Source organism: Oncorhynchus kisutch, linkage group LG17, assembly GCF_002021735.2.
Source record: "Oncorhynchus kisutch isolate 150728-3 linkage group LG17, Okis_V2, whole genome shotgun sequence".
NCBI lineage: Eukaryota > Metazoa > Chordata > Actinopteri > Salmoniformes > Salmonidae > Oncorhynchus > Oncorhynchus kisutch.
Window position 1 is genome coordinate 34,995,254 of NC_034190.2, and position 134,525 is coordinate 35,129,778.

At 45.0% G+C, this 134,525-nt stretch overlaps 2 protein-coding genes across 3 annotated transcripts in view; both read right to left on the bottom strand.

Moving 5' to 3' along the window:
• The window catches only part of LOC109906901 (voltage-dependent calcium channel gamma-7 subunit-like), a 30,807-nt gene extending 27,141 nt beyond the window's left edge, over positions 1–3,666 (bottom strand). The window contains exons 1-2 of one of the 2 annotated variants that reach the window (XM_020504722.2): positions 3,176–3,666; positions 1,424–1,598 (exon numbers count right to left, since the gene is read on the bottom strand). The gene's annotated coding sequence lies outside the window, so the exon portion shown is untranslated. The remainder of the gene's footprint in view (positions 1–1,423; positions 1,599–3,175) is intronic. The other variant, XM_020504723.2, reaches the window with a different exon arrangement.
• A 25,875-nt stretch (positions 3,667–29,541) lies between these two features.
• LOC109906927 (glutamate receptor ionotropic, NMDA 2D-like) lies at positions 29,542–94,593 on the bottom strand. The gene is made up of 14 exons (XM_020504747.2): positions 94,243–94,593; positions 80,773–81,389; positions 75,607–75,873; positions 70,264–70,595; positions 57,493–57,607; positions 55,626–55,834; positions 51,688–51,856; positions 51,023–51,176; positions 46,354–46,479; positions 45,877–46,106; positions 39,495–39,655; positions 38,761–38,948; positions 36,121–36,353; positions 29,542–35,163 (listed from the first exon to the last, which is right to left on the bottom strand). The coding sequence occupies exons 2-14, from the start codon at positions 81,310–81,312 to the stop codon at positions 32,122–32,124; spliced, it is 5,766 nt and encodes a 1,921-aa protein (XP_020360336.1). The 5' UTR covers positions 81,313–81,389; positions 94,243–94,593; the 3' UTR covers positions 29,542–32,121.
• Between the last annotated feature and the right edge of the window lie 39,932 nt (positions 94,594–134,525).

Here is a 134,525-nt window from a genome sequence, read left to right on the forward strand (position 1 = left end):
TAACATGAATTTGCACCACAGTTTTTTTTAAATGATCCTTTAAACTACTACTACTAGTTTGACGGTTGGTCAAATTAATTGTCCCATTAGAAATGACCAATATTAGCAAACGTATTTCTTGTTAAAACTTCACATTTCTCTAGTATAGGCTACTTATCATATTGATCAGCAAAAAGCCTGCGTAAAGTGATGGGTACGGTCAGTGTCGATTATTTTTAGTCTATCGTCCCAGCTCTAGGCTCCACCACTTTGTGTTGGGACTGGGAGAGCTTAGGTCTCTGGGAGCAAATGTACGGAATGCCACTTGAATGTGGGGGGTGAATAGTGAATTGTGGCTTATGTTATAGCATGGATGGGGGAGGGAATCCATGAAGAGATAAATCAAAGGAGGGATCAGTAGAGGGAGAGTTTGGAGAGAGAGAGAGAGAAATAGAGAGAAGCTTCAAAGGAAAAATGTTTGAGGTCAGTGAGAGTGTGGATCTGTCCACTAGTATGGTGCTGAAATAACAGAATAATAGAACGCTTAAAACTAAGAGAGAGAGAGAGAGCAAGAGAGAGAGAGAGAGAGAGAGAGACTGGCTAAGGGGGAATATGTTTGAGGTCATGGTTAGAGTGTGGAGCTGTCCACGAGTGAGGTGCTGAAATACCAGAAAACTAGATAGCGTAAAACCAAGGACACTATTAGCCTATAGTCTCATGTATGGGTCCAAGCACACTACTGTACTGGGTCAGCTTCTTTTTTTTTTAGCTTAAATAACAAACGTCACACTTAATTAATTAGATAGGTTTATTCATTAAGGTAGTAATATTGGGTCATTAGCATACAGGTGTTAATAAGTATGTTATAATATGAATATTTTTGAATAATTGAGACCTTCCACCAGTGAGAAATGGAGTCTGGGAATAGGCACTTTACTTGAGGTATTGTGCCCTGCAGCATGCAGCATATAGGGCTGATTCATTATCTTAACATGTCATGATGGGACATTAGTGGCGAATCCAATGTCAGCCTGCATGAAAACATTGGTGTTGAAAACGTCCCCACGTGTCATGACAAAATGATATAGCTTGACATGAACCGTCATAGCGTGTTATGACAGGTCTCGTAATTCTATTGAGTGTGTGATGACATGCGTGTAGGTACAGTCCAATGGGACTAGGCTTCTCTCAATGAAATGTGGCCGATACAGCGACTTTCAAGGACACACGGCAGTTTATAGAATACAATAGGGAGAAATACTTGGAATACTACGGAGAGTCAGAGTGCTTCATTGTGCCGTTGTCTCCCTAGAGCAGCATTGGATTAAACGTCGTAGGACAGTATAATGGAAAGAAGAAGGGATGGATGGGTAAGGCAATTTGGAGCGATCGTGGGTCAAGTGGACAAAGACAGAAACTACAACTCCCAACACCCACTACTCACTCTTTCTGACCAGCCCCACAGTTGATATTCCCAGCTAAGCGGCCAATGAAGGCTCAGGAAGGGTGTCGTTTTCTGTTGAGGCGGCAATATGTTCCACTGTCAGCAGGCTCGGCCAACTGGCATGAAGAATGCGGTATTTAAAGCAGGGACAGGAAAGTAGGTCTGACATCAGCTTCTTGAGTGAGAAAAACCATGCACAGGAGAAAGCACATGAAAAACACAGTAATGTACAGAGTGCAGTACATTGTATAAATGTACAGAGTGTAGTACATTGTATGAATGTAAAGAGTGCAGTACATTGTATGAATGTACAGAGTGCAGTACATTGTATGAATGTACAGAGTGTAGTACATTGTATGAATGTACAGAGTGTAGTACATTGTATGAATGTACAGAGTGCAGTACATTGTATGAATGTACAGAGTGCAGTACATTGTATGAATGTACAGAGTGCAGTACATTGTATGAATGTACAGAGTGTAGTACATTGTATGAATGTACAGAGTGCAGTACATTGTATAAATGTACAGAGTGCAGTACATTGTATGAATGTACAGAGTGCAGTACATTGTATAAATGTACAGAGTGCAGTACATTGTATAAATGTACAGAGTGCAGTACATTGTATGAATGTACAGAGTGCAGTACATTGTATAAATGTACAGAGTGCAGTACATTGTATGAATGTACAGAGTGCAGTACATTGTATAAATGTACAGAGTGCATGTCTAGGGAAAGACCTTGGCCCCCCAAAAATGTAGGAGCATCCAAGAGCTCTGACTGAACCTACACATGCCTGTACAAAGCCACCCATTCTTACAGACAGTTACGGGCAACAACCACCATTCACAAATACATCCAGGATCTATAAACAGCCATGTCTGTTTTCTTTAGCATTATATGCAGAGGCATTGAAAGCTATTAAAACTGACTGATGGAGACAGGGATAACCCATGAGCATTTAAATTGGACACCCAGAGCCACACTCCCCCCCCCCCTCTCTCTCTAGCTCTCCTCCTCCTCTCTCCCTCTCTTTCCTCCTGCGCCCCCCCCCCCCCCCCCCCCCCAATCAAAAACTCGACACACACACACAATTTTAAACATGCACATGGACCCAGATACAGAACATCTAGGCTACTGCAGCACACATCATATACCATCACCTTCCCCTCGGGTTTCACCAAGTAACAGGCATTACTTTTAGTCTCCCATACCAACTACATAACAACATTGTCGTGATTCCCATTCCCTTCACACTTCCACACAGAGCTTCACCACACACTACAGTGCGCTGTTGCACTGCAATGAACAAAGCTCACCAGTGGCAAAAGCGACACGAAAATGATTCTAATCATCAAGAAATGTCATGGGAAGGAAATATTCACGAAGGTAACATTCTCAGAGCCTGCCACACGCACATCTTGCGGGGAGCGAGAGAGAGAGCGAGAGACCAAAGGCAGTATATTATAGAATGATTTACTTCTTTTTCAGATTTTTCAAAACCAAATGTCAGTCGCATGCATTTCTTGTGTGTATTCAGCTAGACTAAATATATGCAGCAAATGTTACAGACAGACTGACTGTAGCCCACAACACACTGACAGACGGACATCATCATGAAACGTGTGAACTGCTATAACCCAAAATGAAAACTATGATGATGTATGATGAGACATTTTTCAAGACGGTTTATGAAACGAATGGTCATTTGTATAGCGTAATGATGACATATAAGCAACAGGCACTACTCACTCTTTCCGACCGTCCAAATTAATGGTGCAGCCGTCGAAAGATCCGCGCGCTAGGGAGCTTTGACGGATTGTGCAATTTTCCTTTTGCACCCCCCCCCCCTCTCTCTCCCTCCCGCTCTCTCTCTCTCTCCCTCTCTTTCTCTCTCTCTCTCTCTCTCTCTCTCTCTCTCGGACTCTCTCTCGTGTGTTTCCCCGTATCGCCCACTTGCTCCTCTCTCTCCCGCTCTCTCTCTCTCTCGCTCTCTCTCACTATCTCTCTTGTGTTTCCCCGTATCGCCCCTTTGCTCCTCTCTGTCTCTCTCTCTTTTGCCACCCTCCTTTCACTCACTCTCTATTTCAGCACTGCGGAGAATAGGTTGAATGGGCTACACCGAGGAACGCGCAGAAGATGCATTGAAGCGCGGGGGAAAGCGCCACACAGATCGAGGGACAGAAAGACCGCGGAGAGTTGCGAGCGGAAGACGTGCTACTTTTGCAAGGAGACAGCCAAAATCCTACGACACAGAAGCAGGCAGGGACACGCAGTTTGGTTGGCTATCGCACTCACGCAAGCACGAGCCCGCACGCAACTAGCAACACGTACACACACATTGCATTCAACGTGGTATGGAGAGGGTAATGAGGACAGTGATTATTCTACCAGTCTCGCGCAACAACACAGTGCTAATTGGAAACATTGCATTGGTTCATCCAATTAATGTATCATTTGAATTGAAACAGAGAATGAACAGGGAAGCATATAGAAACTGCTCCTGAGTTAGGATTTTCAATACAAAATGTTTTTTTTACAGAGAGGAGTGATCAGGGACAATATATGTATGGTTTTGAATCATATATAAATACTATTTCATTCTCACAGATATACTGAAAACAATACAGAAACGCAGCATGTAACAATTTCAATGATTTTACTGAGTTTACAGTTCATATAAGGAAATCAGTCAATTGAAATAAATGTGTTAGGCCCTGGAGGCGGCTTATGGTGGTAGAGAAATTAACATTGCACTCTCAGGCAACAGCTCTGGTGGACATTCCTGCAGTCAGCATGCCAATTGCACACTCCCTCAAAACTTGAGTCATCTGTGGCATTGTGTGACAAAACTGCACATTTTAGAGTGGCCTTTTATTGTCCCCAGCACAAGGTGCACCTGTGTAATGATCATGCCATGCAGGTACTTCTACACCTGCATTGCTTGCTGTTTGGGGTTTTAGGCTGGGTTTCTGTACAGCACTTTGAGATAACAGCTGATCTAAGAATGTCTATATAAATAAATAAATACCTATAAAATCATATTCTTGGTATGCCACACCTGTCAGGTGGATGGATGATCTTGGCGAAGGAGAAATGCAAAGATAACAGGGATTCAAACAAATTTGTGCATTAAATCTGAGAGAGATAAGCTTGTTGTGTGCATGGAACATTTCTGGCCTCTTTTATTTCAGCTCATGAAACATGGAACCAACACTTTACATGTTGCCTTTATATTTTTCTTCAGTGTATATTTGATGCATGCTTAAAAAGGCAAGCGAGTGAGCTGCGCTAGCTTGCAGAGGGAGCTGAAGTTGTATAAGGGAAGGGGAGGAGGGATTGGCAGTAGTAGCTCAGTTCAGCCTGCTGCTCCACCACATGACGTACACCGCTCTGCTTCTATGCCTACAGCCAACTGCACAGCCGCACACACGCACGCCTGCACACACACACTGGGCATACCTGACTTCGTGGTCATCCAGATGTATAAATCACCATGGTGTGTGTGTGTGTGTGTATGTGTGTGTTCATGCTTGCATGCGCCCATTCATGCCCGAGTAGCCACAATAACCTTAACAGACTGATAGGAATGGCTGTGAGTCACAGAGGTGTGTGCTCAGCATTGGACTCTATCCCTTTCCAAACCACACACAACCACACACAGGACCGACTGTACCGCCTGTCCTGCATAATAGACTGAAAGGTCACAAAGTAGAACAGAGATTATTTTATTGATGGGGGAAATTAGACCTTTCAACCCTATGGATGCTATCACCATAGCTGTCAATCATTGGTCCGATCTGATGCTCTTTGACATTTAGTCAAGTTTTCATTGAGTTGCATGAGTAGTTAGCCGTTAGCTATTTCCAGGTTCTCCGTGGCTTATATTTACGCAATGAGGCCAGGGGAGGTGTGGTATATGGCCAATGTACCACGGTTAAGGGCTGTTCTTATTGGCCATACACCACAAACCCATGAGGTGCCTTATTGTTATTATAAACTGGTTACAAACGTAATTATAACAGTAAGAATACATGTTTTGTCATACCTGTGGTATATGGTCTGATATACAGCTTTCAGCTTTCACAGCTTTCAGCCAATCAGCATTCAGGGCTCAAACCACCCAGTTTATAATAATGGGTAACTCCCTGTTTGCTGTACTTGAGTATAACTGTTTACTGCTATGGCACCAATGCATTAGAACAAGGGGATTGGGAACTGCAGAACATGCTTGGTCACAGAACGGATTTGTGCTCTCATCCCAAGTCCTAAGGTGTCAATGACCAAAGGAGTTGGCGAAAACAGAACAAACAGATCTTGGACCAGGCTAGTAGAATCATCAAGCACTTGGAGGGGAAAAAACAGAAAATCTGAGATGACAAAATAGGATTCAAAAAACAGAAAGAAACTCTATATGTTTCTGAAATATGTTAAAAAGAAGCCTTCATTTGAATACAGCCCCCTTGAGAGAGGGGCAAGTGGGCCTCATTGACCCAAACACCCCAAACCAGCTCATGGAACACCAACAACACGAAGAGGACATATTCTTTTAATCGTTCATCATCCCTCCCTCTTCCTTCCCCTTTTGTATTTATTTTTGGTCCCCCCTCCCTCCTCCTTTCTCTATTTTTTTCAGTCTATTTTTAGATGCATGCTGGGGAAATCCAATGCATGAACAGTGATATAAATAGCATGCTGTACATTGACCGCCACACATGAAATAAAAGGTGACACAGTCATAACCATGTTATCATATGTCATAGCAACTGATATAACTTGTCATAACCTGTCATAATATGGTCATAACACTGTCATGACCCATATGCTTGCACGTATATTGTGTTATTTTATGGCTGGTGATGACACCTACATACGACTGTCAAAACCCACATTCATTAAATGTGTTTGTTTTTGTTCAATGCCAAGAAGTTTCCATTAGTTTGAACGTTTCTTAAGCCCTTTGCTGTTGTTGCAATGAATTCTTTACAGTCATGTTTTTTTAAAATCCGAAATAACTTGTAGAAAATACACTTTATGACACTGTCATTAAACATTATGACCATCCTGTGTCACTTTACTTGGAATAAGAAAATGCACTTTTTATGACACTGTCAAGAAGCATTATGACCCTCACAATCATTTAAGCCAGATAGGCCTATCACATACATGCCCTTATGTCAATCCTCAGTCACAAAGAGGGTGTCTTGTCCTGCTCCTAAAATATGCTCCTGCATTCATCCCAGTCATTGGGGGTAGGTGCACGTCTGACATAAATGTTTGTGCAATTACAATGATCATTTAATATGGTAATTTTCAGAAAATGTTACAATAGCAAAAACATACTGGTGACAAGTAGGCCATGGTGTAATGGAACGTTTTGCCTTGTGTGGTAGGTTTTGCCACTCTTATGTAGGTAAAACCTACCATGGTAGTTATCCTAACTACCATGGTGGGTTTTGACACTTTTATGTAGGTGTCATAACCAGCCATAGGATAACTACCATGGTAGGTTTTATGGGTTTTGACACTCTTATGTAGGTGTCATAACCAGCCTTAGGATAACTACCATGGTAGGTTTTGACACTCTTATGTAGGTGTCATAATCAGCCATAGGATAACTACCATGGTAGGTTTTATGGGTTTTGACACTCTTACGTAGATGTCATAACCAGCCATAGGATAACTACCATGGTAGGTTTTATGGGTTTTGACACTCTTACGTAGATGTCATAACCAGCCATAGGATAACTACCATGGTAGGTTTTATGGGTTTTGACACTCTTACGTAGGTGTCATAACCAGCCATAGGATAACTACCATGGTAGGTTTTATGGGTTTTGACACTCTTATGTAGATGTCATAACCAGCCATAGGATAACTACCATGGTAGGTTTTATGGGTTTTGACACTCTTACGTAGGTGTCATAACCAGCCATAGGATAACTACCATGGTAGGTTTTATGGGTTTTGACACTCTTACGTAGGTGTCAAAACCAGCCATAGGATAACTACCATGGTAGGTTTTATGGGTTTTGACACTCTTACGTAGGTGTCAAAACCAGCCATAGGATAACTACCATGGTAGGTTTTATGGGTTTTGACACTCTTATGTAGGTGTCAAAACCAGCCATAGGATAACTACCATGGTAGGTTTTATGGTTTTGACACTCTTATGTAGGTGTCATAACCAGCCATAGGATAACTACCATGGTAGGTTTTATGGGTTTTGACACTCTTATGTAGGTGTCAAAACCAGCCATAGGATAACTACCATGGTAGGTTTTATGGGTTTTGACACTCTTATGTAGGTGTCAAAACCAGCCATAGGATAACTACCATGGTAGGTTTTATGGTTTTGACACTCTTATGTAGGTGTCATAACCAGCCATAGGATAACTACCATGGTAGGTTTTATGGGTTTTGACACTCTTATGTAGGTGTCAAAACCAGCCATAGAGTAACACAAGATATGTCACAACAGGTCTAAAAATGTGTGTCATGACAGTGTTATGACCATGACAAGTTATGTCAAGTTATGTCAGCTGTTATGACATATTATGACATGGTTTCCAAATGAACATGTAAGGAACAGAGACACCTGCTTAGAATTTCAGGTCAATGTTGATGCTTGAACCTATGCCAATGAATATGTCCAGTGTGGCATGGTAAATAAAACAAAGCTATAACAGGAATGTTACAATATAATTCTGCCTACGTTGATGTATATGAAGACGTGTGTTCCGTGTGTTTGTTTTGGGGGGCTGTGTCCTGTTGGAAATTCCCACTCTCCTTATAAAGATGGTCTTGAATACTTCCATTATCTTGTTGCTGTGACAACCATGACTTCAAAGAAATTCTGTCAGAAGAAAAAGGTGGGGTGGGAGAGGGAGCGAGGGAGAGAGGGAGAGAGGGAGAGAGGGAGAGAGGGAGAGAAAAAAAAAATGTGTTCAGCAAAAAAAAAAATAGCAGAGGGGGTTTGACAGTGAGCTGTGAGTTTGTGATGGGGAGGGAGGTGAAGAGGAGAGGGAAGCAGTTGAGGTGCAGTCTATGGAGAGAAAGGGGGGGGGGTTAAGAGGAGAGGGTAGAAGTTGAGGTGCAGTCTACGGAGAGAAAGGGGGAGGGGGTTAAGAGGAGAGGGTAGAAGTTGAGGTGCAGTCTACGGAGAGAAAGGGGGAGGGGGGTGAAGAGGAGAGGGAAGCAGTTGAGGTGCAGTCTACGGAGAGAAAGGGGGGGGGGGTTAAGAGGAGAGGGTAGCAGTTGAGGTGCGGTCTACGGAGAGAAAGGGGGAGGGGGGGTGAAGAGGAGAGGGAAGCAGTTGAGGTGCGGTCTACGGAGAGAAAGGGGGAGGGGGGGGTGAAGAGGAGAGGGAAGCAGTTGAGGTGCGGTCTACAGAGAGAAAGGGGGAGGGGGGGTGAAGAGGAGAGGGAAGCAGTTGAGGTGCGGTCTACGGAGAGAAAGGGGGAGGGGGGGTGAAGAGGAGAGGGAAGCAGTTGAGGTGCGGTCTACGGAGAGAAAGGGGGAGGGGGGGTGAAGAGGAGAGGGAAGCAGTTGAGGTGCGGTCTACGGAGAGAAAGGGGGAGGGGGTGAAGAGGAGAGGGAAGCAGTTGAGGTGCGGTCTACGGAGAGAAAGGGGAGGGGGGTGAAGAGGAGAGGGAAGCAGTTGAGGTGCGGTCTACGGAGAGAAAGGGGGAGGGGGGGTGAAGAGGAGAGGGAAGCAGTTGAGGTGCGGTCTACGGAGAGAAAGGGGGAAGGGGGTGAAGAGGAGAGGGAAGCAGTTGAGGTGCGGTCTACGGAGAGAAAGGGGGGGGTGAAGGGGAGAGGGAAGCAGTTGAGGTGCGGTCTACGGAGAGAAAGGGGGAGGGGGGGGTGAAGAGGAGAGGGAAGCAGTTGAGGTGCGGTCTACGGAGAGAAAGGGGGAAGGGGGGTGAAGAGGAGAGGGAAGCAGTTGAGGTGCGGTCTACGGAGAGAAAGGGGGGGGGGGGTGAAGGGGAGAGGGAAGCAGTTGAGGTGCGGTCTACGGAGAGAAAGGGGAGGGGGTGAAGAGGAGAGGGAAGCAGTTGAGGTGCGGTCTACGGAGAGAAAGGGGGAAGGGGGTTGAAGAGGAGAGGGAAGTAGTTGAGGTGCGGTCTACGGAGAGAAAGGGGGAGGGAGGGTGACGTGTCCAAACAAAGTGGTGGGAAATGTGGGTGGGATACAAACACTGAAATTAACAAGCAGAGAGAGATATACATCAACAGTAATGTATACAGCACAGCTACCTGTATGTACACACAGAGAGGGAGGGAGAGAGAGGGGGGGGGGGGGGGACGAGAGAGGTGAGGGAGAGAGAGAGAGAATGTTGGGGGCGAGAGAGGTGAGGGAGAGAGAGGGGGGGGCGAGAGAGGTGAGGGAGAGAGAGAGAGACAGAGAGACAGAGAGAGAAAGAGAGAGAGAGAGGGGGGAGCGAGAGAGGTGAGGGAGAGAGAGGGGGGGGGTGAGAGAGGTGAGGGAGAGAGAGAGGGGGGGGGAGTGAGAGAAGTGAGGGAGAGAGAGAGAGGGGGGGGGCGAGAGAGGTGAGGGAGAGAGAGAGACAGAGAGAGACAGAGAGAGAGAGCGAGAGAGAGGGGGGTGGGAGCGAGAGAGGTGAAGGAGAGAGAGAGGGGGGGGCGAGAGAGGTGAGGGCGAGAGAGAGATAGAGGGGGGGTGTCTCTCTCTCTCCCTCACCTCTCTCGCCCCCCCCCTCTCTCTCTCTCTCCCTCACTTCTCTCGCCCCCCCCCTCTCTCTCTCTCCCTCACCTCTCTCACCCCCCCTCTCTCTCCCTCACCTCTCTCGTTCCCCCCTCTCTCTCTCTCTTTCTCTCTCTGTCTCTCTGTCTCTCTCTCTCTCTCTCTCCCTCACCTCTCTCACCCCCCCCTCTCTCTCTCTCCCTCACTTCTCTCGCTCCCCCCCCCTCTCTCTCTCCCTCACCTCTCTCACCCCCCCTCTCTCTCCCTCACCTCTCTCGCTCCCCCCTCTCTCTCTCTCTTTCTCTCTCTGTCTCTCTGTCTCTCTGTCTCTCTCTCTCTCTCCCTCACCTTTCGTTCAGACTTTTAGATCGAAATTTAGAAGGACAAGGAGAAGGAAGAAAGTGGTGGGGAGGGAGGGAGGGAGGGACGAGGAGGAAGGCTTGGGTTACTGAAAAAAAGAGAGGTTTTGCTGTTTCAACCATTACTAAACGGAGTGGTCAGCATCTTATGACTGCAGACTGAGGAAGAGGGGAGGACAGAGGAGGTGCGATAGAGAGAGAGTGGGAGCGGAAGAGAGGAAATAGGGAGGAGACCGGGTCAAATTGGAGGAGTGAGAGATGGAGGAATGCAGTAAAGGAATGAAGCTTGGAATAAGAGATGGGAAGAGGTAAGGGAGGATGAGGAGGGGTTGAATGAGAGGAAGACCAGAATGACGAGGAGAAGGAAAAGGTTACAGTGGGTGGTAAAGGAAGAGAGAAGAAACGAAAGATTGGGAAAATGGAGGAGGGAATTATGGAATCATTGGGGGGGGGGGGGGGGGGGGTTGAGAAATTTGTCAAGGATTCAAAAGACGCATTAAGATTTGGCGCCATCTCTGTTGAAGTGCGCCTGAATCATTTCTTTAGGCTTTTAAAGCAATAACAAATCAAATCAAATCAAATGTATTTATATAGCCCTTCTGATGAGCTGATATATAAAAGTGCTGTACAGAAACCCAGCCCAAAACCCCAAACAGCAAGCAATGCAGGTGTAGAAGCACGGTGGCAAGGAAAAACTCCCTAGAAAGGCCAAAACCTAGGAAGAAACCTAGAGAGGAACCAGGCTATGAGGGGTGGCCAGTCCTCTTCTGGCTGTGCCGAGTGGAGATTATAACAGAACATGGCCAAGATGTTCAAATGTTCATAAATGACCAGCATGGTCGAATAATAATAATCACAGTGGTTGTCGAGGGTGCAACAAGTCAGCACCTCAGGAGTAAATGTCAGTTGGCTTTTCATAGCCAATCATTGAGAGTATCTCTACCGCTCCTTTTGTCTCTAGAGAGTTGAAAACAGCAGGTCTGGGACAGGTAGCACGTCCAGTGAACAGGTCAGGATTCCATAGCCGCAGGCAGAACAGTTGAAACTGGAGCAGCAGCACGGCCAGGTGGACTAGGGACAGCAAGGAGTCATCATGCCAGGTAGTCCTGAGGCATGGTCCTAGGGCTCAGGTCCTCAGAGAGAGAAAGAAAGAATGAAAGAGAGAATTAGAGAGAGCACACTTAAATTCACACAGGACACCAGATAAGACAGAACTACTCCAGTTATAACAGACTGAGCCTAGCCCCCCGACACAAACTATTACAGCATAAATACTGGAGGATGACACTGTATAATAACACACTGTATAATATGAGGCAAATTCCACCAAATATCGCAGCATGAAAGCAACAACAGTGTTCATCCTCTTTAATTTGGTCCCACTGTAAAAGATACTGAGCAAGTGTTGGTCTCATGTTTCACGAGCTGAAATAAAAGATCCCAGAAATGTTCCATATGAACAAAAAGCTTCTTTTTCTCAAATTTGGTGAAGTTCTGAGGGAGCGTGCAATTGGCATGCTGTTGCCAGAGAATTTAATGTTAATTTCCCTACCATAAGCCACCTTCAACGTCGTTTTAGAGAGTTTGGCAATATGTCCAACCGGCCTCATGACCTCAGACCACGAGTATGGTGTTGTGTGGGCGAGAGGTTTGCTGATGTCAACGTTGTAAACAGAGTGCCCCATGGTGGCGGTGGGGTTATGGTATGGCTTTTCATAAGTTACCGACAATGAACACAATTGCATTTTATCGATGGCAATTTGAGTGCACAGAGATACCGTGACGAGATCCTGAGGCCCGTTGTCGTGCCATTCATCTGCCCGCCATCACCTCATGTTTCAGCATGATGATCCGTGTCGCAAGGATCCGTACACAAATCCTGAAAGTTGAAAATGGCCCAGTTCTTCCATTGACCCATTGAGCATGTTTGGGGTGCTCTGGATTGACTTGTACGACAGTGTGTTCCAGTTCCCGCCAATATCCAGAAACTTCTCACAGCCATTGAAGAGGAGTGGGACAACATTCCACAGGCGACGATCAACAGCCTGATCAACTCTATGGGAAGGAGATGTGTTACGCTGCATGAGGCAAATGGTGATAACACCAGATACTGACTGGTTTTCTCATCCACCCCCCTACTTTAAAAAAAAAGATATCTGTGACCAACAAATGCGTATCTGTATTCCCAGTCATGTGAAATCCATAGATTAGGGCCAAATAAATGTATTTCAACGAACTCATTTCCTTATATGAACTGGAACTCAGTCAAATCTTTGAAATTGTTGCATGTTGCGTTTCTATTTTTGTTCAGTATATAATCGCTACTTTGTCGCACAGGCAAACTTTGCCAAGCCTTTGGATGACATAAGTAAATAAATGATAATATGCCCTTCACTGGAGAGGAAAAAATACAAGGGGCACATGAGTTAGCTGTCATACATCTCATAATACTTACAGTACTGGAGATGCTGCACTAATGAATATGTGTATTAAAAAAAGAGAGAAAAAGGAGGTGCACAGTGAACATACACAATCTGTCATACGAGACATAGTCATGCACGTACACTACCGGTCCAAAGTTTTAGAACGCCTAGTCATTCAAGGGTTTTTCTTTATTTAAAAAAAACTATTTTCTACATTGTAGAATAATAGTGAAGACATCAATGCAGCACTCCATCACTCTCCTTCTTGGTCAAATAGCCCTTACACAACCTGGAGGTGTGTTTTGGATCATTGTCCTGTTGAAAAACAAATGATTGTCCCAATAAGCCCAACCCAGATGGGATGGTGTATTTCTGCAGAATGCTGTGGTAGCCATGCTGGTTAAGTGTGCCTTGAATTCTAAATAAATCACTGACAGTGTCACCAACAAAGCACCCCCACACCATAACACCTCCTCCTCCATGCTTTACGGTGGGAACCACACATGCGGAGATAATCCGTTCACCCACACCAAGTCTCACAAAGACACTGCGGTTGGAACCAAAAATCGCCGATTTGGACTCATCAGACCAAAGGACAGATTTCCACCAGTCTAATGTCCATTGCTCGTGTTTCTTGGACCAAGCAAGTCTCTTCTTCTTATTGGTGTCCTTTAGTAGGGGTTTCTTTGCAGCAATTCGACCATGAAGGCCTGATCCACACAGTCTCCTCTGAACAGTTGATGTTGAGATGCGTCTGTTATTGAACTCTGTGAAGCATTTATCTGGGATGCAATTTCTGATGCTGGTCATTCTAATGAACGTATCCTCTGCAGCAGAGGTAACTCTGGGACTTCCTTTCCTGTGGCGGTCCTCATGAGAGCCAGTTTCATCATAGCGCTTGATGGTTTTTGCGACTGCACTTGAAGAAACTTTCAAAGTTCAAATTTTCCGGACTGACTGACCTTCATGTCTTAAAGTAATGATGGACTGTCGTTTCTCTTTGCTTATTTGAGGTGTTCTTGCCATAATATGGACTTGGTCTTTTACCAAATAGGGCATCTTCTGTATACCCCCCTACCTTATCACAACACAACTGATTGGCTCAAACGTATTAAGAAGGAAAGAAATTCAACAAATCAGTTAACAAGGCACACCAGTTAATTGAAATGTATTCCAGGTGACTACCTCATGAAGCTGGTTGTGTCACACCCTGATCTGTTTCACCTGTCCTTGTGCTTATCTCCGCCCCCTTCCAGGTGTCACCCATCTTCCCCATTTATCACCTGGGTATTTATACCTGTGTTTTCTGTCTGCCTGTGGCCAGTTCGTCTTGTACGTTCCAAGTCAACCAACATGTTTTCCCCCGTGCTCCTACCTTTTCTATTCTCTTTTGCTAGTCCTCCCGGTTTTGACCCTTGCCTGTTTTCTGGACTCTGTACCCGTCTGCCTGACCATTCTGCCTGCCCTGACCTCGAGCCTGCCTGACCATTCTGCCTGCCCTGACCTCGAGCCTGCCTGACCATTCTGCCTGCCCTGACCTCGAGCCTGCCTGACCATTCTGCCTGCCCTGACCTCGAGCCTGCCTGACCATTCTGCCTGCCCTGACCTCGAGCCTTCCTCCAACTCTGTACCTCCTGCACTTTGAACTGGTTTTGACCTTTTGCCTGTCCACGGCCATTCTCTTGCCTACCCCTTTTGGATGATTAATAAATATCAAAGACTCAAACCACCTGCCTCTCCTGTCTGCGTCTGGGTCTCTCCTTGTGCCCGTATAGGTTGAGAGAATGCCAAGTGTGCAAAGCTGCCATCAAGGCAAAGGGTGGCTACTTGAAGAATCTCAAATATAAAATACATTTTGATTTGTTCAACACTTTTTTGCTTACTACATGATACCATACGTGTTATTTCATAGTTGTGATGTCTTCACTAACACAGTATTCCACAATGTAGAAAATAGTACAAATCTAGAAAAACCCTTGAATGAGTAGGCGTGTCCAAACGTTTGACCGGTAGTGTACATACTGTCTAGCAGAAATGAACAGACGACGCACACATATTTATAAGCATATAAGTCTCCACACGGGGACACACATGACCGAACACACTGATCACACGCCCCACATTTCCATTAAAAACAGCAACTTCCTTGCTCCCGCGTTGGGCAGAAGTCACAGAAGCCATGTTCTATTGGCAGAAGGTGCAGGAGCCTACAGGGCATTGGCAGTGAACGCGACTGACTCCTCTCCATCTCTCTCTATCTAGAATATCCAGACACATCCACGTGTATCGGATTCTGATGTATTGCCTTAACGCACTTCCATGCACCTGGATTCATATGGATTCAATGACGACACACATTAGGGCTATTGAGGAATATTAAGTGGCTGTTAAGAGTGTTTTTTTGGCCTATTGACCCAGTTAGGGACTGTCTGCGCAAGTGAGAGGTACTCTGGGAAGCTGTGTTTTTAGCCGCCAGCTACTCAGCTCAGGCACATCTGTGACAGAAGCCTTTTGGACCTCCAACATGTGTTTATGAGGACTTAGAGGCTTGAGTCCTCACTTTGCCATGTGTGGGATTGTGAGGACATAGGGATCCCATGTCCTCATTTCTTGGCATCCTTACAGTGTGTCTTTGAGGACTCAATGACCCGTGTCCTCACTTTGCCATCTGTGGCTGTTTAGGTGTTTACGTTTACTGAAAGCCTTCGGTTACAGTGTGCTTGTGAGGACTCAATGACCCGTGTCTTCACTTTGATAGCCAGTGTGTTTGTGAGGACTTACTGACCCGTGTCCTCACTTTGCCTCCTGTGGCTGTTTAGATCTTACAGTTCTATGAAGGTCTTCATGTAGATCTTTCAGAAGGTCTTTCATTTAGCTACTGCTCCAATGGTGTATGTGGCATTGAAAATGACCTAATAATTATTCCAACTTTGCAGTTCATTCAAATATTTGGTACGAGACAGTTTCCAATAGTTTCCAATTCTTTAAAGGTTACGCCAAAAAACAGTGCTTGCTACCACACCAGTCAAATACCAACTGAAAAGGAACTCTAATGAGCTGCAACAGGGACTCGAACCATTGCTCCTAAGGTGCAGAGGCATCTTGTGAACTGTGCCTCCGGGCCGAGGCAGTAAAATGTTACAAAGATATTTACCATTTAGATTTCAGGTTTCCGATTAATAGATTGATGTGTCAATGTCATCACATCAGTGAGCATGAAGATATATTATGAATATGTAATGACAGAGGTGGCTCTAAGAAATGTGAAATGTAATCAATCGTTAGATAACTATCTCGCCGTCACACACACATATGCACGCGCACACACGCACACGCTCGCTGTTACACTCACATATCCGACACACACATTATGTAACTCGCTTTAGGTCAAAATGCAAGAGCAATCTGTTCTTGTTAAACACCCCAGTGCATGACTGTTAATAATGGCCTTGTTAGGAGACGCAGGCTCCTTTTTAAAATGAACTTGGTTAATTAAAGCACTGAAGTGTGCCAGCGTTGAACATTAAAGGGGGTGAAACACCTATGAGACCAACGGTTAAAAGGTACCCCTCATTATCTGCCTGTTCACATATATTACCCATACTACTGTCCCCATATTACCGGACAACAAGGGGTGATCAGTGTTCCCTTCTCTGCTTTCGTATATACATTGTCTCTCATTTCGTGTAGTGTAGTTGTCAAGCCTTTCGTAATGAGCCGTGTGTGTCCACACCCTCGCTATGACACTGACGATGATTTGGCAATTGCACCTCTTCCACTTTTTAGGGCATCATGTCCTCAATAAATAAGATGGATTTTTGCGTCTGAGCCTCCATTTTGGTTTTCTCCTTGTTTTTCGACACTGTGTCTCTATCCTTCCTACACTCTCAATTTCTCTGTCGTAGACAGGACAGGACATACAGTGTGTGTGTAATGCTTGAGTTCCTTCCCAGGACTGCTGACCTGGGACATTAACTTTAAAGGTCAAATGCAGCCGTTTTGATCTCAATATCAAATCATTTTTGGGTAACAATTAAATACTTTCCTGTGATTGTTTTAAATTATTATTATTTATTTATTTTTAAACACAAAAATAACAGGCCTCCCGGGTGGTGCAGTGGTTAAGGGCGCTGTACTGCAGCGCCAGCTGTGCCACCAGAGACTCTGGGTTTGTGCTCAGGCTCTGTCATAACCGGCCGCGACCCGGAGGTCAATTGGCCTAGCGTCGTCTGGGTTAGGGAGGGTTTGGCCGGTAGGGATATCCTTGTCTCATCACGCACCAGCGACTCCTGTGGCGGGCTGGGCACAGTGCACGCTAACCAACGTTGCACGGTGTTTCCTCTGACACATTGGTGCGGCTGGCTTCCGGGTTGGATGTGCGCTGTGTTAAGAAGCAGTGCGACTTGGTTGGATTGTGTATTGGAGGACGCATGACTTTCAACCTTCGTCTCTCCCGAGCCCGTATGGGAGTTGTAGCGATGAGACAAGATAGTAGCTACTAACAATTGGGGGGGAAAAAAATACAAAAATAAACATAGCTTCTAAGAAAAGAGCAATTTCTCAAGCAATAATTTTGCTAGGACTGTCTGGGTGTGGTCTTAGTGGGGAAGGGGAAATCTGAAAATTACCTGTTATTGGCAGAGGGGTTTGGAACCCTCGTTCTTATTGGTCTAATAACTAATTTACCACCCCTGGTTATGTCACCAGGCAGGTCAAAATTCCATCTCACCGAAACAGGCTGAAATTTCAGGGAACCTTTTCAAACAGCTCTTACGCTAAAACGCCATTATCCTAATTTTCACAATTTCAGAGTATTATTCCAACCCCATAGTGTGGAAATGTATATAAAACACCAGAAACTCATGTTTTTGACTGCAAAGGGCCTTTTTATTCTGCTAGGAGACATCTGCTACATAAGTATGTATGCTGAGTATTTTGCATACAGAACATATACACTTGGTTTCGGTTTCCGTTGTCTGTTATGTAAATATATCCTCACACACACACACGCACACACACACACACACACTTTTTCTTTACACACACTGCAGAGTACACACTATCACTGCCTGTTTAAACACACACATATTTACTTCTCATCATCAATCAACCTCACTCTCCAGCAGCCTCATGCTCATGGCCAGACACACTCTGCACACACTCTCTCTAGCTTGTACACAAGCCCACAATGACTCTCTTCGCCTCTCTGTCACATTCACACTCTCCTCTGCATAAACACACTCTGTTCCCCCTTGCCATGTGCACACACGCACGCATGCACGCACACACACACACACACCAGTGGAGGCTGCTGAGGGGAGGACGGCTCATAATAATGGCCGGAATGGAGCAAATGGAATGGTATCAAACACGTGGAAACCACTTGTTCAATAGATACAATTCCACTACTCCGCTCCAGCCATTACCACAAGCCACCAACCTCCTGTGACACACACAAACTGTATGCACGCGCATGCACACAATATCCCCCTGTATCCCTCTGCCACGTGCACACACACAAACTGTATGCACGCGCATGCACACAATATCCCCCTGTATCCCTCTGCCACGTGCACACACACACACGTTCTGCGTTAACACACTCTTCCTTGCCAGAATGTGCACTCATTCACGCACTCTCCATATCTCTCATTGTCACATTTTCACACCCCACCATCGTCCTCATTGGTCCTCCGCATCTCATATTCTCAGTGTGGTGCATTGAGACCCTATCCGGGGGCACAGCACTGGATCGTTCTGTGACTGTTACCATCTGACGCTGTAGTCTACTCTACCTCCTCTTTCCCCCATCCCTCCTGCATAGGAGAAAATGTACCTAACTCCAAATGTGTGATCACTTCTGTATCTAAATCGATATAGACCTGGGCCTGAGTCGGCAGCATTTCAGTGGTGGCGTTGGCCAGATCCTTCGAAGGCGTCCAGGCGGCATGGGAACGGGGCTGAAATTAGCCTCATCGCCGTCGTGCGCCGGCAGTTCTCCAGGAATATGCGTATGGTGAGTGATTCATTCCACTGGCAACCGCCACGCTCTGCTGCAGAAGAGGACCCCATCTGCTCCATGGTGGCGGAAACAGAGTACTGCACCCTCCGCAGCGTTTTTCATACATACAAACTCCCAACACCAAATTAAATGTAATGTGTTCGGACAGCACAAGAGCTTTGACGTATCCGAGGTCGCTGGTGCTTGTGGGTCGTGAAGGCAGCCGAAGCCGCTCTTAGAGTAAAATCAGAGTTCAAAAGGAGACAGGGCTAAGATAGTAATTACTAATTAGTGATCGAAACACTAATTTGATTTATTTGCATTAGGTCAGTAGAGTAAGTGGGGATTCCCTGGTCCCATTCTGGTGGTTCTGCTGCCCTCTGGTGGAGTGAGGAGGACTGTGCTGCAGAACAGCAGACCACTATTATGACTCATACATAGTCAATGACCACCGGCTCGTCTGACCATCACATGTTAATTTCATGTAGTTTCTTTAATTACACTATAAATGATTTACAGTTCAGAGGCCTTGATGGACTGGATGTTATTCAATTGGTCCCAATTTTATCTCCTCGTATATATTAAAAGAAAGAGATTAAATGAGTATATTCAACAGAATATAACATTTTCGTGTGTGAAGTCTAGGTAGAGGAGTAAAAATCTCCAACAGTGCAGTAATGCCTAGCAAGACAAAACAATACACACACAATCCAAAAAGTTAAATTAAGAAATATCAGAATAAACAATGTCAGCCTGGAAGATGCACTGCATATATTTTTTAAACCTTTATTTAACTAGGCAAGTCAGTTAAGAACAATTTATTCTTTTCAATGACGGCCTAGGAACAGTGGGTTAACTGCCTGTTCAGGGGCAGAACGACAGATTTGTACCTTGTCAGCTCAGCTCGGGGGGGGGGGGTAAGCTTGGGGATTTTAACTTGCAACCTTTCGGTTACTCGTCCAATGCTCTAACCACTAGGCTACCCTGTTGTGTATCGACAGCATGGACAATATATGAACAGCAAAAGGTGTGTACATTAGCACTTATATAGGATGAACCATGACTAGAATACAGTATATACATATAAAGTCGGTTAAACAGTACGCAAACATTATTCAAGTGACCAGTGTTCAATGACTCTCTGTACATAGGGCAGCAGTCTCAAAAATGCAGAGTAGAGTAGAGTATCGGGTGATAGCCGGCTAGTAACAGTGGCTAAGATTCAGGTCAGGGTACTGGGTGGAGGCCAGTGGTGACTAACAGTCTGATGACCTGGAGATATAAGCTGTCTCTATATCCCAGCTTTGATGCACCTGTATGCTCTCTGCATTCTAGATGGTAGCGGGGTGAACAGGCCTTGGCTCGGGTAGCTGAGGTCCTTGATGATCGTCTTGGCCTTCCTATGAAACCGGGTGCTGTAGGTGTCCTGGTGTGCCCCCCGTGATGAGTCGGGCTAATCGCACCACCCTCTGGAGAGCCCTGCGGTTGCGGACGTTGCAATTGCTGTAGCAGGTGATACAGCAGTGATGCAGCCCGACAGGATGCTCTTTACACCTCTCCACCTCTGTGTTCACCTCTCCACCCCCCCCTTCTCTCCCCCATGTCTTTCTTGGGTTCTAGCCTTTTCCTCCCCCCACCCTCTTCGTGTGTGTGACTCTCTCTTTTCCCCCTCTCCTCTTTGTGTGTGTGACTCTCTCTCTGTTCCCCCTCTTCTCTTTGTGTGTGTGACTCTCTCTCTCTCTGTTCCCCCTCTCCTCTTTGTGTGTGTGACTCTCTCTCTCTGTTCCCCCTCTCCTCTTTGTGTGTGTGACTCTCTCTCTCTGTTCCCCCTCTTCTCTTTGTGTGTGTGACTCTCTCTCTCTGTTCCCCCTCTTCTCTTTGTGTGTGTGACTCTCTCTCTCTGTTCCCCCTCTCCTCTTTGTGTGTGTGACTCTCTCTCTCTGTTCCCACTCTTCTCTTTGTGTGTGTGACTCTCTCTTTTCCCCCTCTTCTCTTCGTGTGTGTGACTCTCTCTCTCTTTTCCCCCTCTTCTCTTTGTGTGTGACTCTCTCTCTCTTTTCCCCCTCTCCTCTTCGTGTGTGTGACTCTCTCTCTCTGTTCCCCCTCTTCTCTTTGTGTGTGTGACTCTCTCTCTCTTTTCCCCCTCTTCTCTTCGTGTGTGTGACTCTCTCTCTTTTCCCCCTCTCCTCTTTGTGTGTGTGACTCTCTCTCTTTTCCCCCTCTCCTCTTTGTGTGTGTGACTCTCTCTCTCTCTGTTCCCCCTCTTCTCTTTGTGTGTGACTCTCTCTCTCTTTTCCACCTCTTCTCTTCGTGTGTGTGACTCTCTCTCTCTTTTCCCCTCTCCTCTTCGTGTGTGTGACTCTCTCTCTCTTTTCCCCTCTTCGTCTCTCTCTCCTCTCCTCTCCTCTTCTCTCCCCTAATGTGCGTCTCTCTCTCTGTTTTCCTGTCTCTCAACTCCTGTGCACTGTCAGGGTTTACTTTGGCCTGGTTTCTGTTCTAGTTTGTCTAGCAGGAACAGGAGAGTGAACACGCTGTTCAGACAATATGTTCTGTCATCTATACATAGAATAGAATACATTAACATTCATTACATACATATGTTACACAATAAACACGCCGTGAATTAATTAATTGTAGACTCCCTCAATAATATCGGAATTAGTGATATCATTTTAAGTGGTGATATAATTTAAGTATTGCAATAAAGGACAATTGTATTGTATCGTGTAATTGCGGTGTGACAACAATTCTGAGAATTTTAAGGGGCGATTATGGAGAAAGGCAGAACACAAGCACTTGCTGAGACAGGCAACAATGGCAACTCAGGGCGAGAGCCTATCTTCTTGGCAGATCATCACGTCTGCCTCGCCTTGGATCGTGGCTCTCACACCAAGAGTGTCTGCCTGAATACCAAGTCTGTCAGATGGTTGCATCAGAAAGTGAGGACCTTAGTAATGGAATAGAAATAGGCTACGTGCACATCCATCTCACGGGAGAAGACATTACTTCACGTACAGTGCATTCGGAAAGTATTCAGACCCCTTGACATTTCCCACGTTTTGTTACGCTACAGCCTTGTTCTAAAATGGATCAAATTAAAACATGTTCCTCATCAATCTACACACAATACCACATAATGACAACGCAAAAACAGGTTTGAGGACATTTTTGCAAATTTCAAAAGATTGTAAATAAAAAAAAAGTACCTTATTTACATAAGTATTCAGACCGTTTGTTATGAGACTTGAAATTGAGCTCAGGTGCATCCTGTTTCCACTGATCATCCTTAATTGGAGTCCACCTGTGGTAAATTCTATTGATTGGACATGATTTGGAAAGGCACACATCTGTCTATTTAAGGTCCCACAGTTGTATATCAGAGTTGTATATTTCAGAGCAACGAGACAGGGTTGTGTCGAGGCACAGATCTGGGGAAGGGTACCAAAAAATGTCTGTAGCATTGAAGGTCCCCAAGAACACAGTGGCCTCCATCATTCCTAAATGGAAGAAGTTGGAACCATCAAGAGCTGGCCGCCTGGCCAAACTGAGCATTCGGGAGAGAAGGGCCTTGGTCAGGGAGGTGACCAAGAACCCAATGGTTACTCTGACAGAGCTCCAGAGTTCCTCTGTGGAGATGGGAGAACCTTCCAGAAGGACAACCATCACTGCAGCACTCCACCAATCAGGCGGAAGCCACTCCTCAGTAAAAGGCACATGACAGCCAACTTGGAGTTTGCCAAAAGGCACCTAAAGGACTCTCAGACAACGAGAAACAAGATTCTCTGGTCGGATGAAACCAAGATTGAACTCTTTGGCCTGAATGCCAAGCGCCATGTCTGGAGGAAACCTGGCACCATCCCTACTATGGCAAAGCATGGTGGTAGCAGCATCATGCTGTGGGGATGTTTTTCAGAGGCAGGGACTGGGAGACTAGTCAGGATCGAGGGAAAGATGAATGAAGCAAAGTACAGAGAGATCCTTGATGAAAACCTGCTCCAGAGCGCTCAGGACCTCAGACTGGGGCGAAGGTCACCTTCCAACAGGACAACGACCCAAAGAACACAGACAAGACAACACAGGAGTGGCGTCGGGACAAGTCTCTGAATGTCCTTGAGTGGCCCAGCCAGAGCCCAGAGTTGAACCCGATTGGACATCTCTGGAGAGACCTGAAAATAGCTGTGCAGCGACGCTCCCCATCCAACTTGACAGAGCTTGAGAGGATCTGCAGAGGAGAATGGGAGAAACTCCCCAAATACAGGTGTGCCAAGCTTGTAGCATCATACCCAAGAAGACTCGAGGCTGTAGTCGCTGCTAAAGGTGCTTCAACAAAGTACTGAGTAAAGGGTCTGAATACTTATGTAGTGATGAAGGTATTTATTCTGAACACATTGGCAAAAATGTCTAAAAACCTGTTTTTGATTTGTCATTAAAGGGGTGTTGTGTGTTGATAGATTAGGAAAAAATATGATTTAATCAATTTTATAATAAGGCTGTAACGTAACAAAATGTGGAAAAAGTAAAGGGGTCTGAATACTTTGCCAGCAGCATACCACCCTGCATACCACTGCTGGCTTGCTTCTGAAGCTAAGCAGGGTTGGTCCTGGTCGGTCCCTGGATGGGAGACCAGATGCTGCTGGAAGTGGTGTTGGAGGGCCAGTAGGAGGCACTCTTTCCTCTGGTCTAAAAATATCTCAATGCCCCAGGGCAGTGATTGGGGACACTGCCCTGTGTAGGGGGACGTTAAACGGCTGTCCTGACACTCTGAGGTCATTAAAGATCCCATGGCACTTATCGTAAGAGTAGGGGTGTTAACCCCAGTGTCCTGGCTAAATTCCCAATCTGGCCCTCAAACCATCACAGTCACCTAATAATCTCCAGTTTACAATTGGCTCATTCATCCCCCTCCTCTCCCCTGTAACTATTCCCCAGGTCGTTGCTGTAAATGAGACCGTGTTCTCAGTCAACTTACCTGGTAAGATAACGGATAAACAAATCATGTTTAAAAACTTTCCGAATGCACTGTCAAAGGCAAAATGTGAAGATATTAGATATGGACTGGAGTGCCAAAACAACAAACTATAAATCAACATAAATATTTGATATTCAGAGGAAATAATGTTTATAAAATATATTTTATATCAGTACCCCTTATAAAACAAAATCCCATTCCTTCTCTTACACTATCTTATACAGATCCATCTAATCCTTTTTCACTTTAACTGTGTGGGTGATAACTGACCTTCTCGCAGTGAGGGGTGATGGGAGAAACACTCCAAGGTGGCATAGCAGTTCAGACGTCTTTTGTCCTCGTCTTGTCGTGTCCTGTATATATATATATTTACAACTTTTTCACATACATTTTATTTTTATTTTCCATCAACTCATCTTCAAAACACTCTCCTGCAACCCGCCTCACCAATGTATATTTATAAAAAAGTATTATTTACCTCAGATCTGTAATCCTCCAAGAAGCTAGCCAGAAACTCCAAGAAGCTAGCCTGAAACTAGCCAGAAGCTAATCCAGAAGCTAGTTCAGAAGCTAGTTAGCTCCTTTACTGGCAAATCGTTAATATTCAGCTAACCACGGTTTGTGGTCATCAGCTATCCTTTAGCTCGAAAATCTATCGCCAGTTCTGTACGGCGCAGCGCGGCTCGGAACGGAACATACCGGACCAATTTTTCTCTCCATGTCCCTGGACATTCATACCCGGATCTCACAGCTAGCTAGCTGCTATCCGTGTGACCATCGGAGCTAGCAAGCTCCGTCAATCACTCCTGAGTTCCATCAATCACACCTGGGCTGCAGTCACCTATCCGGACCCGTTTTACTGCCTTCGCGGAGCCCCACCGGGCCTTCACAACTGGACTGCCGACGTTATCTACCCGAAGGAGTTATTCGTCCGGCTCCTCCGTCGCGACGTTACCTGAACGCCCATCTGCGGCCTGCTAACCGTTAGCTGTCTTACCGGCTGCTATCTGAATAGACAATCGGACAATTTTTTAATTATTATTTTTTTTTTTTAAATTATTTTTTAAATTATTATTATTATATTTTCTTCTTGGGCCTCTATAACTATATCTATTGTTTTTATTTTTGTTGTTGTTGTGTGATTTGGATTAATCCCCTCTACCACACGGAACCCCACTAATCTACTGACGGAACGTAAGGGGTGGCTAACAGACCTCCATCCTATGCTAGCTTGCTACCGATGCCCTGGCTAGCTGTCTAAATCACCAACCAACCTCTCCACTCACCGGACCCTTTTGATCACTCGACTAAGCATGCCTATCCTTAATGTCAATATGTCTTGTCCATTTCTGTTCTGGTTAGTGTTTATTGGCTTATTTCACTGTAGAGCCTCTAGTCCTGCTCACTATACCTTATCCAACCTATTAGTTCCACCACCCACACATGCAATGACATCTCCTGGTTTCAACGATGTTTCTAGAGACAATATCTCTCTCTTCATCACTCAATACCTAGGTTTACCTCCACTGTATTCACATCCTGCCATACATTTGTCTGTACATTATACCTTGATGCTATTTTATCGCCCCCAGAAACCTCCTTTTACTCTATGTTCCAGACGTTCTAGACGACCAATTCTCATAGCTTTTAGCCGTACCCTTATTCTACTCCTCCTATGTTCCTCTGGCGATGTAGAGGTGAATCCAGGCCCTGCAGTGCCTAGCTCCACTCCTATTCCCCAGGCGCTCTCTTTTGACGACTTCTGTAACCGTAATAGCCTTGGTTTCATGCATGTTAACATTAGAAGCCTCCTCCCTAAGTTTGTTCTATTCACTGCTTTAGCACACTCTTCCAACCCGGATGTTCTAGCTGTGTCTGAATCCTGGCTTAGGAAGACCACCAAAAATTCTGAAGTTTTAATTCCAAACTACAACATTTTCAGACAAGATAGAACTGCCAAAGGGGGCGGTGTTGCAATCTACTGCAAAGATAGCCTGCAGAGTTCTGTCCTACTATCCAGGTCTGTACCCAAACAATTTGAACTTCTACTTTTAAAAATCCACCTCTCTAAAAACAAGTCTCTCACCGTTGCCGCCTGCTATAGACCACCCTCTGCCCCCAGCTGTGCTCTGGACACCATATGTGAACTGATTGCCCCCCATCTATCTTCAGAGTTCGTGCTGCTAGGCGACCTAAACTGGAACATGCTTAACACCCCAGCCATCCTACAATCTAAACTTGATGCCCTCAATCTCACACAAATAATCAATGAACCTACCAGGTACCTCCCCAAAACCTTAAACACGGGCACCCTCATAGATATCATCCTAACCAACTTCCCCTCTAAATACACCTCTGCTGTCTTCAACCAAGATCTCAGCGATCACTGCCTCATTGCCTGCATCCGTAATGGGTCAGCGGTCAAACGACCTCCACTCATCACTGTAAAACGCTCCCTGAAACACTTCTGCGAGCAGGCCTTTCTAATCGACCTGGCCGGGGTATCCTGGAAGGATATTGATCTCATCCCGTCAGTAGAGGATGCCTGGATATTTTTTAAAAATGCCTTCCTAACCATCTTAAATAAACATGCCCCATTCAAGAAATTTAGAACCAGGAACAGATATAGCCCTTGGTTCTCCCCAGACCTGACTGCCCTTAACCAACACAAAAACATCCTATGGCGTTCTGCATTAGCATCGAACAGCCCCCGTGATATGCAGCTGTTCAGGGAAGCTAGAAATCATTATACACAGGCAGTTAGAAAAGCCAAGGCTAGCTTTTTCAAGCAGAAATTTGCTTCCTGCAACACTAACTCAAAAAAGTTCTGGGACACTGTAAAGTCCATGGAGAATAAGAACACCTCCTCCCAGCTGCCCACTGCACTGAAGATAGGAAACACTGTCACCACTGATAAATCCACCATAATTGAGAATTTCAATAAGCATTTTTCTACGGCTGGCCATGCTTTCCACCTGGCTACTCCTACCCCGGACAACAGCACTGCACCCCCAACAGCAACTCGCCCAAGCCTTCCCCATTTCTCCTTCTCCCAAATCCATTCAGCTGATGTTCTGAAAGAGCTGCAAAATCTGGACCCCTACAAATCAGCCGGGCTAGACAATCTGGACCCTTTCTTTCTAAAATTATCTGCCGAAATTGTTGCCACCCCTATTACTAGCCTGTTCAACCTCTCTTTCGTGTCGTCTGAGATTCCCAAAGATTGGAAAGCAGCTGCGGTCATCCCCCTCTTCAAAGGGGGGGACACTCTTGACCCAAACTGCTACAGACCTATATCTATCCTACCGTGCCTTTCTAAGGTCTTCGAAAGCCAAGTCAACAAACAGATTACCGACCATTTCGAATCTCACCATACCTTCTCTGCTATGCAATCTGGTTTCAGAGCTGGTCATGGGTGCACCTCAGCCACGCTCAAGGTCCTAAACGATATCTTAACCGCCATCGATAAGAAACATTACTGTGCAGCCGTATTCATTGATCTGGCCAAGGCTTTCGACTCTGTCAATCACCATATCCTCATCGGCAGACTCGACAGCCTTGGTTTCTCAAATGATTGCCTCGCCTGGTTCACCAACTACTTCTCTGATAGAGTTCAGTGTGTCAAGTCGGAGGGTCTGCTGTCCGGACCTCTGGCAGTCTCTATGGGGGTGCCACAGGGTTCAATTCTTGGACCGACTCTCTTCTCTGTATACATCAATGAGGTCGCTCTTGCTGCTGGTGAGTCCCTGATCCACCTCTACGCAGACGACACCATTCTGTATACTTCCGGCCCTTCTTTGGACACTGTGTTAACAACCCTCCAGGCAAGCTTCAATGCCATACAACTCTCCTTCCGTGGCCTCCAATTGCTCTTAAATACAAGTAAAACTAAATGCATGCTCTTCAACCGATCGCTACCTGCACCTACCCGCCTGTCCAACATCACTACTCTGGACGGCTCTGACTTAGAATACGTGGACAACTACAAATACTTAGGTGTCTGGTTAGACTGTAAACTCTCCTTCCAGACCCATATCAAACATCTCCAATCCAAAGTTAAATCTAGAATTGGCTTCCTATTTCGCAACAAAGCATCCTTCACTCATGCTGCCAAACATACCCTTGTAAAACTGACCATCCTACCAATCCTCGACTTTGGCGATGTCATTTACAAAATAGCCTCCAATACCCTACTCAACAAATTGGATGCAGTCTATCACAGTGCAATCCGTTTTATCACCAAAGCCCCATATACTACCCACCATTGCGACCTGTACGCTCTCGTTGGCTGGCCCTCGCTTCATACTCGTCGCCAAACCCACTGGCTCCATGTCATCTACAAGACCCTGCTAGGTAAAGTCCCCCCTTATCTCAGCTCGCTGGTCACCATAGCATCTCCCACCTGTAGCACACGCTCCAGCAGGTATATCTCTCTAGTCACCCCCAAGACCAATTCTTTCTTTGGCCGCCTCTCCTTCCAGTTCTCTGCTGCCAATGACTGGAACGAACTACAAAAATCTCTGAAACTGGAAACACTTATCTCCCTCACTAGCTTTAAGCACCAACTGTCAGAGCAGCTCACAGATTACTGCACCTGTACATAGCCCACCTAAAATTTAGCCCAAACAACTACCTCTTTCCCAACTGTATTTAATTTTTATTTATTTATTTATTTTGCTCCTTTGCACCCCATTATTTTTTTATTTCTACTTTGCACATTCTTCCATTGCAAAACTACCATTCCAGTATTTTACTTGCTATATTGTATTTACTTTGCCATCATGGCCTTTTTTTGCCTTTACCTCCCTTCTCACCTCATTTGCTCACATTGTATATAGACTTGTTTATACTGCATTATTGACTGTATGTTTGTTTTTACTCCATGTGTAACTCTGTGTCGTTTTATCTGTCGAACTGCTTTGCTTTATCTTGGCCAGGTCGCAATTGTAAATGAGAACTTGTTCTCAACTTGCCTACCTGGTTAAATAAAGGTCAAATAAAAAAAAAAAAAAAAAAAAGGCACTCTGGCACATAATGGCAGTCAACCAACATCCATGAAGGTGTTTATTAATGGCCCTAGCTAACTCGTAACAATGCACTGCTCTGTAAATGCGCCAATATCTGTTGAGGGGCTCCATCTCAATGAAATGTGTTATTGGCATTAATGAGCTTCCGTATTAATTGGTATGTGTGTGAGTGTTCCTAGTCCAGAGTTGGTACGTGGTAAAAACACATTTGAGTCAACACTTTGGACGTGAGCCTCGACGAACTCGCCTTTCTCTCCTTATTGCCATTGCATTGTTGAGAGGTGAACCTGCAAGTAAGAATTGAATTGTAATTGTGTACACAATGTGTTCCTGTGCAATATGACAAATTAACTTGACCTGTAAAATAATTTAACTGGACGTGGACCCTAACCATGGGCTGCAGCTGTGTGTGTGAATGAGAACACCTCATTCTATTAGTCTCTCCACCACAGTGTCACTCGCTGTGATAAAACCGTTGCACTTTTCTCAGGACGGACTGTCTCCTGCACAACACGTCCTCATTGAGATATGTGAACAGATTTATCCCTCGCTCCACGTTTTCCCAATCATCCCTCTCACACCCGCTTCTCTGAGGCCGACACAAAGAAAAAATGGAAATGGACGTAAGAGATTTTAATACGAAAATTAGTTTTTATTCTGTTCTGCTTGCAGTACAGCACAGTATTGTCTTTCCAGTGGCGCGGCAGCCCAACGTAGCCACTGCGTCCTGCCCTAGTATGGCACATTGATTCTCACACAGTGACGCAGTGCAAGTCCGCCTGGACACAGTGTGGAGTAAAGACCGCGCAGGGTTAGCGGACGGAGACAGCGCTGGACGGGGCGCTACAGTGGGGATTGTTATGGAGGAACACAGTGTGTTTTTTGTTTGTTTAGTTCAGCACGACAGACACAGGTTTGCAGAGAGGGAACACACGACACCGTCCTGGTATGGCCCCCCTTGATAGTAAACTGCTGCATGACGCAACAAAAAGCCTGTTGCTGCCCGCTAGACCACATTGCGTTTTGGTGTTTAAAGAAGTTGAAATCCATGCTCAGTTCTCATTGGTGTTACTGAGCAGACTATGCCCTGGTAAAAAATACCTAATATATTAGAATGGTTATTAATAATGTGTTACAGCCAAGGCCCAAACTTACACTACTACAGTGACTCGGTCGTCAGACACACACCTCCATCACATGGCGAATATCATTGTTAACTAATCGTGGTGGATGATCGGTAAGAACACAGTCAGGTACTGGTCTCTGATTTCACTGGGTTTTGAGACAAGGTAAGACAGACAAAAAGCCAGCTTCCTAGATAATACTGTAAATTTAGTAGACAAACTTAACAGATAAGATCTTATCTTTGAGATATATTATTATATATAGATATGCTATTATTGAGATGAAAGAAATATTCACAGATACATAATAAAAAATAGAACGGTTTACAGTTGCAGACACTCATCAACACAACAAATAGACGAGGAGAAGGGACAGGGATTTCGGGTCAATTGTGGCACAAATACCTTAGCAGAGTAACATTTCGCCCACGGTTAGGCTCGTCATTGGATTCTTGCAAGCTGTTGATTGTAACAAGCGAAGCACTGCTTCCATTGTGTTCCTGTCGCTCTCGGGTCAACTAGGTTTTAAGAATAAAAACCTAGACTTTTAGCAACAAAGAGCGCTCCCAATTGCAGATGAGAAAAAAGGAGCTATTTCCTTCACATGGAATATTCATATCTTATCTAATGGCACTGGAATGATAAACAATATCCCCATATCAAGATGCTAAACAACAATTACTCTAATGCTACCCAACTACACAAATATATATATATATGCGATATATATCTAGATATTCAAAGAAATGCAGACAAACTTTACACAACAATTTTGTGTTAAATAAGGTTACTCTTTTTTCTTCTTCAGCTGAAGTATGGCTCAGATGCAGTCAGAGGCAGATGAATGAGCTAAACAGACTATATGGAGAAGATGGAACTAGCCTTGTGGGTTACTGACAACACACACACAAAACACTGGCTGATTTGAAAGTATATCTGACTGTGCAGTTATCAGCTTTACCGTCAAATTGCTACGAGCAAGCTAGCTCGTGATTATGGATTTTCAAACGCATCTCTGGTAGCATCATTTAGGCACCTATCATGTTGACATCATTACTGGGACACAGAATGAATCATGGCCACCTGTGAGGCCACATGTCCAACAATTCCATCTAGTCCCCCCCCCCCCCAAAAAAATGCTACAATCTTATAGTGTCTTCATAGTTGCAGCAGACTAGGTCAAGGCTACATTCTGTCTTATGGGGGGGGGCGGGGCTGCCAAATGACGTACATTTTTCTTGTACCCAGTATAGTACAGCACAGTGCTCACATTTTGTCCAAATTAAAACATTTGTCTCAGTTTATAATAACACTATAGTAAAATAACCTTTTAAAATATTAAATGCATGAACTGTTGGTCTGCAGGTAATGTATTGCTCAAGAGGGTCATGAATGGGGGAGTACCTGTGGTATCAATGAAACAGCATTGTATGTAAGCTCCACTGAAGTTTGGCACAGTATAAGATCAGTCACAGTCGACTTACCCTGTTGTCAAGAATACAAACACGGTAAAACACAGACACAGAACATCAAATGTGAGTTTGAGAGGGTGAATGGAGAAAACCGAGAGAGCTAGCTACTATTCTATTCTCCCTAAACGTGAAACATAGAACGTACACAACTATGACCCTCAGATCTCACAGGCCTGTGAGGTGTAAACCGCTTGGTAAAGGAACGTTGGAGGTTCATGTTTCAGGGACGTGAGTCAAATGTTCCTGCATTGGAGGCCTCAGTAGGGAGGCCTATGAACGAGTACCTGAACCCTCGTGAACAAATATAACTGAACAATGACAACCACTTCACTTCAAGACCCAAAGACGCGGCCGTGTCAGGAGGACGGCCCCATTTCGGAGATCCCACTTCTGACACCAATTTCAGTTCACCAACAATACATGTAGTCTCACAGATACTCTGACCAGAATGAAGAGAGCCCCAGTAACGTGCTGTGCACTCCCTTTGACTGGACAATGGGGGTTGTGCAAGAGTTACAGGGGGCTGAGATACAAAACTGCGGTGGCCAAACAGTCATGACCCAAGGTTGTCTGAATAGGTCGGTGTTTCCAACCCAGGTAGGTGTCTATGATTCGCCTCACACCTCGCTCTCCACACTGGAGAAGTGTGCGGACCCCCTCCGTGAGCAGAGGCTCTTGGCCTTGAGGGGCAGGTGAGGTGACTGTAACCTTTGGGGCGGAGGCACTGAGCGCAGTCTCTGGTACAGGAGTTTGGCACTAGCAGAAGCCATAGAAGACGGCTGGGGGGCGCCTGGGGTGGAGGATACTACAGAGGGAGACGAGACCGAAGAGGAGGAGTTCGGAGGAGGGATGTGGATGGGATGGGATGAGGAGGGAGGGGCAGGAAGGGCTGGGAGTGATGGTGGAGGGAGGGAAGGGATGAGGACCTGCGATGTAGAAGGCTGCCGAATGCGGTCTGTCCGCTGGATGCTGAGGTTGGACTGGCTTCCCGATTTGGGTTGATTCTGGGTCCGGTCGGGTTTGAAGGAATGCCGTTTGGAATTGGCGCTGGTCACAAAGCTTTGACAGTGTAGAAATAGTTCCTCCTGGCTAGGAGAGCTCACTTTGGCCAATTTAGAGTGAGCGTGTTGATGTTCGAGGGCAGATTGGCAGTTGCAAGCCACATCACCTCGCCCTTTGTCCTTGTCCTTCCGTCTCTCTTTCTTCTCCTCCTTCACGGGAAGCTTGTCCACGGACCAGTATCTTCGAGGAGCTGGTGGTGTCAATGGAGGTGGAGGCCACTGTGTACCACCTATCCTCCCTGATCCCCAGCCACCTTCCCCTACTCCCCCTGCTCCGCCCCATCCCTCCCCACGGCCGAATAACGAGCCATCCCTACTGTTTATGCTGCCGGCTTTTTCTCTGGCGGGATAAGTGCCGAAAAACCAACCCCCCCCTCCTATTCCCCCAACCGCTCTACCCTCATGACCCTCCCAGTACCTTTCGAACTTTCCAAATTCTCCCGAGGAGCCGTCGTCGTCTGAGTAGATGCCCACCATCTTATCACTTTCCCTTTCGGACTCTGATGCGGTCCTTCGTCTTCTTTCTTGTCTCTTCTCTTGCTCCACTTTTCTCCTTTCCTCCTCGGAATCTTCATCCTCATCTTCGGAGTCCCACTCATGAAACGACAGACCTTCTTTGGAGTGAACCTCCACTCTCTCGTTCCTGCCCAACAGGGGGCGCGTCTCCCCTTCTTTCCCTAGGGCCGCTCTACCTGAACCCTTACTCCTGCGCCTGGATGAGAGAGGGATCAGTGGCAGAAATGCAGACGAAGGAATCTCTGACGATGGGTTTCCCGCTCCCCAGAACTTGACAGCGGTTGAGGGTTTTCTGGGGCTCTGGCACTGCTTGCTGGAACTGGAAGGCCTACCTGCATGCCTGTGGCGAGAGTAAGGACTTCTGTGCCTTTCCTTGCCTCTAGTGTCCTCTCCATCTCTTGCCTTGTCCTCGCTGTCCCTCCTCTCTTCCTCCCTTGGAATATCCCATCCGTAACTTCTGATAGAACCTTCACTCTTTTTCCTCATAGAGTCACGCCTCGGAGCCGGGTAGGAGGAGTAGGCCTCTTGCATTATCGCTTTGAGCTGCCCTCTCTGCTCACCACCTCCCTCCTCGTGCTCTGACCGCTTGCCCCGGTCTCTTCTCTTCGCCTTGTCCTCTCTCTTCTTCTTCTTCTCCTTCACTTTACGCCGCTTGCGCTCCCGCTCCCTCTCCTTCTCCTCTCTCTTTTTTTTCTTCCGGCCTTTCTTCCTCCTCTTTCTCTCCCTTTCGCGCTCTTTGTGATGCCGTTTCTCCTCCTTCCCCTCGGCCCTGGTTCCTGTTCCTCTGCATCTTTCTCTCTCGCCCCAGGAGGCCCACCACTCCTGCAGCTGGGCTAGCTGGCTCCCAGCCCTCTCTCTCTCATACTGCAGACGAGGCTTGCGGGGTGGTACAGGCGGAGGGGGCGGACTGCAAGGCAGTGAGCGAGAGGACATGCGTCGGGATTTGCCCTTTCTCCGTCCTAGCAGGAGGCTAGACTCCTCTGTCAGCTCATCAGAGTCATAGACGTCCTCAACATCCCTACTGCCAGCCCTGTACTTAAAACTCTGGGACGATGTGTATGTGATGGTGGAGGATGAGGGGGAGTTGGAGCGTGAGGGGGAGACGGAGGATGAGGACGAGGATGAACTGGATGAGGTGGAGGAGCAGGAGCTGGAGGTGTAGAGGGCGGAGTGAGAGGGAGTGGTAGGGGTAGTGAGAGCAGGGGACGCGACAGGGACAGGCAATGGGAGTGGGGGAGGGCGACGGCCTCGCCTGCCACTTCCATCCCTTACTCCGTACCGCCCTCCCCCTCTTCTCCCCAAGGGGAGGATGTTCTCATACAGAGGCCCCCCGGAGCCCTTTCTTTTCGGGAGGCTGCCTCTTCTCCAAAATGGCGGTGGATGTGGGGATGAGGGGAGCGGTAGAGGGGGCTTGGACATTAAGTGACCAGGGGGCGGTCCTTTAGAAGGTAGCCGTGGCATTCCTGAGGACTTTGTCCCCCTCTGGTTCATTTTGGGAGTTTGAGAGCCACCTGTTTGTGGGTCAGCATTTGCCCCTAAGCCCTCTGGATCGATCGGGCCATAGTATCGCTTGTATTCATCCAGACTACCGTCCCCTCCACTGGCTCCCCCAGCCCAATGAGGGGGCAAGCCCTGTTGAAACTGTGCCATGTCTGGGATCCCACCGCTGCCACCAATAGGCTTGTCCGTGCCGGGCTTGGGACGGTTCCAGCGGTCTACCACAGCCAATCTGCGGTCATGGCGAGGCAGAAAAGTGGAGCACGGCATAGGACCCTCCAAAAGGGGACTGTTTGATGGCCCAAGGGCCATTGCAGAGTGCCCAGTAGTTGGAGGAGATCCAGCAGGAAGCATGGTGTAAGCTTGCTGCTGCTGCTGCTGCTGCTGCTGCTGCTGCTCATGCTGCTGGTGATGATGCCTCTGCTGCTGCTGCACCATGGCAAGAGTGGTGTTACAGGTTACAGCCGCTGAGATGTGGGACTGGGGTGGAGGCGGCATTGTGGGAACACTCTGATATAGGGGAAGTGTGTTTCGGAGGCCTCCAGAGACGGTTTCATCTTCAAACTTGCAGCAACTGTACATACCCTGTGTAGACATAGAAGGGGAAGCTAGTGAGGATACAGATAGCAAACTCCACATCCCAGTATCCCTAAACGAGAACATGGACACGGAAAGTCATGCAAGTCTCGTAAAACTAGGTTACATATGTACATAAGTTGTGGCAGAAATGTAGCAGAAATGTGTCCCCGTAGAGGTCTGCATACACTTACCTCAGTGTCTGCCATTACGGTGCACTCAAGCTTCAGTTCGACTGATCTTTCTAAATGACCACTCGGGAGCTCCTAGCGCAGTGGTCAAACAGTAAGTCCGAACTGACTCTTTCAAAGAGAATCATTTGTCCTCTCTTTCCTCTCTAGCGCGTGACGTGCAATGAATGATGGCGGATGCCACTCTAATGCAATCTCTCTCTATTTTATACTCTCGGAGAGGAGGCAACTGACCACAAAATACTAATGAGGGCGGAGGAGGAACTCGTGTTCTAAATGCAGGTCATTTACAGCCTTAAAAGACTGATAGGCTACCATTATTGGTTAAGTGTGTTGAATGGGCGGGGCCGTGTAAATCATAACAGCTTTATCACCTTTACTTGAAGAGGATTCATTCAATACCAATATGTCCTATTGAAAATCAAGAGTCATCCCACTGAATCGCAATTAACAGCGGGACAGAAAACCGATGGCCGTGAATCAACATTCGGTGAAATTGAAAGCGGGAGTAACAGTCGGAGATATCCCGGAACGTCGACTTAGAACGCAGCAGGAGGAGGAAGACACAATGTCATCTGAAATCTTGGAGAAAACTAGGTCACTTTTAAAGGTACGAGTTATGAGGACCTACCTTTTGAACAGTACTGCCTAAACATAGCCTGTGATGTGTTGATGCACCAAGCCCTTTCCCTTTCACCACCACCAGGGGGCATCACTACCACCACCACCACCAGGGGACATCACTTCAATCACTATAACTCAGTCAGTAACTCACCCTGCTGAGAGCCAATAGGAAGTCCATGCCACTGGAACGGCCCAGGCAGTGCCTGATCTTCCAGTACACCAGGTGCTCCCAGGCGAAAACCAGCAGACTGAGCCCCATGGCCACCAGCAGCATGTAGAAGACCCCCGCCATGTTGTCGATGTCCAGCTTGGAGCTCATCACCTCAATCTTGTCGTTGTGACAGATCCCCGAGAGCCACAGGCGCTCGAGCATGTCGATCTCGTCTGACGGTGGGAGAAGAGGAGATGGGAGAGACATTTTTAAAAACGACAAGGAGGGATTATCTGCCGTTGTTATGGGACAGGCATTGTTTTATACCTTAAGGGGGAAGCTGGGAAGGTAGTAGTTGAGAGGTCAGGAGGAAGAGGGGTGAAAGTGTGTCTGGCTCAGAGCTGTTGCATGATGGCAAAAAGAAAGCTGAAAATTGAGAAAATAGTGTGTGTGGGGGAAGGGGGGGTGAGAATGTGAGAGAGTAAGCCTGTGTGTGTGTATGTGTGTGAGAGAGAGAGGGGGGGGGGGCGGAGGAAAGGGGGAGAGAGAGAGGCCGCATAGCTTTGATGGATGTCAGAAATGGCCTGGATACAGAGTCTCCCGTGTTAAGAGTGACCTCGACAGATGAAAGGCAGCGGACACTAATAGGAGTCCCAACACAAACCATTAGTTCCATACAGCAAAAACAACTGTTACACTGTGAAGGGAAAAAATGGAGGAAAACCCAGAGTTTGTGCTCAGCGGAGAGCAGACAACATGTATTGAAATGACAGCCACGTCTTGCGGGTAAAGCACCCTGCATTGTAAAAGTAGCTACTTAAAGTGCGTTTCAAAATCCCTGGTCATCAGAGTTAAAACAGTGAGACATTCAACTATATTAAACTTAGGTCAACTGCCCTGTGTTGGAAAGTGTAAAGCTCAAACTACATGGATTAGAAAAACATGAATTAACCATGATGACTGGAATGACATTAATTAACCATGATGACTGGAATGTCATAATCCACTCCAATAAAACAACAATAAAAAGGAATCTACCAAACAGAAATATTCTTCCCAGAATGTGTAGCTAAGAGTTCACGGTCAGGAGCTAAAGTGATCTCTATGATTACATTTGAGTCATTTCGCAGATACTCTTATCCAGAGTGATTTACAGTTATTGCATTCATATTAAAATAGCGAGGTGGGACACCCACAGTCATAGCAAGCCCCCCCCCCCCCCCCCCCCAATAAAGTATCGATCCGCAAAGTCAGTGGAAAAATTCAAGAGCTAGACGACGAAAATCACCCTACTTCACCGCCAATTATGTTGCTGTTGTTTTTTTTAACGATAGATGCTAATTTGCGTGATCATAAACTGTGACAGACTCCTAATCCCATTCATCACATTTCAATAAGCCCCCCGCTCCCTTTCACATTCGACCCTTACTCGTGACCAAACTCAGGGCCTCGTAGAGCTGCAACATCCTCAGCACAAGCCGAAGGAACAACGCCACCTTCTAATCACAGAACCGGAACAAATGAGAGACAGTCACAAAAAGATGTGTAACAAAGTAAGTCCCGGATTGTGAAATTATTAGGATGTAAGGATTTGTGAAACATTCTGGGGGAGGGGGGGGGGGGGGTGATTGCACAGAAGACATACAGGTAACTGCCAAAATAATGGAAACACTTGAGTAAACGAGGGACACAAAGAGTCTATTGAAAGCAAATGCTTCCACACAGGTGTGGTTCCTGAGTTAAGCAATTCACATCATGCTTAGGGCCATGCATCATCCCATCATGCTTAGGGCCATGTATCATCCCATCATGCTTAGGGCCATGCATCATCCCATCATGCTTAGGGCCATGCATCATCCCATCATGCTTAGGGCCATGCATCATCCCATCATGCTTAGGGCCATGCATCATCCCATCATGCTTAGGGCCATGCATCATCCCATCATGCTTAGGGCCATGCATCATGCTTAGGGCCATGCATACAAATGCCGGGCAGACCATTATTGTTTGCCAATATTTTGGCCACCATGACTATGGGATGAAAATGCCCCCATCCACAGGGCACAAGTGGTCAATGAATGGTTTGTTCAGCATGAAAATGATGTAAACCATATGCCATACCCATCTCAGGCCAGATTTCAACCCAATTGAACCCTTATGGGAGATTCTGGAGTGTCGCCTGATACAGTGTTTTCCACCATCATCAACAAAACACCAAATTATGGAATTTCTCGTGGAAGAATGGTGTCACATCCCTCCAATAGAGTTCCAGACACTTGTAGCATCTATGCCAAGGTGCATTGAAGCTGTTCTGACTCGTGGTGCCCCAACGCCCTATTAAGACACTTTTAGTTTGTGTTTCCTTTCATTTGGCAGTTACCTGTAGTATGTAGGTCTACTGTACAATGTACAGTATGCAGGACAAACTGTAAAACCGTGAATGTGAACAGCATTCAACTGAATTAAGCAGAAGGTACTGCAGGAAAGTGGTCCCCCCCCCCCCCCTCACTTCAATCTACCACTAAAAGCAGAGACAGATTGATGCTGCCAGCCCGCCACTAACAAGCCAGCACATTTATCAACTTCTCCTGCCTGTCCCCAACCCCTCTCTCCCCCCCACACTCCTTTCTCTCTCCTCACCGTCTCCCACCAGCTGCAGGAGGGCCAAGTCCACGGGGCGTTTCCAGCGGGTGTTCTTATGCAGGGCGATGCCGTAGCCCGTGGTGGCAAACACCTTGCCCGAGCCAATGGTCATCACCTTACAGCCCTCGTCTTTCCTCGCCATGTAGTTTAGCACAGCCGCATCATAGATGAAGGCATCTAGTTTACTGACGGGGAGTGAGGGAGGGAGGGAGGGGAGGGGAGAAAGAGAAGAGGGGATGAGGGTGAAATGATAAGTGAGAATGTGAGGTTTAATAACACGGTACGTCAAGTCCGGGTGAGGACTAAGCTTCTGGTGGTCAAGTCGTCTTGGGGAAGTGTCTCCCCTCGGCATGAGGCGCACAATTTGTGACAACTACACTAATAAGTGTGTGTGAGTTTTATCTAATGTAAGCATAATTCATACAGTAGTTTGCACTATAAACCCCAGCAGAGACATAAACACACAAACAGTAGGACAGGACTGCATGGGGAGATAACTGTTACTAAGAGGCTGCTATGCTGGGTCATGTTCATTAGGGCACACAACAGAAAACGTATATAAAAATACATTTTTGCAACGGAAACGAAAATGAGCGTTTCTTATTGGACAAGTCTAGGTAGTCCCTCCATGTTTCAGGCTGTTTTCCTCCGTTTGGTGCCTAATGAACATGGTCCTGGTTGAATGCAATGAAATGAACGGGGATGTCATCTTCGGAAACACACAAACTGACCCAGTCTTCAGGTTGTCGATGGCCTCCTCCACGCCCTTCTGGTTGTTGCGGATCATGAAGTTGTGCATGTTGGCGTAGTTGCTGCGGATGTTCTCCTCGGTGCTCCCGTTGGGGACGGTGCCAAATCGGAGCGGGGGGTACTGCTCAGTGGGCTGCTGGAACTGGGGGGATAGAGGGGGAACTAGAGGTTGATGTGGGGATTCAGGGTAAGTGTTGAGTGACAACAGTACATTACAACGTAAATAATGCATGCATCGTGATCTAAGGAAGTCGGACAGTTGGACAAAACATCAAGCAACATGTCAAAAATCATAGAACTGCCAAAATGCAAGAACATTCAAAAAGATTGGTGCTCAAATCTCCAAATCCAACTCAACAAGTTGAGCATCTATCTTTTGAGATGTTCTTGTGATTTTGGGCTGCATCTCGTGGTGCTGTCCGGTGTCCACCCAACTTCCTTAGATCTCATTTAAAAGTTTCTTCTTCTCCCCCCAAAGAGAGAGAACAGAATTCTGCTCTCCTTGCATTTTTATTACAAAGATCTTTAGAAAGAGAGAGAAGTGAGAGGGATGAACATTAGGGATGGATCAATGCATAAATTGTCATGACAGAAGACATGAGATGGATATTTCATAATACCACACAAATGACCAAAATAAGTGGCTACTCTGACTGACAAACTGAGGACAATCTGGTCTTGAATTCAAACAATCAATGGCCCAGGCCAATGAAGCGACACACAGATTGTACAATGTTAGGAGGAAATATATATACAGTTGAAGTCGGAAGTTTACCTACACTAAGGTTGGAGTCATTAAAACTCATTTTTCAACCACTCCACAAACGTATGGTTAACAAACTATAGTTTTGGCAAGTCGGTTAGGACATCTACTTTGTGCATGACACAAGTCATTTTTCCAACAATTGTTTAAAGACAGATTATTTCACTTATAATTTACTGTATCACAATTCCAGTGGAAGTTTACATGCACTAAGTTGACTGTGTCTCTAAACAGCTTGGAAAAATATAGAAAATTATGTCATGGCTTTAGAAGCTTATGATAGGCTAATTGACATCATTTGAGTCAATTGGAGGTGTACCTGTGGATGTATTTCAAGGCCAACCTTCAAACTCAGTGCCTCTTTGCTTGACATCATGGGAAAATCAAAAGAAATCAGCCAAGACTTCAGAAAAAAATGTGTAGACCTCCACAAGTCTGGTTCATCCATGGGAGCAATTTCCAAATGCCTGAAGGTACCACGTTCATCTGTACAAACAATAGTACGCAAGTATAAACACCATGGGACCACGCAGCCGTCATACCGCTCAGGAAGGAGACGCGTTCTGTCTCCTAGAGATGAACGTACTTTGGTGCCAAAAGTGCAAATCATTCCCAGAACAACAGCAAAGGACCTTGTGAAGATGCTGGAGGAAACAGGTACAAATGTTTCTATATCCACAGTAAAACGAGTCCTATATTGACATAACCTGAAAGGCCACTCAGCAAGGAAGAAGCCACTGCTCCAAAACAGCCATAAAAAAGCCAGACTACCGTTTGCACCTGCACATGGGGACAAAGATCATACTTTTTGGAGAAATGTCTTCTGCTCTGATGAAACAAAAATAGAACTGCTCACAAGCCGAAAAAACACTATCCCTATCGTGAAGCACGGGGGTGGCAGCATCATGTTGTGTGGGTGCATTGCTGCAGGAGGGACAAGAGCACTTCACAAAATAGATGGCATCATGGGGCGGGAAATTATGTGGATATATTGAAGCAACATCTCAAGATATCAGGAAGTTATCAGGAAGTTAAAGCTTGGTTGCAAATGAGTCTTCCAAATGGACAATGACCCCAAGCATACTTCCAAAGTTGTGGCAAAATGGCTTAAGGACAACAAAGTCAAGGTATTGGAGTGGCCATCACAAAGCCCTGACCTCAACCTATAGAACATTTGTGGGCTGAACTGAAAAAGCGTGTGTGAGCAAGGAGGCCTAGAAACCTGACTAAGTTACCCCATCTCTGTCAGGAGGAATGGGCCAAAATTCACTCAACTTATTGTGGGAAGCTTGTGGAAGGCTATCCGAAACATTTGACCCAAGTTAAACTATTTAAAGGCAATGCTACCAAATACTAATTGACTGTATGTAGACTTCCGACCCACTGGGAATGTGATGAAAGAAATAAAAGCTGAAATAAATCATTCTCTACTAATTCTGAAATTTCACATTTTTTAAATAAAATGGTGATCCTAACTGACCTGAGACAGGGAATTTTTACTAGAATTAAATGTCAGGAATTGTGAAAAACTTAATTTAAATGTATGTAAACTTCTGACTTCAACTGTACAGTGTATACACTACATGTCCAAAAGTACGTGGATGCTCATCAAACATCTCATTCCAAAATCATGGGCATTAATATGGAACTAAGGGGCCTAGCCTGAACCATGAAAAACAGCCCCAGACCATTATTCCTCATCCACCAAACTTTACAGTTGGTACTATGCATTCGAGCAGATAGCATTCTCCAGGCATCTGGCAAATCCAGATTCGTCCTGTCAGACTGCCATATGGTGAAGCGTGATTCACCACTCTTGAGAATGTGATTCCACTGCTCCAGAGTACAGTGGCGGCGAGCTTTACTCCAATCCAGCCGACGCATGGCATTGCTCATGGTGATCTTAGGCTTGACCTGCGGCTGCTCGGTCATAGACACCCATTTCATGAAGCTCCCGACGAACACTTATTGTGCTGAGTTGCTTCCAGAGGCAGGTTGGAACTCGATGGTGAGTGTTGCAACCGAGGAAAGACGATTTTTACATGGTACACACCTCAGCACTCGGCAGTCCTGTTCTGTGAGCTTGTGTGGCCTACCTCTTTCAGGCTGAGCCGTTGTTGCTCCTAGTAATTTCCACTTCACAATAACAGCATTTACAGTTGACCAGGACAGCTTTAGCAGGGCAGAAATTTGACGAACTTGTTGGAAATTTGACGACTTGTTGGAAAGGTGGCATCCTGCGACGGTGCCACCTCAGTGAAAGTCACTGAGCTCTTCGGTAAGGCCATTCTACTGCCAATGTTTGTCTATGGAGATTGCATGGTTGTGTGCTTGATTTTATACACCTGTCAGCAACAGGTATGGCTGATATAGCGGAATCCACTCATTTGAAGGGGTGTCCACATACTTTTGTATATATAGTGTATATACCATTGCCTACAGTAGGCTACATAATAACATTTCCAGTGGGACAATGTCTCACCTAATGATAAAGATTAAGCCATAGGCTACTCACAGTGATGGCCGATGCGCTCATCGTGGCAATAGCCTATCTCATGATGAGCTACTTTGATAAACAGCGCTGCTGTTCGCAAAACAAAATGGGAGTTGTTGAGAAAAATGTGTTTCTATCGGTTTTACAGACAGATCAGACTTTTCAGAAGTAGGGATTTGCTTTCCAAACTGTACATTTTTCCCACAATTGTATTTTGAAATCTTCAAAAAGGCAAAACGACAACCACAAACAACCATAGACATATAATCCATAGATGGCAGTTCAAGTCTGGACTGGCATCCATTGCTAGAGTACCCATGAGTTTAACAGTCAAATTGCCAGGGTAAGAAGTTATAAAACCTTTCTATGGATTATATGTCTATGGCCACAATGCAACAAGCTGTATATTTGGCACGCATGCTGGCCAAAGAGCAGCATTCCTGACTGGAGGCATACCGGTAACTGCCAAAATAAAGGAAACGCTTGCGTAAACGAGGGATACAAAGTATGTTAATTTTCCTGGCATGGTTTAGGTCCACTTGTAGAATTTATGCCAAGGCGCATTGAAGCTGTTCTGACAGCTCTTGGTGGCCCAACACCATTTTCATTAAGACACTTTATGTTGGTGTTTCCTTTATTTTGGCAGATACCTGCATGTGAGTGTGGTAAAAAATAAATCCACAATAATTTTTTTGTAACTATTGATCCTCTGTGGCAAAATGATGCTCTCTGGTGTGGTGTGATAAAACTATTCAATATTACAAAAAATTACGCAATTTTAATTTTTTTAATTTTTTTTTGCATCTTGGGCTTAGGCCCAAAATATATATACTAATACTGAACAAAAATATAAAGGCAAAATACAACAATTTCAACGACTTTACTGAGTTATAGTTCATATAAGGAAATCAGTCAATTGAAATCAATTCATTAGGCCCAAATCTATAGTATTTCACATGACTGGGCAGGGGCACAGCCATGGGTGAGCCTGGAAGGGCATAGACCCACCCACTGGAGAGCCAGACCCAGCCAATCCAAACAGAAATACTCCTCAGTTTCATCAGCTGTCCGGGTGGCTGGTCTCAGATGATCCCACAGGTGAAGAAATTGGATGTGGAGGTCCTGGGCTGGCGTGGCAAAAAAAAACCTGTTGGAGGTGGCTTATGATATTGAAATGAATATTCAATTCTCTGGCAACACCTCTGGTGAAGATTCCTGCAGTCAGCATGCCAATTGCAAAGTTGAAATGCTCAATAACAGGGATGTAAACAAATTTGTCCACAAAATTTGAGAGAAATAAGCTTTTTGTACGTATGGAAAATTTCCAGGATCTCTTATTTCAGTTGATGAAACATGGGACAAACACTTTACATGTTGCGTTTATATTTCTGTTCTGTATACATATATACAGTTGAAGTCGGAAGTTTACATACACCTTAGCCCAATACATTTAAACTCAGTTTTTCACAATTCCTGACATTTAATCCTAGTCAAAATTCCCTGTTTTAGGAATTAAGAATGTGAAATGTCAGAATAATAGTAAAGATAATTATTTATTTCAGCTTTTATTGACATTCCCAGTGGGTCAGCAGTTTACATACACTCAATTAGTATTTGGTAGCATTGCCTTTAAATTGTTTAACTTGGGTCAAACGTTTCGGGTAGCCTTCCACAAGCTTCCCACACAATAAGTTGGGTGAATTTTGTCCAATTCCTCCTGACAGAGCTGGTGTAACTGAGTCAGGTTTGTAGGCCTCCTTGCTCACACACGCTTTTTCAGTTCTGCCCACACATTTTCTATAGGATTCAGGTCAGGGCTTTGTGATGGCCACTCCAATACCTTGACTTTGTTGTCCTTAATCCATTTTGCCACAACTTTGGAAGTATGCTTGGGGTCATTGTCCATTTGGAAGACCCATTTGTGACCAAGCTTTAACTTCCTGACTGATATCTTGAGATGTTGCTTGAATATATCCACATAAGTTTCCCTCCCCATGATGCCAACTATTTTGTGAAGTTCACTAGTCCCTCATGCAGCAAAGCACCCCCACAACATGATGCTGCCACCCCCGTGCTTCATGGTTGGGATGGTGTTCTCCCCCCCTTTCTTCCAAACATAACAATGGTCATTATGGCCAAACAGTTCTATTTTTGTTTCATCAGACCAGAGGACATTTCTCCAAGAAGTACAATCTTTGTCCCCCTGTGCAGTTGCAAACCGTAGTCTGGCTTTTTGATGGCAGTTTTGGAGCAGTGGCTTCTTCCTTGCTGAGCAGCCTTTCAGGTTATGTCAAAATAGGACTAATTTTACTGTGGATACAGATACTTTTGTACCTGTTTCCTCCAGCATCTTCACAAGGTCCTTTGCTGTTGTTCTGGGATTGATTTGCACTTTTGGCACCAAAGTACGTTCATCTCTAGGAGACAGAACGCGTCTCCTTCCTCAGCGGTATGACGGCTGTTTGGTCATATGGTGTTTATACTTGCGTACTATTGTTTGTACAGATGAACGTGGTACCTTCAGGCATTTGGAAATTGCTCCCAAGGATGAACCAGACTTGTGGAGGTCTACACATTTTTTGTTCTGAAGTCTTGGCTGATTTCTTTTGATTTTCTCATGGTGTTTCTCATGGTTCTCTTAGTATATGTAAACTTCTGACCCACTGGAATTGTGATACAGTGAATTATAAGTGAAATAATCTGTCTAAACAATTGTTGGAAAGATTTCTTGTGTCATGCACAAAGTAGATGTCTTAACCTACTTGCCAAAACTATAGTTTGTTCACAAGAAATGTGTGGAGTGGTTGAAAAATGAGTTTTAATGATTTCCAACTAAGTGTATGTAAACTTAAACTGTAAAACATATATAATTGTTTGCTTCCTCTTGGGCCCCCCAAGGGGCTGGGCCAAGGGGCTTCAGCCCTGGTAAGCCCACGCATGAATCCGGCCCTGCCTTCCCCAACGCAATGCTTTTAAATCCATAGACCGGTAATGTGCAAGTGCACACATTGGGAGAAGTGTGAAGAATTGAGGCATCACTGTGCTATGGAAAAAGACATTATAGCCATCTTGGCCTTGGATCAGAATGGCCTCCTCGCTCACACACCTTCTTGTCGCTGAGGCCAGACACAGTGTCGATGTACTCCTCCTGGATCATGAAGGCTGCCAGGTTGGCCGTGTAGGAGGCCAGGAAGATGACCGCAAAGAAGGCCCACACCAGCACCATGATCTTACTGGTGGTTCCTCTGGGGTTCTCCACAGGCACTGAGTTATTGAAGACCAACGCCCACAGCAGCCAGATAGACTTCCCTATGGTGAATTTAGAGCCCCCTGTCTCTGGATAGAGAGAGGTCAGGGGGAAGAGAGAGGGGGGAGTGGGAGAGACAATGAGAGAGAGCGAGAGAGAGAGTGAAAGAGCGAGAGAGAGAGAGAGACAGGGAGAGAGAGAAATGGACATTGAATGGAATAGATACATCCCCAGGGTACTACTCACACTGGTATGTAAACTCAATCACGACTACTTCAATTGCTTCAATGGTGATAACCTGAAATAATAATGACCACACTGTAATAAATGACTTACTCTTTGCACTTTGCAGGCTACGGTTGTAGCCGACGGGACTGAAGAACTCGAAAATAAAGACTGTGACAGCGACCACGGAGAGGCACATGACGAACATCATCACCCACACAGCTGGGCTGTATGGCTCTGAAACATCGCATCAGAAAGACAAGGGTTCTGTTCCAAGGATGTCGCTAGCTTGCTACTTAGAATGAAGCTATTGACGCTTCCCAAATGGTTCCCTAAAATTTCCTATATAAGGTTGGGTCCGAAATGATCGACACCCTTGATAAAGATGAGCAATAATGATTGCATAAAATAAATAATTTGAACCGTGAGCTATATTGTATGCTCCCAAAAATTGGGTAATTCTATTATTTTATACTAATAAAACTGCTTAGAGAAAAATATATATTTTTTCTCAAAAAGATAGGGGGAAAAATGATTGACACCCCTAAATATTCTTGTACATAAAGTAGTCAAAGGTTTGCTAAAGATACTAATAAATAAAGTAGTCAAGGGTTACTAAACCTTTGACTACTTTATTTGAAATAATATTTAGGGGTGTCAATCATTTTGCCCCCTACCTTTTTGAGGGAAAAAAAAGATTACTTGTTAAACAAAATCTCTTTCTCTGAGCAGTATTAGTATAAAATAAAATACTTTCAACACTTTTCTACATTTGATCCCATATTCTACATTTGATCCCATATTCTACATTTGATCCCATATTCTACATTTGATCCCATATTCTACATTTGATCCCATATTCTACATTTGATCCCATATTCTACATTTGATCCCATATTCTACATTGGGTCCAAATATTCCTAGCACACAACGTCTACACAAAGCTTGTGACTCTACGAACTTGTTGGAGACATTTTGCATTTTGGTTTTTGTTTCAGATTGTTTTGTGCCCAATAGAAATCCATTGTAAATATTGTAATGTCTCATTTTGGATTCACTTTTATTGTAAATAAGAATAGAATATGTTCCTAAACCCTTCTACGTTAATGTGGATAATCCTAAATGAATGGTGAATAATGATGAGTGAGAAAGGTACAGCGGATCAAAGACCGTACCCTCCAAGACATGCTAACTTCTCACCATTACCAACAACAGGGGAGGTTAGCGTTTCTTGGGTGTATGGATCGTTGACCCGCTGTAACTTTCTCACTCATCATTATTCACCATTCATTCAGGATTGTCCCTAACCATGGTAGCATCCACATGAATGTAGAAGTGTTTAGAAACACTATCTTACAATAAAAGTGACTCCAAAATGACACAATATTCAACTGAAATGCAACCAAAACGAACTGCAAATGCATCCAACAAGTTGGTAAAGATTGATGCAGTCCTTGCATGCTAGGATTATGGGACCAAATACTCAACTTTTGACTCATTTTTATTTATCAGAACCTTTAGGGGTGTCAATATATATATATTTTTAAATACAATATAGCTCAGTATTTAAGTTATTTATTTTATACAATCATTAATCGCTCATATTTATCAAGGGTGTCAATCATTTGGGACCCCACTGTAGGGCACTACTTTTTTGGTAGAGCCCATTGAGCCCTCCGTCAAAAGTAGTACACTACATAGGTAACAGGGTGCCATTGGGACACAGACAATGTATTGGACACGCATTAGACGGTTGCTCGACCTCATCCCTTTAATAAGGCTTGTAAATGGACAAAGTTTCGATCCAAGAGTGGATGCACATTGTGCATTTACTAGCCTTATTAAATATATAAGTGTGTGTGGTGGAGCATTTGTGTATGTTAGAGGGTTGCTGGGCCATGTAAAAACTAACAAGTGATGTGTGTTTAACAATACAGACAGATTACAGGCATGCATTCTAAGTGGTATGCTAGCATTGACATTGGAACATAGCCAAGGAGGGAATTCAACAACAAAAAGCCATTCTCAAACCACTACACTCGTGCCATCGAATCCCCAAGCAGTCAAGGTAAAAATCTGTCGTTCTGCCCCTGAACAAGGCAGTTAACCCACTGTTCCTAGGCTGTTATTGAAAATAAGAATTTGTTCTTAACTGACTTGCCTAGTTAAATAAAGTTAAAATATACATTTTTTTTAAAATAGGTAAAGATAGGAGGCATTCAAAGGGATTGTTTTGTGGTAACACGATGTTGATTGGATACCTGTGACGTAACTAATTATTAATGTTTATTACAAAGTAATGAAGCAATTGCTCTGTAATTGCACGGTAATGAAATGAAGCCGTTTTTGTTATTTACACAAGAGGAATCGGGAATGGTCTTTAAATCATTGTTGGAGGTTCAGATTCTGTCTGACCTTTAGTCATAGAGGAGTAACCTACAATATCAAAAATATTAAGGTCAAAACAAGATGGTTGAGAAAATGGTTGAAGGTCTCAAGAAAACAGCCTTACAAAAAAGAGTCAGGCTTGAAGAGCCAAGATTTTCTTGGCAAGAGATTACTCTGGGCTCTGGCCAGCTAATACACACTAAGAGCAAACCAATGACCCTTAGGTTACCATCAAATCAGTGACCCTTGATTCAGACTAAATGGCCTTGGGGTAAAAAAATAAATAATTTAACTTCTGGGTGGCCATTGGATACAGAACATGTCCAGACTGTCTACTAAATCTTCATTGACAGACAGATATAAGTCTGACATGGATCATTCAGGGGGGAAACGACATCCAGCCTGTGTTGTTTGAGTGTCTGAAACTATAAGACTACATCCAGCCTGTGTTGTTTGAGTGTCTGAAACTATAAGACTACATCCAGCCTCTGTTGTTTGAGTGTCTGAAACTACGACTACATCCAGCCTGTGTTGTTTGAGTGTCTGAAACTAAGACTACATCCAGTCTGTGTTGTTTGAGTGTCTGAAACTAAGACTACATCCAGCCTGTGTTGTTTGAGTGTCTGAAACTAAGACTATATCCAGTCTGTGTTGTTTGAGTGTCTGAAACTAAGACTATATCCAGTCTGTGTTGTTTGAGTGTCTGAAACTAAGACTATATCCAGTCTGTGTTGTTTGAGTGTCTGAAACTAAGACGACATCCAGTCTGTGTTGTTTGAGTGTCTGAAACTAAGACTACATCCAGTCTGTGTTGTTTGAGTGTCTGAAACTAAGACTACATCCAGTCTGTGTTGTTTGAGTGTCTGAAACTAAGACTACATCCAGTCTGTGTTGTTTGAGTGTCTGAAACTAAGACTACATCCAGCCTCTGTTGTTTGAGTGTCTGAAACTAAGACTACATCCAGTCTGTGTTGTTTGAGTGTCTGAAACTAAGACTATATCCAGTCTGTGTTGTTTGAGTGTCTGAAACTAAGACTACATCCAGTCTGTGTTGTTTTGAGTGTCTGAAACTAAGACTACATCCAGTCTGTGTTGTTTGAGTTTCTGAAACTAAGACTACATCCAGCCTGTGTTGTTTGACTTCATACCTGAACTAGCTCGTTTTACGTCCAGCACAGCCGTCTCCAATGGCCAGATTGCTGTGTACTACTGAGTCATATCTAATGAGCTGCCATTACCTCGGTGCATTTCACACTGTATAATCTAAGATCCGGCTGCAGATTTAAACGTACCATCCCGTCTCAATCGACAGCTGTAGGATTAAAATGTTTGCCTTGTTTGCAGACTTTATTTAACCAGGAAGGGATCATTGAGATTAAAATCTCTTTTTCAAGAGCGCCCTGGCCAAGATAGGCAGCACCAAGTCATTACAAAAAACTACAGACAGACAACATGAAAAACTACCAGTAATCTAGTAAAAACCATTGAATTCACAAGAGTATAAAACAGCAAATTAAAAGCATTGACAGGTCTGGGAATCAGCCTCAAAATCCTTCATCAGTGATTTAAAAACACCAATCGGGACAAGTTCTTCCAGTTTAAAAGTATTCTGTAAGGCGTTCCAAGACGATGGCGCAGAGTACATAAAAGCCCTTTTACCAAATTCAGTTGGGACATTTGGAACAGTTAGCAGGATAAAGTCCAGCGAACGAAGAGGCGACCCACCACATTTCTGAACAATAAAAATGCCCAAATAAAAAGGTAGTAAACCCAAGAGTATACCAGTGACTGAGCCTACGAGTGACTAGAGAAGGCCAGCCAACCCTGGTATACAAAGTGCAGTGGTGCGTAAGGGTTTTGCAGTTTAAAATAAATCTCTAAGTGCCATGGTAAAGAGTGTCAATTGATGTCAAACACTGAGCGGAAGCATTCATATATAAAATATCCCCATAGTCTAGTAAAGGCATAAATGTAGCTGATACTAGTCTCCTTTTGGCTTCAAAAGAAAAACAGACGGAGTCTCTCTACATGGTTGAACAAAGACTAGAATTGCGCTAAGGCGATTTGAAATGTCGAGGCGTTACCTCAGAGACATATTTTACTCTGAAATATTTTCACCATTCATTACCGAGGAGCGACATAGCCCATTGGAATACTGAATGGGTTTATGGATTTTATTTGAGAAGCCTGTGAAACATTGCTTGACAACTTTGATACTAAACCAAGAGAGAGAAATCAAGGTTTTCCTTGTTGGTTGAATTGTCAGGTGTTGTGTGTTACCATAGACCCTTCATAGCCCATCAGAAGCCCTTCACAGCCCATCATAGGCCCTTCATAGCCCCTTCATAGCACATCATATGCCCTTCATAAGCTCTTAGTCAGCCCTGCTCACCAAGGAAGGCCGACGGCGAGACGGTGCCGTTGCTACGGGAGACCATGACGCTGATGCCTGTCTCCACGAAGGGCACGGAGAACTCCACAACCTCCGACCTCTCCTTGTTGACGGTCAGGGAGCCAATGGCCATGTCGGCCCGTTTATAAACCACCTGGTGGGCGGGAGGGGAACTGCAGTTAGGAACAGAAAAAAAACGGGCCCATTCACGTTCACAGGCACTCACTTCCAGCTGTCTCAGTAGTGAAATGGTTACTGTAACGAGATCCGAGAGCGAGTTGAGCGACTGTGGAGCCTCGCGGCGAGAGAAAAGGGACACCGGCACCTCGTAGAAGGAGCCTAGCACCCGGTGGCTGTGTAAGTACAACAACACACCCTTAGCCGTGCTGGTATATAACATCCCCTTCTCTGTTAACCACCCGTATTAATCCCGGCCCTCAGAGGGGGATTGGCTTCCCTGGAAATAACGAGGCATCTGCCCAAGACTCCAAGCCAAACACTCCAGTTAATCTTCCATGGGAATACTAATCTATTTGACAGTTCTTAGTCTTATTCTGTCTCCACATTTACTTTTAGGGGATTTCTGGGAGGAATTGCATGGTACCCCTTGAATAGGTTTTTGAATACGAAAAGAAAAGGAGAAGAAGAAATGCATGACCCCTGACCTCCCCGACCATGCCATTCCACTGCCCATCACTCCCCCTCTTCCCGTGTCTGCCATTGGTCACCAGGTAGAGGTCATAGGAGAAGCCCACTATTTTGGCCAATCGCTTGAGGACGTCAATGCAGAAGCCTTTGCAGCAGTGCTTCGACGATTTCTCATCCACCGGCACACTGTGGTTACAGAGAAAGAGAGGGGGAGGGAAGGAGAGAAAGACAAGGAGGGAGAGGGTAGAGACAAGAGGCAGAGGAGAGAGAGAGAGAAACAGAAGGGAGACACAGTAGGGCAAGGAGGAATGTATGAATTATTAGCAAGAGCTGTAGTAGCTGGATCAATACTGCCTGTAGTTGGACTGCTCAGTTTTAGAGAGGGGAGGCACATCAGGACAGACAGAAGGACTGCATTAAAACAGGATTAAATGCTATTTTTCTGTGTGGTTTACCCTCAGCAGGGGACGAGGAGATTTAACAGGACATACGTGGACTCTTTCCAAGCATGTAGCTTTACAATAGGTAAGTTGACAGAAAAGGCCTGATGGTAGATCAAAAGCTACATTTATCTGGGCAAATATCAATGTGTGATCCCACCCTGTATGCCCACTGTGATAACCCACCAGTGTAGGTTTTAAGATTCTAATGGAATGTTCAAAGTAGGCTGATTAAAATGGGCCAATCTCCCCGAGCAAATCAAATTGATGGACCTTTCAGTGGGCCTTGTTACCAGGCATCAGAGACAGACTGGCGGAACACACAACACACTCATCAGACCGTTAGAGACCAGGGCAGACTGTGAAACACTGAGTGAGAGTTTATAAAAGAGGACCAGAGAGAATACACAGGATGTCAATAAGTAAAACGGGCAAAGCACGTGTTTACCGGTTAGACTAAGCTGCATCCAAAAAAGTTACTCTAAGGGGAAACTTCAATCAAAACGTTACTCTAAGGGGAAACTTCAATCAAAACGTTACTCTAAGGGGAAACTTCAATCAAAACGTTACTCTAAGGGGAAACTTCAATCAAAACGTTACTCTAAGGGGAAACTTCAATCAAAACGTTACTCTAAGGGGAAACTTCAATCAAAACGTTACTCTAAGGGGAAACTTCAATCAAAACGTTACTCTAAGGGGAAACTTCAATCAAAACGTTACTCTAAGGGGAAACTTCAATCAAAAAGTTACTCTAAGGGGAAACTTCAATCAAAAAGTTACTCTAAGGGGAAACTTCAATCAAAAAGTTACTCTAAGGGGAAACTTCAATCAAAACGTTACTCTAAGGGGAAACTTCAATCAAAAAGTTACTCTAAGGGGAAACTTCAATCAAAACGTTACTCTAAGGGGAAACTTCAATCAAAACGTTACTCTAAGGGGAAACTTCAATCAAAACGTTACTCTAAGGGGAAACTTCAATCAAAACGTTACTCTAAGGGGAAACTTCAATCAAAAAGTTACTCTAAGGGGAAACTTCAATCAAAAAGTTACTCTAAGGGGAAACTTCAATCAAAACGTTACTCTAAGGGGAAACTTCAATCAAAACGTTACTCTAAGGGGAAACTTCAATCAAAACGTTACTCTAAGGGGAAACTTCAATCAAAAAGTTACTCTAAGGGGAAACTTCAATCAAAAAGTTACTCTAAGGGGAAACTTCAATCAAAAAGTTACTCTAAGGGGAAACTTCAATCAAAAAGTTACTCTAAGGGGAAACTTCAATCAAAACGTTACTCTAAGGGGAAACTTCAATCAAAACGTTACTCTAAGGGGAAACTTCAATCAAAAAGTTACTCTAAGGGGAAACTTCAATCAAAACGTTACTCTAAGGGGAAACTTCAATCAAAAAGTTCACATTTGAGGTTTTGTTTGGAACCTTTTAATATTTCAAATGATCATGTTATGAGTGTACAAAACATTAGGAACACCTTCTTATTATTGAGTTGCACCCCCTTTTGCCCTCAGAACAGCCTCGATTCGTCGGGGCATGGACTCCACAAGATGTCGAAAGCGTTCCACAGGGATGCTAGCCCATGTCGACTCCAATGCTTCCCACAGTTGTGTCATGTTGGCTGGATGTCCTTTGGGTGGGGGGCCATTCTTGATACACATGGGAAACTGTTGAGCATGAAAGACCCAGCAGCGTTGCAGTTCTTGACCCACTTAACCCAGTGTGCCTGGCACCTACTACCATTCCCCCTGTTCAAAGGCACTTCAGTCTTTTGTCTTGCCCACTCACCCTCTGAATGGCAGATATGCACAATCCATGTCTCAGTTGTCTCAAGGCTTAAAAATCCTTCTTTAACCTGTCTCCTCCCCTTCATCTACACTGATTGATGTGGATTTAACAAGTGACATCAATAATAGCTTTCATCTGGTCAGTCTATGTCATGGAAAGAGCAGTTGTTCCTAAGGTTTTGTACACTTCAGTGTATAAAGACATTTTTAAGTTCAAAGGCTTTATTATTTATTTACCACAATTCAGATGCTAAATCTTTACAAATTCTTTCCAATTATTTTCCCTGAATGGCTCGAGGAGAGGGTATGTAACCCTGTGACATCATACTTTTGGGAGTTATGTCCTTTTTAGTTAGTGTGGAGGAAAGCATTGTATATGAAACACACTCTCAATAAACTATATGAATAATGAGGATCAACAAGGCCGACCACGATTTTTGAATGAAATTCCCCTTTACAACATTTAAACTACGTTGGTTACATGTTGGTCATGGTTAAAACATCTGAATGGTTAGACCACGGTCGGTCATGGTAAAACATCTGCATGGTTAGACCACGGCCGGTCATGGTTAAAACATCTGCATGGTTAGACCACGGCCGGTCATGGTTAAAACATCTGAATGGTTAGACCACGGCCAGTCATGGTAAAACATCTGCATGGTTAGACCACGGTCGGTCATGGTAAAACATCTGCATGGTTAGACCACGGTCGGTCATGGTAAAACATCTGCATGGTTAGACCACGGTCGGTCATGGTATAACATCTGCATGGTTAGACCACGGCCGGTCATGGTTAAAACATCTGCATGGTTAGACCACGGCCGGTCATGGTTAAAACATCTGAATGGTTAGACCACGGCCAGTCATGGTAAAACATCTGCATGGTTAGACCACGGTCGGTCATGGTAAAACATCTGCATGGTTAGACCACGGCCGGTCATGGTTAAAACATCTGAATGGTTAGAACACGGCCAGTCATGGTAAAACATCTGCATGGTTAGACCACGGTCGGTCATGGTAAAACATCTGCATGGTTAGACCACGGTCGGTCATGGTAAAACATCTGCATGGTTAGACCACGGTCGGTCATGGTATAACATCTGCATGGTTAGACCACGGCCGGTCATGGTTAAAACATCTGCATGGTTAGACCACGGCCGGTCATGGTTAAAACATCTGAATGGTTAGACCACGGCCAGTCATGGTAAAACATCTGCATGGTTAGACCACGGTCGGTCATGGTAAAACATCTGCATGGTTAGACCACGGCCGGTCATGGTTAAAACATCTGCATGGTTAGACCACGGCCGGTCATGGTTAAAACATCTGAATGGTTAGACCACGGCCTGTCATGGTAAAACATCTGCATGGTTAGACCACGGTCGGTCATGGTAAAACATCTGCATGGTTAGACCACGGCCGGTCATGGTTAAAACATCTGAATGGTTAGACCACGGCCAGTCATGGTAAAACATCTGCATGGTTAGACCACGGCCGGTCATGGTTAAAACATCTGCATGGTTAGACCACAGCCGGTCATGGTTAAAACATCTGAATGGTTAGACCACAGCCAGTCATGGTAAAACATCTGCATGGTTAGACCACGGTCGGTCATGGTAAAACATCTGCATGGTTAGACCACGGTCGGTCATGGTAAAACATCTGCATGGTTAGACCACGGTCGGTCATGGTAAAACATCCGCCCCAGTAGCAGGCCTTACTTGGTGGTGTTGAGCGGTAGTCTGCAGGGCACCGAGTCCCGGATGCAGGAGTTGGTGCCTGGGTCGGCTGGCTCCACAATGACAAAGGGCCTCTCCTCCAGGGTGACCACCTTGAGGTGCTGGGTGTCATCCAGAGGCTTGAGGAAGGAGCCGTAGCGTGAAAAGGGCTGGATAATGAGATCCAGAACACCGTTCTGCCACGTGCCAACCTGCGGGAGATCATTCAGAGACACTTAGGAAGTATCTGGAGCGCGAGGTGAAAAAAGGAAACCTTTCTGCGACGCAGTCTCTCTTTTGTTCATCACTCCGCTTTGTGGTAAGTGGGGCATGTACTAAACCCTTTGAGGGTGTTCCAGTGTCTCAGCGGTCAGGCTAACATAGGAGACTGCATACTGGGGGGAATTAAAACCAGAAGCGACCGCGACCCGTGTTGAAGTGATTCACAAATTAATTGAAGTAAGTCACTGTTTTCTGAAGCACCAATTCATCAGTTCTCCTTCTGGGGTCACTTGAAGTCGTCTGGTTCGAATATGACCAGCTACAATGTATTAGTACGTGTAAATGTCGACCATGGAATGGCCTACATTTGTATATTATTATCTTCATATTTTGAACAGTGGTTATGATATACTATAGTACTATATACTACAGTAAGTTACAGTACTATGGAGACTATGAACGCACTGTAAATCATAAGTGGTCTGACTTTCCCATCATATAATGGTCGGGGGTCAGAAACTGGTCCCAGAGCTCAATCATCCACTGCTTGATCACTCCCCTCACCTGATCTGAGCCCAGAGCGCTCAGTAAATATACTCGGAGGAGATGGGAAATGAACTGAAGGAGCCCCACCGCAGGGACCATGTTATCGTTCAGCTGCAACTGGGTCAGATTAGCCGACCTTGACACTGACAGTATGGAGGCAGTGGTGTAAAGTATATATTTAAAAAAATATACTTTAAAGTACTACTTAGGATGTTTTTTGGGGGGTGTCTATACTTTACTTGACTATTTATATTTTGGACAACTTTTACTTTACTACACGCCTAAAGAAAATAATGTACTTTTTACTCCATACGTTTTCCCTGACACCCAAAAGTACTAGTTCAATTTTTAATGCTTAGCAGGACAGGAAAAATGACACACACTTGAACATCCCTGGTCATCCCTACGGACGATCTGGTGGAATCACTAAACACACATGCTTGGTTTGTAAATTATGTCTGAGTGTTGGAGTGTGCCCCTGGCTATCCGTAAAAAACAAGAGCATCTTGCCATCTGGTTTGCTTAATATAAGGAATTTGAAATGATTAATAGTTTAACTTTTGACACTTAAGTATATTTTAGCAATTACATTTACTTTTGACACGTATGTATAATTAAAACCTAATAATTTTTGACTTTTACCGAGTAGTATTTTAATGGATGACATTCACCTTTACTTGAGTCATTTTCTACGAAGACATCTTTGATTCTACTCAAGTATGACGTTTGGGGACTTTTTCTACCACCGTATGAAGGTTGTGTTGAGTATATCACGATAGGCCTTGAGGCAACGACGTGGGTAAACATACAGAGTACTGAAAGGTTAGTTGAAAACAGCAGGAATGGAGTGAACGGAGAGCTGAGGCAAGAGCATTAGACGTCAAGTTAGCCTGTTAACGAAAGCTAACAAGGTTTCCAAAACATGAAGGAGGGGTACGTAGGCACATCCGATGGACTGTTATAGTGCGGTTAGTGTGGTTAGCAAGGTGAGGGGAGAGTGTGTGTGTGTGTGTGAGGATGTGTTAGCAAGACTTGATGGGGAGTGGGATGGTGGTTAGCGAGCGTGTCAGCTAATTAGAGGCTAGCGGGCTAACTCACTGACCTCCTCCCAGCCTTTCCCCTCGGTGTAGGAAATCACATCCAGCACTGGATTGGACAGGTAGCCGTCACTGTTGAACGAGTAGTCCCGGCCACTCAGCGTAATGTTACTGAAGAACCTGGAAGACAGGGAATGGAGTGAGAGAATGGCAGACAGAAAGAAAGAAATAGAAACAGGGAAACAGAGAGAAATAGAGGAGCACGACAGACAGACAGACAGACAGACAGACAGACAGACAGACAGACAGACAGACAGACAGACAGACAGACAGACAGACAGACAAAGAAACTGAGAAATGGACAAACGGAAAAACAAAGAAATGGAGAAGCAAGCTTCATTTTTTAGCTGGAAGTGACAATGAAGGCAATGAGAGTGGCAGAGAGAAAGAGAGAGCGAGCACACAGCCATGCAATCTCCATAGACAAAAATTGGCATTAAAATGGCCTTACTGAAGACCTCAGTGACTTTCAATGTGGCACCATCAAAGGATGCCACCTTTCCAACAAGTCAGTTCATCACATTTCTGCCCTGCTAGAACTGCCCAGGTCAACTGTAAGTGCTCTTATTGTGAAATGGAAACTTCTAGGAGCAACAACAGGTCAGCTGCAAAGTGGTAGGCCACATAAGCTCACAGAACGGGAACGCCGAGTGCTGAATCGTGTAGCGTGTAAAAATCATCTGTCCTCGGTTGCAACACTCACTACCGAGTTCCAAACTGCCTCTGGAAGCAAAGTCAGCACAAGAACTGTTCGTCGGGAGCTTCATGAAATGGGTTTCCATGGCCGAGAAGCCACACAAGCATAAGATCACCATGCGCAATGCCAAGTGTCGGCGAGAGTGGTGTAAAGCTCGCCGCCATTGGACTCTGGAGCAGTGGAAACGCGTTCTCTGGGCCAGGCCTAATTGCCCAACATCAGTGCCCGACCTCACCGATGCTCTTGTTGCCGAACGGCAGCAAGTCCCCGCAGCAATGCTCCAACATCTCACCGAAAGCCTTCCCAGAAGAGTGGAGGCTGTCATAGCAGCAAAGGGGGGGACCAACTCCACGTTAATGCCCATGATTTTGGAATGATATGTTCGATGAGCCGGCGTCCACATAATTTTGTCATGTATCTTCCATGCGTCTTCAGCTGCAAGCTTTGTACTTGAAAGATACAACAAATGGAAGGGGGAGAGTGGCAGAGTGGCAGGGTGGCAGAGTGGCAGGGTGGCAGAGTGGCAGAGTGGCAGAGTGGCAGGGTGGCAGAGTGGGAGAGTGGCAGGGTGGCAGGGTGGCAGAGTGGCAGAGTGGCAGGGTGGCAGGGAGGCAGAGTGGCAGGGTGGCAGGGTGGCAGAGTGGCAGGGTGGCAGAGTGGCAGAGTGGTAGGGTGGCAGAGTGGCAGGGTGGCAGGGTGGCAGAGTGGCAGGGTGGCAGAGTGGCAGGGTGGCAGAGTGGCAGAGTGGCAGGGTGGCAGGGTGTGAGACAGCAGGCTGCAGGTGGGCTGTTAGAGATCTCTAGTGTAGTACCTATGTCCCAAGCTGCTTGTTATTATGTTCCAGCCATGTACAGTTACAGGCAAGCGACGTGACATGAAATAAATCAAGGACTTGATGAACCAAACATGTGAACTTGCCTCTCAAGAGAGGGCTTTAGAGTAACCAGAGTTCTACAAAAAGGCAGGTCGTTTCTGAATATCACATGGATACTGTGCAGTGTGTGTGAGTGTTTGGGACTTGCAACGACTGCGGTATGCAGAGAGGTATGGTAGGCAGGCAATTTTCCCCTAATCTTCTACGCATCTGTAACTCTTTGATATCGAGAGTGCTAATGGCTTCTTAGCCCCACTCTGATAATCAGGGGTACAAGCTATGAAGCAAACCACACTAGTTGTTGGCTTTCATGTGGAATATTTTGCTGTTAGGGGTAGTCTGTCTGTTGCAGAGTCTGAGATGCTTCTGTGTCACCATGACAACACTGCACCTAAAAGCCCCATTCACAGAGGACGCCGCCAGTCAGATAGAATGTTTTAAAAAAAACAACAACGGTTTTGTTTTTCTCTCCTGTCCTTTCGAAAGGCATTTGGAATTTGTCGGCAGCGCTTTCTTGTTTTCATGATGCAGCAATTGTTGATTGAAGATGCCCTCATTTCATTTCCCACTTTCCTATTTATTTTGGCCATTATTTATACGAGGCTGTCACATAAAAAGCCTACTACACAATATGAGATTTTTTTATTTACGCCTTAAACACTGCCCTCTCGTTGACTTCCCAAGAGAAATGAGCTGAACTATGATTTATAATTGATGGGTTTTTCAATATCATACAGTCGGAGGAATTATACGCATCCCGGCACATGGTCAGACTGGCTGGAGCCCTATGGTGTGGCTTTGGGCTATGTTGGTTTTCATATCCATCCTGTTGCTACTGTACATAAAACGGGCAATGATGGCATGCAAAGTAATGCAATGCAATACAAATGAGCTAGAGGGCCTTATACAGGAAGGGCTGTGTGAAGAAGACATAAAGGGTTTCATTACTTTTTTTATGACACCCACACCCATACCCTATTACACACAATCACGGTCACACGCGATTCGTCAAAGCAAGTCCACGAAGAGAACACTGACCCAAGCATAGAGAAATGAACGTAGGAAATGCCCTTGGTCTCTATTCTACATTCAAATGATCCTTTTATGGCTTGGGGGGGGGAAAAAAAGAGATGCCTTAAAAAAAATCTGCTGACCAATATGGAACTATTCATCCCACCATATGGATGTTGCTTTTCTTATTTGAGGAAAAAAGACAATGTTAGCATTCACTTCAACTCTGCAATGCCACTGATTGCTCTTGGTGAGTGCCATGTTGTCATGGCGACACACAGTCATTGACATTACATGTGTTTCCTCTGATGCCGAACATTGTGAGGTGAACAAACAACCAGACGCTGCGGACTATTTGAATGTAGATTTGTCTCCCGTGACGGAACAAAGACAACTCATAATGGCTAATGCATTCAGACAGAGAGAGAAGGAGTCAGGGATAGAGAGAGCGACAGAGAGAGAGAAGCCAGGAAAGAGAGCGAGAGGATAGGCAGAGAGGGAAAGAGAGGAGAGAGAGAAAGAGAGAGAGAGAGAGAGAGAGAAGGGATGGAGGGTTTGGGGGGGATGACTAGCTGTTTAAACATCAGACAACATTCAGTCGGATTTTAATGTACTCTCTTTTGAGCTACATTAGTATGTGCCCTCTTTATTAGATTCTCCCATGCCTTACTGATGCCAGCTTCTTCATTAGAAGGAAACTGGACGGGCCTAGTGGTGGTGGTGGTGGGGGGGGGGGGGGCTGTTTGCGGCTGTGTGTAACCGCCTCCGATATTTCTACCCTGCATTACACCACCATAACCAATTATCCAATTTACATGTAAAACGATGCCGCATCAGATCCCTTTTAGAGTCGGGCCAAGGGAAGAGGAAGGGGGGGGGGGGGAAGAGAAGGGGGAGTGATGAGAAAAAGAGAGCGAGCCAGGGAGAAAGAGAGGAGAGAGAGGGCTGCGAACTGACAATAAGATGGGAGAGCGTGGGAGGGAAGGAGCAGGGATGGGACGGAGGGGAGAGAGAATGAGATTAGATTGAGGATGAAATAGAATGGCGGAATAAAAACAAAGCATAAAGAGCAGAGCAGTGGGAGAGACAGAGGGAGGAGGGAGGGGTGAAGGGATAAGAGAGGAGCAGAGAGGTTCAGAAGGGGATGCAGGAAGAATTATTGTGAGATAAAGAGGGGAGAGTGGTGGGAGGTAGATAATTGTAGTATTACCCTGACTGGTCAAAGAAATGCATTAAAAGAGACCCATTATAGCTGATACGTTAACAATGAATGAACAGTAAGTGGATATTCATTTTTTGGGGGGTTACACTTTATTTGGATAGTCCATCTGTAGATGCTCTATAGACTATAGTGCCTTCAGAAAGTATTCACACCCCTTGACTTTTCCCACATTTTGTTGTGTTACAGACTGGATTTAAAATGGATTCAATTGAGATTTTTTTGATGGTGTAATAACGTCAGATTTTCGGTAATAACGTCAAAGTGGAAGAATTGTGTTTTTAGACATTTTTACAAATGAATTCAAAATGAAAAGCTTAAATGTCTTGTCGATAAGTATCCAACCGCTTTGTTTTTGTTCAGGAGTAAAAAGAAAAATGCTTAAAAAGTCGCACAATAAGTTGCACTCTGTGTGTAAGGTCCCTGAGTCGAGCAGTGAATTTCAAACACAGATTCAACCACAAAGACCAGCGATGTCTTCCAATGGCTCGCAAAGAAGACCACCTATTGGATAAAACATTTGGTAAAAAAGGCAGGCAATTGAATATCCTTTTACGCATCGTGAAGTTATTAATTACACTTTGGGATGGTGTATCAATACACCCAGTCACTACAAAGATACAGGCGTCCTTCCTAACTCAGTTGTCGGAGAGGAAGTCAACCGCTCGGGGATTTCACCATGAGGCCCATGGTGACTAAAACAGTTACAGAGTTTAATGGCTGTGACAGGAGAAAACTGAGGATGGATCAACAACATTGTAGTTACTCTACAATACTAACCTAATTCACTGAGTGAAAAGAAGGACGCCTGTACAGAATACAATTTTCCCTAAACATGCCTTCAGTTTGCAACAAGGCACTAAAGTAATACTACAGAAAATGTGGCAAAGCAATTCACTTTTTGTCCTGAATACAAAAGTGTTATGTTTGGGGCAAATGAAATACAACACAATACAACCACTCTCCCTACTTTAAATTATAGTGGTGTCTGCATCGTGCAATGATATGCTTGTAATCACTAAGGACTGGGCAGTTTTTCAGGATAACAAATGAACGGACTGGAGCTAAGCACAGGCAAACCTGGTTCAGTCTGCTTTCCACCAGACACTGGGAGATGAATTCACATTTCAGCAGGACAACAACCTAAAACACAAGGTCAAAATCTACAATGTAGTTGCTTACCAAGAAGACAGTGAATGTTCTTGAGTGGCTGAGTTACAGTTTTGACTTAAATCAGCTTGGAAATATACGGCAAGACCTAAAAATTATTGTCTCGCAATGATCGACAACCAATTTGACAGAGCTTGAAGAGTTTTGAAAAAGTAATGGACAAATGTTGCACAACCAAGGTGTGGAAAGCTCTTAGAGACTTACCCAGAACGACTCACAGCTGTAACTGGTGCCAAAGGTGCTCCTACAACGTAATAACTCAGGGGCTTGAATAATTATGTAAATGAGATATTTCAGTATTTCATTTTCAATAACTTTGCCAACATTTTGTCAACATTTCCAACACTTTGTCATCATGGAGTAGGTTGTGTAGATAGGGGGGACAAACAATATAAATGTTGAATTGAGGCTGTAGCGCAACACAATGTGGAATAAGCCAAGGGGTATGAATACTTTCTGAAGGCACTGTATCTACAGACTATCAGTCTCTTTTCAACTAACAGCCTACTAACCCTGACCCTGACCCTGACCCTCTATATTCAACTAACAGCCTACTAACCCTGACCCTCTCTTTTCAACTAACAGCCTACTAACCCTAACCCTGACCCTCTCTTTTCAACTAACAACCTACTAACCCTAACCCTGACCCTGACCCTCTCTTTTCAACTAACAACCTACTAACCCTGACCCTAATCGCCGACAGAGATGGCCGCCTCGCTTCGCGTTCCTAGGAAACTATGCAGTTTTTTGTTTTTTTACGTGTTATTTCTTGAATTGGTACCTCAGGTCATCTTAGGTTTCATTACATACAGTCGAGAAGAACTACTGAATATAAGAGCAGCGTCAACTCACCATCAGTACGACCAAGAATATGACTTTCGCGAAGCGGATCCTGTGTTCTGCCTTTCACCCAGGACAACGGAATGGATCCCAGCCGGCAACCCAAAAAAAAGACTTCGTAAAAGGGGGAAACGAAACGGTCTTCTGGTCAGACTCCGGAGACGGGCACATCGTGTACCACTCCCTAGCATTCTTCTCGCCAATGTCCAGTCTCTTGACAACAAGGTTGATGAAATCCGAGCAAGGGTAGCATTCCAGAGGGACATCAGAGACTGTAACGTTCTTTGCTTCACGGAAACATGGCTCACTGGAGAGACGCTATCGGAGTCGGTGCAGCCAGCTGGTTTCTCCACGCATCGCGCAGACAGAAACAAACATCTTTCTGGTAAGAAGAGGGGCGGGGGCGTATGCTTCATGGTTAACGAGACGTGGTGTGGCCACAACAACATACAGGAACTCAAGTCCTTCTGTTCACCTGATTTAGAATTCCTCACAATCAAATGTCGACCGCATTATCTACCAAGGGAATTCTCTTCTATTATAATCACAGCCGTATATATTCCCCCCCAAGCAGACACATCGATGGCTCTGAACAAACTTTATTTGACTCTTTGTAAACTGGAATCCACACATCCTGATGCTGCATTCATTGTAGCTGGGGATTTTAACAAGGCTAATCTGAAAACAAGACTCCCTAAATTGTATCAGCATATCGATTGCGCAACCAGGGCTAGAAAAACCTTGGATCATTGCTATTCTAACTTCCGCGACGCATATAAGGCCCTGCCCCGCTCTCCTTTCGTAAAAGCTGACCACGACTCCATTTTGTTGATCCCTGCCTACAGACAGAAACTAAAACAAGAAGCTCCCGCGCTGAGGTCTGTTCAACGCTGGTCCGACCAATCTGATTCCACACTCCAAGACTGCTTCCATCACGTGGACTGGGATATGTTTCGTATTGCATCAAACAACAACATTGACGAATACGCTGATTCGGTGAGCGAGTTCATTAGAACGTGGGTTGAAGATGTCGTTCCCATAGCAACGATTAAAACATTCCCAAACCAGAAACCATGGATTGATGGCAGCATTCGCGTGAAACTGAAAGCGCGAACCACTGCTTTTAATCAGGGCAAGGTGACCGGAAACATGACCAAATACAAACAGTGTAGCTATTCCCTCCGCAAGGCAATCAAACAAGCTAAGTGTCAGTATAGAGACAAAGTAGAATCTCAATTCAACGGCTCAGACACAAGAGGTATGAGGCAGGGTCTACAGTCAATCACGGATTACAAAAAGAAAACCAGCCCCGTCACGGACCAGGATGTTTTGCTCCCAGGCAGACTAAATAACTTTTTTGCCCACTTTGAGGACAATACAGTGCCACTGACACGGCCCGCAACCAAAACATGCGGACTCTCCTTCACTGCAGCCGACGTGAGGAAAACATTTAAACGTGTCAACCCTCGCAAGGCTGCAGGCCCAGACGGCATCCCCAGCCGCGCCCTCAGAGCATGCGCAGACCAGCTGGCTGGTGTGTTTACGGACATATTCAATCAATCCCTATCCCAGTCTGTTGTTCCCACATGCTTCAAGAGGGCCACCATTGTTCCTGTTCCCAAGAAAGCTAAGGTAACTGAGCTAAATGACTACCGCCCCGTAGCACTCACTTCCGTCATCATGAAGTGCTTTGAGAGACTAGTCAAGGACCATATCACCTCCACCCTACCTGACACCCTAGACCCACTCCAATTTGCTTACCGCCCAAATAGGTCCACAGACGATGCAATCTCAACCACACTGCCCTAACCCATCTGGACAAGAGGAATACCTATGTGAGAATGCTGTTCATCGACTACAGCTCGGCATTTAACACCATAGTGTCCTCCAAGCTCGTCATCAAGCTCGAGACCCTGGGTCTCGACCCCGCCCTGTGCAACTGGGTACTGGACTTCCTGACGGGCCGCCCCCAGGTGGTGAGGGTAGGCAACAACATCTCCACCTCGCTGATCCTCAACACTGGGGCCCCACAAGGGTGCGTTCTGAGCCCTCTCCTGTGCTCCCTGTTCACCCACGACTGCGTGGCCACGCACGCCTCCAACTCAATCATCAAGTTTGCGGACGACACAACAGTGGTAGGCTTGATTACCAACAACGACGAGACGGCCTACAGGGAGGAGGTGAGGGCCCTCGGAGTGTGGTGTCAGGCAAATAACCTCACACTCAACGTCAACAAAACTAAGGAGATGATTGTGGACTTCAGGAAACAGCAGAGGGAGCACCCCCCTATCCACATCGATGGAACAGTAGTGGAGAGGGTAGTAAGTTTTAAGTTCCTCGGCGTACACATCACAGACAAACTGAATTGGTCCACCCACACAGACAGCATCGTGAAGAAGGCGCAACAGCGCCTCTTCAACCTCAGGAGGCTGAAGAAATTTGGCTTGTCACCAAAAGCACTCACAAACTTCTACAGATGCACAATCGAGAGCATCCTGTCGGGCTGTATCACCGCCTGGTACGGCAACGGCTCCGCCCACAACCGTAAGGCTCTCCAGAGGGTAGTGAGGTCTGCACAACGCATCACCGGGGGCAAACTACCTGCCCTCCAGGACACCTACACCACCCGATGTCACAGGAAGGCCATAAAGATCATCAAGGACAACAACCACCCGAGCCACTGCCTGTTCACCCCGCTATCATCCAGAAGGCGAGGTCAGTACAGGTGCATCAAAGCTGGGACCGAGAGACTGAAAAACAGCTTCTATCTCAAGGCCATCAGACTGTTAAACAGCCACCACTAACATTGAGTGGCTGCTGCCAACACACTGACTCAACTCCAGCCACTTTAATAATGGGAATTGATGGGAAATGATGTAAAATATATCACTAGCCACTTTAAACAATGCTACCTAATATAATGTTTACATACCCTACATTATTAATCTCATAGGTATACCTATATACTGTACTCTATATCATCTACTGCATCTTTATGTAATACATGTATCACTAGCCACTTTAACTATGCCACTTTGTTTACATACTCATCTCATATGTATATACTGTACTTGATACCATCGACTGTATCTTGCCTATGCCGCTCTGTACCATCACTCATTCATATATCTTTATGTACATATTCTTTATCCCCCTACACTTGTGTGTATAAGACAGTAGTTTTGGAATTGTTAGTTAGATTACTTGTTAGTTATTACTGCATTGTCGGAACTAGAAGCACAAGCATTTCGCTACACTCGCATTAACATCTGCTAACCATGTGTATGTGACAAATAAAATTGGATTTGATTTGATTTTAACCCTCTCTTTTCAACTAACAACCTACTAACCCTGACCCTGACCCTAACCCTCTATTTTCAACTAACAACCTACTAACCCTAACCCTGACCCTAACCCTGACCCTGACCCTGACCCTGACCCTGACCCTCTCTTTTCAACTAACAACCTACTAACCCTGACCCTAACCCTGACCCTGATCCTCTCTTTTCAACTAACAACCTACTAACCCTAACCCTGACCCTGACCCTGACCCTAACCCGGACCCTCTCTTTTCAACTAACAACCTACTACCCCTGACCCTGACCCTAACCCTGACCCTGACCCTCTCTTTTCAACTAACAACCTACTAACCCTGACCCTAACCCTGACCCTCTCTTTTCAACTAACAACCTACTAACCCTAACCCTGACCCTAACCCTAACCCTGACCCTGACCCTCTCTTTTCAACTAACAACCTACTAACCCTGACCCTGACCCTAACCCTGACCCTCTCTTTTCAACTAACAACCTACTAACCCTAACCCTGACCCAGACCCTAACCCTAACCCTGACCCTGACCCTCTCTTTTCAACTAACAACCTACTAACCCTGACCCTGACCCTAACCCTGACCCTCTCTTCTCAACGAACAACCTACTAACCCTAACCCTGACCCTAACCCTAACCCTGACCCTGACCCTCTCTTTTCAACTAACAACATACTAACCCTGACCCTGACCCTGACCCTAACCCTGGCCCTCTCTTTTCAACTAACAACCTACTAACCCTAACCCTGACCCTGACCCTAACCCTCTCTTTTCAACTAACAACCTACTAACCCTGACCCTGACCCTGGCCCTCTCTTTTCAACTAACAACCTACTAACCCTAACCCTGACCCTGACCCTAACCCTGACCCTCTCTTTTCAACTAACAACCTACTAACCCTGACCCTGACCCTAACCCTGACCCTCTCTTTTCAACTAACAACCTAATAACCCTGACCCTGACCCTGACCCTGGCCCTCTCTTTTCAACTAACAACCTACTAACCCTAACCCTGACCCTGACCCTAACCCTGACCCTCTCTTTTCAACTAACAACCTACTAACCCTGACCCTGACCCTAACCCTGACCCTCTCTTTTCAACTAACAACCTACTAACCCTGACCCTAACCCTGACCCTAAACCTGACCCTGACCCTAACCTAACCCTGACCCTTACCCTAACCCTAACCCTGACCCTCTCTTTTCAACTAACAACCTACGAACCCTGACCCTAACCCTGACTTTTACCCTGACCCTTACCCTAACCCTGACCCTTACCCTAAACTTAATCCTAGCCCAGTGGTCACCAACCGGTCCCAATCGACTGGTCATCTCCAAGGAATTCCTAGTTGATCACCAAACATTTCTGTAAAAAACAAGGTTAAATCCTCGCGTTCTTCAATTTGTTATTTGTTTTGCGCCATTGGTGGTAGGTGCACTTGATTCAGCAGCCCTAGCGCCGGGAAGGAAAAGTGTTCCCATTTTGAACCATTTCATGTGTCTGAAGGTAGAACTCCGCCTACCCTAACCCTAACTCTAACCCTAACCCTAACCCGGGAGCAAATCAAGTGCACCTACAGGCCTACCGCTGGCTATTCAGATAGCTCAGATCACCGTGTCTGCACAGTTTCCTCGAGCCATAGACTGTAAAAAGAAGAATACAGCAAGAGCTGATGTTTTGATGAGTAATTTCATGTTTAAGTTATTCAGCACTGTCAACACTTTTACAAGCCACAAAATGCACAATCTTCCTACTTCCACTTACGCTACAACCAGCACTGCAGCTGCAATTAACGAGTATATCAACGTGTTACGACTTTCTCTGGTCATAGGAGTAACAACATGAATTGGGGCACGAGGCAAAAAATAATGCAGTGCGACTTGAGTTTTGCCATCAGCTAGAAGGCTGTGTCAGAATCAGGCCATCAGTCCAGTAAAAAATTAAGAAGCTAATTATTATGCTGTGATCATATGATCATATACCATTCTTTTTAAAACTTTTATTTCAAATTGGTCTGAGAAGAACAACATTGGTAGGGCAATTCAAGCGTCTTGGGCATATAGCTTACTGCACAAACCTCATTGCTAAAGAACTGGATTAAAACATTTTTTGTGGGGGTGTGTATTTTATCCCCTTTATCTCCCCAATTACAATCTTGTCTCATTGCTGAAACTCCCCAACGGGCTTGGGAGAGGCGAAGGTCGAGTCATGGTTCCTCCGAAACATAACCCACCAAACCGCACTTCTTATCACCCTTTAATGAACCCCCCTCGGCCAATTGTGCACCGCCCTATGGGACTCCCGGTCAGTTGCGACACAGACTGGGAATTGAACCCGGGTGCCTCAAGCACTGCGATGCGGTGCCTTAGACCGCCTCACCACTCGGGTGGCCCCACTACAGAACTGTTATTAATAAGTTAACGTTGCTTAAGTTTTTTTTTTTTACTCATGTTTAAAATAAATCTAGTTTGATTCACGTAGAAAAGTCACGCATCTTCAACTTGATTCACATGGACGCAAGAAGTCATCTTCAACTTGATTCACATGGACGCAAGAAGTCATCTTCAACTTGATTCACATGGACGCAAGAAGTCATCTTCAACTTGATTCACATGGACGCAAGAAGTCATCTTCAACTTGATTCACATGGACGCAAGAAGTCATCTTCAACTTGATTAGCAGGGACTCAACAAGGCTTGTATCTTCAACTTGATTAGCAGGGACTCAACCAGGCTTGTATCTTCAACTTGATTAGCAGGGACTCAACAAGGCTTGTATCTTCAACTTGATTAGCAGGGACTCAACCAGGCTTGTATCTTCAACTTGATTAGCAGGGACTCAACCAGGCTTGTATCTTCAACTTGATTAGCAGGGTCTCAACAAGGCTTGTATCTTCAACTTGATTAGCAGGGACTCAACAAGGCTTGTATCTTCAACTTGATTCACAAATGAACAAGGTCCATGCATTGTTAATTCAACACAGGAACATGGCTCATTACTTTATTCTGACACATACTCTATATGGACGGACACAGACATACAGCATATACACATGGCTCATCTATCTTTCAGCCAAGTGTACTGAATGAACGACATGAGAGGGACTTGGAGGAGTCAACTATGAGACACGGCTGACAGGCAGCAAAAGACAGACGGAGGGAGATACAGCGACTTCTCATACACAACCGGGAACCAGTCATGGAGAGAGAGAGAGACAATGAGAGAGGGAGAGAGAGAGAAAGAGCGAGAGAGGGGTTGAGGTGTTCCAGCTGTTGATGGGGAGAGAGAGGCAGACAAGGGGGAGAAACAGAGAAAGAGAGAGAGAGAGGGGGGCAGAGACCGACAGAGAGAGAATCACAGACGACAGAGTAAGGCAGACTGAGAGAGAGAGGAAGAGATGAAAAGTGAGAGGGGGGAGAAAGAGAAGAGAGAGAAGGAAAGGCATAGACACACTGAGGATAGAGAGAAGCAGATGGACAGAAAGAGGCAGGCAGAGAAATAGAAAGAGATGGCGAGAAAGAAGCAGAGAGCGAGAGAGAGAGAGAGAGCGAGAGAGAGAGAGAAGAGCAGCCAGCAGTAGCAAGTGACACTCCTCCGCCACAGAGGAGAAGTTCTGAAGGAACACATAACGCTGTCCTCACCTGATCCTGTCTGGCACCCTTTGCGTCTGGTTGCCATCTGTCTGGCAGTTGCCTGCGAAGTAGTGTGGCCCTCGGGCCCAGCCGTACTCCTTCCTCAGAGCCATGGCTCCGTGGGTCAGCACAGACACCCCTTTGGCAATCCTCCGACGGGGCTCGTCTCTCCAGCCCTGCGGCCGCACTGCGAACAGGGCCTTGGGGAGGCCCTCCAGGCCAAGGCCGGACAGGGCTGGCCCCACGGCGAACCACATGTGGGAGTGTCCGGCTTGACCCGAGGCCCAGGCCGCCTTGAAGATCAGCGCGGCCTCCTCCTGGGAGCAGTAGAGGAGACGCACCTGGAAAGAGCGGGGGAGGAGGGAGAGGGGGACAGAGCGAGTGGTTAAGTGGGAGTCTTGTTGCACCGAACTGGGTCAAATGATGTCAGTCACACTGTGGCAGTTTTGGGGTTGCTGACCCCATTCACTGCTTTCTTTGAAAACATCTAAACTCAGACCATTTCCCATTCAGGCTGCAGCAGTGGACAGTGTTTGGCATGAAATGTTATATCGTCACATAATTTCTGTTTCTTTTTCTCCATTCTCCGATTTCTTATTTACATACACTATATATACAAAAGTATGTGGACACCCCTTCAAATTAGTGGATTCCTGACAAGTGTATAAAATTGAGCACACAGCCATGCTCAGTACCGAGTTCCAAACTGCCTCTGGAAGCAACGTCAGCACAAGAGCTGTTCGTCGGGAGCTTCATGAAATGGGTTTCCTTGGCCGAGCATTCACACACAAACCTAAGATCACCATGAGCAATGCCAAGTGTCGGCTGGATTGGTGTAAAGCTCACCGCCATTGGACTCTGGAGCAGTGGAAACGCGTTCTCTGGAGTGATGAATCACACGTCACCATCTGGCAGTCCGACGGACAAATCTGGGTTTGGCGGATACCAGGAGAACGCTACCTGCCCCAATGAATTGTGCCAACTGTAAAATTTGGTGGAGGAGGAATAATGGTCTGGGGCTGTTTTTCATGGTTTGGGCTAGGCCCCTTAGTTCCAGTGAAGAGAAATCTTAACACTACAGCATACAATGAAATTCTAGGCGATTCTGTGCTTCCAACTTTGTGGCAACAGTTTGGGGAAGGCCATTTCCTGTTTCAGCATGACATTGCCCCCGTGCACAAAGCGAAGTCCATTCAGAAACGGTTGGTCGAGATCAGTGTGGAAGAACTTGACTGGCCTGCACAGAGCCCTGACCTCAACCCCATCGAACACCTTTGGGATGAATTGGAACGGCGACTGCGAGCCAGGCCTTATCTCCTAACATGAGTGCCCGACCTCCCTAATTCTCTTGTGGCTGAATGGAAGCAAGTCCCTGCAGCAATGTTCCAACATCTAGTGGAACGCCTTCCCAGAAGAGTAGAGGCTGTTATGGCAGTAAAGCGGGCACCAACTCCATATTAATTCCCATAATTTTGGAATGAGATGTTCGACGAGCAGGTGTCCACATATTGTTGGTCATGTAGTGTATGCCAAAAACACCATCTACAGCTGGATCTCAATTACATGTGTTGCAGGTTTTAAATTTTTTTCATTTATGTTCTGAGGTTGGACTTTGGCACGTAGGGTGCATCGATTGGTGTCACCTCGTTAGTCAGTATGTTTTACACCTGTGCTGGTTGCCGGCTCATTAGTGGGTAGGTGTTTCACCTGTGATGGCCCTAGTGCTATTTAAGAGTGGTTAGCCCAGTTTTTCCTGTGGTCTCGAGAGACGTGGAGGGTCAACACCTTTAGTTGGATCGCCCTACTGCTAGAAAAACAATCCTTTATCTGATCTTCCCTGTTTTTGTTTTGCTCCACTTTTATGCTTGGCTTCCTGACTTTAAAAGTCTGGTGTGAGTTTTGTTTGTCTCTAAGTGGGCAGATTTAGTGGGAGCTCATGGTGAGTGTCTTTCAGGTTGCAGTTGTTGTTGCTAGACAACGTTCCGTGGACACCCTCATGAGTGTCTTTTGGAACCCCTCCTAAATCCCCACCTGGGTTGGTTGTTGTCAGTGACTCTTGGTTAGTTCCCTTTTTTGAGCAACAATTTTTGGTTTTCTTGCTGGGGAATTTAACAAAATGGGGAGGCACATCGAGGATCTTGTTTCCCATGAGTATGGTAGTCGCTCTAATCACCTACTCTGAAGCTCTGCTGTGTTCAGAATAGCCTTTTGTGGTAGCGTTTCTGTCACTGCCATACACCCTGAGGGGTAATGAGAATGGTAGAATCAGTTTGAAAGTTGCACAAACACACCGGCTTATAAAACTAAAGCCATGGACTGTAAGATGGAATTATTTGTGGAAAACAATATGAAATACTAGATAAATGTACAAAGGTGAATCTGCTCATCATTGCAAAGCATTATGCCAAAGTGACATCTGGCGATCCAAAAGCAGTAGTCAAAGAGTTGATTGGTACTGCTTTGGTGGAGGAGGACATCTTTCCGGAGAGGGAGGCTGATGAAAAGGGTCCTACGGGTGGCAGAGTACACCCCGTAGATGTTCAACTAAGAGAGAGATAGAACTAAAGGCAAAGTTGGAGCAACAACAATTAGAGCGTGAACAACAGAAATTAGAGCGTGAAAAACAGACATTCGAGCGTGAACAAACAGACATTAGAGCGTGAACAACAGAAATTAGAGCGTGAACAACAGAAATTAGAGCGTGAACAACAGAAATTAGAGCGTGAACAACAGACATTAGAGCGTGAACAACAGACATTAGAGCGTGAACAACAAACATTAGAGCGTGAACAAACAGACATTAGAGCGTGAACAAACAGACAGAGCGTGAACAACAGAAATTAGAGCGTGAACAACAGAAATTAGAGCGTGAACAACAGAAATTAGAGCGTGAACAACAGAAATTAGAGCGTGAACAACAGACATTAGAGCGTGAACAACAGACATTAGAGCGTGAACAACAGAAATTAGAGCGTGAACAAACAGACAGAGCGTGAACAACAGAAATTAGAGCATGGACAAACAGACATTAGAGCATGGACAAACAGACATTAGAGCGTGAACAAACAGACAGAGCGTGAACAACAGAAATTAGAGCGTGAACAAACAGACATTAGAGCGTGAACGACAGAAATTAGAGCATGGACAAACAGACATTAGAGCGTGAACAACAGACATTCGAGCTTGAACAACAGACATTCGAGCTTGAACAACAGACATCTGAGCGTGAACAGACATTAGAGCGTGAACAACAGACATCTGAGCGTGACCAACAGACATCTGAGCGTGAACGAAAGACATCTGAGCGTGAACGAAAGACATTGAGCGTGAACGACAGACATCCGAGCGTGAACGCCAGACATCCGAGTGTGAACAACAGACATCTGAGGGTGAACAACAGACATCTGAGCGTGAACAACAGACATTTGAGCTTGAACATACATTAGTGCTTGAACAACAGACATTCAAGTGTGAACGACAGACATTCGAGGGTGAACGACAGACAGAGCGTGAACGACAGACAGAGCGTGAACGACAGACAGAGCTTGAACGACAGACATCCGAGCTTGAACGACAGACATTAGAGCTTGAACAACAAAAAGTTGTGCTTGAGCACCAATAAAAGGGAACGTGCAGGCAGACTAGAGCAAGAACGAGAAGAACGTGTGCATGCCATTTGATTAAGAGAGATGGATCTGGAAGTGCTCCCAATCCAGTCAGGCCATCCCGCACCCTCCACAGAGTTTAATCTTGGTCGGAACAGCCGGCTTGTACCGCCTTTCAACGAAAAGGAGGTGGATGTATATTTGTGCTCTGTCTGAGCGGATTGCCACGTCCCTAAAACGGCTGCAAGATATTTGGTCACTGCTCCGTCGAAGTGTTCTCGTGGGAAAGGCTCAGAAAGTGTCTGCCACGTCATCTCTTGACCAGAGTTCAGATGATGAAAAGGTTAAAGCAGGTTAAAGCGTCAGGCTTACGAGTTGGTCCCAGAAGCACACAGACGACAGTTCCATACAGTTTATACTGCCCTGAGAAAGGACACAGGGTCTCTGTGTCCTACGTTGAAACAGACCAACGAGAGGGAGAAAAATACATTTCATTCTCGTGAGAGCACTGCAGCTCATTACGTCCCTGGTTGGGACTGGTGTCTCCTAAACAAGATTTGGTATCAGATGTGTACGAACCCTTTGCTTCAGACACGTCCGCGTCTCTGCAGAGTGGCGCTGCTGTGAAGCAGCCGGTGAAGATACAGCGAGACACTGGGGCAGGCAGCCCAGTCCTTCAAGGGTGTTTTTACCTTTTTCTGACACTTCTGCAACTGGTTACAGAGTTAGTACAAGGTGCGGAGATGGGTTGCATGGAAGCTCCTTCGTGTGATGCGGATCTCGAGTCTGATCTTCATTCTTGTTCCGCCGTCACTGGAGTGAGGCCTAGCGTACCGGTGAAGGGGGGTCTCTTTCATTTTGGGAAATGATTCGGCTGGGGGGGGGGGGGGGGGGGGGGGGGGGGGGGGGGGGGTCGTGCCAAATCCTGTCGTTTGTACAGAACCCATAGAGGAACCTGATGGGTTATCAGAATAGTACCATAGAGTGCTCCCGTGTGCCGTTACACATTTCGTTACACGTTTCGGTTGTTGTCGGTGACTATTTGTTAGACCCCCCCCCTTCTGTTTGAACAAAATGTTTGGTTTTCTTGATTGTTAACGTAACGAAGACCACACTGAATTCAATGTCCCAAATCAAACTATTTGAAGTACGCCAGGTATCTTATTAAGTATTCCTAAAGATGGGTGATTGGAGTGTCTTTCAGGTGATTGGCTACCAAGACAATACTGTACTAATCAGTGTCAAATCATTTCTCAGCAGGGGGGGGGGATCCGGCATGTCCCGCACAGCAGGGTCCCCGGGAACACGGTGGAGAAAAACTGTCCTGCAATACAGGTCCACTGCAAAGACGGGACGACGGCCTGAAACACAGCAAAGGTCCCACAGACCTGGGGCTGGCATAGCGGGTCGAGCTACCATCTGCAGCACATCCATACAGTCCGATGGTCCGTGGAGCTTTTAGTGCGGACCGGGAATGTGCAGGACTGGGGCGTAAACACAAACTGCATGTTTACCCCATCAGTGTGGGATCAAATCCCAGTCCCACAGCTATTCTGTATTCTCTCCCCGTCTCCCTTCTACCTTAAATTCGCTCTCAATGAATAAATTATAAAGAAGAGTGAATTAAAAGATCCCCAATGTCGACTCCTTGGTCTAGTGGTAACAAACCCGCTGCTAGTACATATACATACCTCCCCACCAGAAACCTGGGTTCAACCCCCCCCCCATTGTCTGTCCTTCCTTTCACCTGCGCCTCGTTCTCCTTGAGCAGCCTGCTCGCGCGTGTCCCTCCCGGGTCGTCGGTGACGTTGAGCATGACCACGCCCTTCTTCTCCCAGCCGATGAAGGATCCGTCCGTCAGTGCCTCCACCATGGCCAGGAAGTCCTCGTAGCCGTGGTGACGCGTGGCCACCACGGAGAAGGAGGTCCAGTCGAACTCTTCCAGCACCTCAAAGACCACGTCCAGCTGCATGGCTGTGGAGCAGGTGAACTGGAGGTAGATGGAGCCGCTTTCCTGGGGGAGGAAACAGTTTGTTAAGGAGTGAAATGGGTTTTCAGGACAGGGAGGGGGAAAGAGGGAGCGAGAGTGCAGTGAACTGAAGGATGGAGGTAGTATCTGTCCATAAGAACACAGAATTTCATTTTCTGCTATAAAAATGAGGAATCCAGGCCTCATATTCACAGAGTCTCAGAGTAGGAGTGCTGATCTAGGACCTGTTTTGACTTTTAGATCATAACGCGTAAGATACATGGACAGGAGATCAGATCCTAGATCAGCACTCCTATGCTGAGACACTTTATGAATACAGTGGAGTCAGAATTGTATTTAATAGGGAGAAAACATTTTGTAACAGAGTTAAACGGGAAGGTGGCACCTGAACTTGTCGAATGAGAACACAGATTTTCCCTACTGAACACGTCCAATGTTAGGAGTAACGTAAAATTCGAATGGCAGTGTGAGCCTAATCCAGGCCTACACACATTGCTGTGGCTTAGTCTGATGAAGGCCTATTTAGACCATAACGTTGGTTAAGAAAGATACATTAAACTTGTGGTGCATCAAGTTTCTTACCTATTCAGTGGCTTACATTCATGCCATAGCAATATTACCCATGGTTAAATAGGCTTATAATTACACAGTCTCAGGGTACTTATAAACTCCTTGGGGTAGCAGCTTCCTGTTTTCAGAGTAAGAAAAGCTTCCCGCCTTCAGAGTAAGAAAAGCTTCCCGCCTTCAGAGTAAGAAAAGCTTCCCGCCTTCAGAGTAAGAAAAGCTTCCCGTTTTCAGAGTAAGAAAAGCTTCCCGTTTTCAGAGTAAGAAAAGCTTCCTGTTTTCAGAGTAAGCAAAGTTTCCTGTTTTCAAACTAAGAAAAGCTTCCTGTTTTCAGAGTAAGAAAAGCTTCCCGTTTTCAGAGTAAGAAAAGCTTCCTGTTTTCAGAGTAAGAAAAGCTTCCCGTTTTCAGAGTAAGAAAAGCTTCCTGTTTTCAGAGTAAGAAAAGATTCCCGTTTTCAGAGTAAGAAAAGTTTCCTGTTTTCAAAGTAAGAAAAGCTTCCTGTTTTCAGAGTAAGAAAAGCTTCCCATTTTCCGAGTAAGAAAAGCTTCCTGTTTTCAGAGTAAGAAAAGCATCCTGTTTTCAGAGTAAGAACTTCATGCCTGGGTAGGAGTTTTTAAACAAAGACAGCGGAAACATCGATATGGCCATTTGTAATTGAATTTCAGTCTCAATACCATCCCTTTCTTTTTATTTTCCCTTTGTCTGTCTTGTCTACTGTGAAGGCTTTCCAGTAGGGTCCTACAGCACGGTCCCAAATGGCACCCTATTCCCTTTATAGTGCACTACTTTTGACCAGAACCTTATGGGCCCCTGGTTAAAAGCGGTGCACTATGTAGGGAACAGGGTGGATTTATGGGACTCAGCCGATATATCCCTGTGTTTGGCCAGAAGTACATTCAATTATTCTTTATTCACTGTGCAATTATTTCTATTTTTATTACATTTTTTATTTTATCTTTATCTCTGTATTGTTAGAAAAGGACTGTTAGTCTACACGTGTTGTCTGTAAAGCATGTGACAGATCATTTTGATTTGATTTGAGATTCTGTATTGCACTGTAGACCGTGATTTTTTTTTTTTATGAAAAAGACTAGCCTTCCTCTCCATGTCTCCTTTCCTTCATCTTCACTGATCTGGCCAGACTGGAAAGCCTATGCTTGTTCAGTTCTTTTAGATTATATTAGGATAAAAACAGATAAGGGAATGGAGAGGGGAAAGGGAGATACTCTACTGAAAGGTTCATGTACAAGTTGAGGATACGATTTCTAGAGTCATATACATATATATACATATACAAGACAGACAAGATAACAGACACAGAGATGGGCAAAGATACTTTTAAAAAATGTTCTTGTTACAAAATATCTAAGTAAAATACTAAATACTTTTGCCAAGTCATGTATTTAATAGCAATACTTGTAAGTAGCCCCATTACTGTAACTACAACAACATTGTCGGTAACAGTTACAAAAACATTTGACTTGCTATGATTGTGATGTGGTTGGTTATCTACCTTAGTTGAATTCTCTGGATAAGAGTCTGCTAAATTAACTAAATGTAAATGTTTAAAAAATGTGCACTTGCACGCTGGGTATTATTCTAATGAGCTCCACCCCCAAACAATTTGTATTTGAATAAAATGTGGCCCATTGTACAATGCAAGTGTTCATTTTCCAATTGACATTTTGGTCATTTAGCAAACGCTCTTATCCCACCATAGTGCCATCAGACTTCTGATACCAATGCCGCAAATTTGGGGTGATAGGGGCCACAAAATTGTGAACCACTATATTTTTTGGGGGCAGAAAATTATTTTGTATTTTGAAAATACACAAATGTAGCTCTCTAAAAGCAGCATTTCCCAAACTCTGTCCTGGGGATCCCAAGGGGTGCACTTTAATTTTTCGTCCCTAGCACTACAAAGCTGATTCAAATAATTACATCTTGATGATTAGTTGATTATTTGAATCAGCTGTGTGGTGTGTGTTGGGGGGGGGGGGGGGGGGGATTGTAGTTCAGGCCAGTGAAATACAAATGACAAAAAAATTATAAAAGGTCATTTAAATACGTATTTCAAATACATGTAACAGAAATACTGCCCATCTCTGAACAGAAGGATACAATGTAGATGGAACTATATTATGCACATGTAAATGCCCACCGTTGAACTCCCTCGCTATATTAATTATTCAGTGAGCGATGCACAATTAACAAGGCCAAGTGAGACTTGAATGGGGCCTGTAATTGTAGAAACGTTCACAGTTGGATATGTGTTGCAAAAATAGGTTAAGTATCAAATGACACATTTGTGTTTGAGAAGAAAGGACTGATGAAAGGCAATAGAACTGAAGGGGTTGGCTGTATTTATCCCCAATGAGACTGTGTGGAGAATATAAGTATACAGTGCATTGGGAAAGTATTCAGACCCCTTGACTTTCTGCACATTTGTTACGTTACAGCCTTATTCTATAATGTATTACATCAAATCTACACACAATACCCCATCATGACAAAGCGAAAACAGATTTTTAGAAATGTTTGTAAACGTATTAAAAAATAAATAAAAACAGAAACCTTATTTACATAAGTATTCAGACCATTTGCTAAGAGACTCGAAATTGAGCTGAGATGTTTCTACAACTTGATTGGAGTCCACCTTTGGTAAATTCAATTGATTTGACATGATTTGGAAAAACACACCTGTCTATATAAGGTCCCACAGTTGACAGTGTATTTCAGAGCAAAAACCAAGCCATGAGGTCGAAGGAATTGTCCGTAGAGTTCAGAGACAGGATTGTGTCAAGGCACAGATCTGGGGTAGGGTACCAAAAAAATGTCTGCAGCATTGAAGGTCCCCAAGAACACAGTGGCCTCCATCATTCTTAAATGGAAGAAGTTTGGAACCACCAAACTGAGCAACCGGGGGAGAAGGGCCTTGTTCAGGGAGGTGACCAAGAACCCGATGGTCACTCTGACAGAGCTCCAGAGTTCCTCTGTGGAGATGGGAGAACCTTCCAGAAGGACAACCATCTCTGTGGCACTCCACCAATCAGGCCTTTATGGTAGAGTGGTCAGACAGAAGCCACTCCTCAGTGCCTTTTACAGAGATGGTTGTCCTTCGGTAAGGTTCTCCCATCCCCACAGAGGAACTCTGGAGCTCTGTCAGAGTGACCAGCGGGTTCTTGGTCACCTCCTTGACCAAGGCCCTTCTCACCCGATTGTTCAGTTTGGCCAGGCGGCCAGCACTAGGAAGAGTCTTGGTGGTTCCAAACTTCTTCCATTTAAGAGTGTCCTTGTGACCTTCAATGCTGCAGAAATGTTTTGGTACCCTTCCCCAGATCTGTGCCTCGACACAATCCTGTCTCGGAGCTCTACGGACAATTCCTTCAACATAATGGCTTGGTTTTTGCTCTTACATGCACTGTCAACTGTGGGACCTTATACAGGTGTATGCCTTTCCAAATATTGTCCAATCAATTGAATTTACCACAGGTGGACTCCAATCAAGATGTAGAAACATCTCAAGGATGATTAATGGAAACAGGATGCACCTGAGCTCAGTTTCGTGTCTCACAGCAAAGGGTCTGAATACTTATGTAAATAAGGTATTTCTGTATTTTTTAAATATACATTTGCAAACATGTCTAAAAACCTGTTTCTGCTTTGTCGTTATGGGGTATTGGGTGTAGATAGATTTTTTTCAATACATTACAAATGCACTGTAGGACCCTTTTCACAGAGTGTTCTACATGGAACTCATAATAGTTCTACCTGCAACCAAAAAGGGGACATCCGAAGAACCCTTCTGGAACCTTTTTTTCTAAGAGTGTAGAGTTGCACAACTCCAGTCCTCGAGGGCCACTCTCTCTGCTTTCTGTTTTATCAAATGGCCTTTGGAAACCAAGTGTTGAACCTTCTCAGCAATCAGTGACATTAATTGTTACATTACAGTAAGTGCCAGGCAGACACAGAAAGCAGCAGGACTGCAGCCACTCGAGGACTGAAGTAGTGTTCTCCTACTCAGACCACACCGCAAAGATGACATCCTCATACTAGTTGTAAATGGAGGAAGTTTTGTAAACATCTTTTTAGCAACCAGATAACAACTAAAATACAACGTCTTTTCCATGACGTTTTGAAAAAGACATCTTTACCTGGTTGTAACAGAGACCAGCTGGTTGCAATCTGGTTTTAAGGCGTCTTCTCAACCAGAAACCCAGTTTCCAACCAGAAAATGAAGATGTCATGTGCCAAATTCTGCCCACTGGGTAAGATGAGGCTTCCAACACACAGTAACTTAGGACTGATTCATTACTTGAAATCCATTAAGAAGGGAAAGTTCACAGCCAGGTAGTTACCTGTGGCTCCCTGCCCAGGCCGGCCCCTCCTCCCACGGCCACAACAGGCACTCCGGTCTGGGCCGAGACAAACTCCAGCATGGGGGCCAGGGGAGCCTGGTCGGGTGGCGGGGGCCTCTCCTCCTCGAACACCAGCCCCTGGAGCGGCGTGGTGGCCAGCAGCTCACACAGCTGCAGCAGAAGGCTCGCCGGGCTGCTCTCGTTCACCGTCAGGTAGATCACGTTGGCTGGGCCATACTGCGTCATCACGCTACCGCCCACCAGAGCCGCTGACGCAGAAGCCAGTGGTGCAGACGCCGCCACCATAGCCAATGACGACGAGGCCCCCCTCCCCTGAGGACCCCCGTTCGTGGCGCCCGTTCCCCCAGCAGCGGCCGTCTCCGGCAGCAGGGAGGAGCCCGAGTGGACCACAGCGATGTTGACTACACCCAAGTCCCTCTCTCTCTCCCGGGGGCGGAGCAAGAGGGGAGGGGAGGAGCGGGTGGGCCCCGTGCAGGCCAACACAGCCAACAGGAGGGAGAGGGCGGGCTTGGCTGCCATGGGGGGGAGGGGAGGGAGGGGGGGCGCAGTTCGGTGGGCAGAGCAGCGACGGCGGCAGTTCACAGGCGAAGAAGGACCTGGAGTGGAGAGGAGAGGTGAGAAAAAAGGATTCAGGGGGGAAAAGTCTGAAGAATGAAAGGCCTGTAAGTAAGTGAGGAGAGGAGCAATGATACGCATAGAAGTAAGTAGGAGCTACAGTGGCGAGGGATACTACTGAAAAACAATCAAGTGGAAGAGAGAGGGGTGGTAGGCGTAATGGGAAACGGGGTGCTACCCACTGAGCCTCATTTAAAAAGAGCAGGTTTCAAAAGGAGAGAGAGAGAGAGAGAGAGAGAGAGAGAGAGAGAGAGAGAGAGAGAGAGAGAGAGAGATTGCACTAGACAGAGGAGTGAATGGAATGGGCCTGCATCACCTACCATACAATCAATCAACATCTTAAGGTCAGTGTAAGCGTAAAGCCAAGTACAGTGAACTACAGAGGAACATAAGCCCACTGCTTGGGGACTAGAGTAGGAGTGTTCACCCCTTGAACTCAACACCCCCCCCCGGGGACATCAGAATTCATTAGCCCAGGAGCTGATTCATGGTTTGATCCCACATCATTGGAGAGCTTTGAAGCTGAGCTATAAATCTTTGCAGCCATAAACCACCAATGGGTACTGTCCATCTAAATGGACAGGGCTAAATTACAATACAAATAAAACTGGGGAGGGGTGGCGAGTTTGGTCTAGGTAGTTGTGTGTATGCATGTTATTATAAACACAATTGTGGTTGAGGTGGGGAAATGCTCTGTGCAGTTGAGTGACGCTATGGGACTGTACGCGAAATGTAAGGAGATGTAACGCAAGCAACACTTAATTAATCATTTTGAAGTCGCTTAGCGTGCCAACCCCCCCCCCCCTCTCCCCTCCCCTCCCCTCCTTCTCATCCCCCCCTTTCCATTCACTCTCTTTAATTAACCCTCCCTCTCCCCCTGGGGCACACACAAATAGACACAGAGTCAAAAACCCACTCTCTCCGGGTCACTAACAAACAGAACAACAATCGGTATCTGTCACTCCCTCTCATATTGCCCGTTTTCTCTCATAGCGTCCGTGGCTAATGTCATTGCTTTGAACCAGAAGGCTTGCTGATGTAATGTCCTCTTCACTGCCCCAAACAAACAGCTTCTTTCTGCCTTGTTCTCTCGCTCTCTCTCTCTCTCTCTTTCTCTCTAATTCCGTTTTCACATTCCTACATCGCTCCTTTTGACACCGAGTTATCATCCGAGGAAAAAATAGAGGGATTACGATGACGAAAAGTGCTCAATTTGGGGGGAAACGGGGGGGGGGGGGGGGGTAGACAAATTAAAAGATACTGTGGCTGTCGGGGAAGACAGAGCAAATAGGGGATTGAGCCAGTGAGCCAGATAGCCACAGCGGCTGTAAAGTGGGAAAACAATAAAAGTATTGAGAGAGGATATAACAAATATATTTAAAAAATATATATATATTTTATTGTCACACACACCAGATAGATGCAGTCAAATGTGTTGTTTTACAGTGTCAGCCATAGTAGAATGGTGCCCCTGGCGTTAATTAGGGTTAAGTGCCTTGCTGAAGTATATCTAAGGGACGGTAGTATGGGGTAGGCAAGAAAGATAAGTATTTAACACTGCCCTCAATATACCATTGAGACAAAGCCAGACCTCGGCTTGAATGGCTCATCCGAGCCCCGTTGCATAATTCAATTGGATATTACTACCTCGGTTAAGCCTATGGGCAGAGCCCGCCATGGAACCTAACGGCCTCAGCATTTTTCAACGTGAGAAAGACTGGAATGGCATGCGGCTTAATCCGGTTCAGACTATATGAAACAAATACAGATCTTATGAAACCAGTACAGACCACACAGGTTCTGTACTCAGTTCGAAGGACATACGGCTGAATCCAGTACAAACCGCACTACTGACCATACGTACCGGGTTCCGGATCAATCATTCCAGGCTAGCAGTCCATCCGCTGGCCCTGAACCACTCAGCTTGTGTTGTCACTCCCCAGGGCTCTCATACTCCCCAGGGCTCTCATACTGCCCAGGGCTCTCATACTGCCCAGGGCTCTCATACTGCCCAGGGCTCTCATACTCCCCAGGGCTCTCATACTCCCCAGGGCTCTCATACTGCCCAGGGCTCTCATACTGCCCAGGGCTCTCATACTGCCCAGGGCTCTCATACTCCCCAGGGCTCTCATACTCCCCAGGGCTCTCATACTCCCCAGGGCTCTCATACTGCCCAGGGCTCTCATACTCCCCAGGGCTCTCATACTCCCCAGGGCTCTCATACTCCCCAAGGCTCTCATACTCCCCAGGGCTCTCATACTCCCCAAGGCTCTCATACTCCCCAGGGCTCTCATACTCCCCAGGGCTCTCATACTCCCCAAGGCTCTCATACTCCCCAGGGCTCTCATACTCCCCAGGGCTCTCATACTCCCCAAGGCTCTCATACGGCAGTCTTATGGTCTTCCCTTGATATAGTAGTGCATTGTTTGTTGCCTATGTTAAATGGGCCCTGCAGTATCATAGCCGTGGAGTGGTATAGTGGTTAGGGAAATGGCGTTGGGAGAAGACTAGTTAGTAGTTCAGAGTACAGGTCAGAGGTTACTGTAAAACACACAGCTGGGTGAATGGATCATGCGTATCCTGGCTGACGGAAACGGTGCCGGCTGTACAGTACCGTACGGGAACTCTGTAGCCATGTTATCTATCCAGGCATTAGCATAGAGGCTATACATCCTTGAACTCCTCCCCCATATCTATTGGTTGTCAACGGCTTACTGGGTAATACACCAGGAACGGACATCCTCATACAGTATTTTCACTCAACAAAAAAAAAACTGCATCTTGTGTGAGGGGTTGTATGGCACATTCAGCTCCAACATGAATCTTCTGTGATGATCATATAGCACGGTCAGCGCAAAACCCGATCTGGACAACGGGATAACCTGTAGGCAGAAGTAACTGTACTGACCATGAAGGAGACAGAGAGTGATTATGTCGAGTCTCTCTTTATGGCCGTCTAAGTGTTGGCAGACTCTCAGAGCAGCGCGAGCGTCATGAGGAACTGCCTGGCCCTGTCTTACTCCAAGCGGTATCCGCTGGCGCTTTGGCACACAGAGACACCATAAGCAGGAGTGTGATGGTCCGTCACGTATGCTCAAAATATTTCAGTCCCATGACCCAAAAGTCAGGGCCCTCCTGACTACCCCTGTCACACACACACATGGACACACACACACATGCACGCACGCACTCACACACTCTCATACACACGCAATCTTATACACACTCACACAGAGTATAGAATCAATTCAATTCTGTCAAAGCCAACTGCTTTTCAAGGCACTCCGTGACTCCATGTCTGACAGAAAAGGAATTCCACACAGTTAAAGAGGTCTTCCTCCCACTACAACACCTAGTGTAGGTACAGTTTGAAGCACTTGTAAAATATACACTGAGTGTACAAAACCTTATTAACACCTGCTCTTTCCATGACATCGACTGACCAGGTGAATCCAGGTGAAAGCTATGATCCCTTATTGATGTCACTTGTTAAATCCACTTCAATCAGTGTAGATGAAGGGGAGGAGACAGGTTAAAGAATGATTTTTCAGCCTTGAGACAATTGAGACATGGATTGTGTGTGTGTGTGCCATTCAGAGGGTGAATGGGCAAGACAAAAGATTTAAGTGCCTTTGAACGGGGTATGGCAGTAGGTGCCAGGCGCACTGGTGTGTGTCAAGAACGCTGCTGGGTTTTTTCACGCTCAACAGTTTCCCCTGTGCAACAAGAATGGTCCCCCACCAAAAACGACATCCAGCAAACTTGACACAACCGTGGGAAGCATTGGCGTCAACATGGCCAGCATCCCTGTGGAACGCTTTCGACACCTTGTAGAGTCCGCGACAACAATGAATTGAGGCTGTTCTGAGGGCAAAAGGGTGGTGCAACTCAATATTAGGAAGTTTAAAAAAAAAGGTTTTGTACATTGCCAGACAGACGGTTACTATATTTACAGTGCATTCGGAAAGTATTCAGACCCCTTCCCTTCTTTTTACACATTTTGTTACGTTACAGCCTTATAATAAAATTGATCAAATACTTTTTCCCCTCATCAATATACACATCCCCCATCATGACAAAGTGAAAAACGATTTTTTTGCCATTTTTACAAATGTATTTAAAAAACCTAAATATTGTTTTTTTATACACATTTGCTACATAAAAAAAAAATGTATGTTTTGCTTTGTCTTTATGAGGTATTGTGTGAAGATTGATGAGAGAAAAAAAGGATTTCATTAAGGCTGTAACGTAACAAAATGGGGACAAAGTGAAGGGGTCTGAATACTTTCTGAATGCACTGTATCTTCTTCTATTTCTACATATTCCACATAGGATAAATCCCCTTGAGGTGATCTGTCTTGTTTCCAAAGAAGTGCCAGGAGAACAACAGAACCGATACAGGACTCCTTGAGCTTTAACCAGAAAGATTCCCTCACAGTCAGCAACAGCAGTTGGTTATACGGAGCTACTTTCAGGAGGCTATTTAAGATAAACGGTATAAAGTATTTGCCTGGATGAAATGCAATCATTACTTTATACATTTTGTTTTTCTCTTTCAATTTTACACCAAATAAGCACAAACAAGAAGCAATATTTGCCACTTCCTACTATACCTCCAAATCACCACTGATTGTGTGGCTGAAAATAAGGAATATCGCATTCCAATTTATTGGGGGATGTGATGCTTTACCTCATGCATCGTCTTCGCATGAAAGTCATTTGGTGGCGAAAATTGTACTGGGATCAAACTTTGCCCCATAGCACTCTGCATACAAAGAAGCAATATCATTTATAGAAATAATTGCTACTCTAAAAATACATACCACAATGCATTTGCTGACGGTCATTGGTGGCATTCTTCATTTCCCATATGCTGCGGCTATGGATGGTGTGAGGGGAAGGAACGAATGAACGTGGGCCTGCTCGGCTCAGCACACAGCACCGAGGAGGAAGCACAGAGGTATTTAAGAGCATCTGCTCTCTCTGCAAAGAAGCAATCAACAGGCTGGCCGGTGACCTCGCTAATAATGTTTTTAATAAACATGACCTTCATTAGATTGAAAGAGAAGCTGGTGAAGGGAGTTACGGATAAAGGGGCAGAGGAACAGATTTCGGCTATATTTTTTCAGGAAATTACAGATTGGGAAGAAGGAAGCATATAAAAAACAGGCAGTGAGAGAGAGAAAAAGGGGTGGGGGTGGTGGATTAGCTAATGTCATGGTCCTTTGTAGTTCAGTTGGCAAATCATGGCACAGATAACACCAGGGTAGTAGGTTCGAGTCCCAGTACCATCCATATGTAAAACCTTTGTGTGCGGGACTGTAAGTTGCATTGGATAAACGCGTCTGCTAAAGGACTTTTCTATGAAGGAGAGACATGAGGACAAAAAATGAGCCGTGGAACGGATCCCATTGGGCACAGACGTCAATTCAACATCTATTCCATGTTGGATCCATGCAATTTCATTAAAATGGTGTGGAAATGACATTGATTCAACCAGTGTGTGCCCAGTGGGATATAGGATTCTGAGGGTGTCTGATGCTCCCTCGACCCCCCCTTGGTATCTTGCTCATGTTGTTCTGACGCCTTCTATCTCTCTCTCCTCTATCGACCAGTCCATCTCCCTCTCCCACTCCCTCTCTATCTATCCCTGGCCTGTCCCGCTATCCCTCTCCCACTCCCTCTCTATCTATCCCTGGCCTGCCCCGCTCTCCCTCTCCCACTTCCTCTCTATCTATCCCTGGCCTGTCCCGCTCTCCCTCTCCCACTCCCTCTCTATCTATCCCTGGCCTGTCCCGCTCTCCCTCTCGCTCTCCCTCTCCATCTATCTCTCTCCCTTTCTATCTATCCATCTTCCTCTCCCTCTCTATCTATCCCTCTCCCTCTCTATATATCCCTCTCTATATATCCCTCTCTATCTATCCCTCTCCCACTTCCTCTCTATCTTATTCTCCCTATTTGTATCTCTTTCTCCCTCAGTCTCTCTTCCATTATCTCTTCCCTGTCCCTCTTTCCCTAACCTCTTTCTTCCTCTCGCTCTCCTTCTAAAATCAAATCCAACTAAATTGTATTGGTCGCATACACCTATTTAGAAGATGTTATTGCGGGTGTAGCGAAATGCTTGTGTTTCTAGCTCCAACAGTGCAGTAATAGCTAACAATTCACAATAATACACACAAATCTAAAATAAATATTAGGATGAGCAATGTCGGAGTCCGTGTGTGGGTGGGTGGGTGGGTAGGTAGGTAGGTAGGTAGGTATGTAGGTAGGTAGGTAGGTAGGTAGGTAGGTAGGTAGGTAGGTGATGTATAGACATTATGTGAATAGAATATTTAGTATATCTGTAGAATATGTAGGATAGAATAGTATTATATACAGCATTAGTTGAACAGGATGGCATTTACTAGAATACAGTATATACATATGAAATGAGTAAAACAGTATGTAAACATTATTAAAGTGACGAGTGATTCCATGTCTATGTACATAGGGCAGCAGCCTCAAGGTGCAGGGTTGAGTAACTGGGTGGTAGTCGGCTAGTGACAGTGTCTAAGCTCAGGCCAGGGTACTGGGTGGAGACTGGCTATTTAACAGTCTGATGGCCTTGAGATAGAAGCTGTTTTTCAGTCTCTCGGTCCCAGCTTTGATGCACCTGTACTGACCTCGCCTTCTGGATGATAACTGGGTGAACAGGCCATGGCTCGGGTTGTTGATGTCCTTTTGGCTTTCCTGTGACATCGGGTGCTGTGGGTGTCCTGGAGGGCGTGTAGTTTGCCCCCGGTGAAGCGTTGGGCATACCGCACCACCCTCTGGAGAGCCTTGCGGTTGGGGGCGGTGCAGTTGCCGTACCAGGCGGTGATACAGCCCGACTTGATACTTTCAATGGTGCATCTGTAAAAGTTTGTGAGGGTCTTAGGGGCCAAGCCAAATTTCTTCAGCCTCCTGAGGTTGAAGAGGGACTGTTGCAAAGTGATGTGTTTGCCGAGAAACTTGGAAGATATTCACCTTCTCCAATGCTGTCTCCTGAATTCCACGATCAGCTCCTTCGTTGGTCTAGGGTGTCAGGTAAGGTGGAGGTGATATGATCCTTAACTAGCCTCTCAAAGCTCTTCATGATGACAGAAGTGAGTGCTATGGGGAGATAGGTATTTCGTTCAGTTACCTTTGCTTTCTTGGGTACAGGAACAATGGTGGACATCTTGAAGCAAGTAGGGAAAGCAGACTGTGATAGGGAGAGATTGAGTATGTCCATAAACACTCCAACCAGCAGGTCTGTGCATGCTCTGAGGACGCGGCTAGGGATGCCGTCTGGGCCGGCAGCTTTGCTAGGGTTAACACTCTTAAGTGTCTTAAGTCGGCCACGGAGAAGGAGAGTGGCCCGCGTCAGTGCCACTGTGTTATAACCGCACTGTCTGTATTTCGATCATATTCCCAGTCACCTTGCCGTGGTTAAATGTGGGGGTTCGCACTTTCTGTTTTGCACGAATGCTGTCATCTATCCACAGTTTTTGGTTTGGGTAGATTTTTATAGTCACAGTGGGAACAACATCCCCAATACACTTCCTGATGAACTCAGTCCCCGTGTCAGTGTATACATCAATGTTATTCTCAGAGGCAACCCGGAACATATCCGCGAGGTCAAAACAATCTTGAAGCATGGATTCCGGATTGGTCAGAACAGCGTTGAATAGACCGTAGCACAGGTGCTTCCTGTTTGAGTTTCTGCCTATAGGAAGGATGGAGCAGAATGTAGCTGTGATCTGATTTGCCAAAGGGGGGGCAGGGGAGGGCCTTCTAGCCATCCCGGAAGGGATAGTAACAATGGTTGAGACTTTTTGAAGCGTGAGTACTACAGGCAATATGTAAATAGAACTTCGGTTGCGTTTTCCTCGGATTTGCTTTGTTCAAATCCCCAGCTACAATAAATGCCCAGTGTAGATCCTTGTTCCTTGAGGGCCATTGTGGTATTGGCATGAGGGGGAATACACACAGCTGTGACTATAACCAAAGAAAATTCTCTTGGGAGGTAATATGGTCTGCATTTGATTGTGAAGTATTCTAGGTTGGGTGAACAAATGGACTTGAGTTTCTTTACGTTATCACAATCACACCAAGAGCAGTTAATCATAAAACATACACCTCAGCCTTTCTTCTTTCCCGAGAGTTCTTTATTCCTGTCTGCGCGATGTACTGAGAACCCAGCTGGCTGTATGGATGGGGACAGTATATCCGGAGAGAGTCGTGATTCTTGAAACAGAGTATGTTACAGTCCCTGATTTCTCTCTGGAAGGAGATCCTTGCCCTGAGCTCGTCTACTTTATTGTCCATGGACTGAACATTAGCGCGTAATAAACACAGAAATGGTGGATGGTGTTCAATCTGGGATAAGTTAAATTGCCTTGGAGAGTACGAACAAAGGATCCGATTCTGGAAAGTCATATTTGTGGTCGAAATGCTGGTTATCGCGGTTCTGATACCCAAAAGTTATTTCCGGCTGTATGTAAGAAATAACACCAAATTTGTTTTACAAATACTCTTGCTCCCACTCCCTCTCTGTCCCTCTCCCTCCCTTGTGTCTCCTTCTCCCCTCTCCTATTTCTTGCTCCCTCAGCCTCTCACATGCTTCTAAGGGTTTTATTTCTCCAGAGCCTCATTTGGCCAGGCCTAATGAGTTGGTATTTAGCTGGCTCACGATCCTCAACTTTGACCCCAGGGGAGCTGGTGGATTACAGGTCTCCTCTAGTGGGTGTCTAGGTTGTCACACCACAGTAAAGAACTGGCAAAGGTGCCTATCTACATGCCCAATGCGGTGCCACTGCAGATTAACGACCTGTTGCATTCCCGGGCACAATGGAAACTCCCAAATGAGCGGCCATATTGTTACACAAAGCTCTATGACCAGCTTTATTAAATCCATGTGTCTGACAGTAGGCCTATTTATTTCAGATAGAAGTATGTAAAAATCCCTTGGATGTTGTTTTGTTGTTGGATGGTTTGGTGCTAAGGTGGAATAAAAGTTTTAACAGAGTAAACAGAGCTTTTGCGAGGAAGGTACGCCTGGGGTAAACGAAAGAATAGAGAAAATAAAACAAAATGTATACCAGAGGCAACGCACACACGTCAACTCTTTATTTCGGTCTCTATACACTGTCTTTCTCTTATGCCTCATTCCGCTCCCTCTCTCTCTCTATTCCTAGACATGTACTGCACATACTGTACAGGGGTTTTGTGCCAAAAACCTGCCTGTGTGTATAAGGTCCACAGACTGATTCATCAAACGGTATTCATCGGCTCTGTCAGATTCGTCCAACCAGCTACCAATCAAGCAACTGAACACTAAACCTGCCTGTCAGTAGAACTGACTCAGAGAGAAATACAAAAACACAGCTGATCCGAGATGTGTAATCATTTGTGCTGGTCAGAGTCGTAGTGTAGCTGACTGAAGCTCAATTGCTCTCCTCAGAGGAAGCGAAATGAAGACAGACGTTTCCGGGTGCACTGGTAGAAGAGGCTGTGGCCTAGCAGGTAGAAGCAGTAACTTCATCAAGCCAAAGGGTGCAAATGCAATGTCAATTTACATTTGATCGAAAGGGATTTACAATCGATGCCATTAGCCAAACGTTAGCTCTCTCTGCTAAGGGAGATGGAATTTATGACCCGATTAAAACGCAATGTTAACAGAAAGCAAAGCAATCCGTTCCACGATGTCCACCAAGCATTATCGCTAGCATTATATATTTAGAAAGTATCAGCCCCACCATAGTCAAGTACAGAGTCCCTCCATGTCCCTTCATACCAAACTGTTTGCCCAAGCCTAGATCAAGACGACAGCCGACGGACATTTCTTTTAACCTGAAGACTTTTTGGAAAGAGCGCTCAGCTCACAGTAAAAGGCAAATGATTCACCCATGAACATTCCGCCGTTCCTCATCGTTGGGACACTGTCAGGTTTTGTGCTTTAGACGTAGAGTAAGAAATGGCAACACCGACACCATAACCGTGATATACCACGGGCCTATCTGCAACGGATAGACACTGGCTGGCTGCACTGTGGATATGGAAACAGTGACAGAAAGGGCACCGTTAAAACACCAGTTCGGTGAGTCGCCGAGGCAAGAAGCTTGAGTCGGTTATCATTGCAGCCCTCATTTATTTATGACCTGCCGAACTACACAACAGCCGAAAAAAAACAGGAAAGGAGCATTTCTTTGTTTTGAAAGTTAATTGGAACATTGGACATATCATCTCCCAGATATATGCTTGTGATAAATGAGAGGGTCGCCTTCTTTGGTCACTGCGCTCTGATACTGAGAATGATAGCCTTTAGGCCTACCTTTAGCCTAGCATATTGTAAGCTATCTGAATAGGCCAGGCATATTCAACTCTTACCCTAAGAGGTCTGGAGCCTGCTGGTTTTCTGTTATACCTTATAATTAATTGCACACACCTGGTATCCAAGGTCTATATCAGTCCCTGATTAGAGGGGAACCCACAAAAAAAATGCGGAACTGGCTTCGAGGTCCAAAGTTGATTTTGAAGGGACTAGGCTATGCAGCAGTCCTGGCTAGGCTAATCCAAGGACGATAGAACACTTGGAATGAAGATATGGTTCAGAAGTTTCAGAGTGGCCTTCAAACAGGGTCTGGGTGTGTCGAAGGCGAGGTTCGGATCACATGATTCTGTCACGTACATTCAGGCGGTCGTCTTTGGATGCAACCTCGTGGCAGGCCTCCCACCTCCAGCTCACTACTTTAACGTTAAGTTGGATCGAAGGCTTTCATCCATTTTTTTTCCCCAGCCAGGAAAGTTGAGCAAGTTTCAAGGCGGCTCCCCCGAACACTTTGACCACCGTCGCCATTGAGGAAAGCCAGGGCCACTTGGCTTGTCTCTAAAGAAGATGAAGCTAAAATGGCCTCAGTTCACCCTCTTAGCAGAACAGGGGATTTCAGTCCAAGGCTGCCAGCGTAACTGATAATGTCACGCAGCCAGCAACCATTCGTTCATACACAAAACGACTCAATGGAACACCTCAGACTGAGTGCAATTCTCAGGGATGAAGAATAACTTTTCTAAAGGAGCTCGATATGAAAGGAGCATCAGGCATCAAATGGAAGAAAACAGACAAACAGGAAGGAACTACCTGGACTTTTCTGTTGCTTGAAAACGTTTTCCCGTTGTGTGCCCGAATGAACACAACCCACCCTTAACTGGAAGTTGGAAGCACAGAGCTGAATCCCAAGGTGACGCTACAGGTGCAGCCCTTCTCCTCCACCTCCTCTGTCTCCTACTCAGTGGACCTCCACTTCTGAGTGTCACATTAGTCTGATGATTTAATGGGACAAGTCCCCACAAGTCCAGAGTTACTCAAGAGCTGAAACAACGGCCTGAAAGAAGCTTCCCCTGAGCAACTTGGGCCTGTCATTGTCAGATTTGTTTCTCTCCATAAAGGAATCCCTCAGAGATTGCTTTGCCGAAGTCATTCGGAGGCCATGATATCAGCCGATGACAAAGTAACACGTGTTTTCAACATCCTTCCAGGATTAACTGGATGAAATGGTGCATTTTGGATTAGGACGAGTTCCACAATCGGTTTCACTGAAAATGACCTGAATTAGACTGTATGGCCCTGGTACACATTGTGTGTGTGTGTGTGTGTGTGTGTGTGTGTGAAAACGCATGACACATGAAACTAGGTCCATTATAATCCAATTGCAAATCCCACCATCTTTCGTGCTCACAGGTCCAATCCAGAACACTTGACAAAAGAAAACATGTATGGTACAGTGTCGTCAACTGAACAATGGGTTTTCAGGCAGACAGTCTCCAGATCCCATGCCGTCAAGCACTTGAGAACCCCAAACATGGAGGGTGTCCCTTCAAGGCTATATATTACATAATGATCCTTGGGGGAAAAAAACGTGTTTCAACTTGCTCTAGGATAGAATTAAAAGGCCTGCAATATTGGTTTTCAAAAGAATCAGAATATATGCATGGACCGGTTAAGGATGCAAATATGATTTAAACATGCCACCAGCCTATAGATAAGCTATTTACTCAATATGCACCCAACAGTGCACGTGGGATAGTTTGCCGAAGCAATTCTGATAAGATCAGAGCAAATCACCTTCTGCACAGTTCAGAATTGCAATTCAACGAGCTGTCTTCCAATAAATTCACACAAAGTCGGGAGCACAGCTGACAGATGGGTACGTACAGAAAGCTCAAGGATTGATTCAACATCTGAAAGCTGCCTTGGGCAAATACCAAGAGATGTGTCATGAACAAAAAAAAGAAGGCTACAACGTGTTCTCCGTGGACAAGAAAACGATCGAAAAGGACAAATGCGCATAAACCGGTTTCAAACGAAGGCAATGTGTATCACTAACGGCGACTGGTAATGTACCCAGATTAAAAACGCCGATTTGGGGGAGATAAGAAAAGGTCCACATTTCTTTCATCACTAATGTAAGTTATGTGTGGTGACTCAGAACGTGTGTGTGTGTGTGTGTGTTTGAGTGTGAACAAATGCCCGTGCCAGTGTGTGTATGTACAGTAGGTTATGCCTGTGCAGTGTTCGTCTGGAAATCAGTCAGAGCACTTGGAGTATGCAAGCGCATCAATGACAGAGGGGTCAAAGCCTCGCTCACCGGTCCGGTTGTTGCCTATCCATCAAACTAGCTGCCAATATGAACACATTTAGCCTCGAGAAACACCACGCCACTATTCCGGTCCCCCGTGCATAACATTCAGCACATTTTTGAAGGGCAAATCTTGGAACACTTCTTAAAGGAAACCTAAACATATCACCCTCACAGCAAGGAGTAAAATACTCACTGTTTTTCAGGAGCCCGAGACTCTCTTCTCCCCTCGTCTCTCCATCCACAATACATCCATTCCTCTCCTGGCCATATCCTGCGGGTTATCTCCCGTTGTGTAGCCTATGTATTCAAATGTTGCACCTATACACAGTATCGACCTTTTCTTTACTCAGCGAGTCTACATGTTGCTGACTACATCTCTCTCCCTCCCTCTTTCCCCTCTCACCAGTTATTTTGTTAAAATTCAGTATATACGCCTCGTCACCTAGCAACCTCCCTCTTCATCACTCCCGCGACACGTGTTGAATGCTAAACTTGTCGTTGTGGATTTTTTTGTGTTTTTTTTGTTACGATGGAGTGGATGGATACACACTCTCAGTGGTGTATCAGTATGCTGTCAAGATATTTATTAGAACTCTCCCTCCCTGTCTCACTCCCTCCCTCCCTTCCCTCTTTCTTTTCCCCTCCCCTTAAATCCATTTGTAAACCTATATTCCTCCTCTTTGCTCCCTCACCCACATTTCTTCTCTCTCTCTCCAAGCAAAAAATAACTCAGTTTATAGATACCTTTATAAAAATATATATATATAAAAAAACAACACTAAAGAGAATTCAAGCCTTGCACTTTGCGGTTATGTGTGCCTTAGGGGAATACATGATCATTGCTATTGTTTGCTATAATATTGCTATCATTGCTATAATATTCAACTCTGGGCTGAACTTTTTCCACTGTAAGGGAATTTTGGGACTTGAAACTGTTACACACGGATAAATAACTTATTCATGCATATGTTAGAGACACACCTTTGAAGGATAATGTGTTTTTTAATTACTGTAATCCTGTCTGCGTTGATCTGGGTAATTATTTGATGTCACAACATTAGGCTTTTGCAATTGTTCTACTTCTGTAAATAGGTGCTATAATTAGCCCTTACGGGGAATAACAGAGGAAAATCCTGTTTTGATATTTTCTGCTGAGCACCAGCCATTTTGTCCTCTATGCTGGACATAAAATGTTTGACTGTAGCAGAGAAGAAGAGAAGAATGCCCCTCTGTACCATGCACGTCCCTTTTATCTTGATGTAATCATTAAGGGAAATGGTGTGTGTGTGTGTGCTGGGGCGCGCGCGTGCGTGAGCCTCTGCCTTCTGTGTCTATGTCTCCAGTTATGTTTCAAGTGAATCCACATTCCCTGTGAAACCACTGGTGTTTTTCTAGAGGCTTGTTTTCCTGCGTAAATATAGAGCTGCCACGCCGCCGATCGGTTCTGTGAAACATTAAAAATAGTGTCTAATTCACGGGAAAAGTGGACACTCGTCTTGGTTGGTCACCCTGTTGTTTTGTAATTGGAAGACCAGGGCACTGACCTCTTCGTCGTGAGGTCAGAGCGAGAGTAATAGGAGGAATATTGTGGTGAGGGATAGGAACCTGAAGGAGCCTATCATGAATCTATTACAAATCGTGGAACAGCTGAAACAAGCTGCCAAAGGTAAAACAGTACTAAGTGGCTATAAAACCACATGGCTGTTACCCTACAAGCTCTATCATTTCTGTACAGTCACTGCTTCTGAGTGTGTTATTAAATACCTCAAGGAGATCCGAAAGCTGACCAAATCCTCCTAAGCTAACCAATCTATTCATCTTAGAGAATAATTACAGCCAAATTGTATTGGAAAGCCGCCATGAAGAATTCACTGCACTTCTGCACACGTTTGAAGGCGGTGCCTCAGTACTGGAATGGCACAATTAAAGCAGCATATTCATTCTTAGTTAATAATTTCGTTTAAAAGCAAGCGATATTCTCAGAGAAATATGACGGCGCACTTTTAATTTAGTCTACGATAAAAATGTAATGTCAGAATTCTCCCTTTCTCTGTTCTGACTGGGAATACAATGGAGTTAATTGCCTTGAGTTTTTCTATAAAATAAAAAAAACACAAGCAATTGACACGTTCATTTTTTCCCCCTCACGGCAGAAAAGGCAAGTTGAGGCAAAAAGCATGAATGAAGTGGTAGCTTGAGTTAATTGTTAATTGCCAGTGAAGTGACAATACCATTTTCTATTTAACAAGGCTATAACTCAAAGTTTGTCAGATGCTTTCCGAGCTCAATAGTGGTCTGATGTCAAGACGAGTCGTCAATCCACAAGTAAATAGAGACGATGAAAATAGAGATCGAGGCGCATATAGCTGAATATGGATATAAAGCTGGAGCAGATGGCACGGGGCCGTTAACCCACTGTGGAGCTCTGAAAACATCTGGCAAACCTTGATTTTGGAGCGAACTATCACTTTAAGTCTTGTGACACTCCTTGTTCCCGAAAATAGACCAATTTTAAGCAACAACAACAAAAAAGTCACCTGAAAAACTAATCAAATCTAATCCAAATGTATTAATAGTGCATTTTCACCAAACATGTCTCTCTCACCACCAAATATCATGTAGATCCAGATCTGCAACTTGGCCAGGTGAAGGAAGCCTCGAAGCTAATTTGACAGGAGACATTGCCAGATCATTGGGAGGATGATTTGTAAACTCCCAGCCTTGGTGAGAGGGAACCTAATAGAGGCGCCCAGACAGCGACATCCAAGGCATGTCAGTATCTCTGCAGACTTAACGATGGAGACGTGCAATACACTGAACACGTATAGCCTTGATAGGAGCATTCGCTGATAACATGTATGTTACTAATGACACAATGAAGCAACAAAAAAAAAGAGCAAGATCCCTCCTTCACTCACTCATTCCCTGGCTCATTAACTCGCTCACTGTTCCTATAACAAGCTTTACATTCCGTCCACGGTGAGCTCTGTTGTAAGTGTGCATCTCTTCAGTATTAATAAGACCAATGAAGATGTGTGTTTATGTTGCGTAACCTTAACCCTACCCACCCATTACTCGTTAATTGTTTTATTTCGTTTACTTCTAGCGTTTGGGGTCCCTGCCTGGTGTGTCAGGTGGGTCGGGGGTTGCCCCTTTAGGACAACTCCATTGAATCCATTGCACCAGGCAAGCTCAAACAAGCACAGCTAAAGTATTTCAAAGAAAATGTACACTATTTGAACCCAGGTCTGCTATGTTGACAACTGTAGCGAGATTGCAAGAAGTCCGAGAGCAGTATCCAATGACATTCAATTTATTACCTAGAGTTGAACACTTCGAAGTTTAGGGGGAATGGGGAAAATAACAAATCAATTGACAGTCTATCTATCAGCAGGCATTCCAGCCTATAACCACAGCCCAGCAGAGCTGTGAGAAATAGTCTCTCATTAAGAGCTGTATGGAGGCGCTGTCCAAGCTAAGATTACTTTAAGGCTTTAGTGGGTTTTCTCTGTCCATGGTGCTGAAATATTTCTAATGTGGCATCACATTTTATGAGTCATTATTGCTCAAGTGTGTTGCTACAAAGTGCAGCGTTAATATACATATGAGGACTGGTCCAAGGTGCTGAAACTGTGTTTTAGCACTGGTTTAGCATTGGCTATGCACCGCTTGCTACGCACATTTACAATGCATCATTACTAAAGTTCAATGTAAACCCGCGAGTGTTTCATATAACACAACAGTCTTACAAGCTTGTTAAAATATACTGAATATCTCATATTGGAATAACACATCAGCATTCACCTTGAGACGGTCACTATATATATATATATATATAATTTATTTATCAGCTTTAGTGCAACATTGGTTTTTGGCTAACAAAACGGATATTAACGATTAGCTTAACGTTGCAAAAGCTTTAGGAATCTCAGCCTGTCTGCTTTCTGCAGATCACTTTTATACATTCCCTCTCCGTGATTAGGTCACATTATTTTCATTCATCCGGAATTGCTTCTTACCACAACCAATCATTGAAATGCCATTTTTCAGACCTCCCAATCGCAGAATCTCAACATCTCCCTGATAAGGGAGCCTGCAATTTCTTCGGTTCCCGATCTGAAATAGAAATTTCACCAAAAGTCAAATCAGTCTCTCCATCCCTTGAATGTATGTTGAAATAAAAATAATTCAATATGCATTTACCGTATCAATTCTGTAGCCCTGTTTTTTTTTCAAGTGCAGGCAGACAGACGGACAGATGGACAGACAGGTAAAAAAGAGGTAGGCAGGTCAAAAGAAAGGCAGCCAATCAGAGAGACAAACAGGTTGAGAGATAGACCGATTGACACCCAGCAACTCTGTAAATACAGCCGATAACCTTTGACCCCCCCCCCCCCACTCAGTTGGCGAAGGGGTCCTAATGTGGCGTGAAACTGTAATCCTCTCCAGTTTAATAGTCTCGGTGAGTCTAATCTTTGTGCCACAAACCCACGACAACCTCCTTTTTATTTGCATGGTTGACTCTATCGTTGGACATCGTTTATCTCCTGGCGGGTTTTCTGCTCATTAATCATAATGAACATCATGTTCGAATGGAACCAATAGAGGCTCTACCTCTGTGCACCTGTGAACCGGAGTACATCTCCATCTATTCCCCAGACCCATATAAGTGGCCGTAAATGTAGAGAAGTCAAAGAAAAGAAAAGTCTAATCAGACATCTGGTCAAAACTATCCCAGAGTTCATTGTCATGAGTCAGAGGACTTTTCCGTTCGCCACCAGAGATATTGGACTGTGGCCTGAAATGACCTACAGTCAATGTACCGAACTATGTATGTAGTGTGTTTAGCCTATGGGTGCGTTAGTAGTTTGGGTTAGATTAGCTACTCCCAAACCTGGTCGTGAGATGCCCTGTACATTGCTGGTTTTTATTCACACTAGGCTGGAGGACTCTCATAGAATGACTGTGAGATCATTATCAAGATCCAATGTGAAAATCAGTATCACATCTTGAATGTACACTGAGTATACATAACAAAACATAGACTGCCCAGGTGAATCCAAGAAAAAATATGATCCCTTATTGATGTCACTTGTTAAATCCACTTCAATCTGTGACAATGTGTGTCTAGGTGGTAGGTGTAGGAGTCAGACGCAGGAGAGCAGGGATGTCTGAGAAGCGTGTTTTTAATAAGAAAGTCCACCAACACAGGAATGGCACAATCAAAGGGTACAACGCCCTCGACCACAGAGAAGCCGTGCAGGGCACGGAGGAACAAACAAAGTTCCGACACTCATATATTTCAGAACCCGTGAAAACAAATAACAGGAGAACCGAACCGAGCACCTCACAATAAAAGACTAATCCCGTAACAAACTTAGGCAGGCAACAGGTTATCATTATACATACAGAAATTAACGCAAATTAAACCAGGTGTGAAAAATAATTTTTAATGAATTTATTTGCAAATTATGTCACCTACAAACAAGCAAGATTTCTGGCTCTCATAGACCTGTAACTTCTTCTTTAAGAGGCTCCTCTGTCCTCCACTCGTTACCTGTATTAATGGCACCTGTTTGAACTTGTTATCAGTATAAAAGACACCTGTCCACAACCTCAAAGTGTCACACTCCGAACTCCACTATGGCCAAGACAAAAAAGCTGTCAAAGGACACCAGAAACAAAATTGTAGACCTACACCAGGCTGGGAAGACTAAATCTGCAATAGGTAAGCAGCTTGGTTTGAAGAAATCAACTGTGGGAGCAATTATTAGGAAATGGAAGACATACAAGACCACTGATAATCTCCCTCGATCTGGGGCTCCACGCAAGATCTCACCCCGTGGGGTCAAAATGATCACAAGAACGATGAGCAAAAATCCCAGAACCACACGGGGGGGCCTAGTGAATGACCTCCAGAGAGCTGGGATCAAAGTAACAAAGCCTACCATCAGCAAGGGCATTGAAGACGAAACGTGGCTGGGTCTTTCAGCATGACAATGATCCCAAACACACCGCCCGGGCAATGAAGGAGTGGCTTCGTAAGAAGCATTTCAAGGTCCTGGAGGGGCCTAGCCAGTCTCCAGATCTCAACCCCATAGAAAATCTTTGGAGGGAGTTGAAAGTCCGTGTTACCCAGCAACAGCCCCAAAACATCACTGCTCTAGAGGAGATCTGCATGGAGGAATGGGCCAAAATACCAGCAACAGTGTGTGAAAACCTTGTGAAGACTTACAGAAAACGTTTGACCTCTGTCATTGCCAACAAAGGGTATATAACAAAGTATTGAGATAAACGTTTGTTATTGACCAAATACTTATTTTCCACCATAATTTGCAAATAAATTAATAAAAAATCCTACAATGTGATTTTCTGGATTTTTGTTTCTCATTTTGTCTGTCATAGTTGAAGTATACCTATGATGAAAATTACAGGCCTCTCTCATCTTTTCAAGTGGGAGAACTTGCACAATTGGTGGCTGACTAAATACTTTTTTGCCCCACTGTAGATACTTTTGTACCGGTTTCCTCCAACATCTTCATAAGATCCTTTGCTGTTGTTCTGGGAATGATTTGCACTTTTCGCACCAAAGTACGTTCATCTCTAGGAGACAGAACGCGTCTCCTCCCTGAGCGATATGACGGCTGCTTGGTCCCATGGTGTTTATACTTACGTTCTATTGTTTGTACAGATGAACGTGGCACCTTCAGATGTTTGGAAATTTCTCCCAAGGATGAACCAGACTTGTGGAGGCCATTTCTTTCTGAGGTCTTGGCTGGTTTCTTTTGATTTTCCCATGATGTCAAGCAAAGAGGCACTGAATTTGAAGGTAGGCCTTGAAACACATCCCCAGGTACACCTCCAATTGACTCAAATGATGTCAATTAGCCTATCAGAAGCTTCTGAAGCCATAACATAACTTTCTGGAATTTTCCAAGCTATTTAAAGGCACAGTCAACTTCGTGTATGTAAACTTCTGACCCACTGGAATTGTGATAGAGTGAATTATAAGTGAAATAATCTGTCTGTAAAACAATTGCTGGAATAATTACTTGTGTCATGCACACAGTAGATGTCCTAACCGACTTGCCAAAACTATATTCTGTCAACAAGTAACTTGTGGAGTGGTTGAAAAACGAGTTTTAATGACTCCAACCTAAATGTATGTGAACTAGTTTTAATGACTCCAACCTAAGTGTATGTGAACTAGTTTTAATGACTCCAACCTAAGTGTATGTAAACTAGTTTTAATGACTCCAACCTAAGTGTATGTAAACTAGTTTTAATGACTCCAACCTAAGTGTATGTAAACTAGTTTTAATGACTCCAACCTAAGTGTATGTAAACTAGTTTTAATGACTCCAACCTAAGTGTATGTGAACTAGTTTTAATGACTCCAACCTAAGTGTATGTGAACTAGTTTTAATGACTCCAACCTAAGTGTATGTAAACTAGTTTTAATGACTCCAACCTAAGTGTATGTAAACTAGTTTTAATGACTCCAACCTAAGTGTATGTGAACTAGTTTTAATGACTCCAACCTAAGTGTATGTAAACTAGTTTTAATGACTCCAACCTAAGTGTATGTGAACTTCCGACTTCAACTGTATGCGCCTTTGAATGGGGTCGTAGGTGCCAGGTGCACCGGTTTGTGTCAAGAACTGCAAGGCTGCTGGGTTTCTCACGCTCCACAGTTTCCCGTGTGTATCACGAAACCACCGCAAAGGACATCCAGCTTACTTGAAACAACTGTGGGAAGCGTTGGAGTCAACATGAGCCACCTTGTAGAGTCCATGTCCCGACCAAATGAAGGCTGTCCTGAGGACAAAAGGCAGTTCAACTCCATATGAGGCAGGTGTTCCTAATGTTTTGTATACGCAGTATATGCTTTGCTTCATTGACAGATCAAAGTTAGGATGAATACCAGTGTGTACAGGGGGCTCCCAGAACGTAACTCAGGAGAGACTGCTTTAGATCACGTAGAACCTCAATTGTACCTGGTTGTATCTGTTCCCTGTCTCCTGAATACCATGGATTTATGGATTTTATGGTTTGGTTTATTGTTTTGTGACTAGTGTCATGGTTCCACGAGACAACATTTCTAGGACTATGATGATTTCGGATTGCTATCGGGAATTTCTCTGCATGTTTGTCAACTTTGCGGTAAAATGATGGGATTTTGTGTTCAAGGACACTCTTTGGTAGGGTCTCAACTCCGGTATAGGTGACCTACAGTAGCTGTTGTGTTGAATTATATTTCAATCAGACCACCTCTTTTCTCACTGGATGGATGGGGATGGGAGAATTTGGCTTCTATAGAACTATTAGAGCTAATATGTCATAACAAAGTTTTGTGAACCTCAAACTTGATATTTTACTGAGGTCAAAATATTGGGGTCACTGGTCAGCGTAATACTTCTGTATGGAGAGGAAAATCAAAATGGTTCCACATAAACAGCACAATAATGATCCTCAAGAATGATTCATTCAACTAATGAATAGTCTTGTCACAGACACAAACCCCAATGAGCAAATTCACAATGTAACTGAAAAATATAGTATTGAAAATAAAAGTCCCAAGTTCCAAGAACTATTTGTAATCCAAAGGTAAAACCCTTAAAAAAACTAAAGAAGTAACCCCAGAAAATGTAAGGTCCAAGGGATGCGGATGGCTCTGAACCACTCTGTCTATATATATAAACAGCAGATGGGTTTGACTGCAAAACGTTTTGCAACAGAATCCGACTAATGAATACACCCCTGAAATCCCTCTTAATAGCAAACAATGGTGCTGCAGCCTGATCAAATATGGCACCAGCAGCCTTAAAGCCTACTGCATAATAGGCCATTATTAGCACAATACAGTGTGCTAACGTAGTACAGTACATACTTTAGCACATTCTTTTTGTGGTTTAATCATTTCTTTCAGGGGCACTGTTTCATTTCATGTTCACTTCATACTTCCATGTGACAACGTTCTTGTTTAAATGAGCGCTTACAAAACAATTCAGAAGGTTGACACGTTTATATACTCTCAACTATTTCGGGAAATAACTTTTTGGAGCTACGTTCCTCCCTTAGGATTCCCAGAACCCAGAAATGTGCTGATCTTCAGCACATGTGGAATGTGACGAAGGCCGTGGGGCCCGATACGTAAGCTTATTAAAGATCAGTGATACTATCAAGAGCAGTGTGCGGTTTCCTTTTTCCTTCAACGTGAATGTGGAGAAAAATCAGGAGTCAATTCATTTGCAATGGACATTATCTAGGGATGATGATCTCATTTCTGGACGAAGAGAATCTTCATCTCTCCTTTCTATCTCCCACCTCACATCTCAGTCAAACCCATCTGCTGTTTGAGTTAAATTGGAATTAAACATTGCTGCTATCACACTGATTTGCATTCCACTGGCTCTGTTGGTATCTTGGATGAATTAGGCACTGATTATGTGATCATATGGAGTGAATTCCAGCATACAGAGTATGTATATGAACTCTTCTGAGATACAACAGCCTGAATATCTTGCCCTTTTTTTCCCACCTGTTTTTGCCTCACTGGAATATGGACCAAATATGGACCTTGTATTTTGACTTCCTCTTCCTCGCTGATACACACTGGCCCCGTTCACCTGACACTCCATTTCTAATCAGGGATAGGACCTCAGGGACAGGATAAAGGAAGGATGCATGTTTAAAGAATTTGAACGGGGCCAGTGGTTGCAGTTCTGTGAGCAGAGCAGAGCAGTGCAGTCCATATCCCGAGGACAGGGTGTACCCTGTCTGCCTCTGGCAGTCTGTTGGCACCAGTGCAGTTGCACTTACTGTATCAGGCCACAGTTACAGCTGGTGAACAGCAGGTGGCAGCACTGTGTTGCAACATATTTTTGGGGGGGCCCTGCAGGCTGTCCTCTCAGCGTTTGATTAGTGAGTGGAGCTATGTGGCTCCTCATGGGCTTTCATGTAGTCACACAGACACAGTTCCCCTCTCTATCTCCCGGCATATACTCACCGCATAGAGACTCATACACGTATAAATGTCCATGCGCACACGCGATCTCACATGTTGTACAGGCATCCATAAATGCACATACATGCGCACTCACACAGACCACATACACGCTCACACATAAGTTCCCATGGGCATAAACACACTAACACAAAGTCCCGAACACAAATACACAGGTATTTCCATTTACCCTAAAGATCACATGGGTGCACGTGCATTTGCACAGACATGATCGAACGTAAATTCTCATGCACACAGACACATTTACAAATTCCTGTACAAGCGCACGCACACACACACACACACACACACACACACACACACACACACACACACACACACACACACACACACACACACACACACACACACACACATCCCACATTCACACATGCCCCCCCTCTCTCTTCCCCTCGCTCGCTCTCTCACTCAATCAGTCTCTGTCTAACAGATGGGGCGAGGGCACTGCCAGATCCTGGTCTCCTGACAGAGTCCAACAATCTGATATGTGTGAGAGAGAGAGAGTAGCAAGAAAGGATGGGATGGTGACACACAGGGCTCAGAAGACCCCAGACAGACAGACAGACAGACTAGGAAAAGAGAGAGAAAGATGGAGATGAGCGAGAGAGAGAGATATAGGAGAGAGAGCAGGTAGAGATATATAGGAGAGAGAAAGCAGGGAGAGATATATATAGGAGAGAGAGAGCAGGGAGAGATACATATAGGAGAGAGAGAGCAGGGAGAGATATATATAGGAGAGAGAGAGCAGGGAGAGATATATATAGGAGAGAGAGAGCAGGGAGAGATATATATAGGAGAGAGCAGGGAGAGATATATAGGAGAGAGAAAGCAGGGAGAGATATATATAGGAGAGAGAGAGCAGGGAGAGATATATATAGGAGAGAGAGAGCAGGGAGAGATATATATAGGAGAGAGAGCAGGGAGAGATATATATAGGAGAGAGCAGGGAGAGATATATATAGGAGAGAGAGCAGGGAGAGATATATAGGAGAGAGGGAGCAGGGAGAGATATATATAGGAGAGAGAGAGCAGGGAGAGATATATATAGGAGAGAGAGAGCAGGGAGAGATATATATAGGAGAGAGAGAGCAGGGAGAGATATATATAGGAGAGAGAGAGCAGGGAGAGATATATATAGGAGAGAGAGCAGGGAGAGATATATATAGGAGAGAGCAGGGAGAGATATATATAGGAGAGAGAGCAGGGAGAGATATATATAGGAGAGAGCAGGGAGAGATATATATAGGAGAGAGAGCAGGGAGAGATATATATAGGAGAGAGAGAGCAGGGAGAGATATATATAGGAGAGAGAGCAGGGAGAGATATATAGAAGAGAGGGAGCAGGGAGAGATATATATAGGAGAGAGTGCAGGGAGAGATATATAGAAGAGAGGGAGCAGGGAGAGATATATAGAAGAGAGGGAGCAGGGAGAGATATATAGAAGAGAGGGAGCAGGGAGATATATATATATAGGAGAGAGCAGGGAGAGATATATAGAAGAGAGAGAGCAGGGAGAGATATATAGAAGAGAGGGAGCAGGGAGAGATATATAGAAGAGAGGGAGCAGGGAGAGATATATAGAAGAGAGAGCAGGGAGATATATATATAGGAGAGAGCAGGGAGAGATATATAGAAGAGAGAGAGCAGGGAGATATATATAGGAGAGAGAGAGCAGGGAGAGATATATAGGAGAGAGAGCAGGGAGATATATATATATAGGAGAGAGCAGGGAGAGATATATAGAAGAGAGAGAGCAGGGAGAGATATATAGAAGAGAGGGAGCAGGGAGAGGTATATAGAAGAGAGGGAGCAGGGAGAGATATATAGAGAGCAAGGAAAGATTTATAGAAGAGAGGGAGCAGGGAGAGATATATAGGAGAGAGAGAGCAGGGAGAGATATATAGAAGAGAGGGAGCAGGGAGAGATATATAGAGAGCAAGGAAAGATTTATAGAAGAGAGAGAGCAGGGAGAGATATATATAGGAGAGAGCAGGGAGAGATATATAGGAGAGAGAAAGCAGGGAGAGATATATATAGGAGAGAGAGAGCAGGGAGAGATATATATAGGAGAGAGAGAGCAGGGAGAGATATATATAGGAGAGAGAGCAGGGAGAGATATATATAGGAGAGAGCAGGGAGAGATTATATATAGGAGAGAGAGCAGGGAGAGATATATAGGAGAGAGGGAGCAGGGAGAGATATATATAGGAGAGAGAGAGCAGGGAGAGATATATATAGGAGAGAGAGAGCAGGGAGAGATATATATAGGAGAGAGAGAGCAGGAGAGATATATATAGGAGAGAGAGAGCAGGGAGAGATATATATAGGAGAGAGAGCAGGGAGAGATATATATAGGAGAGAGCAGGGAGAGATATATATAGGAGAGAGAGCAGGGAGAGATATATATAGAAGAGAGCAGGGAGAGATATATATAGGAGAGAGAGCAGGGAGAGATATATATAGGAGAGAGAGAGCAGGGAGAGATATATATAGGAGAGAGAGCAGGGAGAGATATATAGAAGAGAGGGAGCAGGGAGAGATATATATAGGAGAGAGTGCAGGGAGAGATATATAGAAGAGAGGGAGCAGGGAGAGATATATAGAAGAGAGGGAGCAGGGAGAGATATATAGAAGAGAGGGAGCAGGGAGATATATATATAGGAGAGAGCAGGGAGAGATATATAGAAGAGAGAGAGCAGGGAGAGATATATAGAAGAGAGAGCAGGGAGATATATATATAGGAGAGAGCAGGGAGAGATATATAGAAGAGAGAGAGCAGGGAGATATATATAGGAGAGAGAGAGCAGGGAGAGATATATAGGAGAGAGAGCAGGGAGATATATATATAGGAGAGAGCAGGGAGAGATATATAGAAGAGAGAGAGCAGGGAGAGATATATAGAAGAGAGGGAGCAGGGAGAGGTATATAGAAGAGAGGGAGCAGGGAGAGATATATAGAGAGCAAGGAAAGATTTATAGAAGAGAGGGAGCAGGGAGAGATATATAGGAGAGAGAGAGCAGGGAGAGATATATAGAAGAGAGGGAGCAGGGAGAGATATATAGAGAGCAAGGAAAGATTTATAGAAGAGAGGGAGCAGGGAGAGATATATAGGAGAGGGAGAGCAGGTAGAGATATATAGAGAGCAAGGAAAGATTTATAGAAGAGAGGGAGCAGGGAGATATATATAGGAGAGAGAGAGCAGGTAGAGATATATAGGAGAGAGGGAGCAGGGAGAGATATATATAGGAGAGAGAGAGCAGGGAGAGATATATATAGGAGAGAGAGAGCAGGGAGAGATTTATAGGAGAGAGAGAGCAGGGAGAGATATATATAGGAGAGAGAGAGCAGGGAGATATATATATAGGAGAGTGCAGGGAGAGATATATAGGAGAGAGAGAGCAGGGAGAGATATATAGAAGAGAGAGAGCAGGGAGAGATATATAGAAGAGAGAGAGCAGGGAGAGATATATAGGAGAGAGAGAGCAGGGAGAGATATATAGAAGAGCGGGAGCAGGGAGAGATATATAGGAGAGAGGGAGCAGGGAGAGATATATAGAAGAGCGGGAGCAGGGAGAGATATATAGAAGAGCGGGAGCAGGGAGAGATATATAGGAGAGAGAGAGCAGGGAGAGATATATATAGGAGAGAGAGAGCAGGGAGAGATATATATAGGAGAGAGAGAGCAGGGAGAGATATATATAGGAGAGAGAGAGCAGGGAGAGATATATAGGAGAGAGAGAGCAGGGAGAGATATATAGAAGAGCGGGAGCAGGGAGAGATATATAGGAGAGAGAGAGCAGGGAGAGATATATATAGGAGAGAGAGAGCAGGGAGAGATATATATAGGAGAGAGAGAGCAGGGAGAGATATATATAGGAGAGAGAGAGCAGGGAGAGATATATATTGGAGAGAGAGTGCAGGGAGAGATATATATAGGAGAGAGAGAGCAGGGAGAGATATATACAGGAGAGAGCAGGGAGAGATATATATAGGAGAGAGAGAGCAGGGAGAGATATATACAGGAGAGAGCAGGGAGAGATATATATAGGAGAGAGCAGGGAGAGATATATACAGGAGAGAGCAGGGAGAGATATATATAGGAGAGAGCAGGGAGAGATATATATAGGAGAGAGCAGGGAGAGATATATAGAAGAGAGAGAGCAGGGAGAGATATATAGAAGAGAGGGAGCAGGGAGAGATATATAGAAGAGAGGGAGCAGGGAGAGATATATAGAGAGCAAGGAAAGATTTATAGAAGAGAGGGAGCAGGGAGAGATATATAGGAGAGAGAGAGCAGGGAGATATATATATAGAAGAGAGGGAGCAGGGAGAGATATATAGAGATCAAGGAAAGATTTATAGAAGAGAGGGAGCAGGGAGAGATATATAGAGAGCAAGGAAAGATTTATAGAAGAGAGAGAGCAGGGAGATATATATAGGAGAGGGAGAGCAGGTAGAGATGTATAGGAGAGAGAGAGCAGGTAGAGGTATATAGAAGAGCGGGAGCAGGGAGAGATTATATAGAAGAGCGGGAGCAGGGAGGAGATATATAGAGAGGAGAAGCAGGGAGAGATATATATAGGAGAGAGAGAGCAGGGAGAGATATATATAGGAGAGAGAGAGCAGGGAGAGATATATAGGAGAGAGAGAGGCAGGGAGAGATATATAGAAGAGCGGGAGCAGGGAGAGATATATAGGAGAGAGAGAGCAGGGAGAGATATATATAGGAGAGAGAGAGGCAGGCGAGAGATATATATAGGAGAGAGAGAGCAGGGAGAGATATATATAGGAGAGAGAGGCAGGGAGAGATATATATTGGAGAGAGAGAGCAGGGAGAGATATATATAGGAGAGAAGGAGAGCAGGGAGAGATATAATATAGGAGAGAGAGGCAGGGAGAGATATATATAGGAGAGAGAGAGCAGGGAGAGATATATATAGGAGAGAGAGAGCAGGGAGAGATATATATTGGAGAGAGAGAGCAGGGAGAGATATATAGGAGAGAGAGAGCAGGGAGAGATATATACAGGAGAGAGCAGGGAGAGATATATATAGGAGAGAGAGAGCAGGGAGAGATATATTAGGAGAGAGCAGGGAGAGATATATACAGGAGAGAGCAGGGAGAGATATATATAGGAGAGAGCAGGGAGAGATTATATAAGGAGAGAGCGGGAGAGATATATATAGGAGAGAGAGAGCAGGGAGAGATATATACAGGAGAGAGCAGGGAGAGATATATATAGGAGAGAGCAGGGAGAGATATATATAGGAGAGAGAGCAGGGAGAGATATATATAGGAGAGAGCAGGGAGAGATATATATAGGAGAGAGAGCAGGGAGAGATATATATAGGAGAGAGAGAGCAGGGAGAGATATATATAGGAGAGAGCAGGGAGAGATATATATAGGAGGAGCAGGGAGAGATATATAGAAGAGAGAGAGCAGGGAGAGATAGAAGAGAGGGAGCAGGAGAGAGATATATAGAGAGCAAGGAAAGATTTATAGAAGAGAGGGAGCAGGGAGAGATATATAGGAGAGAGAGAGCAGGGAGAGATATATAGAAGAGAGGGAGCAGGGAGAGATATATAGAGAGCAAGGAAAGATTTATAGAAGAGAGGGAGCAGGGAGAGATATATAGGAGAGGGAGAGCAGGTAGAGATATATAGAGAGCAAGGAAAGATTTATAGAAGAGAGGGAGCAGGGAGATATATATAGGAGAGAGAGAGCAGGTAGAGATGTATAGGAGAGAGAGAGCAGGTAGAGATATATAGGAGAGAGAGAGAGCAGGGAGAGATATATAGGAGAGAGGGAGCAGGGAGAGATATATATAGGAGAGAGAGAGCAGGGAGAGATATATATAGGAGAGAGAGAGCAGGGAGAGATTTATAGGAGAGAGAGAGCAGGGAGAGATATATATAGGAGAGAGAGAGCAGGGAGATATAATATAGGAGAGTGCAGGGAGAGATATATAGGAGAGAGAGAGCAGGGAGAGATATATAGAAGAGAGAGAGCAGGGAGAGATATATAGAAGAGAGAGAGCAGGGAGAGATATATAGGAGAGAGAGAGCAGGGAGAGATATATAGAAGAGCGGGAGCAGGGAGAGATATATAGGAGAGAGGGAGCAGGGAGAGATATATAGAAGAGCGGGAGCAGGGAGAGATATATAGAAGAGCGGGAGCAGGGAGAGATATATAGGAGAGAGAGAGCAGGGAGAGATATATATAGGAGAGAGAGAGCAGGGAGATATATATATAGGAGAGAGAGAGCAGGGAGAGATATATAGGAGAGAGAGAGCAGGGAGAGATATATAGAAGAGCGGGAGCAGGGAGAGATATATAGGAGAGAGAGAGCAGGGAGAGATATATATAGGAGAGAGAGAGCAGGGAGAGATATATAGAAGAGCGGGAGCAGGGAGAGATATATAGGAGAGAGAGAGCAGGGAGAGATATATATAGGAGAGAGAGAGCAGGGAGATATATATATAGGAGAGTGCAGGGAGAGATATATAGGAGAGAGAGAGCAGGGAGAGATATATAGAAGAGAGAGAGCAGGGAGAGATATATAGAAGAGAGAGAGCAGGGAGAGATATATAGGAGAGAGAGAGCAGGAGAGATATATAGAAGAGCGGGAGCAGGGAGAGATATATAGGAGAGAGGGAGCAGGGAGAGATATATAGAAGAGCGGGAGCAGGGAGAGATATATAGAAGAGCGGGAAGCAGGGAGAGATAATATAGGAGAGAAATATATATAGGAGAAGAAGAGAGAGCCGGAGAGATATATATAGGAGAGAGAGAGCAGGGAGAGATATATATATAGGAGAGAGAGAGCAGGGAGAGATATATAGGAGAGAGAGAGCAGGGAGAGATATATAGAAGAGCGGGAGCAGGGAGAGAATATATAGGAGAGAGAGAGCAGGGAGAGATATATATAGGAGAGAGAGAGCAGGGAGAGATATATATAGGAGAGAGAGAGCAGGGAGAGATATATATAGGAGAGAGAGAGCAGGGAGAGATATATATTGGAGAGAGAGTGCAGGGAGAGAATATATAAGGAGAGAGAGAGCAGGGAGAGATATATAAGGAGAGAGCAGGGAGAGATATATATAGGAGAGAGAAGAGCAGGGAGAGATATATACAGGAGAGAGCAGGGAGAGATGAATATATAGGAGAGAGCAGGGAGAGATATAACAGGAGAGAGCAGTGGAGAGATATATATAGGAGAGAGCAGGGAGAGATATATATAGGAGAGAGCAGGGAGAGATATATAGAAGAGAGAGAGGCAGGGAGAGATATTATAGAGAGGAGGGAGCAGGGAGAGATTATCTAGAAGAGAGGGAGCAGGAGGAGATATATAGAGGAGCAAGGAAGATTTATAGAAGAGAGGGAGCAGGAGAGATATATGGAGAGAGAGAGCAGGGAGATATATATATAGAAGAGAGGGAGCAGGGAGAGATATATAGAGATCAAGGAAAGATTTATAGAAGAGAGGGAGCAGGGAGAGATATATAGAGAGCAAGGAAGATTTATAGAAGAGAGAGAGCAGGGAGATATATATAGGAGAGGGAGAGCAGGTAGAGATGTATAGGAGAGAGAGAGCAGGTAGAGGTATATAGAAGAGCGGGAGCAGGGAGAGATATATAGAAGAGCGGGAGCAGGGAGAGATATATAGGAGAGAGAGAGCAGGGAGAGATATATATAGGAGAGAGAGAGCAGGGAGAGATATATAGGAGAGAGAGAGCAGGGAGAGATATATAGGAAGAGAGAGGAGCAGGGAGAGATATATAGAAGAGCGGGGGAGCAGGGGAGAGATATAATAGGAGAGAGAGGCAGGGAGAGATATATATAGGAGAGAGAGAGCAGGGAGAGATATATATAGGAGAGAGAGAGCAGGGAGAGATATATATAGGAGAGAGAGAGCAGGGAGAGATATATATGGAGAGAGGGCAGGGAGCGATATATATAGGAGAGAGAGAGCAGGGAGAGATATATATAGGAGAGAGAGAGCAGGGAGAGATATATATAGGAGAGAGAGAGCAGGGGAGATATATATAGGAGAGAGAGAGCAGGGAGAGATATATATTGGAGAGAGAGAGCAGGGAGAGATATATATAGGAAGGAGAGGAGAGCAGGGAGAGATATATACAGGAGAGAGCAGGGAGAGATATATATAGGAGAGAGAGAGCAGGGAGAGATATATATAGGAGAGAGCAGGGAGAGATATATACAGGAGAGAGCAGGGAGAGATATATATAGGAGAGAGCAGGGAGAGATATATATAGGAGAGAGCAGGGAGAGATATATATAGGAGAGAGAGAGCAGGGAGAGATATATACAGGAGAGAGCAGGGAGAGATATATATAGGAGAGAGCAGGGAGAGATATATATAGGAGAGAGAGCAGGAGAGATATATATAGAGAGAGCAGGGAGAGATATATATAGGAGAGAGAGCAGGGAGAGATATATATAGGAGAGAGAGAGCAGGGAGAGATATATATAGAGAGAGCAGGGAGAGATATATATAGGAGAGAGCAGGGAGAGATATATAGAAGAGAGAGAGCAGGGAGAGATAGAAGAGAGGGAGCAGGGAGAGATATATAGAGAGCAAGGAAAGATTTATAGAAGAGAGGGAGCAGGGAGAGATATAGGAGAGAGAGAGCAGGGAGAGATATATAGAAGAGAGGGAGCAGGGAGAGATATATAGAGAGCAAGGAAAGATTTATAGAAGAGAGGGAGCAGGGAGAGATATATAGGAGAGGGAGAGCAGGTAGAGATATATAGAGAGCAAGGAAAGATTTATAGAAGAGAGGGAGCAGGGAGATATATATAGGAGAGAGAGAGCAGGTAGAGATGTATAGGAGAGAGAGAGCAGGTAGAGATATATAGGAGAGAGAGAGCAGGGAGAGATATATAGGAGAGAGGGAGCAGGGAGAGATATATATAGGAGAGAGAGAGCAGGGAGAGATATATATAGGAGAGAGAGAGCAGGGAGAGATTTATAGGAGAGAGAGAGCAGGGAGAGATATATATAGGAGAGAGAGAGCAGGGAGATATATATAGGAGAGTGCAGGGAGAGATATATAGGAGAGAGAGAGCAGGGAGAGATATATAGAAGAGAGAGAGCAGGGAGAGATATATAGAAGAGAGAGAGCAGGGAGAGATATATAGGAGAGAGAGAGCAGGGAGAGATATATAGAAGAGCGGGAGCAGGGAGAGATATATAGGAGAGAGGGAGCAGGGAGAGATATATAGAAGAGCGGGAGCAGGGAGAGATATATAGAAGAGCGGGAGCAGGGAGAGATATATAGGAGAGAGAGAGCAGGGAGAGATATATATAGGAGAGAGAGAGCAGGGGAGATATATATATAGGAGAGAGAGAGCAGGGAGAGATATATAGGAGAGAGAGAGCAGGGAGAGATATATAGAAGAGCGGGAGCAGGGAGAGATATATAGGAGAGAGAGAGCAGGAGAGATATATAGGAGAGAGAGAGCAGGAGAGATATATATAAGGAGAGAGAGAGCAGGGAGAGATATCTATAGGAGAGAGGAGAGCAGGGAGAGATCTATATATGGAGAGGAGCAGGGAGAGATATATATGGAGAGAGAGAGCAGGGAGAGATATATATAGGAGAGAGAGAGCAGGGAGAGATATATATTGGAGAGAGAGAGCAGGGAGAGATATATAGAAGAGAGGGAGCAGGGAGAGATATATAGAGAGCAAGGAAAGATTTATAGAAGAGAGGAGCAGGGAGAGATATATAGGAGAGGAGAGCAGGTAGAGATATATAGAGAGCAAGGAAAGATTTATAGAAGAGAGGGAGCAGGGATGATATATCTAGGAGAGGAGAGAGCAGGTAGAGATGTATAGGAGAGAGAGAGCAGGTAGAGATATATAGGAGGAGAGAGAGCAGGGAGAATATATAGGAGAGAGGGAGAAGGGAGAGATATATATAGGAGAGAGAGAGCAGGGAGAGATATATATAGGAGAGAGAGAGCAGGAGAGATTTATAGGAGAGAGAGAGCAGGGAGAGATATATCTAGGGAAGAGATAGCAGGGAGATATATATATAGGAGAGTGCAGGGAGAGATATATAGGAGAGAGAGAGCGGGAGAGATTATAGAAGAGAGAGAGCAGGGAGAGATATATAGGAGAGAGAGAGCAGGGAGAGATATATAGAAGAGCGGGAGCAGGGAGAGATATATAGAAGAGCGGGAGCAGGAGAGATATATAGGAGAGAGAGAGCAGGGAGAGATATATATAGGAGAGAGAGAGAGCAGGGAGAGATATATATAGGAGAGAGAGAGCAGGAGGGATATATAAGGAGAGAGAGAGCAGGGAGAGATATATAGAAGAGCGGGGAGCAGGAGAGATATATAGGAGAGAGAGAGCAGGGAGAGATATATATAGGAGAGAGAGAGCAAGGAAGATATATATAGGAGAGAGAGAGCAGGGAGAGATATATATAGGAGAGAGAGCAGGGAGAGATATATATTGGAGAGAGAGAGCAGGGAGAGATATATATAGGAGAGAGAGAGCAGGAGAGATATATTGGAGAGAGAGAGCAGGGAGAGATATATATAGGAGAGGAGAGCAGGGAGAGATGATATAGGAGAGAGAGAGCAGGGAGAGATATATATAGGAGAGAGAGAGCAGGGAGAGATATATATTGGAGAGAGAGTGCAGGGAGAGATATATTATAGGAGAGAGAGAGCAGGGAGAGATATATACAGTAGAGAGGCAGGAGAGATATATATAGGAGAGAGAGAGCAGGGAGAGATATATACAGGAGAGAGCAGGGAAGATATATATAGGAGAGAGCAGGGAGAGATATATACAGGGAGAGAGCAGGGAGAGATATATATAGGAGAGAGCAGGAGAGATATATATAGGAGAGAAGGGAGAGATATATATAGAGAGAGAGCAGGAGAGATATATAGAAGAGAGGGAGCAGGGAGAGATATAAAGAAGAGAGGGAGCAGGGAGAGATATATAGAGAGACAGCAGATTTATAGAAGAGCGGGAGCAGGGAGAGATATATAGGAGAGAGAGAGCAGGGAGAGATATATATAGAAGAGAGGGAGCAGGGAGAGATATATAGAGAGCAAGGAAAGATTTATAGAAGAGAGGGAGCAGGGAGAGATATATAGAGAGCAAGGAAAGATTTATAGAAGAGAGAGAGCAGGGAGATATATATAGGAGAGGGAGAGCAGGTAGAGATGTATAGGAGAGAGAGAGGCAGGTAAGAATAATAGAAGAGCGGGACAGGGAGAGATATATAGAAGAGCGGGAGCAGGGAGAGATATATAGGAGAGAGAGAGCAGGGAGAGATATATATAGGAGGAGAGAGAGGCAGGAGAGATATATATGGAGAGAGAGAGCAGGGAGAGATATATAGGAGAGAGAGAGCAGGGAGAGATATATGAAGAGCGGGAGCAGGGAGAAGCTATAGGAGAGAGCGAGCAGGGAGAGATATATATAGGAGAGAGAGAGCAGGGAGAGATATATATAGGAGAGTAGAGAGCAGGGAGAGATATATATATGAGGAGAGAGAGAGCAGGGAGAGATATATATTGGAGAGAGAGAGCAGGGAGAGATATATATAGGAGAGAGAGAGCAGGGAGATATCATATAGGAGAGAGAGAGCAGGGAGAGATATATATAGGAGAGAGAGAGCAGGGAGAGATATATATAGGAGAGAGAGAGCAGGGAGAGATATATATAGAGAGAGAGAGCAGGGGGGGAGAGATATATAGAGAGAGAGAGAGCAGGGAGAGATATATACAGGAGAGAGCAGGGAGAGATATATATAAGGAGAGAGAGAGCAGGGAGAGATATATATAGGAGAGAGCAGGGAGAGATATTATACCGGAGAGAGCAGGGAGAGATATATTTAGGAGAGAGCAGGGAGAGATATCTATAGGAGAGAGCAGGGAGAGATATATAAGGAGAGAGAGAGCAGGGAGAGATATATACAGAGAGAGCAGGGAGAGATTTATAGGAGAGAGCAGGGAGAGATATATATAGGAGAGAGAGCAGGGAGAGATATATATAGGAGAGAGCAGGGAGAGATATATATAGGAGAGAGAGCAGGGAGAGATATATATAGGAGAGAGAGAGCAGGGAGAGATATATATAGGAGAGAGCAGGGAGAGATATATNGGAGATATATATAGGAGAGAGAGAGCAGGTAGAGATGTATAGGAAGAGAGAGCAGGTAGAGATATATAGGAGAGAGAGAGAGCAGGAGAGATATTATAGAGAGGGAGCAGGGAGAGATATATAGGAGAGAGAGAGCAGGGAGAGATATAATGGAGAGAGAGAGCAGGGAGAGATTTATAGGAGAGAGAGAGCAAGGAGAGATTATATAGGAGAGAGAGAGCAGGGAGATATATATATAGGAGAGTTGCAGGGAGAGATATATAGGAGAGAGAGAGCAGGGAGAGATATATAGAAGAGAGAGCAGGGAGAGATATATAGGAGAGAGAGAGCAGGGAGAGATATATAGAAGAGCGGGAGCAGGAGAGATATATAGGAGAGAGGGAGCAGGGAGATATATATAAGAAGCGGAGCAGGGAGAGATATTAGAAGACGGGAGCAGGGAGAGATATATAGGAGAGAGAGAGCAGGAGAGATATATATAAGAGAGAGAGAGCAGGGAGAATATATAGGAGAGAGAGAGAGCAGGGAGAGATATATAGAAGAGCGGGAGCAGGGAGAGATATAATAGGAGAGAGAGAGCAGGAGAGATATATATAGGAGAGAGAGAGCAGGGAGAGATATATATAGGAAGAGAGAGCAGGGAGAGATATATATAGGAGAGAGAGAGCAGGGAGAGATATATTATAGGAGAGAGAGAGCAGGAGAGATTATATTGGAGAGGAGAGAGCCGGGGAGAGATATATATAGGAGAGAGAGAGCAGGGAGAGATATATATTGGAGAGAGAGAGCAGGGAGAGATATATATAGGAGAGAGAGAGCAGGGAGAGATATATATAGGAGAGAGAGAGCAGGGAGAGATATATATAGGAGAGAGAGAGCAGGGGAGAGCTATATATTGGAGAGAGACGTGCAGGGAGAGATTATATTAGGAGAGAGAGAGCAGGGAGAGATATATACAGGAGAGAGCAGGGAGAGATATATATAGGAGAGAGAGAGCAGGGAGAGATATATACAGGAGAGAGCAGGGAGAGATATATATAGGAGAGAGCAGGGAGAGATATATACAGGAGAGAGCAGGGAGAGATATATATAGGAGAGAGCAGGGAGAGATATATATAGGAGAGAGCAGGGAGAGATATATAGAGAGAGAGAGCAGGGAGAGATATATAGAAGAGAGGGAGCAGGGAGAGATATATAGAAGAGAGGGAAGCAGGAGAGATATATAGAGAGAGCAAGGAAAGATTTATAGAAGAGAGGGAGCAGGGAGAGATATATAGGAGAGAGAGAGCAGGGAGAGATATATATAGAAGAGAGGGAGCAGGGAGAGATATATAGAGAGCAAGGAAAGATTTATAGAAGAGAGGGAGCAGGGAGAGATATATAGAGAGCAAGGAAAGATTTATAGAAGAGAGAGAGCAGGGAGATATATATAGGAGAGGGAGAGCAGGTAGAGATGTATAGGAGAGAGAGAGCAGGTAGAGAATATAGAAGAGGCGGGAGCAGGGAGAGATATATAGAAGAGCGGGAGCAGGGAGATATATAGGAGAGAGAGAGCAGGGAGAGATATATATAGGAGAGAGAGAGCAGGGAGAGATATATATAGGAGAGAGAGAGCAGGGAGAGATATATAGGAGAGAGAGAGCAGGGAGAGATATATAGAAGAGCGGGAGCAGGGAGAGATATATAGGAGAGAGAGAGCAGGGAGAGATATATATAGGAGAGAGAGAGCAGGGAGAGATATATATAGGAGAGAGAGAGCAGGGAGAGATATATATAGGAGAGAGAGAGCAGGGAGAGATATATATTGGAGAGAGAGAGCAGGGAGAGATATATATAGGAGAGAGAGAGCAGGGAGAGATATATATAGGAGAGAGAGAGCAGGGAAGAGATATATATAGGAGAGAGAGAGCAGGGAGAGATATATATAGGAGAGAGAGAGCAGGGAGAGATATATATAGGAGAGAGAGAGCAGGGAGAGATATATATAGGAGAGAGAGAGAGCAGGGAGAGATATATACAGGAGAGAGCAGGGAGAGATATATATAGGAGAGAGAGGCAGGGAGAGATATATATAGGAGAGAGCAGGGAGAGATATATACAGGAGAGAGCAGGGGAGATATATATAGGAGAGAGCAGGGAGAGATATATATAGGAGAGAGCAGGGGAGAGATATATATAGGAGAGAGAGAGCAGGGAGAGATATATACAGGAGAGAGCAGGGAGAGATATATAGGAGAGAGCAGGGAGAGATATATATAGGAGAGAGAGCAGGGAGAGATATATATAGGAGAGAGCAGGGAGAGATATATATAGGAGAGAGAGCAGGGAGAGATATATATAGGAGAGAGAGAGCAGGGAGAGATATATATAGGAGAGAGCAGGGAGAGATATATATAGGAGAGAGCAGGGAGAGATATATAGAAGAGAGAGAGCAGGGAGAGATATATAGAAGAGAGGGAGCAGGGAGAGATATATAGAAGAGAGGGAGCAGGGAGAGATATATAGAGAGCAAGGAAAGATTTATAGAAGAGAGGGAGCAGGGAGAGATATATAGGAGAGAGAGAGCAGGGAGAGATATATATAGAAGAGAGGGAGCAGGGAGAGATATATAGAGAGCAAGGAAAGATTTATAGAAGAGAGGGAGCAGGGAGAGATATATAGAGAGCAAGGAAAGATTTATAGAAGAGAGAGAGCAGGGAGATATATATAGGAGAGGGAGAGCAGGTAGAGATGTATAGGAGAGAGGAGAGCAGGTAGAGATATATAGGAGAGAGAGAGAGCAGGGAGAGATATATAGGAGAGAGGGAGCAGGGAGAGATATATATAGGAGAGAGAGAGCAGGAGAGATATAGGAGAGAGAGAGCAGGGAGAGATATTATAGGAGAGAGGAGCAGGGAGAGATATATATAGGAGAGAGAGAGCAGGGAGAGATATATATAGAGAGAGAGCAGGGAGAGATATATATAGGAGAGAGCAGGGAGAGATATATAGGATAGAGAGAGCAGGGAGAGATATATATAGGAGAGAGAGAGCAGGGAGAGATTTATAGGAGAGAGAGAGCAGGGAGAGATATATATAGGAGAGAGAGAGCAGGGAGAGATATATATAGGAGAGAGAGAGCAGGGAGAGATATATATAGGTAGAGAGAGCAGGGAGAGATATATAGGAGAGAGGGAGCAGGGAGAGATATATATATAGGAGAGAGAGAGAGCAGGGAGAGATATATAGGAGAGAGAGAGCAGGGAGAGATATATAGGAGAGAGAGCAGGGAGAGATATATATTGGAGAGAGAGAGCAGGGAGAGATATATAGGAGAGAGAGAGAGCAGGGAGAGATATATATAGGAGAGAGAGAGAGCAGGGAGAGATATATATAGGAGAGAGAGTGCAGGGAGATATATATATAGGAGAGAGAGAGAGCAGGGAGAGATATATACAGGAGAGAGCAGGGAGAGAGATATATATAGGAGAGAGAGTGCAGGGAGAGATATATATAGGAGAGAGAGAGAGGCAGGGAGAGATATATACAGGAGAGAGCAGGGAGAGATATATATAGGAGAGAGAGAGCAGGGAGAGATATATATAGGAGAGAGCAGGGAGAGATATATACAGGAGAGAGCAGGGAGAGATATATATAGGAGAGAGCAGGGAGAGATATATATAGGAGAGAGCAGGGAGAGATATATATAGGAGAGAGAGAGCAGGGAGAGATATATACAGGAGAGAGCAGGGAGAGATATATATAGGAGAGAGCAGGGAGAGATATATATAGGAGAGAGAGCAGGGAGAGATATATATAGGAGAGAGCAGGGAGAGATATATATAGGAGAGAGAGCAGGGAGAGATATATATAGGAGAGAGAGAGCAGGGAGAGATATATATAGGAGAGAGCAGGGAGAGATATATATAGGAGAGAGCAGGGAGAGATATATAGAAGAGAGAGAGCAGGGAGAGATATATAGAAGAGAGGAGCAGGGAGAGATATATAGAAGAGAGGGAGCAGGGAGGAGATATATAGAGAGCAAGGAAAGATTTATAGAAGAGAGGGAGCAGGGAGAGATATATAGGAGAGAGAGAGCAGGGAGAGATATATATAGAAGAGAGGGAGCAGGGAGAGATATATAGAGAGCAAGGAAGATTTATAGAAGAGAGGGAGCAGGGAGAGATATAGAGAGCAAGGAAAGATTTATAGAAGAGAGAGAGCAGGGAGATATATATAGGAGAGGGAGAGCAGGTAGAGATGTATAGGAGAGAGAGAGGCAGGTAGAGATATATAGGAGAGAGAGAGAGCAGGGAGAGATATATAGGAGAGAGGGAGCAGGGAGAGATATATAAGGAGAGAGAGAGCAGGGAGAGATTTATAGGAGAGAGAGAGCAGGGAGAGATATATAGGAGAGAGGGAGCAGGGAGAGATATATATAGGAGAGAGAGAGCAGGGAGAGATATATATAGGAGAGGAGAGCAGGGAGAGAGATATATATAGGAGAGAGCAGGGAGAGATATATAGGATAGAGAGAGCAGGGAGAGATATATATAGGAGAGAGAGAGCAGGGAGAGATATAAGGGAGAGAGAGAGGGGAGAAGATATATATAGTGAAGAGAGGAGAGCAGGGAGAGATATATATAGGAGAGAGAGAGCAGGGGGAGAGATATATATAGGTAGAGAGAGCAGGGAGAGATATATAGGAGAGAGGAGCAGGGAGAGATATATATATAGGAGAGAGAGAGCAGGGAGAGATATATAGGAGAGAGAGAGCAGGGAGAGATATATAGGAGAGAGAGCAGGGAGAGATATATATTGGAGAGAGAGAGCAGGGAGAGATATATAGGAGAGAGAGAGAGCAGGAGAGATATATATAGGAGAGAGAGAGAGCAGGGAGAGATATATATAGGAGAGAGAGTGCAGGGAGATATATATATAGGAGAGAGAGAGCAGGGAGAGATATATATATAGGAGAGAGAGAGCAGGGAGAGATATATATAGGAGAGAGAGAGCAGGGAGAGATATATATAGGAGAGGAGAGCAGGGAGAGATTATATATATAGGAGAGAGAGAGCAGGGAGAAGATATATATAGGAGAGAGAGAGCAGGGAGAGATATATATAGGAGAGAGAGAGCAGGGAGAGATATATATAGGAGAGAGAGAGCAGGGAGAGATATATATAGGAGAGAGAGCAGGAGAGATATGGAGCGAGAGAGAGAGCAGGGAGATTTATAGGAGAGAGAGAGCAGGTAGAGATATATAGGAGAGAGAGAGAGCAGGGAGAGATATATAGGAGAGAGGGAGCAGGGAGAGATATATATAGGAGAGAGAGAGCAGGGAGAGATATATATAGGAGAGAGAGAGCAGGGAGAGAATATATAGGAGAGAGAGAGAGCAGGGAGAGATATATAGGAGAGAGGGAGCAGGGAGAGATATATATAGGAGAGAGAGAGCAGGGAGAGATTTATAGGAGAGAGAGAGAGCAGGGAGAGATATATAGGAGAGAGGGAGCAGGGAGAGATATATATAGGAGAGAGAGAGCAGGGAGAGATATATATAGGAGAGAGCAGGGAGAGATATATATAGGAGAGAGCAGGGAGAGATATATAGGATAGAGAGAGCAGGGAGAGATATATATAGGAGAGAGAGAGCAGGGAGAGATTTATAGGAGAGAGAGAGCAGGGAGAGATATATATATGAGAGAGAGAGCAGGGAGAGATATATATAGGAGAGAGAGAGCAGGGAGAGATATATATAGGTAGAGAGAGCAGGGAGAGATATATAGGAGAGAGGGAGCAGGGAGAGATATATATAGGAGAGAGAGAGCAGGGAGAGATATATAGGAGAGAGAGAGCAGGGAGAGATATATAGGAGAGAGAGCAGGGAGAGATATATATTGGAGAGAGAGAGCAGGGAGAGATATATAGGAGAGAGAGAGAGCAGGGAGAGATATATATAGGAGAGAGAGAGAGCAGGGAGAGATATATATAGGAGAGAGAGTGCAGGGAGATATATATATAGGAGAGAGAGAGCAGGGAGAGATATATATATAGGAGAGAGAGAGCAGGGAGAGATATATATAGGAGAGAGAGAGCAGGGAGAGATATATATAGGAGAGAGAGAGCAGGGAGAGATATATATATAGGAGAGAGAGAGCAGGGAGAGATATATATAGGAGAGAGAGAGCAGGGAGAGATATATATAGGAGAGAGAGAGCAGGGAGAGATATATATATAGGAGAGAGAGAGCAGGGAGAGATATATATAGGAGAGAGAGAGCAGGGAGAGATATATATAGGAGAGAGAGAGCAGGGAGATATTTATAGGAGAGAGAGAGCAGGTAGAGATATATAGGAGAGAGAGAGAGCAGGGAGAGATATATAGGAGAGAGGGAGCAGGGAGAGATATATATAGGAGAGAGAGAGCAGGGAGAGATATATATAGGAGAGAGAGAGCAGGGAGAGATATATAGGAGAGAGAGAGCAGGGAGAGATTTATAGGAGAGAGAGAGCAGGGAGAGATATATAGGAGAGAGGGAGCAGGGAGAGATATATATAGGAGAGAGCAGGGAGAGATATATAGGAGAGAGAGAGCAGGGAGAGATATATATAGGAGAGAGAGAGCAGGGAGAGATTTATAGGAGAGAGAGAGCAGGGAGAGATATATAGGAGAGAGGGAGCAGGGAGAGATATATATAGGAGAGAGAGAGCAGGGAGAGATATATATAGGAGAGAGAGAGCAGGGAGAGATATATATAGGAGAGAGAGAGCAGGGAGAGATATATATAGGAGAGAGAGAGCAGGGAGAGATATATATAGGAGAGAGAGAGCAGGGAGAGATATATATAGGAGAGAGAGAGCAGGGAGAGATATATATAGGAGAGAGAGAGCAGGGAGAGATATATATAGGAGAGAGAGAGCAGGGAGAGATATATATAGGAGAGAGAGAGCAGGGAGAGATATATATAGGAGAGAGAGAGCAGGGAGAGATATATAGGAGAGAGGGAGCAGGGAGAGATATATATAGGAGAGAGAGAGCAGGGAGAGATATATATAGGAGAGAGAGAGCAGGAGAGATATATATAGGAGAGAGAGAGCAGGGAGAGATATATATAGGAGAGAGAGAGCAGGGAGAGATATATATAGGAGAGAGAGAGCAGGGAGATATATATATAGGAGAGAGAGAGCAGGGAGAGATATATATAGGAGAGAGAGAGCAGGGAGATATATATATAGGAGAGAGAGAGCAGGGAGATATATATATATAGGAGAGAGAGAGCAGGGAGAGATATATAGGAGAGAGAGAGCAGGGAGAGATATATATAGGAGAGAGCAGGGAGAGATATATAGAAGAGAGGGAGCAGGGAGAGATATATAGAAGAGAGGGAGCAGGGAGAGATATATAGAGAGCAAGGAAAGATTTATAGAAGAGAGGGAGCAGGGGAGAGATATATATAGGAGAGGGAGAGCAGGTAGAGATATATATAGGAGAGAGAGAGCAGGTAGAGATGTATAGGAGAGAGAGAGCAGGTAGAGATATATAGGAGAGAGAGAGAGCAGGGAGAGATATATAGGAGAGAGAGAGCAGGGAGAGATATATAGAAGAGAGAGAGCAGGGAGAGATAAAGGAGAGAGAGCAAGGAAATATATATAGAAGAGAGAGAGCAGGGAGAGATATATAGAAGAGAGGGAGCAGGGAGAGATAAAGGAGAGAGAGCAAGGAAATATATATAGAAGAGAGAGAGCAGGGAGAGATATATAGGAGACAGAGCAAGGAGAGATATATAGAAGAGAGCGAGCAAGGAAAGATATACAGAAGAGAGAGAGCAGGGAGAGATATATAGAGAGCAAGGAAAGATTTATAGAAGAGAGGGAGCAGGGAGAGATATATAGGAGAGAGAGAGCAGGGAGAGATTTATAGGAGAGAGAGAGCAGGGAGATATATATAGAAGAGAGAGAGCAGGGAGATATATATAGGAGAGAGAGAGCAGGGAGAGATATATAGAAGAGAGAGAGCAGGGAGAGATTTATAGGAGAGAGAGAGCAGGGAGAGATATATAGAAGAGAGAGAGCAGGGAGAGATTTATAGGAGAGAGAGAGCAGGGAGAGATATATAGAAGAGAGAGAGCAGGGAGATATATATAGAAGAGAGAGAGCAGGGAGAGATATATAGAAGAGAGAGAGCAGGGAGATATATATAGGAGAGAGAGAGCAGGGAGAGATATAAAGGAGAGAGAGAGCAGGGAGAGATATAAAGGAGAGAGAGAGCAGGGAGAGATATATAGAAGAGAGAGCAGGTAGAGATATATAGAAGAGAGAGAGCAGGGAGAGATATATAGAAGAGAGAGAGCAGGGAGAGATATATAGAAGAGAGAGAGCAGGGAGAGATATATAGAAGAGAGAGAGCAGGGAGAGATATATAGGAGAGAGAGAGCAGGGAGAGATATATAATGAGAGAGAGAGCAGGGAGAGATATATAGAAGAGAGAGCAGGGAGAGATATATAGAAGAGAGACAGCAGGGAGAGATATATAGAAGAGAGAGAGCAGGGAGAGATATATAGAAGAGAGAGAGCAGGGAGAGAGGGGAGATCAAGAGGTGTTTAGCGACTGGCTAATGGCTTTGAAATGACAACCTTGGTGACATATTCATGAGATGTTTATTTTGCACAGTTAGCAATGAAAATCAGTGGGCGACGAGGAGCGATAATTTACATGCTAATACATTCTCGTTTATGTGTTGAATGTTTTACATACAAATATGCATTTTTGAGAGCTCCAAGCTTCTGCATGACGAAGGCTGTCTGGGTCTGAAAAAAGCAAAACGGTCATAATGCACAAGCTTCTAGTCAGCATTAGTCCCAATATTATGTCAAAGGCTTGTCGCAGCAAATTATTTCAAAAAAAGTACATGTGTGTCCCTGTTGAGATGCAGAGGAACTGTAATTATTATTATTTTTTAAGTATTTAATTTGTCAACTTTGATTCATTGTATGGTTATCGAAAGTCATACTTCTATGAAAATACATACTGTCTGTAAAGTATATCCCAGGGACCAACCAGTTTAGCCTGCTACAGCTGTATATTAGACTGTGCTATAGTCCTATTGTCCTGTTGTGTTCAGATTAGTCATGTAAATCACATTTCTTCATTTTTTCCCCATTCATTTGAATTGAAAAAATAATAATTTGGGAAATTGCCATTTGTGTGTGTGTGTGTGTGTGTGTGTGTGTGTGTGTGTGTGTGTGTGTGTGTGTGTGTGTGTGTGTGTGTGTGTGTGTGTGTGTGTGTGTGTGTGTGTGTGTGTGTGTGTGTGTGTGTGTGTTTAGGCGGAAAGGAGTCTCTGTTTCTCTGTCAATATCAGGATTCCCTTTTTCTTCTAAAACCTTAATGAACCACATTAAGACCAATCTACAGTATTGTCAATGTTTTCCGTGTGATTCCAATCCTTTTGGGTCTGTGGATCAGGTATGAAGCTGTGAGATTTGGCATTACTCATGATAGGATTGGAAAATAGCATGAAAGGCATTTAAAGGATTAGTGTAATGATGAGTGAAGGTAAACAAATCACATTGAATCAGATCTGGCTGGCTCTCTATCTCTGACGCATACACACATGCATGCGCACACGCACGCACACACACGCACGCACGCACGCACACACACACGCCGATATGAGAGAAATCTGTCTAAGCCCTCTACCTGAGGGAAGGAGATAATTTTAGAGTGTGTGTGCGTGTACATGTACGTACATGCAGGCGGGCATGTGTCTGTACGTGTGTGTTTGTGTGTGTGTGCGTGCGTGTGTGTGTGTGTACATGTGCGTGCAGGCTTGTGTTTAAATGTCCGAAAGCATTGTGAGCAATCATGGCACAGCTGTGCGAGAGGGTTAGAGACACATCTGGAGACATTGGGCAATACCCTCCACACGGCATCTTCATTTGGCAATAGCGGGGCACACAGCAATAGCGGGGCTTCTCGGCACAGAAACAGACATATAGAGGGTGGGAGAACGAGAGAGAGAAAGAGACGGGGACCGGAAATGAGTGTGCAGGAGAGAAAGAGGAAGAGGGAGAGAGAACGAAGGAAAGGAAAGGAGAGATACAAGAGTTGTGAAGTAATCCAAAGGAAATGAATGCACTTTTGAAGAGAAGTGTTCGAAAGATTCAAGGAGAGCCCCCACCGCCCACAGCCCACCATCACTCAACAACAAAATGTTGATGTTGTTCGCTTAAGCAGGTCTGAGTATAAAACCCAGCAAGCCAGCCACATGAACAGGCACAAGGCAGTCACACGAGGCTAACGTAGCATAGCGTTGCATAGCCCAATTAAAAAGCAGTGAGCAGGAATGCGGTCGATGCTACATGCCGTACCAAAGAGATATCAAAGAGATGCTAACGACTACATGGTTGAAATAATACTTTGATACTCCGAGGGGGAGGGGGGGTGAAGGGGGGGGGGGGGGGGGGGGGGGGGGGGGGGTTGAAAGGGTTCCCTCTGGCTTATTTCAAATATGCAACATTACAGGAATCTAAATATAGCACTTAGAGTCTGCTATTTAACAGATTAAAATTAACTAAGCTTGCTTTTCCTGGCTCCAAAAACAGAAATGAAAAACTGTAACAAGGTCATGTTTGTTCTCAGATGTTTTTTATGTACAGTCGAGAGAAGAGAAGGTTTGTGAAATATCTTTTCCTTTTCAGACATTTTCTGTATAGCCTACAACCACTGTTTTTGTTTATACCTCACTAAAATGGGCAAAATAGTGTTTCGGTAGATTTGAGATAATCAGGTCAATGTTCAAATCAAATCCAATCAAATTTATTTATATAGCCCTTCGTACATCAGCTGATATCTCAAAGTGCTGTACAGAAACCCAGCCTAAAGCCCCAAACAGCAAGCAATGCAGGTGTAGAAGCACGGTGGCTAGGAAAAACTCACTAGAAAGGCCAAAACCTAGGAAGAAACCTAGAGAGGAACCAGGCTATGAGGGGTGGCCAGTCCTCTTCTGGCTGTGCCGGGTGGCGATTATAACAGAACATGGCCAAGATGTTCAAATGTTTATAAAATGACCAGCATGGTCCAATAATAATAAGGCAGAACAGTTGAAACTGGAGCAGCAGCACGGCCAGGTGGACTGGGGACAGCAAGGAGTCATCATGTCAGGTAGTCCTGGGGCATGGTCCTAGGGCTCAGGTCCTCCGAGAGAGAGAAAGAAAGAGAGAATTAGAGAGAGCACACTTAAATTCACACAGGACACCGAATAGGACAGGAGAAGTACTCCAGATATAACAAACTGACCCGAGCCCCCCGACACATAAACTACTGCAGCATAAATACTGGAGGCTGAGACAGGAGGGGTCAGGAGACATTGTGGCCCCATCCGAGGACACCCCCGGACAGGGCCAAACAGGAAGGATATAATGTTCTACATGCTGTTAAAAATATTAGGTGATTTAGGCCATAACGGGAATACAAAGGCCACAATTTTATGATATGCAATCTGAACGGATTTCAAATGCTTACAAATAGCCCCTTACAAAACGTGTTTGAGCCCAGATCGGATTCGGACTCTGTGGCATTTAAAAACTCAACAAACCACCACAGTCCGTAAAGACCTACCAACTAGGGGTGATACAGTGGCTCTTCCTTTAAAAGTATATTCGATCGCCAGCAAGCATTTTGGGAAATTCTGTGGCCGTTAGCTATCCGACTGTGGTAGCAAACAGTACAGTTCTATTACAGCACTACTCCTTTGATGCAACACACTGAATACACACACCAACACGTCTGTGTCAGGACTGTCCAGCTGCAGTACTGCGAGCGAGACGAGACAGTGCAACTGCAAAAGGAAGATATTGGAGTCTTCTTTGTGTGCAAAACTCTTCTCTTTTTCCTTTGATGTAGCAAAAAGACATCATGACCTGGAGCCAACTACTGTACAATCATTTACTGGGAGATGCATGCAACTCCCAATGACTGTAATGACTGGGACTGCTCTAAATGGGGGTATTAGACCAGTACAGAGAGATATCCACAGCTATACAAAAAAAAAAGATATTTTGGGGGGAATTTGGAACGGTGTACTGCAATGCACTGCAATACAGTGTGCACTTATATAATAGGCCCTATTGATTTAAGATATAGGCCCTACGTGATCACATCTACAGTGTCCATTTTAGGACGTTCATCAGCCGTCTGTCTCCAACAGACCTCTGCCCCTCGATTTGGGCCATATGCCTATCTCTCTCGCGATAATAGATCATAAACAATTAAAATTAACAGTAAACATTACACTCACAGAAGTTTCCTAAAGACATTTCAAATGTCATTATGTCTATATACAGATGTTACAATGTGCAAATAGTTAAAGTACAAAAGGGAAATTAAATATGGGTTGTATTTACAATGGTGTTTGTTCTTCACTGGTTGCCCTTTTCTTGTGGCAACAGGTCACAAATATGATGGCAGACTCTGCGGTGGCAGGTAGCCTTGTAGTTAGAGCGTTGGGCCAGTAACCGAAAAGTTGTAGGATCGAATCCCGAAGCTGACAAGGTAAAAATCTGTTGTTCTGCCCCTGAACAAGGCAGTTGTTCCCCGGTAGGCAGGCATTGTAAATAAGAATTTATTCTTAACTGACTTGCCAGGTTAAATAAAAACTGTGGTATTTCACACAAAATTGGATTTGTTTTTGAATTCTTTGTGGATCTGTGTAATCTGAGGGAAATATGTGTCTCTAATATGGTCATACATTTGGCAGGAGGTTAGGAAGTGCAGCTCAGTTTCCACCTCCTTTTGTGGGCAGTGTGCATATAGCCTGTCTTCTCTTGAGAGCCAGGTCTGCCTACGGTGGCCTTTCTCAATAGCAAGACTATGCTCACTGAGTCTGTACATAGTCAAAGTTTTCCTTAAGTTTGGGTCAGTCACTGTGGTCAAGTACTCTGCCACTGTGTACTCTCTGTTTAGGGCCAAATAGCATTCTAGTTTGCTCTGTTTTTTGTTCATTCTTTGCAATGTGACAAGTAATTATATTTTTGTTTTCTCATGATTTGGTTGGGTCTAATTGTGCTGCTGCTCAGGACCAGCTTGCTTAGGGGACTCTTCTCCCAGTTCATCTCTCTGTAGGTGATGTCTTTGTAATGGAAGGTTTGGGAATCTCTTCCTTTTAGGTGGTTGTAGAATTTAACGGCTCTTTTCTGGATTTTGATAATTTGCGGGTACCGGCCTAATTCTGATCTGCATGCATTATTTGGTGTTTTACGTGGTACACAGAGGATATTTTTGCAGAATTCTGCATGTAGTCTCAATTTGGTGTTTGTCCCTTTTTGTGAATTCTTGGTTGGTGAGCGGACCCCAGACCTCACAACCATAAAGGGCAATGGGTTCTATAAGTATTTTTAGCCAGATTCTAATTGGTACATCAAATTTTATGTTCCATTTGATGGCATAGAAGGCCCTTCTTGCCTTGTCTCTCAGCTCGTTCACAGCTTAGTGGAAGCTACCTGTGGCGCTGATGTTTAGGCCGAGGTACGTATCGTTTTTTGTGTGCTCTAGGGCAACGGCGTCTAGATGGAATTTGTATTTGTGGTCCTGGCAACTGGACCTTTTTTGGAACACCATTATTACTGTCAGGTCCCTGGTCTGACAGATTCTGTGCAGATTCTCTCTCTCTCTCTCTCTCTCTCCCTCCCTCCCTCTCTCCCTAGTCCTGTGCCTGTTGACTTTGAGCTGTGCCAGGAGAGGAGCCAAATCCAGGGTGCTGGGGTGCACTCCCCCTGCAAGCAGCCAGGAGCCAGGGCTCCAGATGAGCTGAGCTGCTCTCCAGTGTGTAAAAGGAGCAGTCACACAAGAAGCTTCGCCTCCACTGCAGCTGCCACCCACACAACGCAGAAACACATTGACACACACACACACACACACACAGCCACTTCACTGTAGCCTGCCTGCAGACATATGATTAGAGTTAAACAAAAGGCATGTGTACAGTGGGCTGAATACAGAAATATAACTGTAACACACACTCAACGGATAGTACACATTGCTGGGTAACTAGGAGTGTGGAGAATGCCCTCCAGAACAGGCAGCTAGACCAGCTGACAAGCAAGAGCCTCATTACCGCCTCTACTTCACTCACACACTCTCTCTCTCTCGTACAAACATATTGTACACAGCATGCATGCACACACACACACACACACACACACACACTTCACACACATTCTCACACATGAGCGAGTTTCACATCACTAGCCCTCCCCACAGCACTCCAGCACCAGTCTCCATAGCGACAGCCAATCCAGAGCTGGGGGGGGGGGGGGGGGGGGTCTGTCATCTTCGAAGCAGAACTGGCAGAGGAAGTCCAGGAAAGGAGAGGTGCAGGAAAATATGGAGCAGGAGAATGAGGAAGCAGGGGGGAGAAGGTGGGGAAAAAGGCTCTGGGGCAGGGGCCAGAAAGAAAGAAGAAGAATTTAACCCGAACAGAAGAGCGGGAGAAGAGAGGGAGAAGAGAGGGAGAAGAGAGGGAGAAGAGCGGGAGAAGAGCGGGAGAAGAGAGGGAGAAGATAGGGAGAAGAGAGGGAGAAGAGAGGCGAGAAGAGAGGGAGAAGAGCGGGAGAAGAGAGGGAGAAGAGAGGCGAGAAGAGAGGGAGAAGAGCGGGAGAAGAGAGGGAGAAGAGAGGGAGAAGAGAGGGAGAAGAGAGGGAAAGCACATGACCTTAGGAAAGAGTTGGTTTCCACCACTTAGTCAAATTGCCTGTTGCCAGGAATCAATTAAAGCGCAGTGTGACAAGCGTACTGCAATTTACTTTTAAAGGTAATTTAATTTACTTCACCGTGAATGCAATCTCCGTGAATGCAATCTCCGTGAATGCAATGCGGTTTGCTTGTGGACAACGCATCTGATTGAATCCTGGCCTGTGTGTAGGCGAAGTAAAATGGTGATGTCATCCTGAGAGTATGGAAAGTGTCTCTGACCCAGCAGCCCTACGGAGGGATGGTTATAGAGATTGTACAGTTGTAGCTAGCAACACGTCCTTTCAACAATATTCCAGCAGAATCTGGAAATTTCCTGGTGTTCCTGGAAACTTGGCCTCCTTTGACGCTTCAGTGTTTCAGGGACCAAACTGAGAGTCGCTCCCTCACGTTAGGGGTTGGGTTAAATGCGGAAGACACATTTCAGTTGAATGCATTCAGTTGTACAACTGGCTAGGAATCTCCCCTTTCCCCTTCCATTCGTTTTCCACCATCCCATTGAGAAGCTGCAATAGGACAATAGATTTTAGTCACAGTGCATTCAGAAAGTATTCACACCCCTTTACTTGTTTAATTCTAAAATGGATTACAAAAATACCCCAATACCCCATGATGACAAAGTGAAAACAGTTTTTTTGACATTTTTACAAATGTGTTAAAAAAACAACAACAGAAAAATGTTATTTACATACGTTTTCAGACTCTTTGCTATGAGACTCGAAACTGAGCCCCGGTGCATCCTGTTTCCATTGCTCATCCTTGAGATGTTTCTACAACTTGATTGGAGTCCACCTGTGATAAATTCAATTGATTGGACATGATTTGGAAAGGCACACACCTGTCCTATATATGAAGCCATGGGGTCGAATGAATTGTCCGTAGAGCTCAGAGACAGGATTGTATCAAGGCACAGATCTCTGGGAGGGTACCAAAAAATGTCTGCAGCATTGAAGGTCCCCAAGAACACAATGGCCTCCATCATTCTTAAATGGAAGAAGTTTGGAACCACCAAGATGCTGCCTAGAGGTGGCCGCCAGGCCAAACTTAGCAATCGGGGGAGAAGGGCTTTGGTCAGGGAGGTGACCAAGAACCCGATGGTCACTCTGACAGAGCTCCAGAGTCCCTATGTAAATCAAATCAAATCAAATTGTATTTGTCACATACACATGGTTAGCAGATGTTAGTGCGAGTGTAGCGAAATGCTTGTGCTTCTAGTTCCGACAATGCAGTAATAACCAACAAGTAATCTAGCTAACAATTCCAAAACTACTACCTTATAGACACAAGTGTAAGGGGATAAAGAATATGTACATAAAGATATATGAATGAGTGATGGTACAGAGCGGCATAGGCAAGATGCAGTAGATGGTATTGAGTGCAGTATATACATATGAGATGAGTATGTAAACAAAGTGGCATAGTTAAAGTGGCTAGTGATACATGTATTACATAAGGATGCAGTAGATGATATAGAGTACAGTATATACATATACATATGAGATGAATAATGTAGGGAACATTATATTAGGTAGCATTGTTTAAAGTGGCTAGTGATATATTTTACATAATTTCCCATCAATTCCCATTATTAAAGTGGCTGGAGTTGAGTCAGTGTGTTGGCAGCAGCCACTCAATGTTAGTGGTGGCTGTTTAACAGTCTGATGGCCTTGAGATAGAAGCTGTTTTTCAGTCTCTCGGTCCCAGCTTTGATGCACCTGTACTGACCTTGCCTTCTGGATGATAGCGGGGTGAACAGGCAGTGGCTTGGGTGGTTGCTGTCCTTGATGATCTTTATGGCCTTCCTGTGACATCGGGTGGTGTAGGTGTCCTGGAGGGCAGGTAGTTTGCCCCCGCTGATGCGTTGTGCAGACCTCACTACCCTCTGGAGAGCCTTACGGTTGTGGGCGGAGCAGTTGCCGTACCAGGCAGTGATACAGCCCGACAGGATGCTCTCGATTGTGCAATCTGTAGAAGTTTGTGAGTGCTTTTGGTGATAAGCCGAATTTCTTCAGCCTCCTGAGGTTGAAGAGGCGCTGCTGCGCCTTCTTCACGATGTTGTCTGTGTGGGTGGACCAATTCAGTTTGTCTGTGATGTGTACGCCGAGGAACTTAAAACTTACTACCCTCTCCACTACTGTTCCATCGATGTGGATAGGGGGGTGTTCCCTCTGCTGTTTCCTGAAGTCCACAATCATCTCCTTAGTTTTGTTGACGTTGAGTGTGAGGTTATTTTCCTGACACCACACTCCGAGGGCCCTCACCTCCTCCCTGTAGGCCGTCTCGTCGTTGTTGGTAATCAAGCCTACCACTGTTGTGTCGTCCGCAAACTTGATGATTGAGTTGGAGTCGTGCGTGGCCACGCAGTCGTGGGTGAACAGGGAGTACAGGAGAGGGCTCAGAACGCACCCTTGTGGGGCCCCAGTGTTGAGGATCAGCGGGGTGGAGATGTTGTTGCCTACCCTCACCACCTGGGGGCGGCCCGTCAGGAAGTCCAGTACCCAGTTGCACGGGGCGGGGTCGAGACCCAGGGTCTCGAGCTTGATGACGAGCTTGGAGGGCACTATGGTGTTAAATGCTGAGCTGTAGTCGATGAACAGCATTCTCACATAGGTATTCCTCTTGTCCAGATGGGTTAGGGCAGTGTGCAGTGTGGTTGAGATTGCATCGTCTGTGGACCTATTTAGGCGGTAAGCAAATTGGAGTGGGTCTAGGGTGTCAGGTAGGGTGGAGGTGATATGGTCCTTGACTAGTCTCTCAAAGAACTTCATGATGACGGAAGTGAGTGCTACGGGGCGGTAGTCGTTTAGCTCGGTTACCTTAGCTTTCTTGGGAACAGGAACAATGGTGGCCCTCTTGAAGCATGTGGGAACAACAGACTGGGATAGGGATTGATTGAATATGTCCGTAAACACACCAGCCAGCTGGTCTGCGCATGCTCTGAGGGCGCGGCTGGGGATGCCGTCTGGGCCTGCAGCCTTGCGAGGGTTGACACGTTGAAATGTTTTCCTCACGTCGGCTGCAGTGAAGGAGAGTCTGCATGTTTTAGTTGCGGGCAGTGTCAGTGGCACTGTATTGTCCGCAAAGCGGGCAAAAAAGTTATTTAGTCTGCCTGGGAGCAAGACATCCTGGTCCGTGACGGTGCTTGTTCTCTTTTTGTAATCCGTGATTGACTGTAGACCCTGCCACATACCTCTTGTGTCTGAGCCGTTGAATTGAGATTCTACTTTGTCTCTATACTGACGCTTAGCTTGTTTGATTGCCTTGCGGAGGGAATAGTTACACTGTTTGTATTCGGTCATGTTTCCAGTCACCTTGCCCTGATTAAAAGCAGTGGTTCGCGCTTTCAGTTTCACGCGAATGCTGCCATCAATCCACGGTTTCTGGTTTGGGAATGTTTTAATCGTTGCTATGGGAACGACATCTTCAATGCACGTTCTAATGAACTCGCACACCGAATCAGCGTATTCGTCAATGTTGTCGTCTGACGCAATACGGAACATATCCCAGTCCACGTGATGGAAGCAGTCTTGGAGTGTGGAATCAGATTGGTCGGACCAGCGTTG

Bases quoted from the DNA above. Each gene is read 5' to 3' on its own strand.
- LOC109906927 (XM_020504747.2), bottom strand. From the start codon at position 81,312: ATGGCAGCCAAGCCCGCCCTCTCCCTCCTGTTGGCTGTGTTGGCCTGC. The intron at 51,177-51,687 runs GTCAGGGGTCAT...CCCGCCCACCAG, and splicing joins GGAATGGCATGGTCGGGGAG to GTGGTTTATAAACGGGCCGA. The intron at 35,164-36,120 runs GTGAGTTACTGA...ATGTCTACACAG, and splicing joins TCCTATTGGCTCTCAGCAGG to GGTATGTACAGTTGCTGCAA.